The following is a 144,179-nucleotide window of genomic DNA, read 5'->3' as shown; positions in this document are numbered from 1 at the left end:
CGGAGCCCCCCAGGCGCCCCCTCTGCTGTTCTTTTAAAAGCGCTTTGTAGAGATCCAAACTGCAAATTCTGCTCAGGTCCCTACCACTCAGGGTGCAGGATCTGGGTCCCCCGGCAGGGAGACTGAGGGAAACAAAGTGGACCCAGTTACTAAGGTGGGAAGGAGCACACAGTCAAGGTGAAAATCACATACCGTGGGAGTGTGTGTGTGTGTGCGAAGAGAACGTGTGTGATAGTGTGTGTGTGCATGTGAGCGAGTATGTGAGTGTGAGAGAGAGCTGCGTGCGTCTGTGTGTGACCATGCGAGAATGGGTATGATTGTGTGAATGCGTGTGAGTGTGTGTGAAAGTGCGAGTGTACCGGCGTGTGAAAGAGGAAGGGGGAGGCAGTGAGTGTGAGCAAATGAGAGAGGGCGTGTGAGGGCTTCGTGCATCTGCGTGTGTCCGTGTGTGTGAGTACATGTGTGTGAGAGTGTGTGAAGGCATGTGTGCGTGTGGGTGTGAAGGGGTGGTGGGGAGGGAGACGGGAGCTGGTGCGGGACGTCGCTAAGACGGACCCAGAGCCGAGGAAGGCCACGGTCAGAGCCCCCCCTTATCGAACCTCTCAGCAGACATTTTCTTCCAAGAATCACTGCCGGTCCGCATCTGTACAAAAGTGCCTGGCCATACAGGCCTAGAGACTTGAGCCAATAAGCACATCAGGCCCCTAACCAACGCATCTGCTCATTTCTCTCTTCTCGGTGAGCATCTATCTGTTCCAAAGTCCGCTTACGTGCAGGAGGAAGAAAGTCAGCTATAACATCACCGTATCAAGCACGCACTAGAACTGGGGAAAGTAGTAAGGGCTTTATTTAGCAGGTGTCGAAGCCAGCTACCTAATGGCATCTTTGTGGAAATTCCAAGTGATTCCAAGAGACAGGAAGGAGTTTCAAGAAATGTGGCTTTGAATAAAGGACCTATCTCTATTTCCTGATCAATATTTTATTCTTTCAAAGGAATAAAAACTCATTAAGAAATACTGAAGATTTACATATAAAGCTCTAAAGGCAAAATTGCAAATACAAAAATAAAAATTGAACAAGATGTTAATATTTGGCTACTTGTTTTCTTTGTTTTGTGGGACAAAGACCTGACAGCCTTGCCTCTTTCAGGGAAAAAAAAAAAAATCTGCTGGACTTCAAGGGTGATTCACAATATACACATACAGACTCACAAGATTTTAGAGAGAAAATAGACATGAAAATGTATGTGGTGGATGAACATGGCCTGGGGATATACCATGCAGCACGGTGCGATGCCTGTAGTTATACATTCTGCATTTTACACTCAGGAGTAGCTAAGTGAGTCGACCTTGAGTCCTGTTCAGACACACAGAAGTGGTGGATGTCTGGGAGGCTCAGTCAGTTGAGCGTCCGACTCTAGGTTGTGGTTCAGATCGTGACCTCAGGACCATGAGATGGAGCCCCACATTGGGCTCCACTCAGTGCAGAGTCTGCCTGGGATTCTCTCTCTCTCTCCCCTTCTCTAAATAATGATAATGATAATAATAAGATAACCATGCCAGGTGACAGTTTCTTTTGTTTGTTTGTTCTTGTTGTAGTGACCGACACATTAACTAGCCTCACTGCGGTCGTCGTTGTAAGGTACATGGATCTGTACAGTCTCTCGGACTATCTCAGACCACGGGGTCCTATGCCGCCCCACATGTCACTTTCATCTCAATAAAACGGGGGAAAATTTGTCTGCTCCAGTTCTTCTTTTTGTGCTGATGAATTGAGACCCAGAGAGAGAAAATGATTATTTCAAGGTTCACCAGAAAGCAAGAGCACGATCCACACAGTCCGAGGAGAACCACTGTGTCCCGGGGGCACCCCTGCACCTTCCTAACCCTCCGTGTTTCCTCCGTCTCCGCCTCCCTTCCCCTCCCCCCTCCTCTCCTCCCCTCCCCTCCCCTCCCCCGCTAGTCTTCCCCTCCCCCCTCCTCTCCTTCCTCCGTCCGTCTTCCTTCCTTCCCTCCTTCCCATGAGCTAACTGTGGACCACGAACCTGCTGTAGACCCTCTTTAGGGGACTTTGCAGAAAGCTCTGCTCACCTCCTGCATCGATCGTCCTGAGGATCCCTCTACCTTCACTCACGTTCCTAGCAGCTCTGAGAAAGGGGAACCGACCACACTTCCCAGTCAGCTGCTTCTGCAGGAATTTGCCCAGCGAGATGCTCTCGTCAGCACACCAGCAAGCAGAACAGACAGAGTAGGACGGCAGCGTCCTCCCGGGCGGGGTCTCTGCGAGGAAACCAGATCCAGTCTCCTTCCGTGTCCTCTGTCCCTCCTCACTGGGCCACCGTGGTCCCCGCCTCCTGCAATAGCCATCACCACGCCCTCCGCCCGCACTGTCTGGACGGCCACCATCCCACGGCGTGTTGGCTCACAGGGGCTCCCCGAGTTTGCGGTGAGACTTTGGAGAAGCCTTCCATTTGCCTCTCATTTGGACTTAGGCCATGGGATTAACCTCAAAGTGCTTCCCTCGGGCAGATTCAAAATAAGCTTTGTGGACCATGTGAAGCTGGTCTTTGAACTTTTGAGAAGAGGCCTCTGAATTCCGGAGGATTGGCAGGCAGACAAGTTGGGTGGACAGTTTACAGCTCCTGGGCCTTTAGGCAGTTAGATAAAAATCAGGTTGGCCAAGGTCCTGAATATGTTTTTTCAGGAAGGGAATAAAAATATGCTTTTGCCAAAAGCCTCCTCTTGTGACCGGTGTGATTTTAATTACATTTTTTTGGCATTGTCAAAAGCCCTGAACCAGAAAATTCACTTAATTAGAAACAAAAACAAACAAACAATTCCTTAAAAAAAAAAAAAAAAAAAAAAAGAATCTAAATGCTATTAAAGAAAGTGAAACGCATGAAACAGGAAAGTTTCTAAAGAAATTACAAAGAAAATATTTTCTTTCAATTTAGGGCAACTGGGCTGGGCTGTGCAGAAGGCATCAGGGTTCAAAACAGCCATTCTCAGGTGAAGGTACCACACACAGGAAAGAGAGGGAGACCCACAAGGAACGCTGTCTGGGTTTCTCTGAGCCCTGTGGAAACCAGCGTGAGTAGAACACCTCCTGTGTTATCTCTATGTGGAGACACGCTATGTGGAACTGTGTGCATTTTTCTAGTGGTCACAACTGTGGATAAATTCTACAGGGATTTAATGATGCATTCGTAGCACACATTTTTATGTATTTGGGCATCACTTTTTATGATAGAACAGCCATCCACACTGTGTTACTGTGTTAAAGATGCATGATTCCTAACGTCAGGCAGATGAAGTCCAGCTCCCAGCCACGCACCGAGGCCACGGGTGGACGGCTGGTTCCCAGCCCACAGCCCATAGCTCTTAGGCAACACAGACTGACTTCAGCTCTCTTCCACCTGCTTCGTATCTCCGGGTTGTCCCTCCCTACGGACGGGGTCCAGGCTGTCCCTCTGTATGGACGGGGCTCCTCTGCTGGGAATGGTTTTCCCCATTTTTACCTTCCATGGGTTTCTCTTATGCTTCAGGGCTCAGGGAGACCCCAAGTACCTCCATGCATGCACCCCAGCTTCTGAGCCAGTGTCCAGGCTCCCTTCCGGTTCCTTGGATGGCCTCTCCACATTTGAATTTTGTACTTGACCGTGTTGTTTTCTGAATCAGTAATACCAAGTGGTCAGCTTTTTCAAGGCAACAGCCTGTGTTCTTCCCCTTCTGTGGCTGGACTCCCGGGGCTGCTCCTGGATGTATTCTGGGGAAGCAGGAAGAACTGGTGGATGGGTCACTGAGAAAAAGACAAAGGAAAAGAATGCAAAGAAGGAAGAAAGGAAGGAAGGAAGGAAGAGAAAGAAAGAAAAAGAGGCTCAAATTCGGGAGGGCTTTGCCATGAGGAACTTCCGTGGCATTAACTGAGGAGACAAGCATGAGGAGACAGGAGGCAGCTATCAGAGCAGCGGGTCCAGGGGCCGCAAACCAGAAGCCGCAAGATGTCTTGAGGCCTCACAGGCCCACGCGGTTGGGATGGCGAAAGCCAAATGCCAGTCCTCGACTCGGTTTTGAAAAAGAGCAGTTCTTTTGATCCGATCTTTAGGAGCCGGATTATGTAGCACTGGTCCCTTCCACCAGACTCCCGCCGACGAACCTCCCTTGTAAAAGGGCTCTTTTTAGAAAGGCGTGCTATTAAAAACAAAGGTGGGGGAAAGTTAAGTTTAAAACATTTTCAAAGGTTAAAAATTACATTAGGACACATGAGATCCCTTCATGGAGCAAGAAACCAAATCTGAGAAGCGTGTGTTATCTCCGTGGAGAAAACGTGAGCTTAAGTGAAACCAGAGGAGGTAGGTCATTCTGCGCCTGACCCCGCATGCCTCTCACTCACGCCTGAGTCCGACTCAAACCCGCCGGCAGCGCCGCAGCTCTGCACAGAAGGGCTTTGTGGCCATCTTGGGGTATTTATTTCAGGCTAATTTTTCTTCTGAGTCAGAGGAAACATTTAAAACCCAGTGAAGTCAACTGCAGAAAGGAAGCAATGCTCCCAGGAAGGAAGGAGTGCCTGGAGAGACTGCTCACCTGCGACGCTCTCCGAAGACACAGAAGAATTCTTCCGAAAACATGGCTGAGCGAGGTGCCCCTCACGGTGGGTGTCGGGGCCGGCACAGGCGGACCTGGCAGAGCCCAGCGCTTGGGACAGCCACCGCGCATGGCAAGCATTCGGAATATCAGACCCGGCATCATGGTCGGAGAAAATCTGCTGTTGACCATTAAACAAATGAGCCAGCAAGCCTGTTTCTTTTATCCCCGGCTTTTAGGACACGACAGTATTCTTTTTTAAAACTACGAGATGGCTGTATTTGCACATAGACAAATAATTGTCTTCATAATTCAGATTTTTAAAAAGAATATTCTGTAGATCACTAGGCTCTGCAGTGGTAGCAGCTGTTACATTCAGGAAATGGGAACGAAACACATTGCAATTGATCAAAGACTTCTCAAAGTCTCAAAGGTACGAGCATGTGATGTCAGCCTTCCAAGAGCAGCACCATTCCCGATATTTCATTCTACTTCTCAGCCTCCACTACAAACGCATCCCTCATGAGAGAAAGCTTTGGGAAACACATATTACCACCATAGAACACTAAAGCCCAGGGAGACCCCAGGGTGGCCTCACAGGGTGGTGCGCTGGCCTGCCACCCTTCAGACCCACACAGGACCCGAGGAGAGAGATCCCCGGCTCCATTCCCCAAGTTGTTCTTGGAAGGGAATCTGGATTTGAAAACACCTTTTGGCCGTCCAGAGGGGGGTGGCATGGTTTGGGAAGCAGCAGGGAAGCTTCTGCCTTGTGTTTTACAGACAAGGAAAAAGTGGCATAACCAGGAGCGTGGATCATTGCCCCCATATCTCACACTTCAGCTCTTTTACAGAAATGTTCACAGTGTCTCCCCACGTCCTTGCCCCGGGAGTCGCGTCACATGCAGCCTGAGTGACGCCCGTCGCGGCCACGCAGGGAAGATCCGAGCCATCGCACATCCTCAGCACAGTCACTGTGAGGAGCACACAGCCCGGACCCGTTCTCACATCTGCCATGGACGAGTCCTCTCGTTCAGGAGACTGTCTGACTCCTCTCCGGCCTTCCCCTCGTGTTCCAAATAAAAAGTGTGAAGGAAATGGCATCTCACGCCAGGAGCACCTAAGTCAGTTCTGTTCTGAGTCGGACAGAAGCTATTACGGGACCTGATTGTCTTTGCTCAGAATCCTTGCTTCAACAACATGGGTGTTGCCGGCGCATTCTGCCCACATGCCATGCCAGAGATGACTATGTCCTGGGGAAGTATTCCTAGAAGCGCGAGGGGACGGTCCCTCAGATGTCTGACCGTGCGCTCCAGTCAGGATCCCACCAGGGTGAGTCACGCGTGACATGTGCTTCCAGGCACTGGCCGGAGTGACCCCAGGAGAGCAAAAGTCAGACTCAGAACAGGAAGTGCTTCTAAAATGATAGCCCGTCCCTGAACTTGACCTTCCTGCTATCCGTTCTTTGTGACGGGGCCTAATCGAGCCAGCTCTGGTTACAGGGAGAGAGGTCTGGGAGAGCCAAGTGGTCAGACGGAAGGTGACCTTGCCGCAGCGTCGACCACAGAACAGGGATTCTTTGTGCTTGCGAGCTTGAGAGGGAGGGCCTGGGCTCCGCTCCCAGGTCTGCGGGCATCAGTGACCGGCGTGGACATGCGTGTCTCAGGATACAGTTTCTGTTAAAAAGTGAGTGCCTTTCCGTTCATCTTGTCCTTGTTGCTGAACTTTTAAACGTTCTCGTTCTCTCGACAATAACTTTGATGAATTCTGGTCGGCTCACGTTGGGTCTCGGGCAACCTCTGACTGCTCCACAGGGCGACGAGCTCCCGTGGTGAGGGGGGTGGGGGAGGGAACATTATCCAGTCCTCAGGTGCTTCCGGCAGTGCAGGACTTTGTCATGCGAAAGGCCTCAGAAATAATTTTGTGCTTAATTTTTATTTGCAGTGGGTTCCTAGAAAACCAAGTTTAAATAGATTTCAAATAATAATAATAGTAATAATGATAATAAAATAAAATTTTTAAAAATCCAAAAAATAAAATAAAAAAAATAAATAGATTTAAAAAATAATCAAATGTACAAGAGATTATAGAAGTGCTCTATCTTAAAATTTTATATATATATATATAAAGGTATACATATGTGTATATATTTAAATATGGGTTTTATATAAATATATAATATATATGAATTTATATAAAATATATATTATAATATGTATTTAAATCAAAACAAGTGATTTGAAGAGGATGCAATTGAAAGAAAGGTTTTCTTGAAGTGAGGGGTCACTCACCAGTCTAACACTGTGGCATCTCTCTCTAAAACTTCAGACCTGAGCTGCACACCTGGGTCACAGGACACTGCTTGCTTCCCTGTCTACACTCCAGACAAGTCCCTCCTTCTCCTCAGGCAGGGGGTCTTTCACTCCTTTCTCACTTCCTGGTTGAATCGGGTCTCTGATCCACCAAGGAAGAGGGGCCTGTAACAGGGGCCACACAGAGCTCTTGTCTAGACTGGCTCCCTGCACTTTCATGCAGATCCCTAGCTCCAAAGACAGACCTGTCTTCCTACTACAGACAATAAATATTTATATATGATTTTATTTTATTTTATTTTTCCAGGATTTGATTCCTTATGCCACGCTGTGTTCTCATCTATGTATTTGGTAATGTTTATTGAATGTCTTCTATGTCCTGGCCTTCCTACATGCTAGGGTTTTAGTGCTGAAAGTGATGAACCTCCTTGCCTCCATGGGACTTCCAGTTGAAGAAAGAATGACAAGACGCGCTTACCTGAATAAAGAAATAACTAAAGGTAGCGCCCAAGGCCGTGGAGAAAATACAATAGGCAATGGGTTTGAGAATCAGCAGAACAGTGGATGGTGGCTGACATCAGGGTTGGTGTCTTTGAGAAAGTAATGATTGCGTTGACACCTAAATATTGAGAAGGAATCAGTCCTATAAATATCTAAGGAAAGTATATTCAAGACAGAGTTTACAAAAAGTGAAACAAACAAATGAACAAAAAACGGAGATGAGAAGATGGTTAGATGTTTTGAAACCAAAATGAAGATGTCTCATGTGGGTAGATTGTGGTGAATAAGAGCAAGGAACATGGACAGTGGCCAATTCACAAGAGCTTGGAAACATGGAGAGAGTTTAGATTTTATTGCAATTCTAATGGTGAAATATTAGAAGGTTTTAAGCAGAAAAACCATATGACATTTTATACTTTTGAATGGATACTTGGATATTGTGTATGGATCAGGTCAGGTCCATGAGACATCTATGGAATAAGAACTTTGAACTCATGATGACGTGGCAGATATCTGAAGCTAGAGCTGGTAGGAGTGGCCATGACTGCGGAGAGATGCTTGAGAGACAATAGAATATTAAGTGGAAATAGAAAAGGTTACCTAGGAATATAGCCATGATAGAAAAAATGTTAGAGGAGGGGGAGAGAAATGTCGGCCACTTGCATACTGGGACTTCTGGCAGACATGAGAAACCATGAGAAGGAAGAACTGAAGTGGGGACTGAGACCATGGCACCTAGGAAAGTCACCTGAGGGTGCCTGGTCACTGTGTCAAGTACTATTGAATGGTTGGGTGAGACAAGGAACCGATGACTCACTGGTAAAACTTGACAAGATAAAGGTCACTGCGGACCTTGATAAAGAATATTTCATTCAGATGGTGGTAACAAAGACCCAAATGAGATCAGTTGAGAAAAACACATATGAAGAAGCACCAATAGACCTTGCACTCTGAAGGGTTGTGGTTAGAAATGGAGGCTATGTTTGAGAGAGATGCGGGGCCAAAAGAGGTCTCATATTTTAGAAAGATCTTATCAAACATGCATGAGGCTGGTAAAGCTGGTAGAAATTGCCTCTCACAGAGGAAGGCACTGATAGTAAAGTAGAAATGAATGATGTCCAGAGCAAGCAGAGTCTGAGGGGGAGGATGGCATGTAGGCCACAGAAAAACTGAGTATTGGTAGAAGCCATGATACTTCTGTCTTTGGAATGAGAAGAAAATCATAGTACATGGATAAGAATTCAGAAATTAGTGCATCTTTTTGTTGCGTATGAGAGAAGACCATCTGCTGGGGATTGAGGCATGAGAAGGCTAGAAGCTTATCAAGACAGAAGGTGTGAACTAGTCAACTCTGAGAACGGCATGTTAGACATCCTCGGGGAATATAACATGAGTGTCTGTCAATGCTTTTGAACATAAATTGGAAGTGAGCCTGGTGGTGGGTATTAAGCAGGGCATGTATTGCATGGAGCACTGGGTGTGGTGCATAAACAATGAATCTTGGAACACTGAAAAAGTAAAATAAAAAAAAATGAAACAAATGAACAAACAAACAAACAACAACAACAACAACAACAACAAAAAAAAAAACTGGAAGTGATATTAAATGATACAAGTGCATGAATGTGTCCTGCAACATGGAGCAGCAGGACACCATGGGCTTGGTTGACAGCTGACTTGACAGGCTTGGTGCTTTTCAAGTGAGAAGGACAAAGGAGGGGGGCACCGCAAGGTGGTGGTGTATGTACAAGAGGACACAGTGCAGGACAATGAAGGCTAAACCAAATGGGGCATGTGGTAAGATAATGAATGGAGCAGCGGAGAGTATACAAGTGAAGGCTATCATACCGGAAATCCCTTTCACAAAGTTCAGGTATGACAATGACAGCAGGTAGCTGAGCTGGGTATGGAAAAATTATTAATAGAGATGAGCTGGTAAAAAGCTGAGATGCTAGAGAACGGAGTGCATCCTCTATTTTTTTTTTTTAATTTCTTTTCAGCATAACAGAATTCATTGTTTTTGCACCACACCCAGTGCTCCATGTAGTCCATGCTCTCCTTAATACCCTCCACCTGGCTCCCCCAACCCCCCACCCCCCACCCCTTAAAAACCCTCAGATTGCTTTTCAGAGTCCATAGTCTCTCATGGTTCACCTCCCCTTCCAATTTCCCTCAACTCCCTTCTCCTCTCTAACTCCCCTTGTCCTCCGTGCTATTTGTTATGCTCCACAAATAAGTGAAACCATATGATACTTGACTCTCTCTGCTTGACTTATTCTGCTCAGCATCATCTCTTCCAGTCCCGTCCATGTTGCTACAAAAGTTGGGGATTCATCCTTTCTGACGGAGGCATAATACTCCATAGTGTATATGGACCACATCTTCCTTATCCATTCGTCCGTTGAAGGGCATCTTGGTTCTTTTCACAGTTTGGCGACCGTGGCCATTGTTGCTATAAACATTGGGGTACAGATGGCCCTTCTTTTCACTAGTAAGGTGGTATCTCAATGTGTTTTAATTTGAATCTCCCAGAGGGCTAGTGATGATGAACATTTTTTCATGTGTCTGATAGCCATTTGTATGTCTTCATTGGAGAAGTGTCTGTTCATATCTTCTGCCCATTTTTTGATATGATTGTCTGTTTTGTGTGTGTTGAGTTCGAGAAGTTCTTTATAGATCCTGGATATCAACCTTTGTCTGTACTGTCATTTACAAATATCTTCTCCTATTTCGTGGGTTGCCTCTTTGTTTTGTTGATTGTTTCCTTTGCTGTGCAGAAGCTTTTGATTTTGATGAAGTCCCAAAAGTTCACCTTCACTTTTGTTTCCTTTGCCTTTGGAGACATATATTGAAAGAAGTTGCTGTGGCTGATATCGAAGAGATTACTGCCTAGGTTCTCCTTTAGGATTCTGACCTGTCTCATGCTGAGGTCTTTTATCCATTTTGAGTTTATCTTTGTGTACGGTGTAAGAGAATGGTCGAGTTTCATTCTTCTACATATAGCTGTCGAATTTTCCCAGCACCATTTATTGAAGAGACTGTCTTTTTTTCCACTGTATATTTTCACCTGCTTTGTAGAAGATTATTTGACCATAGAGTTGAGGGTCCATATCTGGGCTCTCTACTCTGTTCCACTGGTCTATGTGTCTGATCTTATGCCAGTACTATGCTGTCTTGGTGATTATAGCTTTGCAGTAAAGCTTGAAATCAGGTAACGTGATGCTGCCAGTTTCATTTTTGTTTTTCAACATTTCCTTAGTGACTCGGGGTCTCTTCTGATTCCATACACATTTTAGGATTATTTACTCCAGCTCTTTGAAAAATACCAGTGGAATTTTGATAGGAATGGCATTAAAAGTATAGATTGCTCTAGGCAGTATCGACATTATAACAATGTTTATTCTTCCTATACAAGAGCGTGGAATGGTCTTTTTTTGTGTGTTTTCTTCAATTTCTTTCACGAGTGTGAGTACAGATCCTTTGCCTTTTTGGTTAGGTTTATTCCCAGGTATCTTATGGCTCTTGGTGCTATAGTAAATGGAATCGATTCTCCAATTTCCCTTTCTCTATTTTCATTGTTAGTGTATAAGAAAGCCACTGATTTCTATACATTGACTTTGTATCCTGCCAAGTTACTGAATAGCTGTATGAGTTCTAGTAGTTTGGGGGTGGAGTCTTTTGGGTTTTCCATATAAAGAATCATGTCATCTGTTTGACTTCTTCTTTGCCAGTTTGGATACCTTTTATTTCTATTTGTTGTCTGATTGCTGTTGCTAAGACTTCTAATATTATGTTGAACAAGAGTGGTGAGAGTGGGCATCCTTGTCGTGTTCCTGATCTCAACAGGAAGGCTGTGAGCTTTTTCCCATTGAGGATGATATTTGCTGTGGGTCTTTCATAGATAGATTTTATGAAGTTCAGGAATGTTCCCTCTATCCCTATACTTTGAAGTATTTTAATCAGGAATAGTTGTGTTCTCTATGTTAATATTCAAGTAATTTGGAAAGATACCAGGAGAAGTGATGGGGTAGAGAATGGGAAGCAAATGCTAATAGATGATCAAGACTGGGGGAGGGGTTGTTCGGTAGATACCGGCAAGACAAGGGAAAGATGAATGGTTTGTGTTCAAAGGAATTAGATTTTTAAGGGGAATAAAGTGGAATATTTTATTAAAACATTAGGTTTTCTTAATGCAGGGTCTATCAACATTTGCTAATGTGAAAAAAAAAAAGAAGAAAAAAAAGAAAAGCTTGCTCAGTCTTATGTTCTTTTGTGTCATGAAGAGAGGTTGACAAAGGATGCTAGGATTTTACTCGATGTTGAACAGTTCTCCAGATCGGCTTGAATGCTAGGACCATCTACAATAGCCAAGACCTCTCAAATCTTCCACTTACATAGTCTTCCTGGGAGAACAGAGGACATTGTATACACCATGTACTTATCCCTTCAACAACTATTCGATTTTGTGTCTATAGAATGAGAAAAAATAAGAGTTCAGTCCATCTTATATTTAAGAAGAATGTATACAGGTGTGATAACTCTCATTAACTGAGGTCCTTGAGCTGTACTACAAGAGTACCCAAAGGAGAGTTATTGGGACCCTTTAAAAGAACTCAAGAATTATATGTGCTTGTCTTGAGGGGGCATATACATTTTCTAGGTGAAAAAGAGAAGAAAGAATATTCTAGGCACGGAGGACAACATACAAAAATGCAGAGATATGACTGGGGAATGGCAGAATTTTGATGTGACTGGAGTTTAGTGTGCCTATGTATGCAGTCTAGGTAGGGTCAGGATGGAAGCAGAAAAGAAAGATTAGGTTAGTAGCAGAGGATGTTACAGACTGAACTCTGGCCCTGAGAAAATTGTGTGTTCTGTCAAATGGTTTCTAGTCCACTCTGCAGTCCTTGGAACTTGTATGTGTGAGAGAGAAGTGGTAATCAACCACAACTTGAAAAATAAGCTTACAGCTCCTGAGTTTGTGTGACCAGTGGGGGAAATGCTCAGGTGTCTTGTCTGTATCACAAAGGAAGGAGATGTGGCTGTTTTATGGGCAAAACCAGACAGATGTGCATTGGTGGGAATGGTAATCACCTCCCCACATCCTCTGCTGACCCCTGAGTCCTCTGTGATAGAATTGCCAAGAATGGTATTCCTAATCCCCATAACTGTTTCGGAAATAGCTCATATGTCCTCGGTTGGGCTATCGGTCAAAGGCATCAGATTTGCTCTGAGCTCACCAGTGTGGCAACACCAGGAGAAATGATGACACCAAAGCTTTGGCAGCACTTCATAACTTACATAAAGTGCTCAAGAGCACTACCATGTTCAGTATGACACTAACGTCAGTTTAGAAATGGACAGAGGGGCCATATAACCACAATGTCCAAGAACATGGCTTTTGATTATTGTCTTAGTGATCTTGAGCCCTTAATTTTTAAAATCAAGACTTAAAAGGGAACGGTGCAGTTATCGGTTCCTGACTGCATAGTCAGATTGGTAACAGCTTCACTCAGAGGAATAGTCTTTTTCTGAGATACTTAGGCTTTTTTTTTTTTTCTAAGAGTAATAATGATCAACTCATTAACCGTGGTTGCCTTAGAGCATTTTGATAAGATTCATATACAGATTACTATTATTTAATGGATATTTATTTTAAAGAGCTAGTCACTCGTGAATTCAGACTAAAATAACCCCTGTTCAATCTTTCTTAAATGAATATTGAATTATTTTCAAATGTATTCAAGCAATAAAATAACACAAAGGCAATTTCATAATGTCCATTATGACCTAAGCAAAGTTGGATGTTAGCAACTATCTTTTATGTACTGTTTTAACATACAGGAACTCCAAAGTTTAGAGTGTCAACCAAATTGGGTTTTCCAGAGCTGTGCAAAGTAAGTGATTACTATAGTGTTATGAGTCTCATTTTTGCTTAAGAGTTTGATCTTGTTTAGGGGCACCTGGGTGGCTCAGTCAGTTAAGCATTTGATTCTGGATTTTGGCTCAGCTCATGAACTCTGGGTCGTGATATCAAGTACTGAGTAGGGCTCCATGTTCTGCACAGAGTCTGCTTAAGATTCTTTCTCTCCCTCTGCCTCTCCCCATCCCTTCTCTCTCTCTCTCCAACAAATAAACAAATCTATTTTAAAAAGAGAATAATTTCTTCTTGTTTACCTTCCCAATTTTTTTTATAAATGACTCTCCCCTCAAGCAGAATCATTTTGTCCCTAAGTTGAAAATTTGACATCTCAGTTCTTGGACTAATTGGGCTCAAGGTTTTGGGAGATAATCTGGGTCTTCCTTCAGCAAGGATTTACTGAGTATCCATTATGACCTAGGCCGTGGGAAAGTTTCCAGAGACGAGATTAATATTTGCCCCATTTCAAGGAGTCGGAGCTAGTGAGGGTTCTGAAGAAGAAATCCAAGACTCCCGTGTAGGTGACACGCGCAGCCCTGGAAGGTCATGAGCTAATGTGGGGTGAAGACCAGGGTTTTTCACAGGACCCGGGGCACAAGAAAGGGGTGAGGGGTGAAATCTTGACTGCACACAGAAGTAAGAGTATGAAAATTGAAGATAAGACGTAAGCATGGTGTGTCTGCTGAATTGCAAGTAGGACAGGGTTGTAAGGATCTGGGATACCTGCAGGCTTGCATTTTTGTCCCTCCCCTTCCCCCCCCCTTCTTTTGATTTTCTGGAAGTTAGGCTGCTAAATCCATTTGTCATGACTGAGTCCCTGTCTTTGCAGCCAACTCAGTGTTCAGCCTGCCCGCTGTTACCTCAGCGTGTGTTACTTCCTTTGAGACTCCTGCCCCAGACCCCCACCTATGTGGCTAATTTGGTCGTGGGCATTAGGAAGTGATTATACTCTATGCTTCTCTGTCTGGCCTACCCTCCATATTTGCTCTTGTTGATGTCCTACACAACATACATCACTCGTTTATTTTGTATTAACAGGCTCCTGTGTAGAACCACCTTTTGGTGGGGGGAGACCCTAGGTAAATCCCCAACTTGTCTACACCAATCATGACAATTCCATTCTTCATCCCAGTGCTCAATTTATGTAACTGGTTCTATGAAGTAGTTCTGACTGGTGAGATGGAAGGAAGGGTCAACCGGGATTTTCTGAGAAATGGTTTTCCATTAATTAAGATAAAGCCAACACACAGGAAGAGGCTAACTCTTCTGTTCCTGGACCTGGGTGTGCCTGCATACAGGGTCCAGCATCACAGCAACCATTCTGCAACCACAAAGGGAGCTAACTTGGGAAGAGCAGAAAGACAGAAGCTTCAAAATACAGAGAAGTATTTTACCCCAAGTCACCGTACTTTCGGGTGACCTGTTAATTGAGAAAATAAAAGTCTTTTTCTTTAATGTCAGAAGAGTCAAGCTTTCAGCTGCTTGCAGCAAAAGCACTCAGGTTAAGTCTCCCTGCCTCCACTTACAAACTTCTGAAGAGGATTAAAAATAACTAGTTTCCTCACCTTCAGTACCACCTCCCAGAGTAGATCCCCCTCAGCACCAGCCATGGGCTCCCTTGCCCCCACCACTGTAGGGGGACTTACTACCAGGTGAGGACCATTCCTGAGACTTTCACCCCATCACCAAGAAATGGCTAGGACCGTCTGTGTGCTGGAGACATACAGATGGAAAAATATGTTTTCCTCTAGGTACTTGGGACTGCTCACAGAGACAAAAGAGATACATGTGTCTTTTTTTTTTTTAAAGCCCCATATTTCAGGATTACATCACTTAGGGGGAAAAATGCGGCTTCTGTAATAACAGCAGTTGCAAAAAAATCAATCTATGACTCAGCTCTCAACAAAATATTCTGACACATCCCAAATTTCTTGGTTCTTATTCAAAAGTATCTTGGAAGTACGCCATGTATGCTCACAAAAGGCATGCCATATTTCCCCCCTTAGATCACACTTGTTAATGGATTCTGGTCAGTTCCCCGGTTTCCCGCAATGGCCTCTCACCAGCTTCTCACATACCCTGCTGCTGCTTCACGCCCAGGGTCTTCAGCCTAACCGTCCTGGTAGAACCCCACAGACTGGGAACGTAAACAACAAACATTTATTTCTCATAGTTTTGAAGGCTGAAGTCCAAGATCAAGGTGGCAGCAGATGTAGTTCTTGGTGAGAACCCTCCTCCTGCCTTGCAGACAGGTGTGTCACCTGGTTGCACCCATGCTGGTCTCTTTGTGACCACAGAGAGACGGAGAGTGTGTGCTCTTTGCTATCTCTTCCCATTCTTATAAAGGCATCAATCTCATCATGGAGGTCCACCTTCATGACCTCATCTAAACTGCATCACGTCCCAAATGCTCTATCTCATAATGCTATCATATTGGGGGGGTACAGCTTTGGCATATTGATTTTGGGTGACACAAACACGCAGTCCATACCAGTGATTTATCAGGTTCTATTTCACTCCTTACATCTGCCCGTGTGCAAAATGGATGAATATCTTCCAATTTCTCCCCTGTTATGAACCCTAGAACGCATCCCCAGCCCAATTCTGACCTGTTCTGATCACCTTGGGTTTTGCTCTGTTATGTTTTCATTTTCAGCTTTGTTTTTTTTCTTACCTTAAGACCTAACATTGGGCACTTCTCCCCCCACCACACTAGGTGACCACAGCACATCACAACACAGCACACATCACACCCTGGTTTATTTCTCCTTACAAGGACCCCCAATGCCACTGGCCCATGTGTCCCACCATGAACTCCAGGAGCCAACCACCAGTACCTGGAGAGCTGTGGTGAAGTAGTCACCACTTTATAGAAAATAAGGTACTCTAGGAGTTCTGGGCTCCACATGTGCACTCGGTATGATTTTAGTTTTTCAGAGCGATTTGATTGACAGCAGTGTCCTGTTACGTAATCTTAGAAAAACTTCATTTGGGGGAGCCCTAGACAGAGGTGGAAAGACACATGATGGAGATAAGCAGCCATTCTCCAGTTAACATGAAATCCACTGAGATGCGTCCTGGACTACTGAGTCCGATGGTCTGGGAAGAAATACACCAGTGTGGGTTCAATATAACCTCTAAGACACCAACAGGCAGATTCTCAAGTATACGGAGGATTTTCAGCCAAGCTGCTTTTCACAGGGAGACTCTAGAAATGCTCCAGGATTTCTTGTAGCAAAATTTTGTTTACTTAAGAGTGGTTTCAGATGATACCAAGGAATGAGCAGCTAGTGTGCTGAAGGAATTTAGGGCATTATATGTATGAACTACTGAGAGTGCCTACCCCCACACACTTACCAAAGAGAAAAATCTTGATCTAAACTTTATTTTGTTTTTTCAGTGTTCTGAGATTCATTGTTTATGCACCACACCCAGTGCTCCCTGCAATACGTGCCCTCCTTAATACCCACCACCAGGCTCACCCAACCCCCCACTCGTCTCCCCTCCAAAACCCTCAGTTAAAGACAATAATCTTGAAATCAAGACCCCATTTCATATTTGTCAAAAGCATATTTGAAAATAACACTAGGGAGAATTATAAAAAAGATGTACCTCTGATCAATTAATCTACATGCTCTGTTCATTGTTCATTCATTCAACTCTTCTTTACCCAACAAGCATTTATTTCATCCGTGCCATATGCAAAACACCATTCTAAAATTTTGGAACCCAACAGTAAAAGATAGGCTACCTTTCTATCTTTAGGAAATATATATTCTCATCTGGAGAGGTAAACACTGAATAGGTAAAACAATATAGTGATTTCAAATATCAATAATGCTACTATGAAGAAAATTGAGTAGGCATGAAGACACAGTGAGGAAATTGGCAGCAAGGGAGGCATTATCTGGGAAGGATTTGGGGAAGATAGTCTTTATGCGGAGACCTGAGTATGGGGGAGGAAGTAGACAAGTGAAGATCTGAAGACATGATTGCCAGCAGAGGACACAGCAAAAGTGACAAAGGGACATCCGTGAGCCTATTGTTGGGTCAGTGTGACCAAAGCATGGTGACAGTGAGGCCAGTATCAGGAGAAGATGTCAGCAAGGTGGCAGGGATGGACAGTGACAGGCATGGCCAGCTCTCGGGGAATGTTAAGACTCACATTTTGTCTGCCGTGGGGAAAATAGCTGTGTTGGTAGAAGAGATGAGCAGTGAGACAGACAGCAGGCTGTGGCCACAGACCAGGAACGAGCTACCTTGCATTCCTGGAGGTGTATAAAGCAGCATTTTGGAAGTCCATTTTTTTTGAATTTTAACAAATAAGACTGAGGTGACACCATTGGTTTTTACTGAGAAACATAAAGAAACATTCCTATGAAAGACATTGTTGCATTTATTTTAAACGAGCCGGGACAAGTGGTGAGTATGATGAGCCTTATTCACCATATCTTACAGCATCTTCCTTAAAATAATGCCTTGGGAAAAGTTACCAAAGCAACTGACATTTTATCTCCTCCTAATGTGTGAAAATATGCACTTCATCATATGCCCTCTTTGTTTTTTGCCGACTTCTACTCAACGTGAGTCCTTTCCACAGACTTGAAAACCTACGGAGGTAGAATATGCATGGAGACAATGTCACGTGACAGGGTTCGGTAGCTTGGTGGATGTTCACAAACTGCACACCTGTGTGATGGTGCCCAGACCGAGTAACAGAACACTCCCAAACACAGAAAGCCTTCTTTGTACTCATTCCAAATGACCCTTGTCTATCTCACTGTGAAGACAGAATTATAGAATTAGATTTAATTAATCACATCTCCATTCATTTCTAGGTTGCTAGAAAACCCAGAACCATATTTTGGGTTGATTGTTGGTAAGTGCTGGAGCCTCGGAGCAGATTTGTAAGTCGTAATTTCCAACTACGGTGGTTTCCTTTGTATCTTCCTCATAGCCTTTGTTCCTCATTGATTTTTTTGACTCCAATTCCTCTTATTTGTCTTAATATCATTGGATATAACTTTGTAGGACAAAGAAAACTTTTAGGAACATATTAAGGTATAAGTATATGGAGATCAATTATATAAATACTGTGTCAGTCAGCCTGGATTCTCCTCCACAAACTAGAATTCAGTTAAGAGTGAAACAAGACAGCAAAAGTGGCTATGGAGTAATTACGCATGACAAAAACACACAGCACAGAGCACCTGCCTAAAATCTCACCTGGATCACCTGGGACAGGTGCTATGGGCCCGGGGTCATCCCACACAGGAGATGTCACACCAGACACCAGATTGCTCTCTCTGCTCTGGTGCCCAGGTGCTCTGTCATAAAGGGGGCTCCCTGGCATAGCTTCTGCATTCTCAGAGCCCAAGCAGAGCTGTGGGAGAGGAAGCCTAACAGCTGTGGCCAGCTGGTGAGTCCAGACAGGGCTCTGGTTATGGACCAGGAGCATGACCAGGATGTGAGGCCCCTGCAGACATTCAAAAGTAGCCCTTCATTAGTTTTTGATGTGGTGTTCCATCATTCATTGTTTGCATATAATATCCAGTGCTCCATGCAATTTGTGCATCACTAGGTTCACCCACCTCCCCACCCCCCTCCCTTCTAAAACTTTCTATTTGTTTCCCAGAGTCCTCAGTCTCTCCTCTTTGGTGTCCCACTCTGTTCCCCCCGCTTCATTTCTCCCTTTTAATATCCTCCCTGCTATTCCATATGTTCTACAAAAGTAAAACCACATGATAGTTGACTTTCTGTTTGGCTTATTTCACTCAGCACAATATCCTCAGTTCCATCCTAGTTGATGAAAAGTTGAGCATTCATCCTTTCTGAAGGCTGAGTAATATTTCATTGTGTATATGGACCATATCTTCTTTACTCGTTTCTCTGTTGATGGGCATCTCTGCTTTTTCTACAGTTTGGCTATTGTGGACATTGCTGCTATGAACTTTGGGGTGATATGGCCTTTCTTTTTGCTACATCTGTATCTTTGGGATAAATACCCAGTGGTGCAATTGTTGGGTCATAGGGTAGCTTTATGTTTAATTTTTTGAGGAATCTCCATAATGTTTTACTGACTGATTTTTAAAATAGTTTTTGCTTTAGAACAGTTTTAGGTTTTTGAAAAAAATATGAAGATAAGTACCGAGTTCTCATATCCCTGACATAGAGTTTCCATGTTAGAACAGCATACATTAGTACGGAACGTTGGACCTGTATCAATGTGTTACCGCAAGGAAGACTTCAGTACAAGGGATGAGGGACGCCTACTGTGAACATGATTTAGCAGTGTCCGTGTTGACCCTGATCACCTGGCTGAGGCTGGGGCTGTCGGGTTTCTCTTCAGTGAAGTGATTCTTTTTCCTCTTTCCCATACTTGACTCCTTGGGAGCAAGTGTGCTCCCCACAGGTAGGTGGTACTTGAATTATACTTCATCTTCCTGACGGAATAGTATCTACATATGTTATTTGGAGTTTTTCTGCATGGGGTATTGTCTATTCTCCTCAACCTACTTATTTATTTAAGCATTTATTTACACTGTCACAACCCCCCCCCCGCCCCGCGCAACAGTTTTACTTTCCATGGTCTCAGTTACCCACCATCAGCCTCAGTCTGGAAGCAGATGGTCTTCCTTCCGCCACATGCCTGAAGGTCAGCAGCATCTACACGCTATCACCTGCACATGTCATTGACCTCACTCCATTTCAACACGTGAGCATTTTGTCATCTCACATTGTCACAAGTAGAGTGAGTGCAGGGCCGTGAGAAATTTTGAGAGAGAACGAAACTATGTTTGCATAACTTTTATAAGAGCCTAGTGTTATTATCATTGTTCTTCATCTACGACTGTGCCTACTTTATAAATTAGGCTTTGTCATAAGTATGCAGGTACAGGAAAACATCCAGTGTATATAGGGTTTGGCACTCCTGACGGTTTTGGGCATCTGCTGGGGGTCTCGGAGTGGATCTTGGGCAAATAAAGGGAGGCGACTGTACCAGTGTAGACGAGTGTCTGTTTCCTAACTTCAGTTGTGATCCCACCCTAATTTATTTTGCTTTTTAGTTTTTCTAGTTTTAACCTTCAGACTCTCCTAGTGGACTCCTGTGTCCCATCATTGTAGTGGGTTTTTGTTTTTGTTTTTGTTTAACGCTATTTTATTTATTTATTTTGGTGTTGGGGGGGGGGTTGCTGCAAGATACTCCAGGATCATCTTAGGAAGTTTCTGCCCTAGTCTCCAAACAACCTCTCTCTCCAAGGCTCCTTGGAGAATGATACTAGATACTAGAATCAGAGGATGATACTAGAATCCAGTTGTGGGCATTAAATGCTGCTGGAGTGTCATTGTTCCTGGGCCCGTTCAGCTAACAGACAAGGAAGAATGTGCATGTGTTTATTTGTGCGTGCTAACCTGTGTGTATATGCACATGCATGAATATTTCCATGTGTAACCTTGCATGTCTATTTGAAACTAGTGGAGAATTGGCTGTCTTTACCTCTAACCCATTACCACGTCAATGATTCCAGCCATCTCTCCTTACTTATCTGGACCCTGGTAATTCACTGATCGCCATCCATTTACTTAATTGTTCAAACTCAGAGAATGTACATGGTGGCAACAGAGTTGTTACTTCCCTCGTGAGGACAATTTTATCAAACAGAGTACTTATTTTATTTTATTTATTTTGCCTTACTCTTATAGATTCCATTCACTTCTAAACTTGTGTTTATTAATTTTTGTGTGTTTATTAATTTTTTAAAAGAAAATAATATCAGTGTGCCTGGGTGACTCAGTGGGTTAAGCCTCTGCCTTTGGCTCGGGTCAGGATCCCAGGGTCCTGGGATAGGGTCGTGAGTCAGGCTCTCTGCTCAGCAGGGAACCTGCTTCTTTGCCACTCTCACCCACACATGTGTGTTCTCTCTCTCTCAAATAAATACATAAAACCTTAAAAAAAAATAATGCCATAAAATATTTTATTTACTTAAGTACCAAATGTGAACATATGTAATTTCTTTGTCCTGCTTTTTAATGTACATATTGATTTTTTAAAGGAACCCTTAGCTTGTGGGACTGAGTCCCTCACTAGCCTAAATAGTGAAGAAACGCCATCACACAGGGTTAAATATTATCGTGCGCTATTGTATAAAATGATAGGGGAGCCTGACTTCGGAGTCAGCTCTATTATTTTCTGGGAATAGGACACTGGGTGTGTAACCTGAACTATCGGAGCTCAATTTCCTCATGTATAAAAGAAGGCTTACTGAGAGGATTGCATAAATATCCATCTGCGATCCTTAGCATGGAAACTGATTTGAAGTACACTCCCGATAAATGCTAATTTCAGGGTTTTTTTTTTCCCCCCTCTGTTTTTAATTCTTTCTTTGTTGTCTCTAGTTCCTTAATTGAGGTCAACTCATTGCCACGACAAACAGCTCAACCGACAAATTTCAGTCTGCGGTGACATCTTACTCTGGAGTAATCTTGGATTGGGTTCTTTCATTAGAATCCTCCCTAAGTACTAGCAATCTATTTTCCACAAAAGGAAGGTTTGATTTTCAACTGTCACAGGAATCCAAGCTGAAATCCTCACTGCACACATGAGGGATATTGCCTATGGAGAGTCATGCTTTAAATTGGTGCACTGCAAACCAACACCCCATTTAATAAACAGAGCAGAAAAGCTGCTCTGTGCTACAGGGCCAGCGGCTGCCAGCACAGCCCGTCTGAATTCCTGGCAAGCTGGAACAGTCCTGGGACAGATAGGTTCAGTGAGAGACACATGGAGAATACCAGTGCCCTACGTGTCCACAAATAGAGTTGCTTATCGAAGTCATCCCCCGCTCAAAGACTTAATTTATTTTTCTGATTCCGTAAAAACAATGTCTCTTTTATGCAGTATCTGAATAATGTAAACCTAATACAGGCGAGGGAAATCCTATCATCAGATGTGACGGGGAACTCGGGCTTCAAGTGTTGAGTAGAAATGATCCCTTTCACAATATCACGGGACAGTGGGTAGAAAGAGGAACGTCAGTCTGCAGCTGGAGTGCAGTTGGGTAACTCTAGCCCCTCGCGTGGGGAGCCTAGCATGGGAAAAAGGACAGAGCGCTCTGTTGTCGCTGCCCTCGGACTCCCGACGATGCTGGGGGATTGTTCACTCAATAGGCACTCTGGGTGCATGAGCTCAGTTCTTGTCTGGCCACCCAATCAAGGAGAAATCCCAACCCTGATTTTCTTCAAATGTGGAAGCCAGCTTTCCAACAGTGCCTCGCATTGTCTCTTTACAGGTGAAATCAGTCTCTTTGGGATCAGCAGGCCAAATAGGATATGTGCTGTGTCGATGGGACTGGGGTTCTGATGGCACTTTAGTCCTTTGAGCATCCTATCTGTGGAACGGGATTCCGTAAGAGCTGACGGAGTGAGGCAGAGAGCGCAGCCAGCCCTGGACCATCTTTCAGAAGGCAGCCTGGAACCTGCCCCACAGCACGGGCTTCAGCCCCCACGTCTGGCCAGTTCTCAGGCTGTGGTCACCTGCTTATGCTCTGACTGGTCTCTCCAGAAGCTCTGCTCTCTGATATCTGCCGGCAATTCTCTGAGAGTCATCAATTCCTTCTCTGTCTGGGGCGTGGACCTTTTTTGGGTCTCCGTCTTTTATTCTTTCTTTTTTGCTGGGATGCCCTTCACCAGAGCTATGCTGCTTTCCTTGGTCTGTTTTACGGCCTTCCCTCCATGACCCCTAATCTCATGTGCCTCAAGCACGAAAACTATTCATTTTATAACTTTGCTCATCAGAAATGTAAATGGTACCGTAATGAATCACTAAAATCCTGCAAAGAAGGAAATGCTGCCGTTCCTATTTTACAGCTACAGAAAACAAGGTTTGGGATGGTCCGGCAGCAGATGACTTGCCCAAGGTCCCAGAACTAAGAAGCCACAGGACCTCTTGACCTCAAGCCCTTCCCCAGTTCAAAAAAACTCCACATTTTCACTGATAATCTTTTCTGAATATGAACCCCCCCCCCGTTATTAGATGTCATTAATTCTTACTGCTGTGTTTTTGTGTGTTTGTTTGTTTTTACCTGGAAAGTAACTCATAACCACCTGATTATGGGTTATAGTGTTTGCTGGATTTTTTTTAATAAATGGAGAGAATTGACTGATCACAATGGATACCTGAAGACCTTGAAAGAAATGTCTATGTACATTGTCCTGGTTTCTATTGGAGAATATTATTTTTATGCATTGCAGTCAAACAGAAGCTGCCCATCACTGACGCTTCATTGCATGCACGCCCTACGCTACCCCTTCGCATGACTTCATCTCGCTTAAACCTGGTAACACTTGGTGCCATTGAGGCTGCTACCCCGGCTTATTAAGAGAAAACCAAAGGTCAGAGAAGGTAAATAAGATATTTTGGAGTTACACAGTGTCAGAGCCAAAATCTAAAGTAAGAGCTGCCTTTCTTGCAAGTTCTTGTTTCAAATATACTATGTGCTCATTTGCATTCTTAGGATGAGTGACATAACTTTAATAATGTAAGGGTGTCTTCTGTAGGCTAACTACCAGAAAATAACCAACAGTGGTCATTTTAACTGTTTAATGAAAATGGCAAGCAATTTGATTCCCTAGGAGGTCAAAAGCATTAACTTGAGTTTTGGATGGTTTTGGAACAGTCTACAAGTGAAAAGAAAAGAACAAAACAGCAGAAGAAGTCTTCTTAATCTGTATCTTCGTCTTAAAGGATGTCTCTTCTCTGACATTTCCTCCTTAATTGGCTTAACCCGCTCCTGAAGCATTTCTTACATCTTTCGGGATGTACGTCAGGAAAGCCCTCCTCCAGAGATGGACCGTGCTCGTGTGCCATCAGAGGGTGACAATCAGTTCTGCTGTCACCACCAACAAACCCGTGATTTCATCACCGTCAGAAGTCAGATGGGCGCAAGCCGACCTCCCAGGATGCGTCCAGTATGAAAGGCGTGACTTCTGATGGACTTTCTCACATGGCAGTTGCAGCATCAGATCTCAAGGGGCCTGGTTCCACTGAGGGACTCCGAGTCTCAGCTGTCCTGCCTCTTGCCAGTTCTAGAGTTCCCTGCACACATTGTCACTGGGCCCCTCAGTCCATTTCTGTGATTGTGTGTCTCCCGGCCCACACCAGACAGAAAGACAAGGCTGCGGTATATTTGCCTTTGTGCTCTTGGAGCTTAGCACAGTGCCTGGCACAAGGTGTAAAATTAGTGAAGGGCCATCAGAAAAGTCATCATCCCCACTGAGAAATACATCAAGAGCAAGGGTAGTAGGTAACCACAGAAATACAGCCAGACCCACCAACCATCACACTAGACTCAGAAACAGCTACTGGTAAGATTCTCCTACAGTGCCTCTACGGAGGATCTAATCAGCTAATTATGCTGAGCGGTTTAGCCGAGGTTATCAAGACAGAGCAGGGCTTAGTAGGCTTAGTAGGTCATTGCTTCCACGTGCACACAAAGCTTCACACTCCTGACTCCCGCGTATTTGCTTTCTACCCCGTACGCTCAATCAACTCTCATGAATCCACGACATTGAACCCATGAGACTGACAAACAAACCTCCTGTGGCACATCCATTCCTCCTAAGACAAATGAATCATTAAAATAAAACATACCCGTGGCTGTCATGAGCTCCTCGTGTCCGCCTCCTCCCAGATACTAGTAATGAAGTGACACCCACGCCCCCCCAGGTCCTGAAACACGGACGCCGTTCTCCTGAGGAAACACACAGTCCACCCTCGAAGGGGGGCCTGGATTCCCAGGGGAGGGGGTGGGAGATCCAAAGTTACTTGAGCATCCCATGTGACGGAGAGGTCATGGGCTAATACTTTAAATACAGCTTATATTTAAATGAATTTCTGTGTATGTACTTTAAATAGAGTTTCTGACCTAACTGTAGAGTTTTACAATATAGTTAAGATGTCCATTTTACATGAAACTGTCAAAAACAATCAGCAACTTATTCATGCTACTATGTTGGCAGGACTTGAGCAAAAGCCTGAGTGACTTCAAAATCCATGTTTTTCCCATCAGAGCGACTGCCTTCCAAATCACATAACCAGGAGGGTTGTGTTCTGAAAGGGAAGTGCTCGCTTGTTCAATGCTATCTTCTTGACCACCAAATGAGTATGGCCAGACACCTACCACACGCCAGACATGACTGTAGGTGCCGAGAGCCCCGAGATACAAAGACACAGGGTTCCTGCATTCACAGCAAACCCTGGAGCGGTGGGATTAATTGTCTTCGCTCACATGTGGCGCACATGATCATTATATGCGGTATACGCATTGTGACATCCATCTCTAGAGGCTTTGAGAACACTCCATCAAAAAAACTCAACCCTGCCTCCTGCAAATACATCACATCGGCATTTCTGGAGTGGTTTATAGGTTATGTTCTTTTCACAGACAAAAATGTCCAATAATGATTACTATAATTAAACAGAAATGTATTTATTTGAGAGAGAGAGAAAGAGGGAGAGAGCGCATGTGAGTGAGGGAGAGGCAGAGGGGGAGAGAACCTGAAGCAGACTCCTCACTAAGCACGGAACTGGACTCGGGGATCGATCCCATGCCTCTGAGATCATGGCCTGAGCAGAAGTCAAGAGGCAGGCGGTTAGCTGACGGAGCCACGCAGGCGTCCCATGATTACGGAAAAGTTTCTTTATCAGCAACCATCAAGTCTCTGCAAATACCATCACCATATACGAAGAGATACCATAAGAACCACTTCTATTTTTTCAATAAAATGAATTCCTAAAGCCCAAACTTCACTTTCATCGTGGTGACAACAACCCTGCAGCTCTCTAAAAGCAGTAACTACAAGACCCAGGCAGGGAATCAAAACGAATCCACAATGATACAAAGGGACGCGTGAACTTCAGTGGGCACACTTGTCGTGGGTGCCGGTGGCTCCTGGTTTTAGGCAAAGCAGGCAGCAAATGGGATGTGGCCCTCAGGCTGGGGGCCAGAGCTTCTCCAAGACCTCGTCTGACACCGGAGAGAACCAGGGAAGGAGATCACATCTCAGCAAACCACCACGGGGCTGTGTGGTGACGGAACGTCCCATCGGCATGGGAGGCCCAGGGCGGGGCTGGAGCTGGGGAGTCCTGCCAGCATGGCATTCTGGACAGGGGTGAGGAGTACGAGCTGGTGACCCTCTTGGTACCACCAAACGCCACCACGCTTATGCCGCAGGCACACACTCACACTAGCTTTGACCTGCTGGAAGCATTTTTACCACATTTCATGTGTTGTTTACAAACACTGCACATTTGATTTTAATTTTACAATACAGATGTCATATACATTCATGTCATATATGTAACAAAATATTCTAAATCCCAAGATATGCGGATATATTGTCATTGATTTTTTTTTTCCCTTTTCCCAAAAACATGTAAATGAATATAAATCTCATTTAACATCCTTCTGTCCAGGGAAGTTCAGTAAACCAGCTCTCCAGGGGAGCAGAGGAAATCCCGATTAGTAGCATTTGCTGATTTCTACATTTTAAATACTCCTGCCATGGCCAGTTTCAAGCAACCAATGCTTTGGTACCTGGCTCGCAAAATTCCCAACGATCTGACTTCAGGTTTCAGGCGCCGCTGCGCACCGGCTCCACCACATCTCATCCCTGCCTCTATCAGCCTGATAACAACCCTGTGTGATACGTTCGGAAATTATGCGGATTACCTTTTCCTTTGATACAATCATTCTGTAAGACGGTGAGATAGGAGAGTTTCATCTTCCTTTTACAGATTAGGAGAAAAAAGCCTGGAAAATCCAAAGAAGATCAAAGAAAATAAAGGTTGATAGGAAACATTGAAAAGGACTCAATGAATGTTTGGTGATTTGGGTTCCTGGTGGTGGGATGGAGGACAAGCAGCAGGTCGGCTGTCTGGGGGTCTGATGGCTGCTGAGCCTCTGCCGAGAGCAGCTGGCTCTTCTCGCGGCGGGGCTGAGCCTTCTGCATAGGGCACAGAGCAGGAGCCCCGGCGGGCCTGCAGATCCCCAGGTTGAGCTCCCAGGGCAGACTTCGTGCTCCAGTCCAACACAGGGTGCCCAGCTCCTGCCAGCCACACCTGCCTCTCAGGAAGCTCCCAGCCCACACCCGAGAGCCCGCGGCCGCCCGCCCTGCAGAGAGCCCGCAGACCTGCCTCCGGCCCGTAGCTCAGCTCTTCTAGTTCAAGAACTTTCCCTTTAACCTGCTGTAACTCAAGGACTTCCACGAAGACACCCCTCAGCATTTCTCTCTCCAGGCTAAATAATCCATTTCCCAGAAGTCCCCCTGGGGTCCTGTTTCCCCTTCCCTTTATCATTTCTGTGACTCCTGTTTGAGTTCTCTGAAAGAGAAACGAGAACGAGCTTCTGGGGGAGCATCTCACCTCTGGCTGTGCTGACAGGCAGAGGAAGGAGTGAGCGCAGAGTAAAGGCAGGTCGCGGGGCCATTTCCTGGCGGAGAACCCTCTCTCCAGCCCCTCCGCGGCCTCCCGCAGCACCCTGATGCCTCGGCACGCCAGAGACATCCAGCTCTCAGAGGCCCCCTGCACCCCCACAACACCAGGGTATGTTTGTACAGAAGGGGCGACGGAGGGGCCTCACAGCACCCACGTTAGACTCGTGCAGATCGGGATCCAGGGGGGCGAACTAGCTTGCCGAATATCCAGCAGAGGCTTCATTGAAGGGAGAAGTTGAAACCAAGCTATTGGAGGGCCTTCATGGTCTAGTGGTCAGTGGACCCTGCAGGAGCCAGTCGAGAGGAGGGACTCCCTTACAGGACACTCAGTAGGAACAAACAAGACCCAGGCTGTTCACTCTGTTCCGCTTCTTTCCACCCAAACACGTTGGCAGGAAGCTCGTCTGGGGTATGTGCCGTTAGGTCCCAGCGCCGAGAACTGGGGCCGGCACGTAGCTTTCCTTCGCGTGTGTTTGCTCTTAGTGGAGGCATAGCAGTCCCTGCCTCGCAGCCCTGCAACAGCTTCGTGAGAGCGGGTGCTACTGACGGGAAAACCAGGATGCTTTTCAGTGTATCCCCTTTCCACATCATGTCTGTGATAAAAATCATAACCTTGCGAGAGGCAGAAACCCTTTAGAATTAACCTTAATGGCAGAAAACGTATTACGGGAGTAGACAGTGACTGGGCTTTAAAGATGTTCCACGTGGCCCAGCCTCACGTGGCTTAGCCCTGGGACAGAAGGGGCTTTGTTCTCTCTCTCTCTGGCCCCGGCGGTGGGAGGCTGTCCACACCGGCCAGGGCAGCAGCTGTGAGAATGGTGTAGCGAAGAGCCATGTTTCAGTCCCAGTTTCGCGGAGAGCTGTGTGACCCCAGAAAAGTCACCTGCCCTCTCCGGCCATCACTGCCCTGTTCATCATGTGGGACAACTGATATCTGCTCTTCCTGCCACATCAAATAAGCAAGTTTTATTAAATATTTTTAAAAAGGTTAAAATACGATACAATACAAGATTAGCTTACTACAGTCAAGGATTGCCCTCTTCTTAGGCTGGAAAAGGCACGTCACATGGATAATAATTGCCAACAACCTAATAAATGTAGCTGGGTTTTTTTTAAACTTCATGAGGGTGATCCACAGTGAGACAAAAACCTATGTAAGGCGATACGACGTACAAATAAAGAGGAAGGGGATGCCTGGGGCCTGAGTCGCTTGAACATCTGACTCTCGGTTTTGGCCAGGTCGTGATCTCAGAGTCCTGAGATCGAGCCCCACCTGGGGCCCCCACCCTCAGCAGGGAGTCTGCTCGGGATTTGTTCCCTCTTTCCTTTCCCTGCCCCCTCACGCTCTCTCTAAATAAATAAGTGAATCTGGAAAAAAAAATCCAAAAAAGTAAAGTAAATGAAATAATACATTCTTTTGAAAATTAATGACTTTCCAGAGTTCGTGTTTTACAAATTAGAGAGAAGTAAAAAGGCACATAATGTCTTTCCTGAGCTCCTGGAAGGCAGTTCAAACAAGCAGAGAACAGACCTAGAGACTCGGGCAGGCCGATGGCTCAACTGTGGCAGCTTCTCTCCCTGATGAAAACAGGGACCCTTTGAAAGAATCTGTGTCTTCAGAGGGCATTACTTTTACCAGATCCAGCCCTAAGTCTTAGAAATTAAAAAGGCCTTAAATCTTTATCCTCACCTGTCAGAAAGAGGTGGACCTATTTTAGAGGAAAACAGCGTGCTTCAGATACAGCCTGCGGGCAATGTGTGAACATAAATCCTTGCATGTTTTGTGTTTCATTCCTGAAAAAATGAATAAGCAAAAAGAAATAGTTATTCACTTTCATGGATAATTTCTTTCAACAGATCTTCATTCTATCTGAAATAATAATAAAAAAACCCACTGTTGATATATAAACACTACCAAAAATCATATCAGTTTTATTGCCTACAGTGACTCTGAAAAATAAGAAGAGTATAAATGAACACAAGTTCTGTCTTACTTTGACATTTATCTACTCAATCATTCAACGAACAAACATCTCTTTAAGAAGCATGTTGGGAAGCTTGAGAACTGGGGGAGATTATGCAGAAGACTTTTATGCTGTCTCTCTTTAGGGTTTATCATCCAATTAGATAAACAAGATGGATCAAAAGTTGAAAAACTAGACAAATAGGAAAATCGATGAAGATGAAAGTCGCTGAATTACGCACAGAATGTAAAATAAATCAGGAAAAAACGTGAACAAGAAGGGAAGCAGAGAGCTTGAAAGTTTGGCTGATTGGAATTCTTGCAATTCAAAACGTGCAATTTCCCTTCAGAGAAATTAACTTTTTTTTTTTTTAAGATTTTGTTTATTTATTTGACAGAAAGAGAGACATCACAAGTAGGCAGAGAGGCAGGCAGTGAGTGAGGGGAAACCAGGCTCCCCGCTGAGCAGAGAGCCCGATGCGGGACTCGATCCCAGGACCCTGAGATCACGGCCTGAGCTGAAGGTAGAGGCTCAACCCGCTGAGCCACCCAGGCGCTCTGAGAAATTAACTTCTTTACTAAGTAGAAACATATTTGCGAATTGTTCACTTACTTAGGTTACAAAGCAATACTGGAGGATTTCCTTTTCTACTGAAACACAGGATCATTTGAATCATAATGGAAAACAGCGAAACTATTGGAAGACCAGTTTGTAGACATGCCGTCGGTTAACAAAGCTATTTCTTCCCTTGCAATGTATTGGCAGATCTGCAAAGGATTCAGAGGCTGTGGATAATACAGTTTGAAAGAAGACTACATGAGCACCCTTCCTTCATTCATTCACCAAGTAGGAAATTTTATGAAGTACCACATCTGTGAGAGAATGCCCCTGAGACTGAGGAACCCCGGGCTGGTGGCAGACACATGCGGGCACACACGCATGCAGACCCCAAAGCATTTCAGTGGACACAATCTCATTGGTTTGACCAGAACCTTGTAGGGTTGATTGAGATTATTCGAATCTCTGTTGTGTTCTTTAGGAAAGTGAGATTCAACACGGATACCCAGTTGCTGGAGGCCACCCACCTGGAATCCAGAGGCTCCGAAGCCTGCCCTCGGCCACCGGGACCCCTCGCTTCCTCCTCTGGCCCCGGGGAGTCTCATCTCCGACGTGGGTGTTCCACACAGGTAGGGCTGAGCCTCTGTTCCCATCCTGCACCCGGCGGTCCTCCTCTCTGCCTGAGCCGGGAGTCTGAGGACACAGCTCTCCACCGAGCTCCCTCACACCTACTCCTGCGTGTTTCCAGAGCAGCTCAAGCAGTGACCACTCGGTCTTCCCGTGTGGGCTCTGTTCTGTTCTGCTGAGCCTTCCTTGGCTGGCTCAGCTGTGTAAGCCGGGAAAGCTTGGGTCCTCCTGGACGCCGCACTCTCCCTCCTGGTCATCCCAGCACTAAGCTCCTCCATGGAACTCCGAGTCTGCTCTGCTGTGAGCCGGGAGACCCTGCTTGAGCATCCCATCCGCAATGGCTTACGTAAGCTCCATGTCGAAGAAGCCCCGGAGTTTTCTCAATATAAAGAAGATATATAATTCATATGTACTTTGTTCTCTATTTAATAATAATAGCAATTATTATCATTATTATTTCAGTGCCTCGCTCCAACTTCTTGCTCTTTCTTGTAGCCTCGATGGGAGGACATCAGGCCAAAGTGCGTGCGCTCCAGGTGATTCTCCACCAGTTTGTGCCGCAGGTTGCCCGGCGGCTGGGCTGTCTCTGCCCTACCCACTCTGGTGTGAATGGCTCTGTCTGGCTTCTATGGGCATCCAGGACTGGAGCATGTTGCCTCCAGGTTCAACATCATACATAGTTCAGCCTCTTCATCTGGACCCCAAGCTCTGGTGGTTACGAGTGCCCTCCGAGGCCCCATGTTCCCTGACTGGGGCGGTTTTATAGGTCATGAATTCCCCACTGGAGAAGGTTCTGTCAACTCCCAGATAGGGATTCCTTGTGCCTTATTCTCTTCAAGCTCAAGGGCGTAAAACTCAGCTCATAATGGGACAGCACAGGGATGCCTGGGTGGCTCAGTTGGTTGAGCGGCTGCCTTCAGCTCAGGTCATGATCCCAGAGTCCTGGGATCGAGTCCCACATCGGGCTCCTTGCTCTGCAGGGAGCCTGCTTCTCCCTCTGACTCTGCCTGCCTCTCTGTCTGCCTGTGCTCGCACTCGCTCTCTCTATTTCTAACAAATAAATAAATAAAATCTTAAAAAAAAAAATAATGGGACAGCACACTAGGAGCTACAGGTGAAATGCACTAAGTAAGTTCCAGAAAAACATGGAATCTTTCCCAAAAAGCTACAGACCAGAGATGAGGGAGGACCAGCCCAGCCCAGTCCGGAAGGACTCATGATGTTGTGTGGTAACTCCAGGGAAGGAGAGAATGTCGGGGAGCTTCTGACCCCAGGGCTCATGGCTCCTCGAAGTGTCCATCATGAACCAGCAAAGTTTCAGCACAACCTCCTGAGAGTCTCTGTCCTGAGAGGGAGGAGTGTGGAGGGGAAAGTGCTGGCCACTGGGTGCAGAATCCTGGGGCTGCGGCAGGCAGTGGGGGAGACCAAGGCATCAGGGAGCCGGGCGCCTGGGCTGGTGGAGGGACCTCGGGGTAGGAGGAGGTGCGTGGGGGACGATGCAGTGACAGGGCCAGGCAGGGCTCAGCAGCGGAGAGGAAACAGGGGACGGGGGTTTCTGGTGTGAGCATCCTGGTCAGAATCTCAGCTTAAACACCGAGCAGTGTTATCTACCCCGCTTTCACGTAGGTGGGCCTTTTTGCCAAGATAAAGAATTGATATTAATAAACAGTAAGAGCAGCTACCATGTACTGAGGCTTCACTATGTACAACGTCAGACACATCTCGTGCATCATCTTTTCTCCACGGCAGAACTGCTGGACAGGAATCATGTTAACATTTTTACACATAAAGCTCAGAGACATGAGGCGAGTTTTTCAAAGTCTGGCAACTAGGGGCGCCTGGGTGGCTCAGTTGTTAAGGTTCTGCCTTCGGCTCAGGTCATGATCTCAGGGTCCTGGGATCGAGCCCCAGGTCGGGCTCCCTGCTCAGTGGGGAGCCTGCTTCTCCCTCCCCCTGCCCCTGCCGGTCTTCCTGCTCCCGGTTCCCTCTTTCACGCCGCGTCCCTTTATTTATAAATGAATACAATCTTAAATTTAAAACAAAAACAAAAACAAAAACAAAAAAACAGTGCAGCAAGTAATAAGACCTCAGTCCCTGAGAGAAATGCCCTGTGTTACAGCTGAAGTCGGGCGTCTGGAATGTGTCCCCGTCATCTCCGCGGTGACGTGCAAGGCTGGGACCACCGCGGATGGGGACGTGGTGAAGTGGGTGTTTTCGGTACCCCTGGTTCACGATGTGGAGAGGAAGGAGGAGTTCTTCTCACTTGGGAGGGATGCACAGTCTGCCTGGGAGGGTGTCCTTGGGGCCGGTCATATGGCGCCTGTCGGCTGAAATTAAGGTCACCTGTCGCAGTGGTATAAGGAGCAGAGCTCGGGGCTCCTGGAGAACAGCACGCCCGAGGGTGCCTGCAACGTGCACAGTGACAGATCTGGGGACCAGACGTCCATCGCCGATGTCCTCCAGGTCCTGCTGTTCTTTCCCCCCTTCCCTCCCCCCCTCCCTCCTTCCTGTCTCCCCATCCTCCAGGGGTGAAGGTTCTCCAAGCAGCCGGCTGAGGACAGAGCAAGATGGTTTGAAAGCCAGCACCGGTTCTAACCCCTAATCTGCTTTTCCACATCTGTGTGAAATACTGCAGAGTAACTCTTGACCACGGACACTGAAAAGATAAAATTAAAGAATTTTATAAACTGTTCCACATAATTTTGGGTACAGAAGCCTTCACCAGAGAGTCCCTCTTTCCATCACGGTTTATCTGAGGATGACAGGTCTTGTGCCAATCAAGTGTCGTGGTAAGAGACTTGTCAGTCTCCCACTGTTTTTCGAGGGGCAAAGTCCTTTCACAGAGAGGTGCCTCCTGGCCGGAGGTATTTTTACCCATCAGCAAGCTGAATCGCCAAGTCTCCAAGGAAACATGACTCACAGAGACTCACATCCCGGAGTTACCGACTGTGACGTCTGTCATTTTCCTGCACACCTCCGTGACCTTGGGAGAGACCCCAGCCCTCCGGCCAGCCCTGTCTCCGCTGTCCACACTTTACCCACCTTCTCCACCTCTTTTCCTGCTCCCAAGACGGCATGAGGCCGCGGGATGGACTTGAAGCATAAATTCTGGTCAGGGGTGAGACCCCCCAGAGCACACCCAGTGACAGAAAATCGGTCACAGAAGGTTCACGGGACAGAACTTCCCAGAAGATCTGCCAGCCGGACCCAAGCATTGCTGGTGGTGCAGCTGGAGGTGGAGGTGGGGGCAGGTCTGGGTGCCCCCTCCCCAGAGGCTGGGGGGCAGGTCTGGGTGCCCCCTCCCCAGAGGCTGCTGCGATGGCGGAAAGCATGCTGCCCTTTTCAGGTAATGACATACTGGCCGGCGCTGTGAAGCTTTCTCAGGCAGGACCGGAGCGACGATCGGTAATGCTGGCCCTTGGGAGGGCGACTGTAAATCAACGTACAATGGGCCAAGCAGGGCCGCACAGAGTCACCCAGAGACAGAGGTCAAAACGTGGTGCAACCAGACGGAAGTATTTGCGTATCTAAAGAAATAATGCTTCGCTGGACAGGGTTGGGGTCGATGGGAAGCCTGGGAAACAGGTTGGGACGATGGCCGAGCCTCATTCACCGGCGCGCAGCCCACGGAGCCCTGGCTGCTGAGACAAGAGCGACTCTGCCTTGGAGAGAGACCTACTGAGCTACAAAACGTTGAGGCCATTCCACAAATTCCCTGTGCTCCCAATTTTAATCTGGCTTTGCCGGTGGGCGAACCCATCCAGAGCAGATGGGCTGATGCAAACGCTCTGACCTCCACGACAATGGTATTTTAGTGATGATGGTGGGAGGGTTACGTCCGCCATGGAGCAGTGAGTGCGGCTGTGCCCAGAGAAGAAGGTGGGGTTCTTCCAAGTTTGGGGGTTAGCAGGTGCCTGCAACACCGAGACGGTGCAGGAAGGAACCCTGTGCTGTTTTGGAGAGAATGCACACGGCAGGCCTCGCCCCCCAGAGCCGTCCGAACCATTCTGCTCTACGTGTGTGCTTCTCCCCAGTCCGAGGGCTGGTCTGCACCCTGTCCCTGCCCTGCCCAGTGCACCTCAACTCTAGTTCCTTCTCTGAGGGGCGGGCTGGGGCCTGCGGTCCGTTGGCCATCCCACTTCCTTGGGAAGGGCTGGAGGGTGGCCACTACTACTAATGATAATAAAAAAATTAAGAGAGAACAGCAATGACTAATAAATACACATTCCAGGAGTCAGAAGAGCGTATCGGGGTCCTCCCCAGCACACCCACAATCAGATGCCAAAGTTCTTGTCAGGTTCATTGAGGCAAAATAGCAGGGTATTTTTTGAGATTTGTGGGAGAAGACATGATATCCTTCCAAGTGTTGAATGGATTCAGGGCAAAAAAATACGGCTTTTAACCGACACTTTGCTACGTTAGAATTAGATGGGGTTGCTAATGGGTATCCTGGCGCTCCGAGTTGTCATATGTTTACTGTGCAATCTTTTCATCCTGAATCTCTCTACATATGATTATTATTTTGTCAAAAGAACTATTGATTATTTAAAATCGTGCAGCACTATTTTCCTTTAAAAAAAAAAAAACAACTCAATACAAAAGGAGCTTTCTAAAAAGCCGCTGAAACACCTTATCTCTGTCATTAATCCCCAGGAAGCACGAATTTGATTTTCAGTCCTTGGAACTGCCACCAAGGGGCCCATCTCTGCCGCTCCCGCAGCACCGGGGAAAGACGCCATCTGAGTGGGTTCCCTTCAAACACAGGAAAGACTGAGCTTGTCCCTTTTCCGGGGATTAATTTGTTGGCCGAGAAAACAGAAGATACTCCGCACACCCTTCCCTTTTCTCCCTGCCCATGCCACACGGAATTCTCCAATTCTGCTTTCATATAAATAAGAAACAAGCTCATTTCCAGAATTGGTTTAGCCTAAATAGTGATGAGGCAAAATAGAAATTAAAAGCAAAAGAATGTCATGTGGTATCTTACGCCTGTTGGGGTGTTGGATCATCTTAGAACAGATGTGTCTCGGACTGAGAAGCTGTGCCGGGACGGTCACACCTGTCCCCTGGGTGGCCTGGGCGTTCGCCAGCCTGGCAACAAGAGCAGAAACCCACTCACAGGAAGATGCTCAGGGAGGCGTCCTCCTCAACGTCCCACTGGAAATGACTCCGATTCAGACACAACGGGCAACTGAATATCCACTATCCGGTGGTGTTCTGGAGAGGAGAAAAGCATCATTCCAAGTCAGATGCACCCCAATTACAGTCAGAAGAGGGACTCCCATCAGTGAGAAACCATGCATGCCCCTTGCTACGGACAATCTACCCTCCGTCGATTCGATGCATTATAGCTTTACAGATAAGGAAAAAGTATCAAACAGCCTAAGAAACTAGCAGAAGTCCCATCATTCGGTGTTGAGTGGAGGTGAGTGTCAGATCCGCGTTCACCTGGGTCCACTCAGAGCTCTGTCCCTTTTGAAGGGCTTCCGACATTATGTGGAGTGCGTGTGGCTGGTAATTTCCTCTTTAGAAAACCCCTTTGTGTTCTTTTTCTGTATTGTTATTATTTCTGTCATAGCACGGTGGTCGTTCAGGTCTCTGTGGTCTCTCGGGGAAGAGCGGTGGCTCAGTGAGCTTCTCACAGGGGACCACAGAGGGAGGCGGCGAGTGTGGCCCATAGTGACAGGACACTTCTCTCTCACACCATCCTGCCCCTCACCTCCCTTTACAGTAGTAATAATAAAAAAAAAAAGGCAGGGAGACAAATTTTGCAAAGCTGGAGGGAATTATAAAGAGATTGGCCAGTGATTTTTAGTTTGTGGGTAGGAAAAGCTGAAGGAGAGAGAACGTGACTTGCTTGGGTCCCATAGCGGATGCCAGAAATCATGGCTCTCCACAGGCCCAAGGCTGTCCTGCGGGCACGATGCCGTCCTTCCCCGGCTCCGTGCACTGTTCAGCACATCTGTGGAGACTGGACTTTCTCCTCTGTACTCCCAGCTGAGCCCCCTCCCAGGAGTGAGGGCACCGTGAGGGGGGGTGGGGGTGGTCCGTCCCCAGCCAGCTGGTCAACCCTCCCTCTGCTGTTGTTCTGCAAGCCGACAGCTGAGGGGCCCTCTCCCCGAGGGAAGGAAGGCCACAACCTCATCTCTCCTTTCTCCTGAGGCCACGGGCAGAAGGGGAGGCGGGGAGGTGGCTTATTAGCGGCAGCTGCCCCATATATAAGGCTCTCACTTCCCAGCGCACAGTGAGCGCTGCCTGGCGATATTTATATCTCCTGGACACACTCACATACTTAAGCAATAGGCTTCAGCCATACAGGTTATCTGCACATTGAGAGTGTCTTTGTTTCCAGTGGTGATGGAAGTGAACTGCTCAAATTCTTTAAAATGCCATGTGGGCTGTTTTGAGGATCGTCCCTGGACATATATTATGGAGGAGCAGTTAGAGAGCTCCGAACCGAGGGAGGCGCCGGACTCTGAGCCGCGGCCTCCCCGGACAGCCCCGCGCACCTGCACCCACTCCCCGCCACCAGAACGTGCAAGACAGGACGTAGCTCTGGGGTGGAAGGTCCGACACACTTACTCTTTGAGCATCCGTTATAAATGCAGGGGAAGCAGCAAGGTTTGACTGACTAGTGGTACCCTGGGCACTTTGTACATCTGATTCACAGGATTCTCAGAAAACAGCTTTTTCATGCAAAGGAAGGAAGGAAGGAAGCTCGTCCGGGCGAGCTTACCCCGGCCGCTTCTCCAGGCTTCCACGAGTCGACATGACTCTCTCATTGTTGCACCTGCTCTGGCTCCACCGAAACCCTCTTCCCCGGTGACTCCCATGAGTTCCCCGGTGACTCCCTCAGGCTCGTGCGTCCGTGCTCCTCGGGTGTCTGCTTCAATGCCACCCTGGTGTCCACGCCCGGAGCCCGTCCTCACTAGCCGGTGCGGCAAACACCACCCCCCCCCCGCCCCGGCCCCTGCTCCGCGCTACGGCTCGTCCCCTTGCTCCGCGTGGTCTCCTTCATGGCATCATCATGTATGCGCGTCCGTCTAACCTCCCTTACCTCCCCTCCCAACGTGAAGACAAGGTCCATTAGGACCGGCACCATTTGTGTTTATCTGTGCTTTGTTGACGGCTCAGCACCTCGAGCTCTCCCAACAGATTTGGCACAAAGTCAGAACTCATGTATTGTACCTACTTTGGGGAGGAAGAAGCTTGGGCTCCGTGGAGCTAACCAGGATGTCCGCTGTCCGGGCATCAGGAGAAATAAGCGATCTCTCCCAGGCCTCGGGGTCAGGGCTCTGAGACCCCCCACAACCTGGTGGGGGTGGACCTGCTTCTCAAACGTTCAGGGTTCTAGTCCCCATGGGGGCCACACTTCCATGTAACATGACCTCCTCTCTCTGGTCACTCGATGAATATTTGTTAGACACATACCGCATGGCAAGTGCTGCTTTACTCCGTGAGGAAACAGAGTCTCTGCTCTCCACGAGTTTTAATGGGACAGCAGGAGACACGTATACCGGAGGAAATAACGGAGCTGCCCTGGCAGAAGGAGCGATGCAGAAAGCACGTGGACATGGGGAAGGCCGAGGAACGTTCTGGAATTCTTAGCTGTGCTCTCTGCTGAAGCCCACAAGGCCCTAAGCACATCCTGGCCCACAGAGGCCCTCCCCTTCCCCAAGGATGACGCCAGCTTTCCTTTTCCCCCAGTGCCAGAAAGCAGCAGGCTAACATTCTTGCGACCCCACTGGGCTCATGAGTGGATTTTTTCTAGGCCATCCTTTCCTGTGGAGTAAAGTCCTTCAGAAGTTCCGGCTTTTTCCCGGCTCTCATTTCCACTTCGAAACGCCGCAGGGGATGGAGGTGTCCGGTCCGGCGGACCCGCAGCCCCCACCGCAGGTTCGCACTCTGCAGCCCTCCCCTGCCCGCCTTCTGTGTTCTCCGACCTCTGCGTTCTGGGCTTTGCTCATTTCTGACACACGGAAATGTGTCTTTCCTACAATCTAACGATGCATTGTAAAGAATGATCTTCTCTCTGGGATTTCAAGGAATTGATAGCAGGGGCTGTTCACTTTCTACTGACTGGACTTAGTGACCATCTTGTCTTCTCTGAATCTCCATTTCCTCCTTGGCAAAATGGTGATGATGATGCCGACTTTGAAAATTTTTAAAATGAGAATCAAACTGTGTACTTGCATTCTGGGGATAAGCATTATTGGATAAAAAATTATGTGTGTATATGTGTGTGGCTAAATACGTATTTACTCCTAATACCCATATTATACGCACACACCCACATCTGCAGGGGAGTCATTCTTCAGTGGTACAATTGAAGAGCGAGTAGCAGAACAGAGAATTCAGGAACGAGAAAGAAAGGGAGCATCTGCAGAGTACAGGGCGTTGGCAGTGTGTCGTGGCGGGCTGGAAACCAGTGTTTCCGCCCCCCCCTGTGGCCGTCCACTTTCATGTGCGTACCCAGTACCCATGTGCGTACCGAGTACCCATGTGCGTACCCAGTACCCATGTGCGTACCCAGTACCCATGTGCGTACCCAGTACCGGACGTAGAGCCAACCTGAGAAGGCAGGGCGAGGACAGCATGGCCTTCTCCCACAGACAGAGGCTTCCCCGAGCGATTTCCTCCAGGAGGATCTACAAGGAAGAGGAAAACCATTCCCCAAAGCTCTTGGTGTAGAATTCAGAAAGCCTCACCCCTGCGGGAAAACGCCGTTAGCACCGCGCTGCTGGGGGCCCGGTGGACTGGGTGCTGACGGGCGACCTGCGGCGTCCTCCGAGGTCTCAGTCCGAGGCTGCATCGTGGAGCGCGGGGGCTCGCTGACTTGCCAGTGCTCAGGTGCCCAGCAATCAGCGTTTCATGAAAGGATGTCCCTGTCAGCGGCGGCACGTCATCTGGCCCCGAGCTGTCCCGGAACAGATTGCGGAATTACCATTAGAATACGGGAGCCCCAGCAGCAGGCAGCGAAGGGCAGAGCCGGCGAGCATATGCCCCCAGCACGGGCCTGGGCCCTCGCACGCAGCCGAGCCGTGGAGACCAGCCGGAGCCACGGCAGCAACTGCTAACTGCTCTGCCCTGCTCTGCCCGTGCCTGTCTCCACGGCGTGCCATATGTCTGGGGCATTCTCAGCGAAGGGGCATTGCTTTCCTTCGGCTGACCGCTCACATCTCCCCAAGGGCTGGGGAGGGCGGAGTGAGGCCGGCAGCCGGGACTGCACCTGCTTAAATTGTCCGACCCGCCTGGCGGGGCTTTCATCCTGGAACTCGGGTGGGAAAGTGGATCAGCTCTCACGGTGGGTTAATTATGGGGAAGAAGAAAAAGCTTCATCAAGAGAGAGAAGGGGAAAAAAATGATGATGGTAAAGCTTTTGGATTCACTCCAGACCACTAATATTTGTGTCAAGGTTTGAATAGAATTTCCTAAAGCAGAAGCAGTGAGACTTTCCATTATTCCAGAATGTTATCAACTTAAACATGAAACATGTAAGTAATACTAGGCTGGATGGCTTCCCCAAAAGTGGACCCTGCCTTATGGTGGGAGAGACAAAGCCCCGTGCCGCGGGCTTATATGAGGACTGACACAGAGCAGCTGGAGACAGTGTGACCCTCACACTCCTGCAGCAGCAGGTGGCACACACAGGGAAGCTGTGAGCGTAGTCCAGGGGGCGTGTGAGAAGTCCCTATCACGACAAATGCCCCTACCGGGGGCCTGGGAAGGGTCATTGTCCGGATCAGCTTTTTATGAGGTCCTACTATTTAATCCCCATTCTATAGGTTAAAGTAGATATTACTTCAATGTATAGTGAATAAACTGAATTTCAAAGAGATCAATGAAATGTCCCAATACCCAAACCCAGTATTCTTCAACTCCGGATCCCATGCTAATTCCACAACACGTATGAAAACCAGGAGGCCGAGTTATCGGCACGGCTATTCCTATGTGAACTCACTTTTCAAGTGTTGAAAATTCCGTACTTAACACCACATATTTTAAACCTGTATTTATTTCTGACGGTGTCACAAGTGTATAAGTATAGTATATGATTTCTCTAATTTTTCCAGTGAAATATTAGCCTAGAATTATTCTGGCTAAAGATGTCTCTATAAATTAGAGAGATAAGCCTGAAATTCACAGGGCTTTTCTTAGACTCATAAAATATTAGACATTAATGGCTGGATAAAATATGCATGCTGATTTGGACCAATTCCCCTGTCCAGCAGGAGACTGCGTACTAGCTTAACGCTCTTTGGATACAGCACAGTGTCTTAGAATTGGCACAAATTTTAAAAATAAAACTGTCCTATGAAACAATCTCATATATAATCATAATGCAATTTACATCTTTGAGAATTACCTAAATGTCTTTCTTGAAAAAATGCATTATTGGCCTGTGTGAATTTCAGTTTTTAGATCTGTTAGAAGGCAAGCACAACTCCTGTGGCCAGTTCTTCCCTGTTCCCCACGCAGTCATGTGCCGCCTGCGTGCCCACACCCATGAAGGTGGCTGGTGCACGTGTCTGCAACTAGTCAATGGGCTGTGCACAGAAGGAAGGTGTAGTAGCAATTAATAACAACAATAACAACAGTAACAATGGTAACAAAGCTGTGTGCTCATTTCTAGTGAGGCCCTGATTTGTTTCCTAACATCTGACTGGCCAAGAGAGACTTCTATAACATTCTGTTTACTGTTTTCATTTTTTCCATCATTCTTTCTACTTCTAGCAAAAAATTATTTTGCCTAAAAACACATTTGATGTTGTGTTTAAGATACATCATGATGCGACATCAAGCGACCTCTCTAGAATCGTGGGTTTTCTTGGTTCTCGATCTCATCAACCAATAATCTGCATTCTCTTCCATCGTATTCATAAGCCAAACCGGACACCTCATCTTCTCTGCACAGCGGTGAATTTTCACAGTGGTTTGCCTTTGCAGATTGTGTTTCCACCACTGAAATGTCTGTGAAGTCATTCTCACAGTCTCTAGATCTGGGAAACCCCAATTCCAGAGGTTTTTTGGGGGGGCCTGGGTTACTTTGGCTGGATGATGGTAGCCACGGAGCTCCATCTGAGACAAAGGCTAAAAGTAAATTCTTGCAGAATAAGTACACTAAGTTACAATAAAGGTACACACAATTAAAGCAGTTCGAGTGGGGGATCTTATTTAGCTGCATACACTATTAAGTGCTGTGAATATCTACTTAATCATCTCATCTCTATCCAGATGAGATAAAAGAATAATGCAGGAATCATTGAGAAGAGAGAAAAATATGTTCACACCCAAACCCTGGGAGAAATATTTCAGGCAGAGAAGCACGAATGCATGAAATGACCTCCCAACAAGGCATGGGAGAGATAGAAAAGTCAAATGAGCTGGCGCTGGGCCCTGATGGGAGGGAGTGTGTCAGGGCGAGAGCGGGTCGGATGTCCAGCCTCCGACTTAACACATGAAGCCTGCGGGAGAGCTGTGTGTGCAAGCGCGCCCTTCAATCTGTGCGTTTCTTCGGAGTATAAAGAAGTTGACATTTCTTCATTACCTCCTTGTCGTTCACACCGAGCTCTTCCATTTCCATGTCTTTGGATTGATTTTGTGGGAGTTCTGCATTTTCTTGTTAGGGAAGCCTTGCCTCCAAGCCTGCTTTGCACTTTCTAGCTTGTGGTCTTGGAAGAATTCGCTTTGTCTTTCAAGTGTCTGAAGCTTGGGGATTGGAATCCACGAAATGCTGCTTCCTTATTCAATCAGTGATTCATGCAAATATGTGAGTGCCAATTCTCTGATAAGCATCTGGATGGTTGCTAGGATTTAGACAGTGGGCAGAGTAGCCCAGGCCTTTCTCATGTGGACTTTAGAGTTCCACGGCCCATTAAATAAAAACGTTGTGTATGAGGTATCCGCGACGGTGCCTGGAATACAGGGGAGCTCAGGAAAGGTCGCTGACTCCCACTGTCCTTCTGTCCTTCCGCACACCAGGGCCTCTGTCCTCCACGCGACCTCTGTGGGACTCTCACAGCAACGGTTCATAATTTCTTTCCCAGCTTAGAGCATCGAGATGAGATTTGGAAAAACAGCCAAATGGAGAATTTTCTCTCGGGAAACTCCAGTGACCTGGAGCAGCTTCTGAAGCAGTCCTCTTTCACGAGGACCCGTTTCAGGCAAACGCGCCACCACGGCCATGATCCCCGAGCCTGACCAGAAGTCGCCACCGGCGGAAGGAAAAACAAGAATTCTCCAAAATCAGATACCCACAAAATTCCAAAAGACAAAAAAGCTAAATGAAATGAAACCAAAGACCCCTTCCATTAACACCGCAGCACAGCTCCTTCCGTAGAAGGATTCTTTTGACCCCCACAACGAAGATGCCAGTCGCCCACGACGTGGCTCAGAGAAGAGGAGGATTTCTACAAGGCACCGGTCAAGGGTTTGCGCTGCTATTGCGTTTTTAGTTTTTCCGGAAGAGAAGCTGACTGTGAATGGTTGGGGCAGAAAACATGTTTATTCAAAGGATGTCAGTCAGTGGCGGGATCGCTTCGGGTGACCTGAAGCAGCAGATGGAAAGTGATGTGAGTAAGAGCCGTACCCCAAAGCAGCCCCAGAGCAGATACGTAGAGGCAGGGGTGCACAGTGCCCACCTGAAGTTCACGTGCCCAGTGCATCTGTCAGGACGGTGACCTCGAGTAACCTTCATGCACTGGCTACCCGCACAAGCGCCACACGTCTGCTCTGAGAAATCCTCCCGCAGTTACTGCCAGTGCTTGCTTGGGACCAGGGAAGCCCGGGGACACGGCACAGAGTTCTCAGGGCAGGCTGGACAGGGCAGACTCTGCGAACCCTTTCATAGTGGGAAGGGGCTGGTCAATCCTCTTGTTGAGACCCATGCCAGAGGGAATCGCCCAGACATGAGGAGGAGGTTCCAGTGCTGCGTATAATCGCTTGGCAAATGTCCATTAACCAAGGTCACACAGCCTAGTGGGAAGTTGGGCCTGAAAATGCAGTTTCAGGGTGCTTGGGTGGCTCATCGGTTTAACCCTCTGCCTTCAGCTCAGGTCATGATCTCAGGGTCCTGGGATTGAGCCCCGCATCGGGCTCTCTGCTCAGCAAGGAGCCTGCTTCCCTCTCTCTCTCTGCCTGCCTCTCTGCCTACTTCTGATCTCTCTCTGTGTGTCAAATAAATAAATAAAATCTTAAAAAAAGAAAAAAAGAAAATGCAGTTTCTGTCTCTGTCCTAGTGTCCCTCTCCTAGACCACATTTTACAACAAGCAACAGTGTCAGAATATGGTCTGCTGTATTGATTATTATTGTTGGCATCATAGAACAAAAACCTCAAACCCTTGCTTTTATCATTTCTACATTTTATTTCATTTTTAATTTTTAATTAGTTTTTATCAGTTAAAATTTAATTTTTGTCTTTTAACCTTTAAAAAAGAAAATTTTCATGACTATGAATAACTATCCAAGAGGTAAGAGAACATGTAAATGCACCTCTATTTTTTTTTTTTTTTGGAAAGAAAAAGTTTGAGAAACACCAGGTACACACGCAAATGTCCTTAAATGTGTCTGATCACTCTACTGGTGTGGGACTTTGTTCATGTTGGTATAGCCAAGTCCTGGTGTAGCCACAAACACTTATTTGGATCATGCAGAAGGTGACTGAAGGGGAAAGGGGAGACATTTTTGCTCTCCCAAGTCTGCCCCTTTTGAAGAGACAATATGGAAAGGAAAAGCTGGGGGCCTTCAAGCATTCACTGCAACTCAGAGGGGTCTGGAGTAGGAGTACAAAGGCGTGGGTTGGCTCAGAGAGGGGTGGTTTGGTACTGACTGTGCGACCTTGGGTGAGTCCCGTAACTCCCTCAGCTTTAGGTTCTTCATGTACTAAACACAGGTCGGAATCTACACTATGTCCCAAGAGGGTTGGAAATATACGGAGAACGGGCTCCAACCATCTACACCGGGTTCTTTACAAGTGGCAGCCGTCATTACTACAGTGTGCACGACAGTTCGCCGCTCAAGGAGAAACACATACTTCAGCTCCTGAGCATCCTGAGTATTCGGAGCATTATCCGTCTCTCTGCTCTGCTGGAGAATATTGTGGGTTATAAACACCTGCACTGACATTATTATTTCGCCTCAAGGGTGGTTCAAATATGCTGATTATTTCCTAGAAACATGAGGCAGCGTGCTCCCTGCAGGAAATCTTGGTAACTCCTTGAAATTAAGCCCCAGATTTTTAAGGAAATAAGAGGTTCATATGAATAACTCGTTTGATGCATAAACTATACCACATAAAAGAGAAAAGATGCTACACTTTTTTCTCTTTTTAATATTGGAGATAGGTTATAAGAAGGTAGGAAAGGTTTGCAGAACATCCTTGCCAAAAGAAAAGGAAAATAAAAAAGAAGTCTGTGTACTTTCTAAACTTTCAAAGATCAAACTTTGTGGTCACTGATGACTGGTAAACTCTCTTTTTCTGCAGCCTGATCAAAAATGTAAAAAGAACCTTAAAGAATCAATTCCTGGGGTATTTGTTATTTTTCTCTAAAAGACCGTGAATTTCTCAAGCACAGAGACGACCTCATTCATCCTTTTTACCTCTACCCAGAACGCGACCCACATGTATACCTAATAAATATATGCTGAATAAAGCTTACTTCGGTGAATTCTCTTTTTATTTTTTGCAACTGTGGAGTAAAAACTCAGATTATATGTTATTACTATAATTCCTCCTCTAAATGTTCTGCTTTATTACTGAGGTTTTAAATGTTTAGGTTACATAAATAGTGAACCAGTATATTGGCCTTTATGAATAATATTTATCCTATTCCCCACTTCCTCATTCACTCAGCGATTGAAGTAATTTTATTTCCCATGTGTATGAGCCAGGGCTCTCCAGAGAAACAGAACCATTAGGATGGATGGATATATATATATATATATATATATATATATATATATATATAAAATGGGGGTGGGGGTTGGCTCACACACAATTATGGAGACTGAGACGGCCTAGGACCAGCCATCTGCAAGCTGGAGACCCAGGGGAGGCAGTGATATAGTTGGACAGCCTAAGGGCAGGAGGCCAATGGTACAGATTTCAATCCCTGCCCACAGGCCTTAGAAACAGAAGCACCAAGGGCAGGAGAATAGGTCTCAGATCAAGCAGTCAGACTGAGAAAGAATTCAGCCTTTCTCAGCTTTTCTGCTCTGTTCAGACCCTCAAGGGATGGGATAGCACCCCCCCCCAGCCCCCCACCCCACACACACTGGGGAGGGCATCAGCTTTATTCAGTCTGCCAATTCACATGCTAATCTTTTCTGGAATCACCTTCATGGACACATGCAAAAAATGATGCTTAATCAGGTTTCTGGGCGTCCTCATGCTCCAGCCCAGCTGATACATAAAATGAACTATCATAGAGGACAAAGAAGAGATTTAGAATCAAAAAGCTCCAGGCTCATTCACACTAAGACATGACTGAGGGAAGACCCTAACCCGATATTAAGACGAAATAAGAGAGGGGTGGAAGGCCCAGAGAAGCACAAGACCGTGCATAATGTGAAGAAAAATCGGCAGAAAGTTGCTGAGAACGGCAGAGACAGACAGACATGCTTCAGTTTCCCCTGAGACAACCTTGGGCACAGCAATCCAGAGAAGACACGAATCTCAATGGCAAAATCGCAGCATCACCGCTGATACCCTTTTTCTTCCAACACATCCTTTAAGGAAGTTATTTTCTCTGCAAACACTATGATCTTTGCATTGTTATTCTCAAAACAACAAAATAAAGCAAACAACAACAACAAAAACAATAAGAAAAACGCAGTACTTTGTTTTTAATTTCAAATTTTCAAGGATCCAATTCACTCTGTGGAAACATCATAAAGGAGAAGCAGAAGTGAGAAGCAAAACTCTTAAGCGCTATCGTTGCTGTCCAAGAGAGATTGCTGGGGTGATGAGGATGTTCTACATCTCCACTGCCCCCCAGAGCATCCTGTCAACAAGAGTGTCATTCAGTAGAACGAAATTCTTAATTTCAGTTAGCTTGAGATTTAGTTTAGGAATTTATACATGGCTAGTCGCTACTATGTTGGGCACTACAGGATCTGAGAGAAAATGGAAGTTTTAGAGCCAAGATACTCACATTTGAAATCTCTGAAGCAGAGAAGAGCTAGTGAAGTAACTTCTTTGAAATTAAAAAGAAAGAAAGAAAAAGTAACAGTCAATGCTGTGCATTGCAAAGACACACTGTATCTTCCTGAACGCTGGAGTTGGGGGAGAACGACAGCAAAACCGCCTACACCAAGATGTAAACTAATAACATTGCTAGAAACCAAAATCAAGAAGGCTTTAAGCATTCTGGAAAAATAACAAATCACTTACAAAGGAAAACTGACACCAGACAGTCCTCTCTGCTGCGACCTTCAGGTTTGGAAGACAGTGTACGAGCAGAAAAATATTACACACAAAATAATAATGTGTGGTCCAAGCAATTTTACTCATTATAATCTGATTCAATTAAAAGGCAACTATCTAACCATGTAAGAGCTCAGAGATATTGTTCCCAATAATAGAAAACAAACTCTATTAATAATAAGTTAATTAGGGGGAAAAAAAACTAGCTCTGAATATTGAACATGCAAATGTGGGAGTAAGAATAAAACAAGTTGTAGAAATTATGGCTGAATAACAGAACATTTTTACATTCCTCAACAATGTTAAAAATGAGAAGATATGAATCAAATCTTTAAAGGCAGAAAATAAAATGTTATGTCAGAATTAAAACCATTCATGTCAGCTGTGGCAGCAAGTGTAATAAGTACTAACAAGCTAAGCTCACATTTTAATAACAAACAGAAAATCCAACTTCAAATTGGATCACTAAGTAAAACTCAACTTAAGTCTCTACTAAATACTACTAAAGCAAGTAATTATGAATATTTAAAGATAAAAAATAAGGTAAGTATATAAGAAAAAATTCAAATAAAAATAGATTTTCATGGGGCAGTTGGGTGGTTCAAAGTTGAGTGTCTGACTTTGGCTCAATTCATGATCCCTGGGTCCTGGGATCGAATCCCACATCAGGGTCCCTTCTCAGTGAGAATTCTGTTACTCTCTCTGCCCCCCTCCAGTTGTACTGGTTCTCTCTTTCTCTCTCTCACGCTCTCGCAAAAATAAATGAATAAACAGATCGCTGTGTAACTATCAGACATCTGAACACAGAGCAAAGTCATATATTATATAAATCCTACAGTAAGAATACGTATTTTCTAAATTAAGTGAAGGTTACAGTTCAGCATAAAGTTATATAGCACTATGGGTATTTGCACATCAAAAAATTACCATTAATATTCATTCTGTAAAAATATAGGTGATTAAAAAGAGAAATGGAAGGGCACTGCGAGACTGGGACTTCTATTTCTATTTTTTGTCAAATAAGAAGTAAATAAATAAATATGAAAGATCTAAATAAAAGGTAAATCTAACAGATATATCAAATCGTTTGTGTAAAAAGAGAAAATGTATATTTCAAGTAACATAGACCATTCACAAAAATTAACTCAAATATAGCCACACACACACATACACACATACAAACACTCACTCTCTCATATGTTCAAAGGAGTAGAAATATATTTCAGTCTCTGCTACTCTGAATACAGTGCAATAAAACCAGTAATTGGATACACAGCCAAAAGCCAACCATGTGCTTAACTCCTGGTGTGGGGAAATAATCCTATGTCAGAAAGAAAGTCCAGTTTGAGTTTGTAAAATATATGGAGTATAATGATATTAAACACCATGTATTTTAATATCTCTGAGCTACAGATAAAGCAATGTCCGGTAGAAAATATGTAGTCTCAAGGCAAACATTTATAACAATTATAGGAAATAAAAATTGATTACATCTTCAATTCAAGAGGAAGGATACTGCTCACATCCTCTCATAAAGCAATAAATGTGAGAGTCTGAGGAATAAAGGCAAGTAATGATGAGCAGGGAAAAACGGAAAATAGTAAAACTATTAAAACATATTGAAACTAGGGTGTCATGGTCCCAATGTCTGTATCTCCTCTTAAGTCCTATGCCAAAGCCCTAATGCCCCATATGATCGTATCTGAAAAAGACCTTCGTGGTGATTAAATTTAGATGAGGTGATGGAGGTGGAGCCCTTGTAATAGGGTCAGTGTCCTAGGAGGAAGAGGAAGAGACTGGAGTTCTCTACCCCTTATACCACATGAGGACACAGCCAGAAGACCGCCATCTGCAAGATGATGAGTCCTCATCAGAGAGTCTTCACCAGAAATAAAATCCACAAGCATCTTGATCTTGGATTTCCAGCCTCTAGAACTGTGAGAAATAAATATCTGTTGCTTGAGCCCCACAGTCTGTGGCATTTTGTTACAGTAGCCCCAGTCATAGGGGCTCTTGATCTCAGGGTCCTGAGTTTAAGCCCCAGGCTGGATGTGGGGTTTACTTAAAAAAAAAATAGTGCTCCCCTACAACCCAGCAATTGCACTACTGGGTATTTACCCTAAAGATACAAATGTAGTGATCTGAAGGGGCCTGTGCACCCGAATGTTTATAGCAACAATGTCCACAATAGCCAAACTATGGAAAGAACGTAGATGTCCATCCACAGATGAATGGATAAAGAAGATGTGGTATATATACACAATGGAATACTATGCAGCCATCAAAAAAAATGAAATCTTGCCTTTTGCAACGACGTGGATGGAACTAGAGGGTATTATGCTGAGCGAAATAAGTCAATCAGAGAAAGACAATTATCATATGATCTCCCTGATATGAGGAAGTTGAGAGGCAAGGTGAAGGGTTTGGGGGGTAGGAAAAGAATAAATGAAACAAGATGGGATCGGGAGGGAGACGAACCATAAGAGACTCTTAATGTCATAAAACAAACCGAGGGTGGCTGGTGGGGGAGGGGGAGGGAGAGGGTGGTGGGGTTATGGACATTGGGGAGGGTATGTGCTATGGTGAGTGCTGTGAAGTGTGTAAACCTGGTGGTTCACAGACCTGTACCCCTGGTGCTAATAATACATTATATGTTAATAAAAAATATTTTAAAAATGAAAAAAAAAGAAAAAAAGACAAAGACTATAGTCCTATCAGATATCAAAAATGTCATCAAGTTATGATAAATAACCCATTATTTTTAGCAACATTTGAGTTGGTAAAATCAATATAAAGAGTAGAAATTTCAGAAATAAGTCCAAACAAAGGAATTTAGAATATGACAAAGGTTTCATATCAAATCATTGATTAAAGATATAGTTTTAATGATAACAATCTAGGAAAAAGAATCCCTACCCCACAGCTTATAACAGAATAAATTCCAAACGGATCCAAGATTTAAAAACAAAAATTCGAATTGTAAATCTATGTAGAAGAAATCATTTCAGAATTCTTTTATTAAAGCTTAATGGAACAACTCCTTCTATATATGACACGAACCCCAGAAATCATGAAAGACAGATAATTGCATAAAAGTCAAGATTTCATTTTTTTTAAAAGATTTTATTTATTTATTTATTTGACAGACAGAGATCACAAGTAGGCAGAGAGGCAGGCAGAGAGAGAGAGAGGAGGAAGCAGGCTCCCGCTGAGCAGAGAGCCCGACGTGGGACTCGATCCCAGGACCCTGAGATCATGACCCGAGCCGAAGGCAGAGGCTTTAACCCACTGAGCCACCCAGGTGCCCCAAAAGTCAAGATTTCTAAATGAAAAAAGAAATCAAAGTCAAAAGAAAAATAACCAATGAAAGGGAAAATATAAAGAATAGCTAAACAAAGGTGAATGTCCATAATGAACACAGAACTTGCACAAATAAGAAAAATATCAACAAACCAACAGAAATTTGGCCAAGCAATACAACTGGATAATTCAAAGAAGAGAAAAACAATGGACTTTGAACCTATAAATAGTTGTTTCAATGTCCATAATCAAAGAAGTAAAGTCAACACTACTCAAAAGTAGTTTATAGCTTAGACTGAGAAACAGTTTAGGGTTTAACGCAATGCATTCCTAAAGTAGGGGAAAGACACCACAGTCTCATGCTCGCCTAATGGGGAGATAGTTGGCATAACCTTTATGGATAGTAATATCAATGCTAAATACAACCTACCCCAGCAATAACATTATTGGAAATATATTCTAAGGATACGTTCTAAGGAGGTATTTGCATGTATGTGAAATGTTACATGTGGGAGGTTATTTGTTACAATGTTTTTCTGATAGCAAGAGAGAGTAAACCAGTTAAATCTCATCACTATGTACTTGTTGGGAGATTACAGTAAATCTAGAAAATTAGAGGTTATAAAGCCATAAAAGAAGAACCAAGGAAAATATTTATGTTCTAATACTGAATGATCTCCCCAGTCTATCGCTATGTAAAATAAGAATAGTCCCCCAAACTGTGTCTATTATTTTACTATTTGCAAAATACTGGGCATCATAGATATGCACATTGTCCACATATGCACATCAGAGGGCAGGGTACACACGGGACTTGGATGAAGTAGATGCCTTGTAGGGACAGATTCTGGGTGGCTGCGGAAGGACAGGGAGAAGAAAGGGAGGATTTTTTAATGCTGACAATTTTGTACTTTTGGAATTTTAAACCATGTGAACCTGTTATTCATTCTATAAATAGATACATAGATTAATTAGTATTATAACTTTGAAAAGAATGCACTGGCCAATGATGCTTATAAAACTAATCTCGGTTATCATCCCTAAAATTAGTGAATTCTTCCATCTATATTGATAAAAATAAGGAAGAATTAACAACTTCCAAGTATAAATCCAAGTCTATGGCAGAAAATCAATACGACAGGAAACACATAGAGTTTTAAATCAGAAAAGCCCCACTACTAATCAGTATTCGATTTTTCATAAATTCTGTAGCCTTCCTTCAGTGGAGCTTGGTGGTCATTTCCATGGGTTCTGAGTTCAGGGTTCCAAGTTCAAATCCACATCTGCCACTTAGCTGTTAGCCAAGCCTGCTTCCTCCTCAGGAAGGTGGGCGAGCATAGTGGGAGCAGTGCCCGTCACCTGAGCTTGTTACCATAAACAGAGGAGCTAATGACATCACATCCTCAGCCCAGGGCCAGGAACATATTTCTTCGTATTATGCCGTCTCTCTCCTCAGCATCACACGATGAGCACAGGTAGCATCCCGCCTGTCTCTCCTGCTGCCCGCCCCCGCACCAACCCGCCTCCTCTCCAACCAGCAAAAACAACAGTACCCTGTTTTTCAGAGACATTCAGCACTTGTGGACTTGAAATCAAATTAGATAAAGTATTACTGGACAAAAAGCTGTCACAAAGGAGACTAAAACAAGGACGATCTCTAGAAAGCCCCCAGCAAATCCTAATGATCTAGAACCACTGCCCAAGAAGACTCGGGGAGACAGCTGCCCTCCCACTCCCTCAGTGGCAATACAATCTTGTGCTAAATGGTCGTCCTGAATGACAGAATTCACTCCTCTTGATTAAAATGGCATTCTCTATTAGTGACTGCACGGCACACGTAGGTGGAGGGGAAGGCAGGCTTCTGAGTGGCCTAAATGCACACTACAAGGCACTCAAATTGGAGCAATTTGCTGTAATTTAGAAGGAAGAATGAGTGAATGGACGCACGCACTGCAGAAAATTATATATTTTATTTGAAGGTAAGATTGCACATATCTAATCAAGGCTTAAAATCTGAATTAGGATAAATTGTGCCATAATTATTTTCTTAGAAGAGAACAAAGAAGTTTTTAAAGCACCTAATATTCCCCTTTGAAGCTTTCAAAATGAAGACGTTCACTTTGTGGCAAATGCGTGGCTTTATTTTTTATTTGCTTCTGTCTCACAAAGGCACATGTTCATTTAGCCAGATCCCAGGCTTTTGACATTAAAAGCACTGACGAGCATTTCCTCTGCCCGGCACATTTGCACCATTTGGTTTTGGCCCTCCTGACCTTCAAGCCTTTAATTAGTAAAAACAATTAGCCTACTGGTGGTAATTATTTGCTTGAGTCTAGGAGTTCTTTATCACGCGTGTGCATGTGAGTTTTGCTCGCATACACGCATGTACATGAGTGTGCCTGTGCGTGTGTTGGGGCAGTGGGAGTAGGCAAAGAGAAACCAGATGGAGTAATAGTAGCTTATTTTGTACTTTGATATTCAAGGTTTTCTTTTGACCATTTTGATCTTTATTATCAGAAAAAAAAAATCTCTTTCTATACCTAGGGGAAATTTTTTCAAAATATTTTCAACCACATCAACAGAAAACATTAATTCTTTTCCAGTCCTTTATTCAGGGTCTTTCTGAAAGTTAATATCTAGCCTGCTCCAACATCATGCAATTGTGTCCGAGAGCTGTCGTTCCCAACTGTAAAACATGCCAGACTGCGAGTCCTATACAGCAACGCCCCCGTGCCCGAGACTGGGTGTTCCCAGCGCTCCTGTCCTAGACGGTCCCCTCCCTCTCTGCAAAGCAGCAGAGAAAAGTCCAGTACTTCACACATCCTGTTGTGATGAAAAACCTTCATTTCTCAGAAAACTCATCTCCACACTTAACCTAATTCTCCCTTTGTCCGTTCTTCCATTCTCTTTCACCCGGTCCTTAGAAAGCAGAAAGCAGGTGGCTTCCATCGTGCACGAGAGAGCCCCGGCTTTGGATGAGGCTGGGGTTCACGTCCCGACACAGTGGAGCTGAGGGAATTTCAACTCGTACTTACCTTCCCAGCTCGTGATTCCCACACAGCAGCAGTGATCAGGACTGACACTTACACAGTGCTCTGAGCAAGACACCATGCTACCTGCACACTAACTCCTACGACCCTCGCAGCCACATACAGACAGGCAGGCTTGTGACCCTCACATCACAGATGGAGACAGTGGGAACCAAGAGACAGGGAAACTGGCCCACCATCCCTCAGCTACTGGCTGGCAGAGTCCAGGTGTTTACTTATTACACAGCCCTGAGGCCAGAGTCATAAAATGAGGCCACTAATACCTACCACCTAGCAGCATAAGAAAGATCAAAGGTAAAGCATCAAGAAAATTTATGACACAGAGGAAAGATTCAATGAATAAAGTTCCCATTGTTTTCCTGTTCTTCCAACTATATTATTTCTGCTTGTGTGTGTGTGTGTGTGTGTGTGTGTGTGTGTGTGTATAAAATTCCGAGAACTCCAAGGTCATCTAGCATGATGCCAGGAGAACAACTCCTCCTGGGTCACAAACCAAGTGGTAGCAATAAACAGTCCCCACTCCTTAAAGGAAAATGCTCAAAGCCATAAGGATGGCCTTCAAGATCCTTCAGGAATCTGTTCTCGCTCTCCACCCCCAAAGCTACATCCCTCAACATCAGTCTCCCTAGTACTGGTGAGTGAGACACAGGAGGTGCCCCGTATCTCAGATGCACTGACTCAGCGAATGCTCGCGGCACGCCTGCGAGGTGAGAACCGTGATCGTAACCACCATTCTTACCAGGGGGCCTCTCTTCTGTAGATCGTCGCGTAAACCCCGAGCTCACAGCAGAGGAACTAAAACATTACCCCGCAGCAAAATCACCACTTTTTTCTCTTCTCTTACTTTACTTAAGGTGTGTGTGTGTGTGTGTGTGAGAGAGAGAGAGAGAGAGCGAGCGTGTGCGCAAGCCTGGGGAGACGGAGGCTCTGGCTGGATCATTCAGGGGACTAACGAAGCCACCCAGAAACGTGGTAAGAGCCGGAGAGGGAAAGCACGCTGCTGGCCTGGCAGTGGGCTCTCCAGTGAGAGGGGCCAGCGCACCGCTCCCCAGCAGGAGCACCGACTTTAAAGAAGACAGGATTTCTGCAGTGGGAGAGAAGAGTGATTGCAAGACATAATGGGAAGCAAGCAAGACTCTTCCATGTCTTCCAGACACTAAGGAAAGTGGGGCGTAAGAGAAAAAGCAACCCACTCCTTAAAGAAGGGTGAGAGGAAGCCAGAGTGGACAACACGTGCCTGGAGCTCAACCCGCACCTCCTCTCCCACAGTCCTGAGAGCCCAGAGCCCCGCGTTGTTACTCGATGCCTAGTTAGTGACGATGTCTTCACATCAACATGCTTCACGCCTCAGCCCTTGCTTAGTGAATTTTCCACCGCTGCCTTTTAAAGGTGAAACACCGCCCCAACCGAGACGACGCCCTCCACATTCACATCAGCTCTCCGCGGGCGCGCGCCACGGTGGGCCCTGGACTCTCGTGTCGGGCACCGGGCATCTCCGCTTTCTACAACTGTTGGTCCTGATTCTTGCAGACGGGATGATATGAGGGACACGCATCACACGCTCAAATGTGGCTGCCGTAAAAACACACTTGGTAATTGCAGCTGCACTTACGAGGCTATGATGAAAAAGTCAGAAAATGTAGCTGTGAAAAATTGTGTTCGCAAACCTGAGGAAGTTTGGCTGTGAAGATCCACTCTGTGAATTACAGCGACAGATTATGACATAAACGACAACACTGGAATCAGAAACATCCTTGGATGTCGAAAAGAAAACACACACACACACACACACACACACACGCAGTACCCAGGGATGAAGAGTCCTAATCCATAGCGTTATCAGTTCAATTCCATTTGCTTTCTACACTCCACTCAAAACTTTTGTCTATTTGAACTCATTCCTCCACCTTGCTTTCAACAATAAATTTAATGTTTGGGCTGCGTTATGTTCACTCCAAAATTGACATCCTCCTAGAACCTCAGAGAGTGACCTTCGTCGGACAGAGGGCCTTTCCCCATGTAGTTAGTTACGGGGAGGGCACACTGGGTTGAGGCGTGCCGTACACCCCGGTGACTGGTGTCCGTCTCAGACGGCCGTGCAGACACACCAGGAGGGAAGGCGTTCACGTGACGACACAGCAGAGAGGACGGACTGATGCGTCTGCAAACCATGGGATGCCAAGTAGCTGACAACCACCGGAAGCTAGGAAAGGCCAACGGAGCACTCACTGTGAAGTCTTCTGTGCAAGCAGGTCCTCCTGCTACCTCGACTCCACACCCCCAGTCTCCAGAGCTGTAAGGGAATAAATTCCTGTCATTTAAGCTCCTGGTGTGATCATTTGTTATGGTGGCCCTGGGTGCCTCCAATACATATAACATTTTATTAATTTTATAAAAGATAATTCCCGAGGGAAGGATGCATTTGATTTTCATATATTTTGTTTTCAAGTCCAAGAAGCCAAGTTAGCCAACCTTTTCAAGTGGAAATACTTCAGTTTATAGACTAAGAATTGATAGGAATTCACCCATAATCCTGGAGAAGCCTCCAGTTTGTGCATTTAAACCGCGGCTCACAAAGAAAGTGAAGCTCATCATGGAAAACACAAGTCAGGGCCTTTCCAAAACTTCATGGATTATGGCCTTTCACTGACTCTCTGTTGAACTCAAAATGAGATCGGTGCCCCGGTGTCAAAATAAGCTTAGTCGGTGGCCAAGCAGCACATGTCCAGAGCAGGCCTGCTCGCGCGGGCTTCATGCTTTCCTATGGGACACTCAGCCGGGAGGGGGGCACGGTCCTCCACTGCTATGTGTCCAGGGACTCGGGTCCCTGTCAGCTGTGGGGGAAGGCTTTCCCCACCCGTATGTCTTCCAGGCCTGGAGGATGCACAGCCTTCCCTGTGGCGGGAGGTCTCTGCAGAGAAGAACTCCCATCAGAGACGGGCCTTGAATGCTTGCTCAGAGGAGAGGACATGGGGTCACTGGGTGATTTCAGTCACTGGGTGACGGAAAGTCATGTCGACCATTTGCCAGCCTTTAAAAAAAAAGGGGACACCTGGGTGGCCTTTAGTTCTTCAGTTCTTCAGATCTGCATCTGCCTTCAGTTCAAGTCAAGATCTCAGGGTCCTGGGATCGAGACCCACATTGGGCTCCCTGCTCAGCGGAAGCCTACTTCTCCCTCTGCCTCTGCTGTTCCCCCTTCTTGTGGTCTCTTTCTCACAAATAAAGAAATAAAGTCTTTAAAAGAACAGAACAAAAACCTCTCAAATCACTTTATCTGCAAACAGAAGTATAAAAACTCAATAATACTGGGATTATAAGCATTAATTCAGATAATTCATTAATTCAGATTCATGAAGTGAATGTTTATTATATTTATGACATTGCATTTTATCATTTACTAAATATGTTTTATTATAACATATATTCATTATTATAATCTGTTTTTATTAAGTATTATCTGTAATAGATATATTCAGTTGACAATGGCAAAAAAAATGCACAGTTTTGTTTTCCTTGGGTATAGAGAATGGCACCCCGTGCTTCTCCTGGGCCTAAGAATTCTATGAAGTCCTCCAGGGTGTAATTCAAAATGTCTATATTGTCCGTTCTTGTCCTCTGTCATGACATTGTAAATAAGATTTAATATTATTTAGGCACAGCGAACTCTGACCCTACATAACAATGCAGTCATTGTCAAGAAGGTGGTTCTTGGTGCTTACAGTGTTATCTTAGGTTAAACTTCTGGCTTCTGTCTTAGGGGAAGATCAGGTTTCTTTGGCATTCTTAATTCTAAACGGTTTGCTCATGCAGAATTCTTGGGAGATCGTCTACACTCTTATGTCACCTAACAGCCTCCCGTGGACTGAAAAGTTAACCCCCTGGGGGCCCCGCGTGGTAAGCTGGTAGATGCTGAGACCTGCACCCCTGAGAGTACTGGAGCAGCCTCCTGTGATGCTCCCACAGGACAGACAGCGGTGGGTGCGATCCTGCCCTACAGCCGTCCCTGCTGAGTTCCCCAGGGGGAAGTGCGAGTCTAGACACAACGCTGCCAGACGGTAAGCTCCTGAAAGGCAGGATGCAGCTTTCAACTCAGACTCTTGAACATCTACCATGCAGATGATGAGCACTGGGTAAACGTACAGCTAAATACAGAGAGAAGCATCATTCCTGTATTACATCTAATCACAAATCCTGTTTGAATCAGCCAGGTGCAAGTGACAATGAGAGTTTGTTTTCCAATTTCCCCTGCGGTCACCTGACAGTGTTATTCTGGAATGATCCCCAGGAGAGGCTAAGTGCTACTTTCTAGACATTGTCAACTTGAACATAATGACTCCATTATTGAGTGTTAACTGAATTTCAAGCACGATTTTGAATTTGTCTATATCCACTTATGGAATCTGCACAACACACCTAGGAAATAGGTCTTATTATCATCTCGATTTTACATCTGAGAAAAAGAAACAGAGAGGTTAAGTAATTTATTTTAGGTCATTTGTATAGTGAGTGGCAGAACAATATTCAAGGTCAGGCAGTCTGCTTCAGGACCTGCGCTCAATCATAACAATTCTCTCAATGCCTGTGAGATATCGCTATATGTGTTTTTTAGATGCATGAAGCATATACTTAAATAATTGATTTTTTTAAAAGATCTTATTTATTTGACAGAGAGAGATCAGAAGTAGGTAGAGCAGCAGGCAGAGAGAGAGGGGAAGTAGGCTCCCTGCTAAACAGAGAGCCCGATGTGGGGCTAGATCCTAGGACCCTGAGATCATGACCTGAGCTGAAGGCAGAGGCTTAACCCACTGAGCCACCCAGGTGCCCCAATAACTGTAATGTCTTGAAGAAGATGTTGGACTTTAATTCAGAAATGCAAAATTATGTGACTCTCAGTGAGTGAACGCTCAATTTCAGTTCTAGGATTCACACAAAAGAAAATCGAAGAGATAGCACCTGACATGAACTTTTAAAAATGTGGATCCTTTGACAGAATAGAAGCATGGGGAGAAGGATATAATTGCATCCCAGTTCAGATGACTGTGTCTGGCACACACATAGAGGTTAAGGCACAGGGATACATGAAGGGCATACACCCTCTCTTTCCAATCATACTTTTTTTGTGCCTATACCCTTTTCTCTGCAAGTATTTGAATAGAGGTAGAAAACTCTGCTGTCTTATTCTTCACTTAGTGATTACTTGTTATGTACATACTAAATGTTAAGGGATAAGAAGCTAAGCCAAAGCCCTAGTGTTGTCTCATCTGTTGTCTCTAAGTTGAGTCTGGTTCACACCTGTACCCAGTCCCCCTGAACTGCATTCACACCAAAACCCTCACTCCATGCACTTTGCACATAGTGGTCCAGCCTTCTGGGTGGCCTTCTCTGTACCCCCTGCTAGCCAAGGTCCCATCTCTGGGAACCCAGTTTCTGTGCAGCATCTGTTGTGAAGTCTTCTCTATTTCCTAAGATACCTCCATGTTTCAAAAGCATTTTCTTCAGCCTGAACTTGTTCTATGTATCACAAGGAGTTAAAATATTTATATTTACATGTTTGCCTACTTTCTTAGACAACGATCTCCTAAAGCAAGTGATATTTTTACATCATCACTGGTGACTTCTCCTACATTCAGAATAGTGCTACAAAACAGCATGAGAACAGCTTCAAAAATGATTTCTGGAAATATGCCCAAGAAGGGTTCTAAGACCAGTTGACCAAGTTCATAAACACAGCACACTACCATGAAGGAAGCGCTTTTGCATTTCAGCTGAGCCTACTTGAAATAGTCAACACTATTTTGTTGTCTCTTTGAAGATTAATCAGGTAACTATGGACATGAAAATATGAAAATTATTATCCCTCTGAAAGAAATTTTAATGACTAGCTCCAAACACTGGACCTATGTTCAAATCTCTGCAACAGGTATTTTGGTAGGTTGTTGAATCTCAGTTTATCAAGACTACAACACAGACTGTATATTTAAATTTGAAATTAAATCACACACTTAACTAACCACTTCTTTGTTTATTTCAATGGCATCCTACTAAGTATCAGGCACTCTTCAAGACATAGAGAACTCATGAATGAAATGGTTCAAAGACTTGACTTTCACTTTGTAGAGCCTGAACTCTGTTGCAGGGAAGATGCACAAGAAATAGGTGAATCTGTAGAATTCAGAAAGGGAATACTGGGGTGGAAGTGAGGGCTTGTTTTAAAAGAGGAGGATCAGGAAAGGCTCTCAAATAATACAATATATAAACATTATCTGAAAGGAAGCAAGCTATGTTTATGGAGGGGAATAGACTATATGTAGGCATGACAGACATAGATGAGGCCCACGGTGACTCTATCATTGGCCCAAGCAATTGCAAGAGAGTGTTGCTACTTACTAAGATGTGGAAGAATCTGGGAGAAACAAGGGGTTTTGTTTATTTTTGTTCTTTGTTTTGGGAGAGGGAGAATGTTGTTGTTTGTTAGTAGAAAGGGAACTAACTGATGTACCACAAACTAAATTCTAAAATTTCCAATAAATATTGGATGTCCAGGTAAAATCTTAAGAAAACAGTCAGATGTATGAGTCTGGAATTCAGGGAGATGTCTGGGCTGAAGATACAAATGTACATTTCATCCACTGAAGGGTGATATTCAAGGAGGTTGACTGGGATCTCCTTGAGACTTAGTGTCCATAAAAACAAAGTCAAAACATCAAGAATAGGTTATTCCAGCACTCACAGGTGGAAGATATGACACATTCCATAAAAAAAAAAAAGTAAGAATGAACAACTAGGAAGGTAAAAGAAGAATGAAGACAAGTTTTCTTTGTCCAGTAAACCTTAATAATGTTGGAAGAGTTAAGCAAAAGAAAAACAAAGAAAGAATCATCCTGGAAGCTATAGGGAGAAGGCATTTCAAGGAAGATGTACTCAACCATGTCAGAAGTCATTTGAGATGAGAACTGAGAATTATTCTTTAATTTAGCATCATGATGTCATCAGAGGGCTTGATGAATCAGTTGAGATGAAATCCTTATTGGAATCTGTTCAAGCAAAAAGGACAGAAGACTAAACATAGATGGTTCCATCATGGAATTTGCTGGAAAGCATAGAAAAGCATGCAGAAGAGACTTCTTTTGTTATTTTGTTCCTATTTTGTTTTATTTAGACCTGACCCATAAATGCATGTTTATATGCTTCAGCAGGAGAGGTTGGCGATACATAAAAGAGGGGAGAGTTGCTGCAGCGTTAATGACATGTACAGATCCCATAACAAGCACGGGATCCAAGCCTTGGCTTTAGGAGCAGATGTCCACAGTGACAGGCAGGAAGGAAAGTGTGGACATCGGCACAGTGTGTCAGTGGTGCACTGCAGGAGGGGCCCGTGGGAGTTCTTCCCTGCTGACTGGTATTGTCTCAGTGAGAGAGGAAATTGAGTCATCAGTTGAGCATGAGAACAAAGTTTTAAAGATATGAGAAAAGGAAAGGTTTGTCCCAGACATCTAGGAGAGTGGAAAAGGGAGTGAGTCAAGAGGTGTAGGAATGATCATGGTGGCCCTAGGAGCTCCTTTAAATTAGGGACAATTAAAGTGAGACCCCCTTCTCTCTCCTCTCACTCACTCAACTGCACAGAGCAGGCTGAGGGTACTCAGAAGGTGGGGTTAAACCAAGATTTAGATGTTGCTGGGAAAGCTGATTGAGAGAAAGAGAGCTTGATTGAGAGATTGAGAGAAAGAAAGCTGATTGGTACAAACAAAGAGGTTGTAATGGACCATATTGTGAGCTGGGTAGTCAGAACTTAAGACAGGAAGAAGGGAGAGATTAAGATCTCATCAGCCTAAGTGGACGTGAATGTCCCAGGATGTCAAAGGGTTGTTTGGTTGTGGGTCTTTAGGGAGAAGATTGTGGTTTGAGAGTAAAATGCTTTATCAAATACAATAGTTAAAGACTGAGCATTGTAGATGAATTGAGCTATTTGGGGTATTTTAAATTTCAGTCTATGGAATTCTACATAGTAATTCTCATTTTCTCAATGTCATTTCCACAGCAGTCACAGAATGCGAGAAGACAAGATAGCATTGCTGCTACACACTGATAACAGAAATAATCAAATACCCATCTTCAGTGAGGTATCATTCAACAGCTGCTCACTTCTGGTGGACAGTATTATTTAGTCAGTGTTCTGTGTTCAATCACAGAATCAAATAATGTATAGCATTGCATTAAAAACACTTGAAAAAGAAGCCGCCTCTTATGAAGTATTCACGTGTAGTAGACACACTGGGGGATTTTGCAGACAATTCATAAAGGTCATTTGGTTTGGGAAGGATTCTTATTGTTTGTACTAATGTGCTTAGCTAGCAGGTTCAACTCTGGAGAAGTATGTATTGTGCATTGATAGCTCATTAATGATTTGTGATATCTTACATCATGTGGTTATCAATTTTAAATAAGTTTGTGAACAGAATCCCAACTGGCAACACTATAGAGTATGTTATTTCACCTTTTGGATTCAAAATCCTAAATATTAATTATCAGGAAAAAGTTTTTAAAGGCAGATTTTGAACATATCTGATATATAATCTCTTCTTATTCTACTTTCATCCCAACTTGGAAACTTTCTTTTTTAATTGTATTTTTTTTAATATTTCATTTATTTATTTGATACAGAGAGATAGATAACAGGTAGGCAGAGAAGCAGGCAGAGAGAGAGGGACAAGCAGGCTCTTTGACCCTGAGACCATGACCTGGGCCAAAGGCAGAGGCTTAGCCAGCCGAGCCACCCAGGCATCCCAATTTGGAAGCTTTTAAAAGATGTTGAAATCATGTCAACATCTTTTAAAAGATGTTGAAAATCATGTCTAGAAAAACTATGGGGATATATGTGATGGGAACAAACAGAACATCTCACCCCTGGAAGATGACAGGAAGATGTCCTGGACGGAAGCAACAAGAACCCTCTACAGCAGAGTGAGGCAGACCCCTGAGCTGGGTCCACAGTTCTTACCTAAGACGGAACCTGAAACAGGGAGCAGATAAGAGCCCCTGCCAAGAACACCAGCCAGGATGGAGCAACGTGTCCCAGCCGGCACAGCTCCTGCTGGCAGGGGTCAGGAGCTTGAGGAGCGACATCCAAGTGTAGGTGTGAAGGGAAGATGTATGGCTGAGGATGGAGCAGACATTGAGAAAAACCTCTGCCAAAACAGCTCCTAACATGAGGTAATCTGAGAAAAGTCTGTAGAAGCCCAAGAGAACCATAGCAATAACCACAAGAGAGAGCTCCTCAAGTCTTGATGAGATTGGCTCCCTGCTCCACCTTAAAGTCTTGGAAAGAGATAGCATGCTGATCTCTAAGCACAAAGACCACTTATCTCTTCAACAAAAGCTATGAGACCAAAAACAACAACAACAACAACAACAAAACAAAAACAAAAACTCAAGTAAAGGCAATATACTGTTAAAGAAGAAACCAGTCCTGTGACATGGCAGACATCACTAGTTGATTGCCGAATCATGGATACCCTGAACAAGTGTTTCAAAATAAGTTTCATGTGTCTGCTATGAGTCAGGAATACCAAGACACAATCCGAAAAGTGTTTGTCATTTCTATTCAAAATGATGCTTGGGCTATCTTCCTAAAATTATTTATAATCTATAAACAAGTATTCAAATAAAAGTCTCATGTTACAAACAGTTTCAAATTTCATCTTAGCTAGGATACTATCTCGCCTTAATTTTGGTTACAAGATTAAAACAAATGTCTCATACCCTTCTCATCCACCAACTGGGTCATATTTGAAAGATTATTGTCATAACAAGAGCTCAATGACTAGAAAGGGTCTTTGATGATCAGGAACCCTGGGTGTTCATATAAGGAAGGTGTATGCTGTGCAAGGTATATTCATTCTCCATTCACAGACATAGAAACATATGAAAACATGTGGAGGCTCAGCCTGTTTGTCTACAGCATCCTGACCCAAAAGCCTCCTGTGACATCGAAAGAGCAAGGGCAGAATCCAACCATAATGGTTCGAGAGCACTGAAAATAAGTGTCACAAATCCATTTTCCACAGCAGAAACATTTATATATAATATTCCTTCAGATCTTACTCATGACCTGTTCACTGATATTAGATGATTTCAGTTGGTTTCCAATCTATAAAAAATGAGAAGAAGAAAAAAGGTGGAAGAAGAAAAAACTCTCCTATTCCTACCTACTGGTAGTGACAGCCTTCCACATTATCATGGACCAAGAGAGGAAGCCACTAAAACAAACAAACAAACAAACAATACCATTTGGGGTGGTGGGATTACCATGTTTCTACTCCATTCTCCTGTTTACAGACCATTGAAATTGGCCAAAAAGTTAAAAAAAACACTAAGGGGAAAAAGAAAAGAAAACAACAACAACAACAACAACAAAACACAACTATCTTCAATGAGAAGGAAATCCAGGCTTTATCCAAACATGTTAACCATAGACTGTAAAGAATGTTGGCTCGTGTATGGTGAAACCTCATCACATCAAGGGTAACCAATAAAATTATAATTTGACACACAAAATTCCCTAAAAGTAGGTAGCACTGCTCCAAGGCACTGACCCAGCATATTTTTGTGCCAAAGAGCAAATCCCAAAGCTTTCAAATTTTTCTGCTAATTCTTTTGTATTCCCTTCTGTTTCTCTAAATAATATGCTTCTATTGATATTTCTTAATTTTTTTTGTTTTGTTTTTGACACTATCGATTAGTATCATCAATTAAAATGAGGAGTTTACCAGGATGCCTGAGTGGCTCAATTGGTTAAGCATCCAATTCTTTTGTTTGTTTGTTTTTTGTTTTTGTTTTAAGATTTTTTTATTTATTTATGTGACAGACAAAGATCACAAGTAGGCAGAGAGGCAGGCAGAGAGAGGGGGAAGCAGGTTCCCTGCTGAGCAGAGAGCCCAATGCGGAGCTCCATCCCAGGACCCTGAGACCATGACCTGAGCCGAAGGCAGCAGCTTTAACCCACTGAGCCACCCAGACGTACCAAGCATCCAACTCTTAAAACCAGTGTTTTCGGTCTTAATCTCAGGGTCCTGAGATCAAGCCCCAAGCTGGGCTCCGTATTCGGTGCAGAGTCTACTTGAGCTTCTCCTTCTCCCTTTCCTCCCGCCCCTCCCTCACTACTCATGTGCTCTCTCTCTAAAAAAGATTTAAAGGGTTTTTTGAAGGTTTTGTTTGTTTGTTTGTTTTGTTTTGTTTTTCTAAGGAGGGCTTCCCCACTAAGCCACTCACTCCTCCTCCAGCGTGCAGGAGCACTCCCTTCTTTGCCATCCCAGCATTACCCACCACGAAGCTTTCCCATCAGCATTCGGTGCTCCCACTCCCAGAGCGCTGACGGTGCTCCTCACAGGGACCCATGTGGCATCCTCTGGCTGGTATCATTTGCCTTTAGTTTTCCTGGTAATGCTTATCTTGCATTATTGTTTGCATAATTTTCTATCACGGACTATAAATTCCAAGTCGAACTCTCAAGTGTACACCTAATGTCAGTAATCCTCCCCAATCCTATGTTATCTTTACTTTGCTAAAAGAAATCATCACAATTTCTTCAGAATTCTTCGAACCTGCTCTCTTGCCTTCTAGCCTTCAGCTTTCCTAATTTCTGGAAAGATGGCTAAATCCAATCTGGGTCTGTAAGTGTGACTTTCTTTCCCTTCAGCAATGTATATGATTTTCTTTTTAGGTTCAAGGCTTACAAATTTCTCAAAGATATTGTTTGTCTGCATTCATTTTATTATTCATTTTACTACTCCTCCAATGGGCCCTCCAATCTAGAAACACTGCATTCTAATGAACGGGGTTTTGTTGTTTATTATCGTCACTGAGGATTAGTGATGGTTTCCTCACCCTGTTTTCTCTGTTCTCTCTTTCTTGAACTCTGTCATTTGGGTGTTACACCTCCTGACTCTCTCCTGCCACTCTTGTATCCTTTCTTGCTTTTTATCTCTTTGTTCTTCTCATTCAGGGGCAGTCCTTTAACTCTACCTTATTACCTTTCTATTGAGTTTAAAATTTTTTTCTTATTATGACTGGAGATTCCTGGGGACCTCTTTCATACTTTGTACAAGTGGTTAAAACCATCTTCACAAGCCTCTGTACTTGTCTTCTTTCTCAAACTTTTTCTATTTATGGATTTGTGTCTTTAAAATAATGTCTTTTATTTTAGCTAAATAAATAGAATTATTTTTAAAAACCAAAATAATGTCTTTATCATCATTTTAATGGTGTTTTAAAAGTAATAGGGCTACTTAATATGTATGTGTGTGTGTGTGTGTGTGTGTGTGTGTGTGTGCTTTAATCTATTATCTTTTACCTGCAATGCTCCCAGGTAAAATTTATATTTTTTAAATTTACTATAACACCTGTGTCTTTTAACATGAATTGCCCCAAATTATTTTTTGAATGTAGGAAATCTTCAAAGATGATAGATAGATGGTAGGTAGATGGATACACAGATAACATTGTCTTTAACAATAAGAAATAGCGTATTTAACAAACAGATATGGCTAGAACCATTGCTTAGGAAAACAGTTCCAATATCAATAGAAAAAATATCTAAATGGATTATAAACTAAACAGCTTTGTTTCGAGAGGACTTGAAAATATCCTTTACTCACAAATACAACAAAAACATATATTAAGGTATTTGGTACCTAATAGAGTAAACGTGTATTTATTTTCAATATGCACCACAGATCTATGTTGAAAGTTGTTGCATGAAAATAAGTAGTTTGCATATCACTAGTGGAAGAGAATGCTAATTATCGACCTCAAGAATAAATCTCTAAACATAACCAGACACACATATTTTACCTGAAAATGTGTATTAAGGATCGCCTTTTGAAGAAATTCCTAGGGTTTTTATAGACCATTTGACCAAATAATCCTTTCTGTATGGGTGGGAATATCATTATGGTAGAATCCTATATGGTATAAATCACTGTGTTCGAAAGCACTGTTAAGTTTTGGTTGGATTCCAGTGGAAACTCACACAAGTAAGGAATTATGTGAAATCTTCCCCCTAGAGTATTCTGTAGGATCTTAGGTGGATTTCCTCTAGAGTAAGATCGATTTGTAGAATATTTTTTCTGACTTCAGAACCAGTACCTTCTGCCGGCCATCTGTATCTGTTATCTTGCCATGGTCCCATCCCAAGGAATAAAACTAAGGAAGGTAAGAGTAAACTAGTGGCAAATCTTTCTACCTCATACTCAGAAGCTTTGTTATTGATCGAAACACATATACGACTCTAAATGTCTGTTTGCTTCTGGGGGAAGTTTGTTTTCATTTTTGTAATCAAAGCGTGCTTCCTGCTTATATACATTAATCTTAAGAACAAAGTATGCTTATTAAAAATTCAGCCTTCAGGCTCCCTCCAATCACAGATTCTAGTATAAATCCTCATTTTATAGTTAAAGAAATGGGCCCAGGGAGACTAAGTGATTTCCTATTCAAAAAGCAAATCAATAACAGAGGTCAGGACAAAAGGACCCGTTCCCAGAGTGGAGGTAAGCACACCAGGACTTCAAATACACGGAGCTGTGGGCGCCACAGCTGCTGACACACTCGAGCACCTCACATCACTCCTCCGCGGGCTCTGACCGACGAAATATCCTTGATCGCATCTTAGTCTCAGTGTCCACCCCCTTCACCTAGTAGATGCTTATGGGTCAAACACTAGTGCAAACAGCCCTCTGGTCCAATAGCACCTCTTTTTTTTTTTTTTTTAATTTTCAGGCTTTAAAAATAATATTTGAAATCAATTTATAAATGATTTATAGAAACAAGTACAAAGAGATAGTAAAAATCAACATTATTAGAAACATTATTTAATAACAACTTTAAAAAGCCCAAAGTTGTATTCTAGTGCTTCTTTTCTTTTTCTGTTCTTAAAAATTTTTATTTATTTATTTGACAGAGAGACAGAGCGAGAGAGGGAAGCTGGGATCATGACCTGAGCTAAAGGCAGATGCTTAACGACTGAGCCACCCAGGTGCCTCTATTCCAGTGTTTCCTGAAGATAGATAGAAAGATAGATAGAAGACGAGTAGATGAAAGTAGATAGATATGTTGATATCTATATATGTACACATCTATACAGACACACACACACATATAAGCATATATATGGTGGGGAGTTTGACAGTAATTTGGATGAAATGAGAAAAGAATATGAGGAAGAGAATTTTCCCTAAGCTGGCAAGTGTTCCCTTTGGGCAGCAAATACATAAAAAGAGAGAGAGAGAGAAAACTTTCATATTTATCACAATCCACTCTTTGTTATTTAAAACTGATTAATATTATTTATTTACATTGTCCACTTGGCCTTTTAAGATATTTTGTTTGTTTCTGGTGATTCATAGACCTGTACCCCTGGGGATAAAAATATATGTTTATAAAAAATAAAAAATTAAAAAAAAAGATATTTTGTTTGTTTGTTTTTTCAGTCTCCTCCATTGCTAATATTTTATGATTCAGTGTACAATTTGCATCCTACCATTAAAGAATTTATAGCTTGGTTTGGAATGACAACCCATTGGCTCTTGGAAAATAAATAATTAAAATACAAATAAAGAACAGGAAGAAATAAATTATTGTTAGGAACATGGAAATCCAGAATTGTTATTCTTTTTTTCAATATTCTACTCATTATATAATTCTACTCCAACCAATTAAGAAGACAATACAGTCCCTATCCTCAAGGGGTCACCCAGAAAGAAAAAGCAAAATAAGCTACTCTTTAGAATTTACCCATGGAAAAATGAAATTTCGTACAAGGAAAGACACAGGAAGCTCACCTCCCTCACATGGAAACATAACCTTGTATTAAAATAATATCTAGATGAGGTTGCTGTGGATGCAACAAGTTAAAATGTTAAATTACAATTAAAATAATTTCCCAGTGAATCCAATGCTTTCCATGAGGGATCTCAGGTGAACTGTGGCGACAGATGGACGTGCCTTACTATGCAGAATCGAAATGTTCTTGAAAAGTTGACTGTGAATTGGCTTTTCATCAATTGTGTTTTCCTTCTCCCTCGGATTCGTGCTGGCCGACCCCTGGCTCATGCCGTCCTCAGGCCGGCACTTTGACGAGTCGGGGTCTCTGGGCTCTCCAGCCGCTGTCTCCCTCCCATTCCGTGCCGCGGGGTGGGACTCTGGGCCAGTCTCATCCTCCTGTGGGCTTCCCGTTGGCTCCCGCCTTCCTGGGGTGGTTGACATGGAGAGGACACTGCTTCCTTCGCACTGCTTGTTCGGCCTGCCCCCAGGGTCCCCACAAAACCTCATGCTTCACGGAGAGGCAGTTTGTTCCCAGAGCACCGGATTCCAGGTTCCAGAACTTTCACTCACCTGCACAAACTACAGGGAAGTGCCCCCTCCTCAGAAGTCTGAACCCCAGCTCCAAGGGCACTCTGCGAGCTCCTGTCATCCTCCACTTTCCCTGTGGTCCCCTGGTCTCAGGGCCGGAGCGGTTTCCAGCAGCCTCTCCCTGTGGCTCAATGCTCGCATCTGCACTCACCGCCTCCTGTCCTTTCCCCCTGTGAGCCCACAGGGACTGCAGAGCCCGGCCAGGGCACCGGCCTCAGGCTCCTCTGTCTGATCATCTACCGCTTTCTGAGCTGATGCTGACTCCCCCTTAGGGTTCCAGGTGTGGGGGCTGGAGCTTGGCTGCTGTGCGCTGAAATGGTGGGGGAGACATCGGAGGCCGGCCATGGGGGCACCTGCTAACGAGGCTATCAACCCGTTCCACTTAGCTCAGTTTCTAGGGTCCGGATCTTAGTCGCGCCTCCTGTCATTATTTGGTAACCTTATAAATGTATGCAGTAGGTGCACGTGACCAGTGGATCAGCTTACCGAGTAACTGCTAATTCATAAGAATCATCAGCTCATTCCCCAACACGATATAATTTCCTTGTTATAAACTTTCTTTCTTCAGCATAACTCCTTTATTGAGAAAAGAAGTCCAAAGTGATATTTTTGAATCATAATGACATTTTCAACCATCTTTTGACTCCTCGGATGAAATGCTGTTTATAAGAGCCTACATTTGGGGGAAGAGAGGAGGACATCTCACATTAAACTCAAGCTCTTCTGTTTCCTTCGATACGATCACTCGATTTTTCTCTCTGCACACAAGACACGAATCACAATCAAAGCCATGGTCACTCGGCACCACCGTCCACATTCCAGCCGAGAAACCCACAGAACCACATGAGTTCTCTTTGAAGTCAGCTTGAATACCACACGAGAGGGGGGTAGCAAAGCATGGGCAATATAGGACCGGTGGTCTTGCCTGCATTTTCAGACAAGGAAGTATTTTATTCACTAGGAGATCCCATTCAGACCATTTCTACATTAGCACGGTGGGTACTACGTCAGCCATTGAGGCAGCCTCTCTCTCAAAATACAGAGGGATAGAGGGAAGACAGGTTTCACTCTTGCTTCTTAACAAACCCACTACGGTGATCAGCCAAAGGGTGAGATGGAAGAAGTAACAAAATGCACGGGAGGGGACAGCGGAGGAGAGTGTGTGGGTGCCCGTGGGGGGGAAACAGAGAAAGGTATGGTTTTTAAAGGGCTGTTGGCCAACACTTGCCTGAGCAGGGTCCCACCCCACTCATGTGGGGTGGAGAGATTCCCCAAGAATCTTTCTCAAGAAAGATGCAGTCTACAGAAACTGGCTCCTCGGAAACCATCTTCTCCAGGTGGGTGCTACCAGGTCCCAGTAGCGAGAGCCAGAACTGATTCTGCCTTGATAGATTAAAACTTCAAAGGCAGAAAAGAAAACGTTCTATTTAAGGGTCAAATGGAAGATAAATATAGATTCAGTAGGTGGAAGAGAAGGAAAAAAAAAATCCTTAAACAATAGTGTCATCTTTTGAATTAAAATCGAAGCCTGGTCCATTATATTTATCTTTCAGTTTGACAAAAAAGAACCTGCTTTAGGAATGGTCACTTGGGTGTTGACCAAGCTGAACTTCCCACTACCATCCACCATCAAAGGAAAGAACACATCATTGCATAATAAATGATAAGCTATAATATTATAAAACAGTGTAGAATAATAATATAAAGATAGAAAATATAGTTAAGTATAGAGATTTATAAATATGTTTTACATGATGACCTATTTCTTTAGGCTTTTTTTTTTTTAACTTGAAAACATCCTGAAAATAAAATAAACTCTGACAGTACCATTCATTAACACTGCATGATAAAGAATAATAAAAACAGTTACAACAATGATATTTTTAAATGCATCATGATGGCTAGTTTTATGTATCAGGTTGACTGAGTGAAGGGATGCCCAGAGACCTGGGAAATCATTTCTGGATGTGTCTGTGGGGGTGTTTCAGGAGGAGATCAGCATGTGAAGCCGCAGACAGACTAAAGATCATCCTCCCCATCAAGTTGGACATCATCCAATCTGCAGATGCTACGGACGGAATAAGAGGCAGAAGAAGGGCAAATTTCTCTCTCTGCTTGCTTTGGAACGTCCAGTTTCCCCTACCCCTAGATATCGGCGCTCCTGGCTCTTGGACCTTTGGACTCCCCTTTGGCTTTCCTGGTCCTCCAGCTGGCAGATGGCAGACCTGGGACTTCTCAGCCTCCCTAACCAAGTGTGCCCGTTCCCATAAAAAATGTATTTTCTATCTATCTATCATCCATCCATCCATCCATTCATCTATTTACCCACCTTTCTTCTATCATCCGTCCATCCATCCGTCCATCTGTCTATCTATATACCTACTTAGCTATCTATCATCTCTCTCATTATTTGTTTCTCTGGAGAATCTCGACTACTGCCCACATGATACAATGAACTGTAATTTACTTAAGCACTTTACAGCAGACGAGTGTTGACACATTTAATACTGAAGTCGGTAATAGCATTTTCTTCATTTTACACATGAGGACATCACGGGAAACAGATGGTAACTAGCCCAGAACTATCTAACTACTAACCCATGGAGCCGGGGTTTGATCAAACCCCTTCCGGAGCTCACCCCGTGAAGCACAAAAGATGCAGGGTCATAAGTAAACCATCTAGAGTGTAAAATTGTATGTTTCTCTAACTCAGGACTGGATCTTTATTCCTGAACAAGTAGGTTCTGTCCAGTTTTTAGCATTATAAACATCTTTTGCACGCATCTCAGTTTTGTTGCCTCTTCAGTAAACTTATACCAAATGGAACTGGTTGAGTAAATGAATATTCCTTCAGATTTTTCATACATTTTCCCATACTGACCTCAGAGAAGCAGGTGAAAGTTCCCTCTCACAAGCAAATTGAGACGGTCTGTTTTCTGCTCAGCTGACCTCACATTGGTGACTATAACTCGCTTTTACTTTTGTCAAATTTTCAAGTGTCAAACGGCCCTTAACTTGTACTCAGATTTACATTTTCTTGAAAACAATGAACGTTTTCCATAATTTGCCAACCATTTTCAATCTTTTGTTATTTGGCGCTCAAAAGCACCATGCGTGCCTTCTGAGCTTGTGGGCGCCCATCACATGGCGGCCTTCGACCCCTTCCCAGCTGTGCACGGTGCTGGTGATGGAGGGGCCGGGGGTACATTCTTCACCTTTTAGCCTCGGAATGATCAACTGTGAGAAGTTTATGGTCTGTAAGGGGAATGCAAACATTCAGTGTCATCTGCTGTGGGTCAGGTCCCAGTTAGACATGACTGAGTCCTTGCCCTCGGCTTCTCGTCCAGAGACAGAAGGTGTGCATCTCCGCCTCCTGGCTGCCTGTCAGCTGTGTAGGTGCGGAGGCGGCCACGTGCAGAGCTGGGCATCCCACGGCCACTGTGCCTTCACCATGCCCGACCTCCCTGCGGTAGCGGATTCCTCTGCAGGACTACTGGTTTCTTGTTGTTATCAGTACCACTTTCTAGATTTTGCTTATTTTTTATGAAGTATAATTAACATCCAGTGTTGTCTTCATTGCCAGCATACATTATATGGATTTACAATGCCTCTACTTTACTCAGACTCACCAGAGTAAGTATACTCACGGTCCCCTTCACTCATGTTGCCCATCCCCCACCTCCCTGCTGGGGACCACCAGTTCCTTCTCTGTATTCAAGTCTGGTTTTCCTGTTTGTCTCTTTTTTCCTTTGTATGCTCATTTGTTCTGTTCTTAAATTCCACATATGAATGAAATCATGTGGTATTTGTCTTTAAACAACAGAGATGGACCTAGGGAGGCTAATGCTAAGTGAAATCAGTCTCGCAGAGAAGGACAGATACCACATGATTTCACTCAGATGTGGGCCACTGGCTTAAGGGGAGAGCCGTGTCTTGAAACTCCTGTCACCCTCCCATTCCTTGCTTTAATGCTTTAAGTATACATCTGGATAGGAACCTTAGCCTGTGTCCCTCTAAAAATGGCGGGGTAGCTTCTTCTGCAAATACATACATAAAACAGTAAAGCAATTTAACAAATTGCTGTAACAAATGGATTGATTTTCTTCTCACCATTTTCTATTGTTTTATTAAATTTTGATTTCTGCAATCTGCATCATTTTTCCCCTGGGTATTTCAATTAGATAGTAGAATTTAAAAATAGGGTCTCCAGTATATTAAGAAAGTTGCACTGGTGTTGATGGGGGGCAGCTGGGAGAGTTCTGATTTGAGAGGATTTTTTTTTCTCTTCTGTCATCTGAACTCTGCTTTGGTAATGCTGCAAATTAGCAGCTCTTCATCCTTTAATGAACAAGGGCTCATGTAAATTCCAGCTATGAATAGGCAATCAGGATGTCTTTGGCTATAATGGGTTATTTACCAGGCTTCCATTTCAATTTTGAACTCTTTGCTTCTTTAAACACCACCCTACATAATTTGCAGCCATCTAATTACGTACGTATATATTTACCATATAGAGACCGCCTTTGTGCCTGTATCTGCTCCAAATTGCCTTATTAAAATAGTGGCAAAACCTCACTCTACCTGGAGTGGATGTATCCTATTGAGTCTAGTCAAGATGACTTCTGTGCAACTTGGAGGGAGGCACGGGAGATTCGGGGAGCAGGACTCGGTGTGATTTTTGGAAGAAGCCAGGTGCCATGACTACCAGGTGAAAAATGGTGGACAATTTTAGACATTTCATGATTTTCCCCCCATTGGCTTACAAGCTTTACTTTCAGAACACTCTTCAGCTGTGGAAAACATGGGTTAGCTCTGGGTTTTTTTTTTTTTCCCCCTACTTTTTGATACGTGTTAGACCCACCACCTTGCGAGACTTAATAAAGACCCACGTCTATCAGCCGAAGCTTGGTTTCAGAGGCTGGAGGGTAGGCAGGTGACCTAAAATTATTTAGGTTTCTTCATGCAGTTTCCAGGTGACACAAAGCATCCAAAGAGCTTCTATTTTTAGCAGGATCAAAAAAGCACAGCAGTAACTTTAGCTCATTTATGCAAATCTATATATTTCTTGTAAAATATTTAAAAATGGCGGGACACCTGGGTGACTTTGTCAGTTAAGTGCCTGCCCTTGGCTTAGGTCATGATCTCAAGGTCCTGGGAGCAACCCCTGGCTTGGGCTCCCTGCTCATCAGAAGTCTGTTTCTCCCTCTCCCCCTGCCACTCCCCTTTCTTGTGATGTCTCTCTCTCTCTCTTTCTCTCAAATAAATTAAAAAAATAGATCTTTTTTAGAAAAGATGACAGGCTGGTCTCAGATTGTTAATGCCATTCCCACTCTCCTGTTCCTCCACCAAACGCTCCCTCTAGATTCACATTATGAGAGATGTCCGCAGTCACCTGAGAAGAAAGGATCTCCTGTCCTCGCTGACCGAGGCCCCACAGTGCTGCCGCCCCCGCAGGCAGGGGGCACAGGACACCACCACAGGACACCACTCCCGCCGCGCACTGTTGGCTCGTTGTGTACATTCCAGGTGGCGGGAAGGGCTTCCCGTCGTCGTGTCGCCCAGTCCCCGACCTCACGGCCCGCTGAGACTCAGGGACGCAGCTACTTCAGAGGTGGGTCGCTGGGTCTGCCCCCCAACATCCAGAGCATCTCTGCACAGCGCGGGAGGGCGGAGGCCCAGCCGCCTCCACCACCGAGCCCACCGCACCCAGCCCACGGAAGACTGCAGGGGTGTAGTGGAGTGCGGACCCCCTACTCACCCCTCTGGAGCAAGCTCTGTAAGGGCATCTGACTCATCTACCGCTTACATTCCTGAGGTGCAAACCTACATGCATCAGCTTCTTATTCAAAGGGAAGGAGACGCCCTTACAGCCTCTGAAGGACCATGAAACTCTGTGGCATGGTACTCAAAAGCCTCCGGAGAGATTCAGATCTGCTCCTGCCAGCTGTGACCTCATCGCTCTCCACTTTACACCCTGGCCCTCTCCACACAGGGGGCACGATTTGCCTCTGCTCTGGACCATCTCGGCCTTCCCTGGGCTACAGTGTCCGTTTTCTTCTTTCTGGAAGCATGTGAACCCCACTTCCTCTAGAGGTACTAGCTCAGCCCCCTGACTGCACACCTCGTCCGTGCTCTGCTGGGGTTCAGCTCCCCCGTGGGGGCGGCCGGCTTGCAGGGATGAGCTGAGCCGCGCCCAGAGCCCGCACTGGACGGAGAGCGGGCGGTGCCAGGCCCTGCAGTTCCCAGCGCATCTCTTCGCCATCCCTGGGTACACCAGCACAAGTTTCCAGGACCCACGTGGAGAGTGTGGCCGGAAGCCCTTGGAGGGCTCCTGGGCGGCTCACCCTGGCATCCCCACGCCCTCTGCCGCCCAGGGCCTGCCCCCATCCCCGATGGGGCTTGCTTGCTCAGTCATTCTGAGGTAACGTCTCAGCACTCAGGGCGCCCGCTGGCCTGGCAGCGCAGCCAGGGAGAAAGGAAAGGAGGGGACCATGACCCAAGGCCGAGCCCCACAGAGGCCAGCGAGGGCGGGGGCAGGGCTGGAGGCCTTTGAGGCTCCAGGAGGGCCTCCCGCTTGCTTGGATTAGTCAATTAGGTAAATATTACTCCTGGGCCCGTCTGGAAAGAAATAACAAACAATGTGTTCTGCAAATGGAAAAGCTGATCCAGGCCGAGTGACTGGCGATCCAGGTGGCACTCCCGTCCCTGCACTAAATCAGGGCAGGTCATTAATATGCTAAAAACGCCGCAGCCAATCGGCTCCCATGGCGACAGCTCAGAAGCCTTCATGAATAATCCATGCAGCACCTGGAGGCATGAAATTTTCATGGGCAGCCTCTGCATTGGTCTTCGAGAGGAGGGTGTGGGGAAGCCGGGTACCCCCGCCTGATCCCCAAGGGGGCCCAGGAGGGCGGCCCGAGGCCAGGATGGTCTTCTGACCCTTGGCGGGGCCCATGGAGTTACAGAGGCACACACACCTCCGTGTGCGTTAAAAATTAAAAAAGGATTTTTTTTTTTTTTTCTTAAGCACAGCTGGGAACCTGCCTTCTGTAGCAGGGCAGATGCATCCCTGATGCGCTCCTCAGCCCAGCCCAGCTCAAGGTCACTGTCCTGTTCAAGGTCACTATCCTCAGGCAGCCCCTATCCGGAACCTCTCCTCTGGGAAGTCGGAGACCTTTGCTTGCAAGCCTGGCCCCTCTGCCCTTCATCCTAGTCTGACTTCTCTGAACCTCCATTTGGTTCTTTGTGAAACAGGCAGCGACCACCTGCCCTGCAGGCAGGGATCGGATGATGCGCTCAGAACCTCCCTGCGCACCTGCCTCAAACACTAGGCCTCCTCTTGCTCCATCATCTGCTGCTTGGGAAGTCAGCCCTGCCGCCAGCTCTGCCCGTCTCTCTCTCCTCCAGGAAGAAAGTCTTTTTAATCAGAATTTGACTCCAGACACCGTCTGCTGGGCAGTCGGGTATGAAGGGGTTTTAGGTGATTGAAAAGTAAGTGGTGGTTGTTTCCAAGAGACTTACAACAGGATTGGAGTCCATGGATCACATTAATGAGCATTGTTATTTAAGTGCTTTGAGCTTTTATGTTCAGGTGTTGATTTAAATCACAGCGAGTGTCTCTAATTTGCTCCATCATGCCAATAATTCTCCTCCGATTTAATGATTCGTTTGTTTTCTTCTTTGTTCATTTTGACTTGATGCATTTTGATATTTCAGTGTCTTGCATCAAGTTTTATAAACACAAGTCATCCCGTAGATGGGGAGCACCTTCCATTTCCAAATGAGAGACAGTCTAGAACGGGAGCTCCCTCCACCAGCAGCCTTTTGTTTTCGGTGAGTAGGATGCTGTTTAGGAAATATTAAACTGGGGCACACGATCCAGAAATGTCTGTATAAATGCCAAATATGACTATTCAAAGAACACAATCTGTTTTGGGTAGAAGCCTGGGGTGGCCAGGAGAGACATACCTGGGCCTCTCGGGCTTGGAGATAGCCACGTTTCTATCTAAAGCACAGTCCATCACGTTCTTCAGCAGCTCTCTCCCAGATTTAGGAAGAAAGAGTTGTCTTGCATGCATGGGCTAGACAGCTTCTTGCACTCCTGCCCAGACTCCCGGACAGCGGCCCAGAGGTCAGCCTCGAGGGTCCACCTTCCAGGGTACAGATCCATCATCCCCCGAGTTGCCCAGATGAGATGCGTGGGCATCATCCTGGCCTTGCCTTCCTCACTGGCAAGTGCCAAGTCGTTGGGACTTGCCCTCTGGAGTCCTTGACATAACCTCGCCTGCTGCCCCTTCGCTCCCCTGCTTTCCTCTCTCCGTTCCGGCCCCTTTCCCTTCTCGGGGGTTACTTACTGGACTTGTACCCAAGACATAGATTTACCATCCTCTTCACCCAACCTCAAGAAATCTGTTCTTTCTTTTGTTGACAGTCACATTACTAAAACTCCTATCATTTGCATCTTTAAAAATTTGCAAAGATTCCCTTTTGTCTTCAAGAGAATCCAAAATTCTGAACAGCCAGACAAGCCCTTCCTGATCTGAGCCCTGTTTGCCTGGCCTTACCTCTGGCCTCTGTCACACTCTGTGCCTCAGCATAGTCCTCGTTCTGTTTTGTGCACCCCCCCACCTCCAAACACACACACACACACACACACACACACACACACACACACACACATCCTCTGGCAAACTTCTACTCAAGATCAACCTCAGGAATCAGCCCTCTCCCCAGGTCCTCCGCATCATCAATGTGAAGGACACGGCTTGGTTTGGGTTTCTTGTTTTGTTTTGTTTTAGTATACTTGATCATATCTTCACAGTGACTTTACAAGAATTCTTCCTCATCCCAGTATTAGACCTGGGACGGCTGAGGCTGAGATGTTATGCAAGTTGGCTATTGCCATCCAGGTCATAGTACAAAGACTCTACAGCCCATACTTTTTGCACTGTATCAAAATATGGTACAGAGTATCACACATTTTCACTGGTATTTGAAATACTTTAAGCTGAGATCAAGTGAAAAACAAACAATAACAACAAACACCATTCCCCAATTTGGGGAAAAGGTGAAAATTGAACTCTGTTGGAAGAAGAAAAATCATGACTTAGTTATATTTAACCATGAGTTACCCATTGCCACATAGTGATTTCAATACTCCCAGCCTTAGTGGTTAAATCTACGACAAACACTCACAAACATGCAACTTTCGGTGGATCAGGAATTTGGGAGTTGCTTTTTTGGGTAGTTGCATCTTGGTCTTTCCTGAAATTGAAGTCACAATGTTGGCCATAGCTGCAGTCACTGGACGGGGGCTGGAGGGGCTGTTGCAAGAGGGCTTGTCCCCATGACTGGCAAGATGGTACTGACTGTTGGCAGGAATCTTGGTTTTCCACCACATGGACCTCTCCATAGGGCTAGCTGACCATCCTTATGCTATGATACGATAAGGCAACTAACTTGCCCCAGAAAAAGTGATGGAGAGAACGCAACGCAGAAGCCACAATTTCCTTTGTGACCTTGCCTTGCAAACCTTATCTCATCACGTGCACAATGTTCTTGTAGTTTCAGAGGTTGGGTTATTCAACGTGAAATGGGAATATGCAAGGGCATGAACACCAAGAATCAAGAATCATGTGGTGCATCTTGGAAGCTAACTACCCCTCCTCGAGAAGACTGGGGAAACCATGAGAGATCATGAGAGCAGTCAGTACCACAGGTCCCCCAGATCCTCAAGATTTTGATTCACAGGTACACAGGTACTCGATGGTGAATACTAAACTTTTTACCTAAAGCACCATTGTTTCTCAGTTGCCCTGAGTTCCTGTACGGTGTGATTGACAGATTCAGCTAAAAATATGGTCCAAAGAACGGGAGGTTGTTGGCACAAAAGGGATTGTAGCCATTAGAACAAATGACTCAAATTAGATTTAGAGACTTATTTACAGGATTTCTTTCTGGTTCATCTTCCTCTTTGGACTGAAATCAAGGATGACCTATTGGCTATGGTAGCCAAAGATACGTGGCTGACTTTTTGGGAAATTCTTATTGTTTACTATGTCTTTTCCAACCATTATTTGTTGGTAATAAGTCTATTTAGCAAATATTTTTTTTTCTTCTCTTTCTTTTCTTTTTTTTTTTTTTTTTTGTAATGTGGTATACATAAAAGTGAGATATCTGGATTAGATATCTGATATCTGACCGGTTCTGATCTTATAGTATAAGCTATAATAAATTGAGCCCTCTAAAACCCACTACACAAATTAAATCTAAGAAAATAATAATGCATATACTCTTACTTGCACATTCCATGCTAACTTTGATTTATAAGTCAAGCAGATCAAATATAAGTAATATTATGAAAGATATGAACAATGTAGTTATCAAACTGGATTGAATGGGTATACACAAAACTCCAGATCTCAAACTAAATGCATGAGACAAATAATCTTTTAGGGTTTATATATAAATACATCCATAAAGATATTTTAAAACTCTAAGAGAAAAAGATACATATATCGTGACATAAGTCCCCTCTGGAGGAACTCACCAACATTTGAAATAGAGGATTCTATCTCCCTCTTCCTAACACCTACTATTGTTGTGTATTTTGATTATGTTTGCAACCACAAAGGTACATGGTATTATTGTCATATTATAACCATTTTTTTGTTTTGCTTTATACGACACTGCCCCCAATGCTTTGCAACCCACCTCTTCTATCTCAGACCTTCCTGTAGTGCTTCTTCTTCTCTTTGAAGGGTCTCCAACCCACTTCCAGTTTGGTTCCTGGACACGCTTCATCAACACTACCTGGGTGCTTGTGAGGGACACAAGTTTTCAGTCCCCAGAACTAGCGAAACAGAATCTCACAAGTGGACCCAGAAATCTGTATTTCTATAGTTTCTCCAAGCAGGCTACATAATTTGTGGGACCCAGTACAAATGAAAATGAGAAGCTGCCCTTTGTTCAAAATTAGGAATTTGAGACAGTGGCAGAGGAGCATTAAACAAGTGTGGGGCACTCCTAAGCATGGGGACCGGTTCTGATCTTCACATGATTTCTGCAGACTTTCAGTTAGGAAGATTTGTCTCTTCCCTCTCCATGTAAACAGTCATTTATTTTTACCACTATGTACCCATTATTTAGCTTATACTTTCATTTAAAATCCAATTCCGTTATTATTTTGTTGCCAAAGTTGTTCTAGCTTGGGTCATTGGAATCTCTCCCCTCTTGTTCTTCCTTAGCCTTTGATGCAACACGAGCAGATTATTGGAATCTTTTGGAGGGCCTTCTAAACCCTCCTGTATCCCTCTCCATGTAGTCTAGGTCTGTGGACACACATAATAGAGGAGGCTGAGAGCTGGCGTTCTCTGTGATGTTTGCGGCCAAGATGAAGTCTCCAGGGATCCACATGGAAAGTGTATTCACAAGCAGAGTAATCGCACCTGTTCCTCCCCAACATCCCTTGGCTTCAGTGCAGGTTGGCGGGAACTGATTTGGTTTTAGGTGGAATGCTCACCTATGTTGTCCAGCATCTGTTGTACTTGGCAGGGACTTAGCAACCTGAAGTGACACAGCATTGGGGGATCTGCTAGTGTCTGTGATGCTCCGTGTTGCACCTTTTCAGGAGCTTCTGGGGTAAGTTGGTATGGGGAACAGGGGCAGGGGCAGCATGGACAAGGGATCTTACATCAGGCCTGTATCCCCATAGATTGTTATGGGATATAGGGATGTTGATAGTCATACTCACGTTTTTAATTATTAAGAGACTTTATTCAAGAAGAGGCAAACTAGCTATAGAATTTCTACCTTCCTAGAGGAAAATCAACTTTTTTTTTTTTTTAGAACTTCAATGTCTATTGAAAACATATTTGGTATCCAAAGGAGTTGAAATGTATGTGCACACAAAACCTACACACAAATGTTTATAGCAGCTTTATTCATAATTTTCAAAACTTGGAAGTAACCAAGATATCTTTTGATAGATGAATGGGGGCTCCTGAGTGGTACAGTCGACTAAGCATTTGACTCTTGGTTTCAGCTCAGGTCATGATCTCAGGGCTGCGGGATCAAGCCACCCATTGGGCTCCATGCTCAGCATGGAGTCTGCTTGAGATTCCCTCCCCCTCTCCCTCTGCCCCACCACCCCCGCACTTTCTCTCTCTCCCTAAAATAAATAAATAAATCTTTTTTTATAAAAAATAGATGAATGGATAATAAAACTAGGTGGAGCCAGACAATGAAAAATTATTCAGCACTAAAAAGAAATGAGCTAGCGAGGCAGGAGAAGACCTGGAAGAAATTTAAATATATATTGTAAGCAAGAAAAGCCAATTAGAAAAAACTATACACGGTGTGATTACAATGACATGACATTCTGGAAAAGGCAAAAATGCGGAGACCATAAAAAGATCAGTGGCTGCTAGATGTTTAGGGATGGGGAAGGAAAGGAAAGAATAAACAAATGGAACCTAGGGGATTTTTAGGGCAGTCACACTCTTTGATATGATGCTATAATGGTGGGCACATGACATTATGTAGTTGACAAACCTAAAGAATTTACAACATAAAGAGTGAACTCCAATGTAACTATGAACTTAATAATAATTTATCAATATTGAGCTTCATCAATTGTCATAAATGTGCCATACCAATGTAAGATAGTAATCCAGAGACTGTGTGCGTGTGGTGGAGGGTGAGGGCTGCAGAGAGTGCATGGGGACTCTCTATACTCTCTGCTTAATCCCCCTATAACACTAAAGCTGTTCTAAGAAGTAGATCTACTAATTTTAAAGAAAAAAAAAGCATATTTGAAAACTTTGAGTGAACTCCTGAGAAACACCTAAAAAAGAAGCTAGAAATCTCCAACTCTTCACTTGGGTTTAGCATAGAAACCCTTTGGAAAGGGCTAAAAGGAGACAAATCTCAACATTTTGAACACGTTAAGTAGATGACTGACATTACAGGGAAGTTTTAGCCTTACAAGATCCATCAGAATGCATCCAATTTCAAATAGCTTCCATGAAAATATCCTCCCAAATCTGTCAGATCAATGAGGAACAGTTTCTGACAGCACTAACGGAGGCTTTGGAGGAAATGCCCAGTGTTCTGGGAGACTGCTTTCACAAGGAGCTGAAGGATGGAGAAAGGGGAGTGAATGAAGTTATATACTGAGGGGGAAAGTTATAAAACTCTGAGGAGAGTCAGATTGAGCCTGAGGATGGATACTTGAAAAAAAAAAAATTAGTTTGGACTGCCGTTCCTCGAAAAGACAACATGGATAGTGGGAACCTGAAAATAGATGTAATCAGAGCTCCAGAAAAGAGAGCCCTCTAAGAAGATGAATCAAAGGAATTTCAAAGAAACTGATTGATGCGGCTGAATCAAATATTTATTTTAAAACTTTTGAAGAAGAAAGAAACCAAATGTATACCAAGTTAACTAAAGAAGAGGAAATCACCATTGCACTTAAAGATCACATGAGAAGTCTCGAAACCTAAAAAAATCACTATAGTTAGGGGGAGAAGAAAAGAAACAGAAAGTAGAAGCAACCATCCACTGTTGAAGTGCAATCTTGTCAGAAATGCATCAAGAAGACAAAGTGAACTTTCAACAAATATCTAATTTAGGAGAATTTACCCTGTAAAGATAAAGGAAAAGATGTCCATGGGGCACCTGGGTGGATCAGTGGGTTAAAGTCTCTGCCTTCAGCTCAGGTCATGATCCCAGGGTTCTGGGATCCAGCTCCGCATCAGGCTCTCTGCTCAGCAGGGATCCTGCTTCCTCCTCTCTCTCTGGTTGCCTCTCTGCCTAATTGTGATCTCTCTCTCTCTCTCTCTCTGTGTCAAATAAATAAATAAAATTTAAAAAAAAAAAGAAAAGAAAAAAGGATGTCCAAAGTCAGTGAATTAGAAGTGTATGCAAACATTTCGATATCCATAAAATACAACCCAAAATTAATTCAGAAATTATTGAAAGCATCCCTGACTTATATCAAAGGCAGCTTATTCCCCATGGGAGAAAAATTTATGATAATGTGTTGAGTGATCTGATAATTGAGACATATCTCAGTTACCTTAAGTTAATTAAAAGGGGACTTATGAGTGGCTCTGTCTGTTATTCTCAGGTAATGATCTTGGCGTTGTGAGATCCAGTCCCGCATCAGGCTCCATGCTCAGCAGAGTCTGCTTCTCTCTCTCCCCCCGCCTCTTTCTCACCCTTTCCTTCTGTCCCTCCCCATGCTCAAACATCCTTTCTCTCTAAAATAAGTAAATCTTTAAAAAATTTAAAAAATACTAATTACAGAAAAAATGCATCAAATGAGGGAATATTGAAAGTGAAAAAGTTTCATACCATATATAAACTTGATCTTATAAATCAGGTATTTGGCAGCAAGGAAATCCTTAGTTTGAAGAGATCCCCATGAAAGAGAAGCCCCAGGCTGTGATGGTTTCTGAATCCAGTGTCTTGCTTCCCATGTGGACCAGATACCACCTGTCCAGAACATCTGTTGGGTCAACCTCATCCTGATGCATCAACTCGTCCACAAGAAGCAAAAAATAATTTGTTCTAGTTTGCGTTGCAGTGGCAGGGACTTGGGTCTTTCTTTCAGTCCAACCGTCCCACCTGAACAGGATGCTGCTGACCAGGCCCAGGTCCTCCCCTCATCTTCTTGTCAGATATGTCAGAGGGCTTCCAAGGGCAGGACCTCTCTCCATCCCCCTATTCCAGAAAGTGAGATATAATGTCTCCAGGCATGACCTCCACTAAGGGTCTTGCGTGGCTCTGCACATCTTCCACTGGTCAGATGAAATCTCTATACCAAGCACTGTTCATACACCCTGAAAAAGGAAGTGAGCCATCTTCACATTGACCCCAACTCCCAAAGAACCTACTTCTGAAGATCCAGCACCACAGCAAAGCACTCTTTTCCTCTCTCTACTAAAATCAATTAGATTCTTTTCTTTCAGTTTTGTTGCTTAAAGTAATTAGAATGACTCAAATGGAAATATAATAGTATTATGTTATTAGGTAATGTTTTATACTAGATTATTTAAATGTGACTCTTGTAACTTGTCATTTATTTATTCTTTATTTAGGTAAGTATACATGCTATTCTTATTGTGGTCAACAACTCCACTAAGATGATCTGAAAACAACAAGATTTTTACTTTGTATTTCTTATAAAATAATTTTGATATTTTTCTGTTTCAGTTTTATTGCTATTGTTTAAATGATTATACAGTATCCCAAATGGATATATTTTAGAATAGTGTTTTGTAAATATTCATTATGTAAATGTACATGTTTTTAGTTAAAAGGGTTAGTTTTATCTCTAGAGAGTGTAAATATTGCATTTTTGCTATTCATATTTAACAATATTTCTATTGACCTAAAAACACAGGAATAATTTTTGTCAACAAAAGTGGTTTCAAATTTTCTCTGATTTGGTTTCATTATAGATAAACAATTATGTGATTACTCAAATGAAAATTCCATAGAATTATAATTCTTACATAGTGTTTTATATTTTATTTTCCTTAAATGTGAATTTCATGAATAAATTATGTCACTTTTTTTTTTCAAATTTCATCAAATCCTTTTTCCAGCTATTGATATAATTATATTTTTCCTCTTTGTGGAGAATTGCATTAATTGATTTACAGATTTAAACTAACCTTGGTTTCTATAATGGATAAATTTGGCTAAGATGTATTATCTTTTTACTATATTACTAGATTTAATTTGCTAGTTTTTAAAGATTTTTTTGTTTGTATTTTCATAAAGGATATTGACCTCTAGTTTTCCTTTAATGTTTTTGACAAATGTTGGTTCTGGGTTATATTGCTTTTTAAACATATTCGAAAATGCTGTATCTGTCCCTATTATCTAAGTTTGTGTGCCTTAAATGCTTTTGATTAAGAGTTATATTTCTGTTAACAGACATAGGAGTATTCAGGCTTTTGGTTTCTTCTTGTGACAGTTTGATAAACACTTTTTTTTTAAGGAATTTATTTTCTCTCCAGTTTTTAGATTAATGTTATGTATTAATTGTAATATTTTTTATCCTTTAAATTTTGTAGAATCTCTAGTGCCATCCTGTATTTTATTCCTGATGTTAATTTTTGTTGTCTTTATTTTTTTTAATCCATCAATCTCAATTAGACTCTACTATTTTATTAATCTTTTCATGAAACAAAGACTTGGCCACCTGAAACCTCTCCATTTATCTCCTTTATCCAGAGAAATACCACAAATACTTCTGCCCCACCCCTAAGGGTACCTTCCTCTCCAAATTCTAGCGCCAGACTCTGCTTTATTAGCTCACTGAGACCTCTCCGTTCTGCTTGAGCCTCTTCCTTTGCATGATCCTGTTAAGTGCTTCCAGGCAGAAATTCTGACTATTGGGCTCACTGTCCATGCTTCCTCACACTCAGAGATCACAGTCCTGTGCTGCCTCTTAACCAAAATCTAAAACACTTGCCTCATATACAGATATATTTTTCCCAGTTGCATGGTTGCTTACAGTGGAAGTAAGAGCTAAGTTCATGGTGGCTAGAGATGGAAGATCCTTGTTAGTGCTTGTGGTTACTTGCTTTTATGACCATCGTTTATGATTTTGCATTATACACATAATCAGTGTTATTTTATATCTTATAATTTCAGCAACTGTATTATCTGTGATCTAAAAATAGTATATGCTGTCAATCATTATTTCTAGCTCCTTTTGTGCATTTGGTGATCTCTGATTATAAGTGTATATTTGATTGAATAGAATATTTAAAATTCCCAAGTTCTTAAACGGAGAGTGCCTTCTTCCAAAAGTAAATTTTGTACCAGAGGTGCTACTCACCTAGGATCACATTAGCCTACTTCTAGGGTCCCAGAATCAATGTAAGAATGCTAAATTCAACACATCTATCCATGGCCCAATACTCCAGTCACAACCAGAGCTCTAATATTGGCATTTCCTTTCAGCATAATCTGTTCCCCATTGTGCTCAATACTTCTCCCTAGAGAGTGTCTACATTTGCCCTAGGTTCATTTTACCCAAGGGGAGGGGAAATCCTTAAAATTATTTGTTATTTCCTGAAAGCCCAACAATCTATTTAGAAGCATGTTTGATCCAGTGTCTGGTTGTTTTATACTGGAGGAGCCCTCCCAGTCTCAGATCAACCACAGTAGAGCAAGAGACAGGAAAAGCTCAGTCAGTGTAGGTACAATTACCAGGAGACAGAAACATTAGGTAACTTGCTCGTATTTATGTGCCAGAAAGTTCTGTGGTTGCATTAAGATAGTCTGATTCCAGATTCCATGATGTAGTGACTACATTGGAATGCTTTGTGTGGAAGACATTCTCTGTGAATATCTGTCGAGTTAAAAAAACACAATGATGGATGAGTAGATAAATGTTTCCATATATAAATCCTGTCATTAAAATAACTATGGTTGCATGTAGAAAGAAATTGGTTCTTTTTAATAAATTCTTCCACAAGTAACAAGATTAGCAAAGTTGATAAAACACTATTATACATTTCACCTGGAGGCATGCGTGACTACGAAACATAGTTTGTGGATCAGGGAGTTACAGGCAAAATAAGTTCAGGGTTGATACCAAGCAGACACCGCAGCCAGGCTACAAGAACACGCTGTCATCACACGATTTATGCTATAAATAAACCACCAATTACACTTCCCCTATATTTTCTGCTCGGCGTATTTTCCCTATATTCTCGCTCCCCCTCTCATAAATGCCCCGCTGCATCTCTTCAGGGCCCATGCACGCACGAGGCCACTCCCTCCATTTTGGCATACACTTTCTATTGTGTCTTATCTTGATGCTCTGGTGAGGGCACTTGGCCCCTGGTGAGGGCCAAGGCAAAGTTAACAGGGTTACAAGTGTATAAAATCACAGCTATGTGTGTGACAGTTCTGGGTGTCCCATCAGCAAATGCGGTGTAAGGGAACAGTTGTGTGTGTACAGCTCCAATGACACTCAGTGGGCACAGGGGAGGAGGCACTAGGGAGCGGTGGTGGCCTGGACACAGAGGGTAGCTGGATTCGTGCCTTGCCTCAGGTTAACTAAAAGTAAGTATGGTATTGGGCAAATAGCTTCTCTGTCTTTACTATCTAAAAATTAGATGGGTAGCAGGACCCATAGTTCCATAAACATGAATCCTTTCTTTCTCCTCCATGCAGAAATCATATTGTGAAATATTTTTTTCTACCAAATACCACAGTTATTTTGTTTGTGCTATTTTCTGTGTTCCTGGGAGTTAGCATTGCTACATTAAATTAATATAACTTATGTCAAAGGCAAAATGTTATGTCTTTTATCATTTTCCCATTGGTGCTAAGAGCTTTACAACCCATTCAGGAAACCACGCATAGATGTCATGTAAATTTCAGCATTAAATACTCCACTTTTGTGACTAAGTGTAACCCAGATTCCCCAGCAACTACTGTAGCTCTATCCATTGTGCTGTTCACAAAGGCCCTTTATGAGCATTAGCTCAAGTTTTATCTATAATCACAAATTTAAGTGAGATCTATATTATTGCCATCCAACATAAGTCTTTTTCTTAGTTAAGTGAGTTACAGAAAGTACTATTCCTAGCTCAGCGGCAAACCTGAAGCTAGAGACCATGGATCTCTTTGAGAATTAGAAGTAATGTTTTTGTTTTTGTTTCTGTTTTTTTCAGTGTTCCAAGATCATTGTTTATGCACCACGCCCAGTGCTCCATGCAGTCCGTGCCCTCCATAATACCCACCACCAGGCTCACCCAACCCCCCACTCCGTCCCCACCAAAACCCTCAACTTGTTTTAAAATCACTACTTAGGGACGCTTGGGAGGATCAGTCAGTTAAGCGGCTGCCTTCGGCTCCGGTCATGATCTCAGGGTCCTGGGATCAAGCCCTGCATCGGGCTCTCTGCTCAGCGGGAAGCCTGCTTCTCCCTCTGCCTCTGCCTGCCTCTCTGCCTACTTGTGATCTCGCTCTCTCTCTCTCTCCCAATTCTCTCTCTCTCTCTCTGTGTCAAATAAATAAAATAAAATCTTAAAAAAAATTGTAATAAATAAATAAATAAAATTGCTACTTATTGAGTCTCTGTTAGGTACCAGACACTGTACTAAGGATTTTCAGGCTTTATGTAACTTATTGCTAGAAATAGCAAGGTGAATGACATCATCCCAGTATTATAGACGAAGAAATTGAAGTTTAGAAAGGTTAGCTAGTTTGCCTATTGGCAGGGCAAAGATTTGAAGCCAAATGGTTTTGTCTATAAAACCCATTCTCTTTGCATTTTGTCAGGCTATCTCTAATCCAACAGTACTTTCATTAATTAAATATCTTTTCTTGTGTCAGTTATGATTTTTCTTTTTTTCTTTCCTTTTCTTTTTTTCTTTTTTTTTTTTAATTTTGGTGCCAGATACTTCCACATGCAAATAAGAATCTCATTGAACCCCAAGGAAATACCGTGAAAATGACATTTTCCCACAATTTCCAGACAGGAAATCTGCAGCTCCATGAGGGAGGGATAGGCTCTAAGAGTCACCAGACTATTGCATGGTGAAGCCGAAATTCAGACGCCACTGTTTCATAATGCACTATATGCTGTATCACATGACATTTCTACTCTTCTCGAGTTATTAGTGTAGGCCTGCTGTGATAGTGTCAGAAATCTCTGCATTCAGAAAACGTCATCTAGTATAATGGTGAATTCATCACAGATGTTCAGTAAGCAAACTGACTGAACGACCAGAAACGGGAAAAACACAGGGCTAAGAAATCCTTCTCCAAAAACATCCAGGAAAAGGATCACATACAAGATATCTTTCCCCCTGCAGACTCTCTCTGTCCACCGCCACACGGCTCTCCACCCTGGGAGACCAGCCACGTGGACATCATAAATCAGCTCTCGGGCAAGCCCCTGGCTTTGCTTTGTTCAGCCCACACCCAACCAGCTCCTTCTGCTTGGAACTGCCACAAGCAGTAGAAAGAACATTAGTTTTGAGTTAGACACACCTAATTCTCTTGTTGAAGATCAATGTTCACGGGCCAGCCATGCACCAGACGGTGTGCTGCTTCTTTTGCTGCGAAGTCAAGAGCTCATCATCCTTGCTTGAGGTCAAGCCCAGCACTGTCCAGTGGAATAGGAAAGCAAGTCACACATGTTGTTTTAAGTGTATACTAGCCCCTACAGGAAAAAGAAAAAAAGCAAGTCCAATCATTTTATTAATGTACCTCATTTAACTCAAAAGATCCCAAATATCACTTCAATGTTTTATCAACATAAAATTATCAATGAGATATTTTACATTATTTTTTCATGCCAAGTCTTTAAGATGTGGTTTGTGTTTTAGTCTAGTCATCCACATTGAAGGGCTCTGTGTGGCCAGTGGCTACGCTACAGGACAGCACAAGTTCAGTGGGAAAGGAAATCGTGCCAACACATGAGTGTAACATATGTGTGCTGAGACAACACGCCTCCCTGTTGTACATTAGCTCATGTACAATTAGTAAGGAGATTGGTAAGGAGATTATTATCAGCATAAATCGTAACTTCCTTTAGTTCATACAAAACTAATGTTTGTGGTGATGTAGAGTAGGAGAGGGCAAACTTACAATTAGAGCGAGAGGCTGAGCAAACATGGAGACTAAGAAATATGTTCAAAATGCTCTAGAATTGTCTCCCTTTGGTGCAAGCAGCATGGTGCTGAGTGGTTTCAAGCACTGCTCAGTTTTCCACATTGTTAAGCTCTCTAGTAAAGCTGCGAAGACATTTCACACATTGTTTTAAAAAGTCATGAAAATCCCAGCAGAGACATAATTCTGTGTGCGTATGTGTGTGTGTGTGTATTTATGTATCATGTTTACTAAGATTGCTAGAGTTCCTTTTTTTTTTTTTTTTTTTTTGTTTGATTTGAAGTTGCATTGGTGCTGGGTGTTGGAACACCCACAGTGACATAAACCCTGTTGCTTTTCAGAACAGTTTGGCAAAACAAAACATTTTTCGGTAAGGGAAATGGCATTGTAATAGAAGCACCTGTGTTTCAAGCATGATGGCAAAAACACGTTCAGTTTTACCTGTAGGTCCAGGACATATTTCAGGCAGGCGGACCCTGTTCAGCTAAACTTGACCTGGGATCAAATCTTAGCTCTACTGATTTCTGCCTAAGAGCGGAGGGCTCCATTCCTCACCTTCCCCAGGCTGTTTTCCCATTTGTAAATGTTTTCCTGGAAGGGTTTGCCTCTTGTACAGTATAACTATGAATTAAATGAAAGTTTGTGGGGCTCCGGACCCGGTGTAAATGCTTTAGAAAAGTGAGTTCTCCTTCCCCAGGCACCCAGGAGACAAGGGCACCTCTGTCAATCCCTCACCTGGCCTCAGGAGAAGAGGCCAACCTTGTGCAACTTTTTCTAGAGCCATTAGATCAACAGTAGATCTGTGTATTGACAGTAGATCTGCTCTACTCCTTAGCATGGTGGAGAAAGATCTCACCTCCCTCTGACCACGGCTCGACTCACTCATCTTGGTTTGACTCAGCGTGACTGCACCAGAAAACAGAAACAAAAAGAAGACAAAACAAATAAAAAATAATAATACATTATATGTTAATAACAAAAGAAAAAAAGACACAGCCTGTCTAGATATATTGTATATTTGTGACCTTCAGGAAGTGTGACAAAGGATGGAGTGCAGATCTTGATCGAGTAGCTAGGACTGAGTGCATGGTAGGCACCAGGGGAAATACCATTTTTTAAAAATTTTCCAATGATTTGTATTTCATTGGAATTAACTTCTATTTCTAATTCATCTCCAGCAGACCAGGCAGCTCAAAATTCAAGACAGTGATGGGAGGTGACCAGTGACAAAACCTTCAGCGTTTCCTGACCTTGCTCAAGACGGCAAAGCTCCGAGGGCTTCAGTGAACACGTGCCTCTCAGCTAGAGAACAGGACACTTTCTGAAGATGGCCCTGAGGCAGAGGGTGCTGGAAAACACTGTAGGCCAAGAAGGCTGTTTTCTTCCTTGTGGATGCTAAACCCCCACGCCCCCCAGACCATCCGCTGTTGTGCTGTATTTTCATTCAGCCAAGTGTCCTAGCCTACTGGGGACTGCCCCTGGACAATGCAAAGCAAAAACAGCCTGACTGGGAAGAGCAGAGATTCTCCTCATCCACCCCCCAGAACACATTTTCATGAGGTTCTTATCTGGACAACTGGTTTGATGATTTTGCCTCCCTGAGTTCAGACTTGGTAACCAAGTTAGCATTTCAGAGGATTCATGAACTATTGTAATTACCTGTGATTTGGCTGGTGGTGGGAAGGGCTGTATTCAAGAATTTGCCTCTCTCTGTTGAAAGCTCTATCTAGGAAGCTCTTAGGAGTGGTTTGTGCCTGGCCTATGAGAAGAGACTTCTCTTATCCCCAGATGCTTGCTCTGGCCTTCCCAGGCTCTGGCAATCGGCAGGTTAGCTGCTCAGGGTACCCGGAGCCAGGATCCAAGATGGTCTGAGTCCTGTCCTTGATTGCATGTGTGACAGACCCCATCAGAGCCTCCTAGCTCTTGGCTTGCACATGACAGAAAACTATAGAATGTCATCTTGACCTTTGCTGTCACCAGGAGACACCCCCTGACTAATGTGCAAAGGCAACAGGTCTCTCCACCATCTGACAGACGCTGCACAGTGGCCCGTCTGCTCTTATCCCCTTGCATGGCCTGTTCTGGAAGCCCCACAGGCCCCACCAGGACCCAGATGAGCTGCCCAAAGAGGGGCACTGTCTCCACACACAACCTCCCTGTGCTTCAAGCGTTGTTGGAGGTTTGGGCTTGTCTTTGGTCAGCAGAGACTTTAAGCCCCTCGTTTAATTAGTTTATTTAAATCTTGAGCTACTCTCATTATCAAATGTAGTAGTAATGATGGTGGGAAATTAATCCAACCAAAGAGGAAAATGTAGAGAAAGGTTGAGCTTCACTTTCAAGGCCTTAATGTTCACAAAGCTCCACGGGCCAATTTTCCATAAAGCAATTTTAGTTTATATGTGGTTTAATATTCAAAGCAGACAATGGTTCAGCAGAAGAAGGGGAAAAAAAAGGTTGTAGGCCAACTGTAGAAATAGTATAGGCCCCTCAGCCCAGGATCTTTCTTAGAAATTAGGCCAGACTCAAACAAACTTGGGCTCTGGAAAGGTAAAAGATAAACACAAGTCTGAAAATACATCTCCAAGTTCAAGCACAGTAAAAATTTCTTCTCAGAATCTCTCCCAGCAGAAGCCACCTTGCTTTTTTTTTTTTTTTAATTGGTTGGTTTACTCTTATTTCCCAGTTGTAGTTACCAAAGTCTTAAACTTATATCACATAGCATTTGTCTTGTAGAATTGCTGTTATTTTAAATTTCAGAAAATTGGTTAAAAAGAAAGCCCTCTGGAAATTGGGGTGGGCAGACCAGGTGTTCTGCATGAATCTTCTCCAGACTGTAGTAGTCAGACCTCCTCAGGCATCTGCTGGAGGGTTTCACATAGGAGCTCAGGCACACACAGATGTCTCTCCATGTTCCTGTGCAGCCGTGGCCTGCCTTGGCCAGCCTTGGCCAATCCCCAACCAGATGCCATCTCTCTCCTCTGAACCAGCAGTAGTGACTGTCTCTCTGATTGCACTCTCAATGCTTGTGCACAGTCTTCACGTTGCCAACACCTATCTGGCTCCCATGATGCTGATGCTAATGTCTGGGAAGTGGGGCTCCCCCCATTTACAAACATCTTTCATGTCATCTCACTGGAGAGGCTCAACTCTGGGAGCTGAGTAAGGACAGAAAACTCCCACAAACGTTAGTGGCTTAGGCCATGCGTATCTGGCCCACACACCTATGCCGTGGACAGGGCTGAACAAGGCAGCTGGTCTCTGCTCCTGTAGGTCCAGCTAGGGCAACTAGAAGGCTCCATTCACTCTATGCTTTTGAGGTTATGGTTCAGGCTGGGGCACAGACCCACAGTGTAAAAGAGCAGGGGGAGGAGAGGCAGCCATCTTGCACAGAGCCAGTGGCCTCAGCAGGTATTTATATGCCCATCTCACTGACGGAGAGATCAAGACATAGTGCAGTGAGGAAGCCGCTCGAGTTCCTCAGAGACGAGCCAACATTCAAACTCAGATCCATTTGCTTCAAAATCTGCTCCATTCTTTTTGCTTCCTTTGTTGGTTTTTGTTGGTTTTGGACTATTTTGTTTGTTTGTTTTATTGGTTGGTTTGTTATTGTTTCTTTTCATCATGAAGCTGGCAAGTAGCCTAGCCAGGATGTAAACTATGGTTTTCTAACACTGAATCCAAATGGACACTTGAGCTCTAGATCTTCTTCCTCATTTTGCAATTGAAAGTAGAGACATTTATGAGAAGTCTAAGAGTCTGCCTTTCATTATGCCCATCTTGTCTTATGCCCCTTCCTGTTTAGGGGCAGAGGCTGTGTCTTTATTGGCAGAACACAGATCCGGGCTCTCGACTTGGCTGCTGAGCTTGATTCAATTCCTGGCTCTTTGGCTGTACAGTCTTAGATAAGTTACTTAGCTTCTCAGTGAGATGGAGGAGCAACCACAGCACCTACCTCATCCATCTATAGGGAGATGGAGGACTTGGCTGGGGTGCCCAGGCAGTGCTCTCTGGGTGGCTGTATTCTAGAACAGCAGCTTTGTCACACAGCACATGCCTGTACCCTGACCTGTCAGAGCACAGCCAGCTGCCTTCAAGGGGCTGTTCAAGCTGAGATGAAGAAGATCTCAGTAGTGATCTCCATGGGAGGAGACAGGACACCTGCCAACATTCTCAGGTTACCCACATGCTTAGTCGATTCTCTTGGCAGAGGAACCCCCAAAACAATGGAAGCTGACTATCCACATGGCAGATAGGATTGGGTTCCTATCCTATCTGCGATCAGAGAGTCAGTCACTACTGCTGGTTCAGAGGAGAGAGATGGCATCTGGTTGGGGATTGGTCAAGGCTGGACAAGGCAAGCCACGGCTACACAGGAACATGGAGAGACATCTGTGTGTGCCTGAGCTCCTATGTGAAACCTTCCAGCAGATGCCTGAGGAGGTCTGACTACTATAACCTGGAGATAGGATTGGGTTCCTAGGTGGGTTCATTTTGATTTAAAGAAAATATAGCAGTGCAACCTTGGTTTGGTTTGGTTTCACAGCCATGTTTTTCAATAAGAATCATAAAATGGAGTCCTCCATATTTCTTCACTAAAATAACAAAATGCCGGGGCGCCTGGGTGGCTCAGTGGGTTAAGCCACTGCATTCGGCTCGGGTCATGATCTCAGGGTCCTGGGATCCAGCCCCACATCAGGCTCTCTGCTCAGTAGGGAGCCTGCTTCCTCCTCTCTCTCTGTTGCCTCTCTGCCTGCTTGTGATCTCTGTCTGTCAAATAAATAAATAAAATCTTAAATTAAAAAAAATAAATAAATAAAATAACAAAATGCCTTGAAAAGCAACTTTTGAAGTCCGTTGACAGAATCTTAACTCCGGTCTCTGTATAAATGTTGTTCCTTGAGTTTACTGTAGATCGTTTATATCCAGATCCATTCTATCCCTCAAGACGTGCACCAGCCAATCTGTCATTATATATTGAATCTTTATGTGGCAGGCAAAGTACCAGATACTTTACTCAGATTGTCTCATTTTGTCTTTGTGACTAAGGAGATATGATATAGAAACTAGACAAGGAAATCGAGGTTAATTTTAGCTGAATGGCTTGCCCAAAAAGATTTAGACTGCTTGGGTCCAAAATTCATGGTCTTAAAAAAAAAAATCTCTATATCCTACTCCCTTTGTTTGAGAGATTTCCCCACCAAAGTGTTTCAGACAACCTAGAGTCAAAGAATATTCAGGAGGCTCAGCACTGCTAGAGACACTATGGATGAGACAGCCATCTTTGTAACTGGATCATTCAGGGTCAGGTTTCTTCTAAATGTTTTATTCTGCCCACACACTTCACAGGGAGACAGGGCTCAAGTCTGCCATAACACCAGACATCAAGTACAATGAAGAGCAGACCTGACCTTTGGGTTTGGACAAACAAAGCTAGGCTTTAGCTAGAATGGTTTCACTGGCCTTTGGAGGGTGTAGGCCAGACAGCACTGGAGGAGGATCCCAAGCTTCAGTGGGAGCTAAGGAGAGGTACAGACATGGGGGGTTTGAATACGATGAGCAAGTTTGGAGATTGAATGGAAGGGGACCCTGGGGGTTGGGGAGAAGAGCAGAGACAGAGAGAGAGAAAGACAGAGATAGGCGGTGTATTAGCTTGTGGAGGGTGCCACAGCAAGGTGCCATAGACTGAAGGATTAAACAACAGAAATGTATCCTCTCCTATTTCCGGAGGCCAGAAGTCCTAGATCCCAGTGTCAGCAGGGGAGACTTCCCTGAGGGGGCCTGTCCCCTTGGCTTGTAGATGGTCATCTTCTCCTCATGCCCTCACAAAGTTGTTCCTCTGTGAGTGTCTTTGTGTTAATCTCTTCTTATGAGGAGACAGACATATTGGGTTGGTGTATACTCTCATGGCCTCACTTTGCCTTAATTACCTCTTTAAAGACCCTGTTCCCGAATAGGTCACATCACATTTTGAGGTACAGGGGGAGAGAACTACAGCATACAAATCTGGGGGGACACAATTAAGCCTATAGCATGGACAGACTAGTTATAGCCCCAAAGAAGTGCTTCTATATGCAACCTGTGGGGTGAGGGTGAATGGTTAGGGGTTGTGGGAAGGCAGGGAGACGTGGATTCCTTACACTGGGTTGCAGTTTGGTCACACAAGCACTTGGACTCCACGAACTTTAAATTCTTTGCATGCAACTTCTAATTCTGTGGCAGGCTTCTCCACCTGGGCCTCACCTGAGCTTGAATAATGAGGCCATCAGACATCAGAAAGGCTGGAGAACATTGGGTCACCACCCTGCCCCACCCCCGACAGGCCCTCTCAAGATCTGGGCAGACATTCTTGGGGTGAAGCCCTTGAGGGAAGACCCTGATGTAACTTGCTCTAAGAGCACTATAGCTTCTGTTCCTAATCCTGTCTGGGCCCATGACTCTTGGAACCCCGTGAAGCCTTGTCCCACTGTGGTGCCTCACCCCTGACATCTCCTCATTCAGGAATCCCATAGATCATGTGACGCCAACTCTCATGAGGACTTCCCCTTCCTCCAGCTTCACTGGTGTGTTGCACCCAGCCTCCAGAAGAGGAGAGAAGCACAGTCGGCCGTAGCTCCAGCTTCACTGGTGTGTTGCGCCCAGCCTCCAGAAGAGGAGAGAAGCACAGTCGGCCAGACAGCCTGCTTTGGTACTTACTCTTCCCGAGTCTTTACAACATCCCTTCCATGGAAGCAAACGGAGTATCTCAGTTCAGAGACAGGACCCAGGCTCAACACAGTGAACTGAGTCTCTCCGCATAAGCTAGAGCAAGGGGCCGAGGTGGGGTTCAGAACTGCCTGTGTCTAGCACCAACATGCAGACCAGTTCCTCCGGGCTTGGCTGAGACCGCCAAAGGGCCGCGTCGGTGGGTCCCTGCAGTGATGATTACCGTCCACACACTGATTTTAAAGCTTGATTAAGGACCTGCTCTCTAATTACTATACATATTTAAGTCTTTTCCTCAGTGAGATAAGGAGTTATAGCAGATACTCCCACAATTGCAGATTTTTCTTGAATTCTGTTCTTGGCCTCTTTGCTAGCCATAGTGTAGTACTCAATAAATAATTATTCATTATGTGGCCACTCATGTTTTTAATGGCTTTCTTTGGACGTGAAGAGGATTTTTGCTATCCTCAAGGCCCTACATTTAAAAAGTCAAGTGTCTGTGAAAGATAAAATACAAAGGAGTGTTATTATGTCTGCTTCTCAGGGTGCGCGGCTCAGGCACGGAGAGGTCAGGTGGCATGCCAAGTTGACCCAACAGCAAACAGATGTTGCTTTCTTGTCTGCTTCAACACCAAAAGCCAAATAGCTAAGGAGAACGCAGACTTCAGAGTAGAGACCTGGGGAGCCACCTAGTTTACTGCCCTCTGCTCACTTGGAAACCTGAGTCTTTCTTGCTTTCTCTGCCGCTGATGGATGATAATATGTAGCCTACAGGTCCTTTAAGATAATCCAAAATAATGCAAGTTTCTTATATGCAGATCTTTGCACAATTAAAATTCTATTTTATCCTTAAAAGAAAAAAAAAGGGTAAAACGTCTCACTCCATTCTCACTGCAGCTGTGATTAAGTTTTGAATCATAGCAGACGAGTGAGTTATCTTATAAAAGCCAGAAACTCTATTGCAGGTGGAAAGGCTCATGACTCTTATCCCACATCACCTTCTTAAGGACTTCTAAACCGATGATAGATCCAAATGAGACCATGGGGACTCCAGCCCTTCCTCCTGTCTCGGCTTCCTGAAGGTCACAGGGTCTGTGTGTCCTGGGCGGAGACGCAGAGTAAGTTCACATCAGTGTGAGACTGAGCCCTATGCTGGGACTAGTCCTTCGGACACATCTCTCCGCTCTCCCCTCTTGCTCCCACTCATCTGCCTCATTCCTGACCCTGGCTTCGCTCACCTGAGGTTTGTTCCCTGCCCACCCGTCCTGAGACTCCAAACTGGCAGTCCCTGCAGAAAGGGAGACACACAGTGAGCCACAGGGTGCTGTGTAAGTCCTCTGCTAGTGTCTCCAGTGGGCTCTTGACCATTGGGACCAGACCACTGCAGAGCTGGTGTGTGCCGTCTACTCAGAAACATTTTAAGACCTGAGTGATTTCAGGCAGGCACACACAAAGCACATACAGCTCGCACGTGTGCACACACGTCCTCACTCACAGCTCATACCTGCATGCACATTCACATGCACAGAGCTCACGCAGCACCCACATGCACCCCGGTGAGCACACACACGTGTGCATGGACACACATGCCACACACACATGCATGCACACATGCACACACGCTGCTTCCGAGCCGTGCCGTCTACTTTGCAGCCAAGCTGGCGTGATTGACTAGATGAAATAGAAATCATGTGGGGGCTCTGTCTCGTCTGAACACTACCTAGGAGACACAATATCCGAGATTTTGAAGCTGTCTGCCGTCTACAGACTTTGCAACCACTTAGAGATATTATAAAACCAGCTCTGATTGTGTCACAATGACGGCTGACATTTAGTGTCTGTCAGCCAGGGGGAGAAAAGAATAAGAAAAGAAAGAGGAAAGAAAAGGCTCTGCCCCCCCCCCCCTTTAGGATTTCTGCAGCTGGCGGGGCCGAGGCCCGGGCTGTCAGGGAAGGGCTCTCTGTCTTGTCCGCCTGGACGCTCCAGTAAACCGTTCCTGAGGCCGAGCGTCCTCGGGCCGCTGGCTTCTGATTTCCCCTTCCCACCCCGGTTCCTGCGTCCCTCACACCTGACCCTTCTGCCTGACGAGCTGGAACAGTACCTGGGAACAAAGACGGTTACATAAAAACCAAGGCAGCATATTAATATTCATTAGCATTTCTTTTCTCTCTGAGGCTGACTGGCAGCTCAGTCAAGATAGTGGCAAAGCTGATTTTAATTATTTTTTTTTTTCAACCTGCATAGCTCCTCACTGCCTCTTCCTGCTATAAATCAGTCAGAATGTTTTCCTTCATTATTACCATAAGCGCTCAGCAGTCTCTAATTACTCTAAAGAATTTCTTATCTTTTATTGCTAAAGCTGAAATTTTAAAGAGAGAGGGAGAAAGAGGGAGAGAGCCATAATTAACCATGCAGCTGTCGGTAGTCTGCCCGAGTCTAGCACTGCGGCGCCCTCCCCCCGCTCCCCGTTTGCTGGGCGGCTTGGGGAGACGGGGTGCAATCATGACACGCCTGGCCTCCGAGCGGGAGAGCAAGCCATGCAACTCAGAATATGCGGGGATGCTCCCCAGAATCCGTTTGAATACGGACATGATTTCTGAGCAGACTGGGACGGCGTGGCACGCTGGGGTCCACGTACACGGCTGCCGCGTCCCCGGGTCCCTGGTCCCCTGGAAGGCAGCAGGCGCCAGCTGCAGGTGTGAGGCCGTGCGCACCTTCACAGGCGACCTCCACCGCCAGGGCTCATAGCCCGGCAACACGGTTGAGCACGTCCCTTGCCCTGAGACATCTGGGGACACTCATCATAGGCGTTTCTGCCGGGCAGATCCCAGGACGGGGTTTCTTCCCAGGGAAACGGTCTGCTCTCCTTGTGGGAGTACCAAGCAGAGGAGGAGTGTGAACATTGCAGATGAGTGATGAAAAATAGATAGTCTCACCGCCCTGGAGGCATATAGCCTTGTCGTTTTAGAAACAACAAATTTCTGTCGTTCAGAAACCCTGAAGTTTCTTTCAGAGGACGGCATTAGCTTCCTGGTATTACGATTTCCAAGGAGAGCAAAATGCAAATGGACGGTTTTCATGATAACTGGTCTTCTCTGTTATTTCCCCAGAATTAAATCCGCCTCTGGCTGGCTCTTTGAGTTTGATTGTGTTGAGGAGACTCGAAATGATTATTCCTTGGAAATAAGGAAATAAACAGAAGTGAAGGTAGAACACGGAGCATGCAGCTAATAGAAATATTACTTAGAGTCACAATGCAGAGAATGTCTAGTTTCGTGTTCTCTTTGGGTGACACTCCCATCTGGGCAGCTGGGGTCTGTGTCATTGGAAGAGATGAGAAAAGCTCTGAATTAAGACCAGCTGTGCTGTAAAGCGGTTCAACACCAGCGGCCCTCGCACAGGCTGAATGGGAGCCTCACTTCTGATGTGGGGGTACCACCTGCACTAATGAGCCCGTGATTATTCAGCCCCTTGAATGGCTCACAGGGGCAGCCCTTCTGGAGAGCAGCGCCGACTTTTAATGAAAGATGTGCTGAGGATTTATGATGTGGAAAGCACCCCCTCAGGGACTAGCCCAACCCCCTGCAACTCATTCCAACCTCGGTTACCAAGGGTTCAAAATGCAGAGGCCAGCCTCGCAGTTCTATTTCCTGACGAGCACATGGAGAGGGGCACCGAAGGGATGTGGGTTCCCAGTGACGCTGAGGGCAAGAGTGCCATGTCAGTTATATCACGTGACGGAAGATGTCCCCATGTTCAGGAGCCCTTCTGGGTCCTCCTCTGGTAGCTGATCAGGGTTCAAGCTACAGAGTCTGTGGGAAAATCAAAAGCATGGAGGGTGTCTCGCTCTGGCATTAACTGGGCACATGGCCTTGGAGAATTCCCTTCACCACCTCTGTTCCTCTCTTTCATTTCCCCCGACGAACTAGAAGCTGCCCCACCCACCTCACGATGCTCACGGAGAGAATCCATGTGAACGTGCCGGGACTGGAGAGAAGGCAGTGGAAATACACATCATGGATTTTTGCAGATAGAAAGTCAGATACACTTGCATCCATACACAATCCATCTGAATCTACACATTGGTCCAGACAAGCTTGTCTTGGTAAGAGGATCTTATTCTCAGAACCAGTCACCTTGCTATTTAGAGAATAGGACCCTACCTATTCCCTGGTCTGCTCAACTCTTCCTTCATGAGAATGCTGTGCCTTTATCAGGATTCCTCCAAAAACCAGTTTTGATTTGATATATGATCTGGAAATGTAATTTCTCAGTCCTTCATGAATCAAGCATCGTGTCTGCAGAACTCTCGTGGGCACACAGGGCCACAGTGGTTGTAAAAAACGGTGTGATCCATTAGGGGCTCCCCAGCTGTCCCCCTGTGATTTAAAGGCAGAGGCACTGACCCAGGCATTAATAAGCTGATGAGTCAGCACAGCCAAGTGGAAAGGGGAAGCTCTGGTCTCTCCATCTGTAAAATGAGATTGATCGTCTCTTGCAACCATTACTCCTGAAGGAATGTGTGAGCATGACAGGGGTGATCTCTGCTGAGAGCTTTGCCTCCTCAGAGAAGATCTGTAACACTGTCCACTGGGGCCAGCAAACTCCTCTAATTAATATTAAATATACATAATAATTAAAATAGGAATAGGATAGCTTTCACCTGCCCAACACTTCAGCAGTTTCCAAAGCAACTATGCATGTATTCTCTGTGTTTATAGAAATGGAAGTGGAGGTGGAGGGAGTGTAAGTCATTTCTAAGGCGATGGAGCTGGTAGAGGGCCACCCACACCTGGTTTCCAGGATTTCTGCTTCCCACACTTGGCTTTCCACTCTGTTCATACCATGTCCTTGTTCAGGCCTAAGTCTGCCAACTTGAAACATCTTCTTGCCCTGCCGGGGGCTTCAAGATTGAATCCCGAGCCAAGAGACATGGACTCCATCCCAGCACTTACTTGGGAAATCTCTTCACATCTAAGAATGAGAGGCTGCTCACCTATAAAAATTTGATTCTATCTGAAATTCAAGGAAGTTCTTCCACTTCCAAAAATACATTCCATGGCATCAGATAGGAATTTTAAAAAAAGGGGGGGGGGATGTGGGAGAGAGAAGATGATGCTATTTACTGAATCTACTGCATATTAAATATTCACTATATACTTTCATCAATTATGTAGTATGTAACATTTACTACATTTAAAAATATTGTGTATTTAGAGAAAGATTTATTTCTGAGGTGTCTCAGTTGACTAAACGTCTGCCTTTGGCTCAGGCCATGATCCTGGGGTCCTGGGAGCAAGCTCCACATTGGGCTCCTTATTTGGTGGGAAGTCTGTTTCTCCCTCTCTCATGCTCCCTCTTTGTCAAATATATATATATATATATATATATATATATATATATATATATATAAAGATACTCTAATCCCAGATAAGAACAGTGAGATTGGTATAAAATGTCTACTGAAAACATAATTATCTAAAAATGTCTTTCTTACCTGACTGGAAGGTATCCCTTTTTTTTTTTTTTCACTGTTAATTTGCTAAAGCCTTTTGTTTTCCAAGGTTTCTATCAAAATGCAAATCCATTATGTGATAAGACTATACTCTCTCACTAGATTTATCATTAATTTATCACATCCCCTGACCATTCACTGAGTTCTGGGAAAAACAATGGTCACAGGCCAAGTGATTGGTGAAGAGGAAGTTAGAGAGAGAAGGAAACATTGGGGAGAGTAGAGCACACAGGTGTACAAGTGCTCTCAGTGGACAGCAAGAAAGTCTGAGAGCACTGCTGTTGGGGGGGATTCACTTAACTCCTTTCCGTTTTAATCCGGAGCTGAGCTTGATTCCAAGGTGGCAAAACACACTTACAACACTGAGAATCATGAACAACAAGACTTACCTAAAAGAGATGATTTTCTAATGGGAACACCTAGAGGTTAATGGCTATTCTCAAATCTTTCAAAAGGAAAAGTTTGGAGTCCACTCAGCTCAAGGCAGTGTGTGTTGTGCCCTTGTTCACGACAAGGGTTGATGACGAAGGTCATGCTAGAAACAAAAATACAAAGACACAGGTGCTTCCTCACCTCTGAGTTTCAGTCCAGGAAGGAGACTGAAATGCATGCCCCTGTCCCTCGCAACACAGCGTCCTCAGCTGTTTGCCCTGTAAGTTCTGGCTTATACTCACAACCCCCTGGAAAGCAAGGATCATGTTTTAATTTTTGAAGCCCCTGTCTGCTGACTCTGCTATCCTCTATACTAAAATACAGTTAATCGATATTGGTTACATTAAGGTTGGAGGTTCTAAAGCAATGGAACACAGAATTGAGAGCAATTAATTAGGTGGAACAGATATTGTAGAACTTTCTCTGGGGTCAGGAGTCACTGAAGCGGGCTTTAAATGCTGTGTAAGATCCCTGCTGGCAAAGCTATGTCAGGTGGGGTATCCATGCCCATGTAAAGCCTCAACAGTTTCTTGACAGGGATTTTTATGAATCATTAAACTTGAGTGTTACCTCTCCTTTTTCCCAAGAAACAATTTTCAAAGCTTAAAGGTGTCTAGTCTAGAAGAGACCACTACTCATATACTCCAATTAGCCAAGCTACAAAGAATGCTTTCCTGGAGGCCAGGACAGAAAACTCTCCCCAACGTTGTGCTTCTGCATCTTCAGTGGTGGTCACCCAGGAGAGTGAGAGGCTAATGTAGACAGCAGATCTGTTCATTCTGGTGCAGCTGGGCTCCGGTCTCTGACAGAGAGGAAAGATGTCAGAGGATTCTGTGCAAAACATAGCACCTGGAAGAGGGATCCAGCTGCCCGTACTTACAGTCTCTACAGGAATTAAATGCATGAAACAAATATAATAACACAAATTTCAACTGGTATAAACCCTTTTCAACACGGAATCTCACACTGCTTGAATGCTCTCCAGCTTTGAAAGACAGAGAAATAGAAGCGTAGAGAATGATTTGAGAAATGGAATGCAAAGCAAGCCAAGTGTTCACAGAGCTGTGAAGCATCATGGCTGAAAATAATTCTACGGATCAGTGTTCCTCAAAAAATGCGTGAGAGATCCACATCATACTCACAAGTTTGAGTTCTCCTAACCAGGTTTTCTGGCTTCCTCCAAAAGGTGTAACAGATCTAGGGTTGGCTCCAGAAATCTGCATTTTTAACAAGCACGTTTGTTGCTGTTGTTGTTGTTGTTATTGTAGTTGTTTTATTTTTTGTTTTTTGTTTTTTTTTTTCTTTCCCACTGATTCGCCTCTCTCATACGGTAGAGCTCTGTGGAATGCGAGGCCCAGCGGGGAAGTCTGCTCACAGTGAGGGGGATGGGCTTGGAAAAGCTCACCATGTGAAATCGATTATGGACTGGGGCTGTTGTATTGCACTAAGAGGTTTCCCAAAGAGTCATCAACATTCACCTCGACAATGAGTGGCTTTAATGGGAACAATTTACTGGATTTTCGAGCTCCGTCAGCATTCAGAACAGGAGGTGGGTGGCCGTGTAAACTAGAATGCACTTTTCCTCATACAGGCGAAAGCTACACCGCAGAAATGGTGTGAGTGTGTTTAGCACATGTAAGGCTTTGGGGAAGCAGCTGCTTCTGGAATATAGGGTATTGACCTGGTCTTTCTATTAAGGCTTGGCTGCTAATTTGTAAACAAACACCTGACAAACAAACAAATTAAGAGATGACTTTTGTCTTTACAAAGGACCAGATAGTGACTCTTCTAGGCTTTCAGGCCATGGAGTCCAGTGTCACAACTGCTCAGTTGTTGCTTGAAAGCAGTCCTACATAACACACAAACTGGGAAAGGTGCCTGTCTCAATAAAACTCTATTTACAAAAACAGACAGTGGGCCAACTTGACCCATGGCTGGAGTTGGACATCAGTGGATCTGTAACATTAACACTGAAAGCTTTTCTAGTCTGTTGTTCATTTACCTGTTTAGTAGAAAGTATCAGGGTCATGGTCTTAAATATGCTCCCTAGAAAGAAAGGCATGGTGTGTCGATCGTATCATGAAGGGGGACAACCCATTCTTCCCTGATATTCTCCATTTTTTTCTTAGTGCCTTAGACTATGTGAACATCTTTATGAATGGATTTTGTTCAAAAATAATTAGCATAAGCCTTTTCGTTTAAATCAATATAATGCATGTATAAACTTGTTCTGCGTGTGTTATTCTAACAATTTCACTAGCTTTCCTCAATATTTCATGCAGGAGCACAGTCACTCCCTAGCCCTCCTGTTCTAGACTTTTCTGGGTGAGTTGGTACCTTCCATGTGCTTCTGGGTGCACCAATTCTACAACTAAATGGCACCTGGCAATTCCTGGCCTCGTCTGCTCTTGGTGTTCATGCCCTGGCCGCTACGTGTTGGCCAGTGCAAATGCTTCTTTATTTCTTTGCTGCTCATGAACATGATCTGCTTTCTGGGCAGTAAGTCCACTTCTGTTGGGAACCCTTAGTCTGGCTGGATAACTGCACTTCCCTGAACATCCCTTTCCTTTCACTGAGTACCTCCACTGCCATACTGAGTTGGTTGAGGTAGAGGGGCTACAGCGTGGTCTCGGATAAAGTAAGGAGGATGCCTTTCTCTGTTTTTGTGTTACAATCGGTCCTAAAGGTTTTAAAAGAGCCCTGCCTTATGCCTGGGTATCTTCCATAGTTTTCAAAGAAGAACCTTCTGAGCTTTTACCCACAGGGCTGTCCTTTCTCTCTGAAATTCAAACCTGAACAAACATAATCTGGAACCAAGACAAAAACTGTTTAGAGATATTTTGATACCCTCCCCTTTTCTGGCTGTATCTTTGCAAATGGTAGTCAAGCTTGTGTGCTCTAGAGTTGTTTTTCTGGGGAAGGATTCTCATCTACAAGTCTACTCAGCTCTTCTACATCGAGGCACACGATGCCTGCCCCACACAAGGACAGTCCCCAGGATTCAGTTTAACTGACCATTCTTCTGTTCAGAAACAGTTCCAAGTCTAGAGGCTGGTTCCTTAGTTTCAGCCTTTTTTCAAATTTAGGCTTTCTCAGGCTAAACCACCTTTCTCAAACTCATTTATCTGGAACGTGTTGCTCATTTTTTAAAAGATTTATTTCAAATATTTGCTTAGTTGAAAAAAAGATACATTTTATGTATCTTTTTTGTATGTAGTTGAAAATATGTAGTTGAATATGTATTATGTAGTTGAATATGTAGTTTTTCAACTACATATTCCATCATTGTTGCTACTGTTGTTAAAAAGAAATAAAGCACAGGGTAAAGTATGCAAATACATATGGCAAAATTGGGTAGGAGTTTTAAATGACTCTGTCTTTCTATTTTATTATACTGTTTCCTGCAATAAGTGTATATTAATTATATGATGTAATTTTAAGGTTCCACTTGGGTATTTGAATCCTTACCTTGGAATCTTGATTTCACCCACCTCCAACTTTGATTTTGTCTACTTCCTCTAAACTCCTCAAAGCCATAACATTCTGAGCTCATCCTGCTCTAACAACTCTCATTACTCTATGGTGGTTTCTCCAGAGTCTATTTTGGTAGTCAGACCATGCACCCGGTGAGAGACTGGTACTCGCTGTTCTCCTGTGCCAGAGCTCTGGCACCTAGCACAGTGCCTGGCACCCTGTTCACACACTGATGAATGGAAGAATCGATGTGTAAGACCCAAACCTACCAGAATCAGGACCAGCTCATACAACAGTGTCTTTTCCTACCATCACCCGGATGGGTGAGCAGAGAGCAGTTGCCACTCAGACAAGAAATCATTACCATTGCCATCTCTAGCACAAGCATGCTGGCACTCTCAGCATGAAAGCTGTCTAGGAAATTCTAAGTAATAGTGGAGTGTGGATAGATCTTATGAATATTCATGAATCAAGGGTCTTAGCAGCCAAGCTAAGCACAGAATTACAGCAATTATCTGAATGTTTTACACACACACAAAGCCAGCCCTAAGCAAAATTGTCAAGGAGGCTGGAAGTCGGCTGTCCCTCCTGCCTGGCATGCCCTGCTTCCATTCAGTGTGCCCTGCAGGGGCTCATGCTCTCTGCCGGCCTGGGAGTCCCTTCTGCCAGCTCTCTCCAACAAGCCTCCTCCCATACCCACCCCTACTCACAGTTCTCGTGGGACTCGAGCCTTTCCCTCCAAACTCAGCTGGCTCTACTCCCTCAGAGCTTAGGTGGTTAACTAGCCAACTGGCTAACGAGTCTGACATTCCAACTCATGTTAAGGTATAAATTGGTCTTGCTTTTCCATTTCACTATCTGTTGTTGACATTTAGCCTTATTTAAAGCCTTTTGATTGTAAGTTTCCTTGACTCAATTTCAGGTATAGGAGACCATGAAGTCATTTAGTAAACAACGAAATAGATGTTGAAGGGTGGCAAGAGCTCAGTGATGTACTTCAGTATCACAGAATCGTAGAGCGGGCAGGAGCTGTTTAAGTCATCGGGTTTGATGTCGCCATGTTAAGTTTTGAGTAACGTCAGTAGATGATTGAGTAATAATGTATCTGTGACCAAAAAAAAAAAATAAGGCATCTGATGGGTTAAAAGTAACTTACAGAAAGATTATCAGAATCTTCACTGTGAATTTCTAAAATGTAGATATACTGTTACTCATTTCCTAAGTTTGTGTATAAAAATTCTTTGTCACAATATAGCTATCACTTTACAAATGTCTATTCTGTAGAACTCTATTTGGGGAATGTTGTTCTACTCCAACTATCATCCAGGTGAGGAAACAGTACAAGGGGAAAATACCTGTTCAAGGGAACACATTTGGGAACAGAAGACAGATTTGAGTATAGATTACCTATCAAGTAGACATCCCACTGCCTCATTCATCCACCTTTCTCTTTAATTTGCTTTATTTTAATAAGGCATTTGAAGGCCTTAATTTAAAGTATATATTTGTGACAGAGGCTACTAGTTGTACTCCCAAATCCGTTCTCTCTTCCTTAAATGGTACAGTTACATTTATCTGGGTACATAGTCACTTGGACTACATTTCCCAAGCATCTTACCACCAGGCGTGGTCCCGTGATTAAGTTGCAACAATCAGATGAGAATGGAAGGAACCTTTCTGAAATTGAAGTGACTTCCTCAAAGGGAAAGAGCACAGCTTTCCCTTCTCTCATCCCCTTGAATGCTTCTTGGAATGAAGATCCAGTAGAAGGAACTGGACCAAAATTAAAAATAAAATAAAATAATGTGTACAGAATACAGAGCAACAAAAGGGAGAAATTCTGCCTAACAGTTCATCTGTCTTGGTTAATCCTGGCTGATTTTAGCAAAATTGTGTAAAAGAGAGATGTATTCATGTGAAATCTAGGAGATCTGTATGCAGAGGGAAATACAATGGGAAAAATATCTGAAGGTTTTCCTGTTTCTTCAGATAGCTCCAACCAAGGTAACCATCATTTAGTTATGAGACACTGAGTCGGCAGAATTCAGAGATCAGTAAACAAAGTGAGGTAGTCTTCAGGCTCAACAACTACAGTTCCATCTATGAATGGGTCTTGACTATGATTACTGGAAATTACCAGAAGGAAGGAGTCCAGAAGACCCCAGTTATAGGTTGAATTGTTTTCCTACAAAAATTCATAATTTATGTCTTGACCCCAGGACCTTAGATTGTGACCTTGTTTGGAAAAAAGGTTATTGAACAGATAATTAGTTAAAGATTTACTTATTTGTTTGTTTGAGAGAAAGAGAAAGAGATTGAGCATTTGAGGGTGGGGCAAAGGGAGAGGGAGAGAGAGAATCTCAAGCAGACTCCACGCTGAGCATGGGTCTTGATGTGGGGCTTGATCCCACCACCCTGAGATCATGGCCTGAGCTGAAATCAAGAGTCAGACACTTAACTGACTGAACCACTCAGGAGTCCCTGCAGGGATAATTTGTGAAGTTGAGGTCATGCTGAAATAGTCTGGGCACCTTATCCAAGATGATTGGTGTCCTTATTAAAAGGAGGAATTTGAACATATGTATCCTTTGGGTTAAAGTTAAGTTGCCACAAGTTAAGGAACTAGCAGAAGTTGGAAGAGAAGCCTATAACCAACCATTCCCTAGAATTCTCAGAGTGAGTATGGCTCTGAAGACACCTTGATCTCAGAATTCTGGTCCCCATGTAGGTGAGACAATAAATGTCTGTGGTTTAACACCACTCAGTTTGTGGTACCTCAATACGGCTTCTTCAGGAAGATAATACACCTACCACGTTTTTAAGGAAATAATATTTAAAAAGATGAAACCTTCACAAGTGTGTCTTTGGGGACAATGCACCTCTGAGCCGCCATGCCCCATCAATCAGCTGGGTAGACTAGAAGACCATGTTCCCCCATGAGAGGAAGGACATGGAAAATGAGGATGCTCCCTAGGGCAAAGCTGGGATATCAAAGGATCTTTTCAGTGAAATATCAGCATCTTCCAGATGGGTTTGCCAAAGAGCTTTCTTTGCTACATGTCAGGGAGTCATTTATAATAGTGACCCAATATAATTTGATTATTGCTATAGGTGATGACTGCTGTAGGGGTGTCTCCATGTTTTCTTTTCTGAGTGGTATTTTATATTGTGACTATTCCTTTCCTGATATGCCACAGAATATTGGGTATAAATAGTAGATCACTTAGAGTTTAGTTTACAGCTGGCTAAACTGAGAAGCAACATTCAAGTCTGATACAGAGGATTGTCTATCAACTAAGGATCCTGGATTTTCATCTAGATGAAGTAGTGTGGTACCTGGGTGTTCTTGAGGGGAGAAAATGAGTATGGCGTATGTGGAAAAGGGCAAGTGTAGATAGTTGAGTGGCTAAAGGAGTGGCTGTGGTAGACACTTCCAGTTGTCTCCTAATAATCTACACAGATAAATGATCGCTTCCATTAAGAACCAAATATGGCCTGTGACTTACTTACAGCCTGTGGGACATGTGCAGGAGATATACATGCAACTACTCATCTTTGCTTTTTATGAGCACTTTCTCTGCAATGTGGACATGCTGGGAGATGCTGGAGCAGTCACCTCAGACCAAAAGATAGAAATCAAGTGTTGAAGTTAGCAGATCAACAAAAAGCAAAAGGGAGCCCATATCAAAGGATCCCATTCCAAACCAATATTCAGAGGAGAAAAGGTGACATGTCTCAGTAAAGTGAATAAAGTGTCCACACTAACCAGAAGGGTCAGACCTGGGTTGGACACTGGTTCTTTCTCTTGTTGATTCTCTCTCCACCATATAAAGCAGAGGTTCTTCTAAAAAGAACTACATACTGAAAATGAATTTAAATGTGGATTCTTTCTTTTTTTATTTCCTTTTTAAGATTTTATTTATTTATTTGACAGACAGAGATCACAAGTGGCAGAGAGGCAGGCGCAGAGAGAAAGGGGAAAGCAGGCTCCCCATTGAGCAGAGAGCCCGATGCAGGGCTCGATTTCAGAACCCTGAGATCATGACCTGAGCCAAAGGCAGAGGCTTTAACCCACTGAGCCACCCAGGCGCCCCTAAATGAGGACTCTAACAGGGACAGCTGGGTGGCTCCATCCATTAAACGTTTGCCTTCAGCTCAGGTCATGATCTGAGTTTCCTGGGATAGAGCCCCAAATTGGGTGCTCTGCTCAGCAAGGGATCCTACTTCTCCCTCTGCCTACTGCTCCCCCTGCTTGTGCTCTCTCTCTGACAAATAAAATACTTAAAATCTTAAAAATATGAATTCTAACATTTAAGAACAATCGTTGTTGAAAGAAAATATAAGTAGTCCTATGACCAACCAATGCCTATTTGTTACATACATTGAACTGATGTGTATGGAAAGTACTAGTTTTCAGTTAAGTAAATGAAAATAAAAATATTTGAATAGGCAATTAACAAAAGGAGAAACACCAATAGCAAATAAGCCTATGAAATATATAAAAATTTGTGAACACAAAAATATCAATGTTGTTGCTCCTTATATTGACAAATAAATTGGAAATCATCTAAATGTCACAAAAATGGTATAGTGGTTAAGCAATTTGTGATTTGCAGATGAATGCAACAGTATTTGCCTATTAAAAACATGGTTATATAGGACAGACTAATAATACAAGGGATCCTTTTTCTTATAGTTTTGAATGAAGAAGCTGAAAAAATAATATGCATTACATATCATATCAAGTTATTTTTATGACATCATGGAATAAAAGATCTGAAGGGAAATTTCCCAAGTATTTTTCATCCCTTAATGATCTTATGAGGGGATTTTTATTTACCTTTGTCTTTGTTTCTCTACATTTGCTGTAATCACATGTAATCAATTCATAGTCAGAAAAACAATATTTAAACTCACCAATGCTTCCAAATTCAGAGCAAAGAGAATGTCACCCTGACATTTGGAGCTTTCACAGTCTGACTCCTACACATTTCCCTCAGACCTGCACCAGTCTCTTCCAGAACGTCTACTCCCCTGGCAATTATGTGGTATTTGATCTTCCCTCAGTCTGACTGTCCATATGCTCTTGGCCACATCAGCCATCTTCTCTCCCCTCCTTTGAGGAAACTGCGTGAAGGACTAACGGGCCAGGAAGGAAGAAGGATGAGAGTGTCAAGCATGGGAAGCAGGTGCTGTGGGCTGCACGGGCAGTGCTCACCCTGCAGGGACCTTGTCTGCAGACGCAGCCTCGATGCGCCAAGCCTAAGTATGGAAATGGGATTGACAGATCAGTTTGTCTCTGAGCTCTAGTCATGATGAGGGCGGAGATGACGATAGAGCTTGTACTTTGTCATTATATTCAAATTTGAATTTTCAGGTAGTTCATTGGGATTGCATTTTATAAACAATATAGGTTCACACAGATGGACATTTAAAAATAAATAAATAACAAAAGATTAAGGCACACACATATCTGGTTCCTCAATACCAGTGCTCCGATGCCTGGTGATGAGAGCTGAGTTTTTGTCCGCAGAGGAGTGAGTCCTTGCGATCAGAGGGCCCTGGGCCCAGAAGATGCTGCAGAGGAAAACCCAGACCTGGGAGGGCTGGAGGGAACTGGAAGAATGTGACTTTCTCAGGAGGCTCTTGCCTCGTGGGCAAGAGGGTTCTGAACCGCCCTCCCGATGAAAATCCACGAGCAACCAAAGATCTTTCTTTCCTTGGATCTTTCGACTACATCTTTCTAAAAGCACTCTTTACCCTTGTTAAGAGTGAAGTGAGTGCCCAGATGTTCGGAGAGCTCAGGTTACCCTCACAGCCCCAACCCGCACCCTCTCCCCTGGAAAAGTGATACCGGATGCAGTTCAGGGAAAAACACAGGAACGATTTCATGTCTGTGTCCCAGGGCACCAACAGAGTAGGTGCCTCCCCTGTGTTGGTTAAAAAAAAATCTCCTATTTTAACAAAACAAGAAACCCCAGCACTCTGTGCGAGCTCCCCGTGTCCTCACACGGCATAGTGGTTCGGTAACACAGAAGTAAGATCATTTTGCCAAATTAAACTAGGAAAGTTTGAAAAAATTTTATCTTTTTTTTTTTTCAATTTATTTATTTTCAGAAAAACAGTATTCATTATTTTTGCACCACACCCAGTGCTCCATGCAATCCGTGCCCTCTCTAATACCCACCACCTGGTACCCCAACCTCCCACCCCCCTGCCACTTCAAACAAATATTATGGAGGACAGGAGTGTTAAAAATTTTATCTTAATGAAGAATAGCCAGAACACTTTTATCAACAATGGAAGTTTCCTGAGCCCCCAGGACTGGAGTAATCGCTGTATATTGTTATGGGATTAGATGTGAAATCATGTTCTCTGCTTCTCTTGGAGTTTTGAAGCATCATGGTTTTAATTTTTTTTTAGTGCCTACTTTTATCAAGTATTCTAATGCTTTCTGTGCTTTTCTGCCATGCTATCACTTTACTTAAAACAGTGAATTTGGGGTACCCCCTGAAAACTGTCTGGCAGGGGGAAGGTCCTTCAGACTACCCAGACAAGTTGGGCACCAGTGCCCTGACCCCCAGAAATACAAAGAAAAGTGTGCTAACAAAGGGCGCCTTATAGCTGGTTTGTCCCTTTCACCAGAGGATCAAGTTAATGAGTCCAAGGTCAGGGGATCAATCACCATATGAGCCACTTAAGCTGGGGCTGGAGCAGAGCTCTGTCCCCCAGCAGGAGCTGCGCCCCGTCACAGCCATCTTGTAAATGTCAGCCACCAGCCACAAAGGGAACGGGGAAGGAAAACAAGGGTAGTTTCAAACAGTGTCTAGCCAACAACTACGAGATAATTATAAAATAATAACTGTTACGACCATACTTCCTGCCAGCTAGAAGACATCTCCGTTTGTAAAACACGTGTGTACACATTTCTTCATTCTCTTCAAATATCATTTATCACGTTAGCCCCCCAAAGAGGTGAGTTAGGCATTATTATTGAATTTCAGAGATGGAGAGACTGAGACAAAAAAACGTCACTCAAGTGGTAAGTGTTGGACCCAGGACTCCAGTCATACGCCAACAAATACGGCCCAGAAATAAATGTCTCAGCAAAAAGGGAAAGGAGGAATTTGCATCAAAGGTGAGTGTTTCTGGTTGGGACAGCCTACCACAAGGTGGGTGTATATCATCACAGAAGGGGAAGGGAATGTCTGGGGGACATGCGGGGGTCGTCTCAGGCACTTGGCTGGGAGGGCCACAGATGCGCTGATGGGGAACGTGAATTTGTTGCTTTGGCACAGATACACAGAGGCCTGCCACAACTTCCCTGAACCTCACCTCAGGACCTGAGACAAGGAGACCTGGAGAAGGTCTTCTTTCTAGCCACCGGTCCCTGACAAGTAGCTACAGTCTTATTTCTAATGTTAAAATAGGAACAAGCATGCCTGCCTTGGATAAAAAATCAGAGTTAGGAGAACATTATCACAGACTGTGTTCTCTGGAAGCCAACTCAGCATTTGGAGTACAAGGTTTCAACTAGGGGTCACCTTTGTACTAATTAGAGTGAAAAGAAGTGGGAGGAGTAGAACTTGGCCAAGGAAAAAGTAACACTCTGGGGCAGGCACGACACAACCTTAGCCAGCCCTTCAGGGGGCTCTGAACAATAGTGCCCATTGTGCTGAAATGCCGGGGCCTTCACAGCCTACCAGGTTCAACCACCAACTGCGGACTACCCTGGAAGACATGACCCAGATGAGAAGATTCTCCTTATCGGAGGCCAATCCTGAAGGAGCAAACAGCTGAGAACTCTGTGCTGACACATTCACCCCAGGTGGCAACAAGGTGGGTGCCAAGTCAGCATGTCTGCATGTCTCAGCAGACTCATCCCAATCGGGGGGCAGGCCTGAGGGAAATGGGCACAAGACAATATTTAAACTCGTATTAGAAGTGGCACAGAAAGTTGGAAGTTCATCCATTCAGAGCAAGATAAAATCTAAATATAGAAATCCAGGAGAGACAAAACAAGGCAAAACCAAGATTTAGTGGCCCCAGACAAAAGTTCAGGAAGTGAAGCCCAAAGCCAAGCTTGTGAGCTCTGGCAGCAAGACAAAGGATCTGCATGAATGCACAAGGCTCATCCTCGATCCACAGATGCCAAGATTTTTAAGAAAATATCCCTAATTTGTGAACCCAACCCCAGTCCTTATTGAGACTGGCTAAAAGTCTATGGCCATACCACCCTGAACGCGCCCGATCTCGTCTGATCTCGGATACTGGCTAAAAAATACAGGTGTTGGAGCCCGAAGAGGAGACCCACGACACAGAGTTCAGGAAATCGGCTAACAGTGGGATCTGCTATTTTTTTAAGACCCCTGTAGAAGACCCATTGCCAGATTCTTCTTCAGAGAAAGAGAGAAGACCTGGCCCAAGCATCACTATGATATTTCCTCCCTTTTGAGAAATTAAAAAGTTATAATTTTTTTTTAAACTTAACTGAAGAGACTTACTCTAAGATCTGGCTTACATTTACTAGAAGGGTATGCCCACAGCCTGAAAAAAGTAGAATGTGTATGCTTGTGAAATTTCTGTGAGACATTTCCACCTTGCAGTGTGTCTGCTGGTTACATAATGTTGGTTGTGATAAAACAGAGTAGAATCGTGATAGATGACAACCTGAGGTCATCAGACTGGAGTTCACCAGAGTCCAACTGGACCTCCACACACACTATCATTTTGGTCCTCAGAGAAATTGCAAATGGTTAGAAATTTCCCCTCTCTTCTTTATGAAAACCATCCAATGCTGGAGAGAATCCTGTGTCCACTATTCCTCCCCTGATGAAGGAAGTGGGACACGCAGCTTGTCCAGATTTTGAGAGAATCCCCTTCACTTGCAGAAGGAGAGCTGACATCATGCAGCTGAAAGCTGAAATCCATGTGGGAAAAGCTCACGGCAACTCCACTTGATTTCCAGCCAAGTGTTACTGGTCAATAGAGCAGCCCTTTGATAGGTCTTTAAGTGTCTTGGAGTCCAATAATTTCAACTTCTTGCTAATTTTTAAAAACTGAAATTTTGTCTCACCTCTACAAGTCAGTCACTCTTTATATTTGTAATCAAAGAAGACTTAGAGGTTATTACCAGGAGAAAACGTGCTACCACAAGATGACAGCTTAACAGATGCCCTTCACAGTGCATGAATTCATTTGATAGATGTCCTTGAAAAAGGACTCAGCCCCAGTGGCTTCAATTCTCTATTGATCAAGCAATCTTCCCATTCCTGCTTGTTTTTTAAGTAGTATATTCCTGAGAGTACGTACACTGACAGTTTCGCAGAAACACACTCCTCATTTATATTATTCATATTTAGCTTACCTAACCAGAATGCTTCCCACGTGCCAGGTGCCAGGCTAAGCGCTTTTTCAGTGACCACCCCTAGGACCCACCTTGGAGCCCCCAAAGCCCTTGGTGCTCTGCACCCAGGAAAAGACAGTGAAGAGTAACGTGCCTCACCAAATCTGAGTGGATCCAGACACCTGCTCATTCACACAAGCGATCACACAGACACATTCTGGTCCGAGCTTCCACAAGTCACACAAGTACCCCCTCCCATTGCTGAACTTCCCGGCCCTGTCTCTTTGCTGGAACAGCTCACATCACATGTGGTTGCCATGACAAGCAGAGGAGGCATTATTAACAAAGGTAAGAGCTGAGACCTTCACATCTGATTCAACCTTGGTAGTTTATTTTTTCTCTGGAGTTCTTAGTATTTTATGACCTACTTCATTTGCCCATGAACTCCAAATGGTTTCCAGATGGATCTGGACTTTATCAGCTATCTGGGCAACAAAGGTACTCCTCATATCCCTTTGTATCCCACAGCAATAGATAAAAAGCGTACCAACACCACAGAATCTGTGGACCAATTAAGAAAATGTGATGCAAAATTATTCTAAGACAAAAGAACAGATCTAAGCGTCACTGGCTTTATAAAGGGTTGTAAAGGCATTTAATAATGAAAAAACAAGTAAGAAAATCAGAATGTTAATCAGCAAAGACTTCACTCCAGATTTAAGTGGGGAATTCCAAATAGCTCTTCTCAATTCCAATTAAAAGCATTTGGCAAATGTGAATATATCAGCTACTTTAATAGAAAAAAAATGTAACAATGCAGCAAGGCTGGTACTATCTCATCCACCTCACAGGGAAAACCACTGTAGTTCAGAGTAAGCATTACTTGCTCAGGATTGTTCCAGGTGACAAACCGTAGACTCAGCTCCCCGGCCCTGAGTCTGGCATACTGCACAGCATTTCCTGCTATCTCGGCAATATTGTTCTTCATAGATTAATGATTTCCATTTGGTGCATGGTGGTCTTCTGCCGGTTTGAATGGTATGAGCAAGACTTGCTGTTGTGAAACCATCCCTGGGGATGTCTCTGTCATGCAGAGCAATGATATTACACTCCTTATCCACGTTTCTGTAAGTGCAGCCAAGAAGGACCCTTAGCTTTGCACATTTTACTCCAAGTAGGCTTGCTGCACCTTGAAAGCACCTGCTAGGACCTAAAAATAGTGACTCCTTGGCCCTGACCTCTTAGATTCAGATTTGATTGGTACAGAGCACAGGTTGGGCACCAGGCTTTCTAAAATTCCCCCAGACAATTCTAATACGAAGCAAAGCTACAGGAGCGCAGCTCCAGAAGTTTCAAGGCAGGTTAGGGTCTATAACAGCTTTCTTCAAACTCAGCAGTGCACTGGAATCTTGGGGATGTCCTGGAAAAAATAGACATTTTCAGGATTATGCTGCTGATACCAATTCAATAAGATTGGGATGGAAATCTGACAGCTCTGGTATAACTACTCAATAGTCGATATTTGGAAAACTGGTGATCTCTGGCTTCTACCATGTGGACAAATTAGAGAAATGGATTATCTCAGACTCTTAAAATCAATGGGCGCTCTTAACCACCAGGACTCCCAAGCAAGCTTATTTCTGAAACTCAATAGCAATCACACATACTTTCCTCATCATGATTTGGCAGAGAAGGAGTGTATCATGTGCCCACCAACCCACATGAAGAGAAATGCCCTGTGCAAGCAGCTGTCAGTCCATTGTATCTAGTCCATCCAACCCTGGAGAGCTGTATAAAATTTGCATCACTGCTCAGAAATTGTTTTTTTTTTTTTTCTCCAAAATGCTTGTTAATTTCCTTTTTCCTTCAACTGCTTCTTTATTCTAATTATTTTGACAGGAGCTACTAGTGACGTTAAATTGAGACAAAAAATTGTGGCCAAGCTCATTATCCCCAAACAAGGACTTCCAGAATAAGAATCAGTGTCTGGATTGCTAAAAAAAATGTCAATTGGACCCTGTCAAAACTTGGGCAATTAGAAAGGTCTATCACCACCACCACTTTCTTTGTATCTTTTGTTTTTCATTTGGGAATCACTATGTACTTACTCCCTTTTCCATCCAGTGCCCGCGGCTGGATTAGCCAACTTCCCTCCTCAATTCAAAACCTATTCTAAAGAAAATAACTAAATCTTGATCTGTGATATGAGATCTTGAGAAAAGCTAAAAACATGGCCTCTCTTTACAAGTTCATCTATACCTGACTTGCAAAAAGATGTGCAAGAAAGTTGAACATTAATTAAATATTTATTAGGTACCAATATATACTATATGGGAGACTAGAAAGAGAAGAATATGGCAAAGCTCTGTTTTGAAGACGCTTACAACTTGCAAGAGGTAAGTATTAAAGCAATCCGTCCTGTATGGTGAACTTGAACAGCAAAAGCTTTAAGAGCCATGGTGTTTGGCCAGCCATGTCACTGGCTTTCTCGCCCCTCTGGCAACCACTGAGTTCAGGCGGACTCTGATTCTGTAAGCCAGATGAGCAAGCTTCTCTCCATCTAGCATTCAGCACTTGATAAGTCAAGCTGTGGTAGGCCAAAAGCTCTTTAGGATCTTGGACCTGTTCTCATGTCAACTTTGTCCCCACTTACCCAGATCTTTTGATTCTTTACCCAAGCTCAGCGCTGGTCCTTTGGACTTGATGTCAGCATTTGGTAGCCCTGCTCCTGGCACCTGGGTTCCAATTCGTCCCTCGTGGACTTGGCTGGAATTCTTCTTGTCTCCCCTCCCCTTCCATCCTTCCTAGCTCTTCCTACAAGGTCTGGACCCACGAGTTCCCGCCAGGGTCCAGTTTGAACAGCCCCTATTGGAGGATTGCTTAAAGGGCTAGATCAGCACTCAAGAGGTTAATAATAGGGTGTCCCCGGTTGTCAACTGAACTTGTAATAGAGGATTCCACTGAGTGTCCCTAGGGAGGTCATTCCCATCTGGAGTACCTGGGTTCTAGGGCACATCTAGTGACTAAAAAAAGAACTTACATCAATCAATTCAAATGATTTCTGCCCCAAATACACCATAGATGTTCCTTAAAAACCTAGGTAAATTGTCATCTTAATGTTTTTTTTATTTTTTAAATTCAGAAATTCAGGCTGAATTATTATATCCTATAGCTTAGAAATCTAATAACAATAGTAATAAATTAAATATAAAACTAAACTATTTTCTAAGAAATGAGATATGCTATTAGATGAATCATGCCCCCCTGAAAGTGACATACTGAAGTCCTAACTCCCAATGTGATGATGTTTGGAAATGGAGACTTGGGGAAATTATTAGGTTCAGATAAGATCATGAGAATAGGGCCCTCATGAGGAGATTAGTATCCTTATAGGAAGAGACACCAGAGAGCTTGCGCTTTTTCTCCCCTCCCCACATTTGTATGTGTGTGTGTGGGGGGGGGGAGAGTGTGAGTGTGAGTGTGAGTGTGTGTGTGTGTGTGTGCTCAAGCCCAGAGGCAGGGCCACTGAGAACAATGGAAAAATGACCACATGCAAGCCAGAAATTGGATCAGGAATTGAATCAGCTGCCACATTGATCTTGGTCTTTCTAGTCTCCAGAACTATAAGAAATAAATTTCCACTGTTAAGCCACCCAGTCTGTGCTCTTGCGTTATGATAGCCTGAATTGACTAGTTCAAAAAGTAGACAGAAGTCATGTCTTCTATGAGAAGTCTGACTCAATTTTCAGTATTCCCACTTATTGGAATTTGGTGAAAATGGAACCTTCGGTTGTGCTTTTGCTTTAGAAGATTTCTTATTTGGGAACCAAGGTAGCTGTTCTCAGTCTTATTTTACCGCATTCATTCATCACCTGTCTTTAATGAAAAAGAAATTTAAGTAAGTGAATGGTAAGACGGATCGAATTATTCTCTAGAGCTGTGGAGGGTGTTTCATGCTCCCTAGATGGTATATAAATGCCTGAACATTTGTATACAAATTGAGCAAACATGCAAATCAGTAATCTGAGACGAAAAAGACACAGAAATGATCTTGGAAATTGCATTTAAGAAAAAAAAATGACAGTATCAAGTTGATAGACACAAAAGAATTTGATGAAAGCAGCTGTTAAATTGTTAATTTAACATAAAGATGGAGCTGATGATTCAAAAATGATCAACTAGGTTGCAGATATTCTGCACTCTGAATAGCATACACTATGCAGCATTCAGCCCCATCCACTGCTATAATTTGGGGTTGCATTCTATCTGCATTAGCAGAACTGTTAATAAATCACAGAAGCAAGAAATGAGGAATTGAAAATCTCCAGGTGTTTGATAATGCCTCAAATATCCTCACCATATGTTCCACAGGAGTCATGTGAGTTCATAGACATGACTTGATGATGGCTCACTATATTGCTCTGACTACAGCCTAGTTCTCTTCTTTAGGGTAAATTAAAATACAGGTTAGGATCATTACAATGATTTCTTTTGTCCAACCCTCCGGACTTTCTTAAATCCTTTGCATTTACTACATATCTGAGCTCACTGGTCCACTCATTATTCCTTCCTTGACATTTCTTGTCAACAGCAAATTCACACACACACACACACACACACACAGTCCTCACAGAGTTGGAGATTTTAGCTGAGAGTAGAATGGTGAAGGAGCTGGTTATGAGAGATGTGCTTCATGGAGAAGCTATTATGCAAAGAAACACACATTGTATGGTAACTGAGGAAGTAGGAGGGAAAGTCTGGGATTAGAATGCAAACTCAAGCCTGGGCCCATAGTAGTAACTGATTGATTGGGCATCAGAACTGAAAAGACTCCTCGGAACCAATCTTAGAAAGTAGGTGTGGTTTTCTATGAGATCTGAAAGACACGGGACAGGGGGACATTTAAGATTTACGTCTTGAAATCTTGGGGTCTTTGACACAGTGTCTCATGTGTCTCAACACCCTAGGAACAGAACATGGGAAGGCAGAGGTGACCTGAGCATCACACATGTTTTCTGACCATTAAGATGATGTCCTTATTCTTATCTAACAATCGTGTAAGTGGTAGATCCTCTTTTCTTTCTCCAATCAGTTTCTAAATAGAGAAAATCCAATCTGTTCTATGTTTCCCAGTGGGCTTTATTTAATACTTTGCAAATGACCAGGGAATGGAAGCATCCTTGATACTTCTCAGAAAATGTGAAGATACATAAATCAACACTCTTGACAAGAGCGTGTACACAGTGCTTTCCACCAATGAAGGGAACATCATAGAGCATTAACGCAGGGTTCTTCCTGCCTTTGAACAGAGAGGGCAACTGCCAAATGCCTAGTTTTGAGAAAAGACCTGGGGTCCCACTCATCTACAGCTGTGCCCACCAGGATGTGGTTTTCAGCTTAGACCTTTTCTCTTAGAAAGTCCAAGAGTTACAACAGATTCAAGAAGGGTTGAGATTGCCACCAAAGAACCCTTTAAATTAACTGGAGGTGGGAGGAGGAGTCCCTCCCTCATCCTACTGACATAGTTTTTGGTGCACAAGCTACTCCAACACTCCGTCAGCACTCCCAAATGTACCTAATGCAACTACTGTTTTCCTGATGACATGATGTTTATGGAAAAATGAGTGAAAGGCAAACATATTTTGACTCTAAGAACATCTCATCAGGTGGAGAAATGACTGTGAGGAAGTTGGCAGGGGCCCAGGATTCAGAGGAAAACTGCTGGTCTTACCTCCCCAAACTTCCCAAAGCCTTCTTTTCTCATTTTATAATGAGAGCAATAATAGATGTTGTATTATAAAGGGGTTGAGAGGGTAAGACAATGCATGTGCCTACTGAAAAAAAATAAAAATGTACACCCCAAATATTGGTGTGCTCTCTCTCACTCCCTCTCTCTCAGTTTCATGTATCTTTTTCTCTAGCTATCATTTATCTTTATTACAGATGTAAAATACCATATTTAGGTGCTCCCCTTAAAGTTACAATAATAATATCATGATGGCCATGCTAAGAAAAGCTAGGATTTCTGTTTAAAAGAAAATCATTTTGATTGAACACAGGGATGAGATTTTAAAAGTAGCCAAATATGTGTAAATAGCATTACTAGCATTAGGAGAAAAATTGCATGAGAGCAATAACAGTGGTAGTTCTCTGTATTTTAGTTTAACACGTCACCTCAGACTACTGTGTCCCATTCTGATTTCTACTTATTAAGATATATTTAACAGATATCTTCAAGCACATGTTCAAGGAGAGCGATGAGGATAATTAAATTTAAAATAAGATATAAAGAAACTGGTGGTGAGAATAAGGGTATAGAAAAATATTAGGAAGTACAATATAATTATCTCAAATATTTCTTAAATTGAATGGGAGAATGGGTAGACACACTGTGAATGGTTTTATATAGTAAATGATCCAGTGGAAAATGAAATAAGCAGATATGATCTTAAAATAGGGAGAATATTTCTAATATTTGAAAATATCCAAGGTAACACAGGACTACTTGCAAGACATGAAATCTGCCCATTATCATTCTAGGCAACAAGAATGTGTTGGATGCATATTCTTCTCAAGGCACCAATTTAGCTACTGTATGAATTCCAAGAAATCTGTAAGGTATTGTTTTTGTCCTGAGGAAGTTGACCGTCTTGCAGCAACATTAGCACCATGTGATTCTGTGATACTGTAACATCACAGAGTGTGATACTGTGATACTGTAACATCACAGAGTGTGATACTGTGATACTGTAAACAAGGTAGAGACACAACTTTGAAGGGCTGGAAGGATGATGCTCCTTCAGTAGTTACTGAAATGGCCTCTTGCTCTCCCTGGCCCCCAAAAGAAAATTCTCTGAATTTTAGGTAAGAAAAAAAAATCACTTTATTTGGGATAGAAAGAGATAAATGCTAAAGTCAGACAAGATTAAGACTCAACAATCAACAAGAGTAGAAGAAAGATAAGTATCTTCTATCCTACATCGTTCAGTATGCATTTTTAAAGAATGCCTTTCAAGGGCTGTAATTAGGGGTAATGAGGTGCAAAATTTCATGTACAAAAATGATCTTGTTAAGGGCAGTTTAGGCAGATAGTGCAACGAAAAAATGAAATTTAACTCTCTGTTAACTCAATACCAATGTTATGTGTTTTTGACTATTTACATCCAGCCCCAGTGGCGTTTTAAGAAAATCAGGAATTTAAGTAAAAGTAAATCTGCTCTGCAAATCTCCATCTATTCATAATTATTTGTTTCTTTTCCTTTTCCTATTTTTTTTTTTTAATTAAGAAGTGGCCAAATCTTACTGCAGTCTTGAATCCTACAATACCTATTGTTCTGCATGCATTGACCATCCACTTTCTTACCCACATTTATCAAGTTCAAAAGCTTGGACAAATTGAGCGTTCATCACAGAAATTCTTTCTCCCCAGCTGCCATTACGGAGGAAGTCAGCCCGAGTAAATTGCTGGAGATGAGCACCAGCAACCTAACCGTCCACATCAAAGGGCAGAATAATGAGTGGACTGACTCTCACACAGGGATGGCCCCAGCACTTTCAGTTTCCAAGACTCGTATCTCGACTCTAATCTGGTAGTTTCTGCCCATGGAAAGCTAAATATTGCAACACATGGAGTGGGATTAGGATGCACCAGTTGTAAGCATTTTGGGGAAGCAGGCCAGGTGGTACCACCAGATCACAAAGGTAGGAAAAGGAAACTTGGGAAATGTTTTCAAAGTATCTTTGAAATTCTCATATTGAGTTTGATCTCTATTGTAGCAAGTCTAATGAGACCCAAGACGGTCTTTATTTCAACATTCATTTCAATAAACATTTTATTGAGTGTTTCCAATGTGCCAGGATTTGCTGGGTGCTGGAAAAACTCTCACAAATGTTCTTAGGCTACAGGAGAAGCAGAAAAGAAAGCTGATGGCTCCTCTGAACTGGGGTATGTTGTTCATCAGAAATTGCATACAGAGATGTGGCTGCAGAAGGGCATCCAGACCTCCTGGGGCTCGCACTGCAAACTCTCCTGAAAGTGCTTTATTCACTACTAGCTTTGGGCGGGGGGGTGGGGGTGGGGGATCTGGAAAGACCAAAAAAGGGACGAGTAAGGGGAAGACAGCTCTAGTAACTGTTACTCCATCATGCACTATAGACATTTCTGACTCAAAATGTTCACTTCTGAAAGTCACTATTTCCTCAAATCAGATGGGACCATGTCCTCTGCCTGCTAGAAGACATTGCATTCTAACGGGGGGTGGGGGTGTCGGGGGGTACTCATTCCACAGGTGCAGGCTGATTTTTATTTTATGATTTTGTTAATGGGATGACACATAAAACAGCTGAGATGCAAGACAATTATTTTATGTTTAGAATTATCTTATATTTTAAATTGTTTTATATTTCGAATTATTTTGCCTTCAGGACTTCTTAGTTCAGAACTTTTACTCCACATTTACACTTATTTTACGTTCGGAATCATTTTGTTTAGAATCATTTTCTATTTAGAATTACTTCATGTATGGAACCGCTTTATGTCTAGAATGCTTCTTCATGGCCAGGGTACGCTGCGTGCAGAAGTGCGGAGAGGAGAGACTAGAAAGGTGGTGTGGGGAGAGGTTGGGAAGCATCGTGTGGGAAAGGTCTGAACTTATTCCGAAAGCTATGAGGACCTAATGGGAGAAGCCATGAAGATGAACAGCCTTGCATGGCAAGTAAAAATAGCTTCCAACCAAGACCAAATCTTGGGGACCTTGAAAAGATCCGTGGTTGCCAGGAGTTGGGGGAGCGGATGAGCAGGTGGCGCCCAGAGGAGCTTGAGGTCAGGGAAGTACTCGAGGGGACACCACAACGGTGGCTACGTGTCAGTATCCATTTGTCCAGACCCACAGAAGGTACGACACCAACAGTGAGCCGTGAAGTGAACCACGCACTTCGGGTAATTATGGCGGGTCCATGTAGGTTCCTCAGGTGTAACAAATGTGCCACTCTGGTGGCAGATGTCGAAAATAGGGAGCACGGTGCATGGGTAGGGCCAAGGGTAGATGGAAAATATATGCCTCTCAATTTTGCCATGAGCACAGAGTTGCTCTAAAAAATGACTTTAAAAAACAACCCCAGGGGCACCTGGTTGGTTCAGTCAGTGAAGCATCTGCCTCCGACTCAGGTCATGATCTCAGAGTTCTGGGATCGAGCCCCACGTCAAGCTCCCTGCTCAGCAGGCGTCTGCTTCTCCCTCGGCCCCTCCTCTGCTCATGCTCTCTCCCTTGCTCCCTCATGCTCTCCGTCTCTCTGTCTCAAATAAAAAAATGACAAACAACACTAAATAACTCGAGCTTATTAGCATATGTGCTCCTATCTTTGGTACAGACAGCATGAACCCTAAGCTGTTCTTCCTGGCTCTTAATCACCTGTGCCGGGGACGGCCTCCTGCAGATGCCCTGCTCCCTGCTCTCACCCTGCAGGCGGCTGCCCTTCCCTCCCAACCCGTCTATCGCTGGTGCATGGCCAGGTTCTGCACAGATAATGTCCCTTTTCTCCGCATGAAATTATTTCTCTTCACCAGTTTCAACGGATCATATCCTGGACGTGTTCTTCCATTATTTTTTGTCAACAACAGGGGGTGAGAATGTAGTTCTCCCCGCACAGCTAAGCCATGAGTAGAGTGTTGGAGGCTCAGGCATGGGGGAGGAGCCGGTCAAGTTAAATAGGAACTAAGGTAGAAAGGTAGAAAAAAGGCATGGGAAATATGATCTCACTAATGGGAAGGTCACCATCTGTAATTGTCTCCACTCGCTGTCCCTTCAGTGCAACTTGTGAAGAGGAGGAGGGAACATCTGAGTCGGTAAGAGAGCTCACCTGCTACGGGTGTCAGCTTTTTACGAATTGAAGCAATAATGACACATCAGGTTTACAGTAAAATATGTCCCTCTTGGAAGAGAAAGAAGTTGACAGCCAACCTTCTGGCTGTGTTCAATGCCTGCCGAGCTGTGCCTGACATGCATTTTCTGAGAATCTGTAGAGGTTGGGTAAAACATGAAATGATGATTTCAGATCCCAGAAAACAGTGGCCATGCGGTCTTTGGATCTATAGAGAAAGAAGCCACATGTCCAGTATAGAAGGGCTTGGAACCTGCCAATACTTGAGACAACCAGAGGCCCAAAGTGAAGACTGTCCTCTGTCTCTCTCTGTCCTTCTCTCTTTTCAAGCTCAGTAAAGAGGAAAACAAACGAACAAACAAAAAAGTGTGACCTTGAATTACAAATCTGGGTTGACACAGAGCATCTGGTGTACTCAGTGCTCTATAGCACTGAGCATTTATTTTTTAATGATTTGTTTATTTATCTGGAGAGAGAGAGCATGTGAAAGAGGGAACAGGGAGAGGGCGAGAGAGTCCTCACTGAGCACAGACCCCGCCAAGCGGCTCCATCCCAGGACCCTGAGATCATGGACCTGCGCTGATATCGGGAGTTGGAGACTGAACCAGCTGAGCCGGCCAGGCGCCCCAACATTGTGCAAATTATCTAACCTCTCTGAGGCTTCATCCCCTGAGCTGAGAGACAGAGATAATTAAACTTCTCTGAAGGTTTGATGTAAAATAAAATAGTGAAGTAAGAACTGACCCAGACTCTAGAACATTTCAGGTGCTCAATCAATGTTTGTTTTCTGTCCACTTTCCTGTGCTCGCTTCAGCAGCACATATATTAAAATTCTGTCCACTTTCCTGTCTCCTTCTCTATTGCTATAATGAGGACAGAGAAAGTGCAGGTTTAACCTTAGCATTTATGTTTTTTTTGTTTTTAACAGGGGAAACAAAACAAACAAAAAAGTAGTTCTCTGCTTTCCTAGGAAAAAAAAAATTAAAAAAATCAAAAGAGATGTATGGCTTTCTCTTCACAGGTAACCAAGTGGGAAGGGTCCAGCTAGTTCTGGTCTCTGGTGAATAATCGGTTAGATCCACAGAACCCCAGAGTGGCCTGGGCAACAATGGGCTTTTCTACTGATTACCCACGGATGCAACACAAGCAGCCACGGACCTTCAAAATGCTGCAACCCATGAAGTAATGACTGAGTTGTTGGAGTTTCAAAGAAAAATTAAGCCAAAATAGTTGTGGATATATTGCATCATTCTGAGGAAAGCTACTTTTTTTTTTTTTTTTTAGTTAAGACATTTTTTTAAATGGACTATTATAATTTTAATCAATTTGCATTACTTGGTATATATCTTATATTACCTACACTTCACTGCCTGGTACCATCTCTTTGCATAAATTGCATAAATTTGGGCTGTGTTTATTATTACAAGCTTTGTAAACTCTATAAAGTCCTCTTTTGTTAGAACGGTGAATGTATATTAAAACATGTATCATTTATATTTATAGCTGAATTTGGGGGGATGACATGCATTGCCTTTATTCCCTGGATATCTTAAGGAGGAAACTATAACTTATTTTTATAAATACACACAATGTTTTACTTACCACTGCAAACAATGTTAAGCATGTGTACCTATTCTAAATATTATTTGTTCAATTAAAAAAATACAATAAAGTGAGAAGCCAAATATCTGTAGAACCCAGCAGTGTTACAAAGCTCTCTAAGTAGACAAAGACCACAGAAGAAAGGGGCTCGAATCTTCTAGAAACACATGTTGTGAATGCCTCTCCAGACTCTGAGTGCCACTGCTTACTTGCCCTACAGTTCTTTTATGGATTTTACTTGCAAACATCAGACCTGTTTCAGTGCGAACTTCACATAGGGCTGAAGGTCTTTCCTATTACATTCTCTGGTTTTCTTCACACACAAATTTCTAGAAACGCAAAAATCCTAGTGCTGAACTCTGAATCCAAACTGCTTCAGTTAGTAGGAATAGTTAGTTAAAGATCTATCTAATAGCTAACCCTGGTTAAGGGTATTAACCTTTGTTCGAATCTTGTTCCAGATTCTCTATGTTATAGTCTTTTCTCAAAGGAATCTAAGTGTTCAGGGCCTACATGCACTCTTGGTTACCCATCTGAATTACCGAGGGGCTTCCAATATACAGTCGACTCTGAGGACCATCGATTTAGAAAAAGGATAGACATCAGCGGAAAACACCTTGGTAGTGATCATTCATTCAGTCCGGTGAATCCCAAACATGAAGACTGAGCTATTTCTTTCAAAGAACATGCAGCGTTTAGGTTTTTTTGTTTGTTTGGTTGGTTGGTTGGTTGGTCGGTTTTTGGTTTTCCAAAGGATCCCATTTTAAACCTAACCGTTAGAAGCATTTTGGTTATAAAGCTAAATTACCGTTTCCAAAGACACGATCATGAAAGTGCACGGACGGTAGCAGGCCTAGAACTAGAGATTGGAAAAGGGAGGGATGTGCCCTTGAACTGACCTCCCTTTGGAGACCAAAGAGACCTAGACACTGAGGCCTTCTAAAGGGTTGTTGGAGACACTGCCTCACGGATGACAAATAAGGTAAAATAAAACAAAACACAATAAATGAATTAAAATATGAAATTAACATTAAAATCAAGTCAAATCCCTGGGGCTGTCTGGTAGCCCAGGATGCCCGGAGAGAGAAGTTCCCGTGCCGGCCACAAGGTGGCAGGTGGGCTTTGCAGGCAGCCCTGGCACGGGTCCCTGGGGAGCATCCCGGGTGGAGAAACCAGAAGCACAGGGAGAACTGAAGGAGGCGGTTGGCAAGTCCCAGAGCATTTGGTAACCAAAGAGGGAAACAGAAAGCCTACCACTCTGCAAACCAGGAAAGGGAGTTAGAAGACCGGGTCTGTCCATGCTGCACTGGGGACTGCATGCTTTGGAAAAGACAATTTCAGTGGAATGGGGGGGGGGGGTGGCATAGCCAGGAGATCAGCTCGGCCCCAGATACCTGCTGCTTTTTAAAAGAGCAAAGCCCGTTATAATACCCACCACCAGAAAACAAACAAACAAACAAATAAAAAAATAAAAGAGAAAAAGCCCAAAAGAGGAGTTCTAACTTTACTTCAAAACACAATAATCATATTGAGTAGAGCTAAGTTTTTTAAGCTTTTAAAGCTTAAAGGGAAGAAGAGATCAGATCTTGATTACATACTATGTTTTTTTTTTTTTAATATCATAATCAGCACAAAACAGAAGTTCAACTCACATTTGTTCTTACATGAAACTAGTACCCCAAATACTACCATTGGATAAATGATGATGAAGGTATGGCTTGAGTTGCCTGGGGTTAGCCTGAAATGCAATCTAAAAAGACATAAATTTTAAACCAAGGTAGATTTATGTTCAAATTCCTGCTTTGCTGCTTATCTAGACCTTGGGCAAGATACCTGATGACCCTAAGATTGTTTATTTAGCTTTAGAGTGTGGGCTAGTATGTGTAGTAATGCTGTATCTCGGGCTCCTTGCAAAAAATTAAAGACAATAGGAAGCAAAACACATAGAATGTAGTAAGCACACAGAAACCCTGAGTTACCTCCTCTCCACAATTTGTACCTGAGAAATTCATCCTATCATGCTAAACATCTAGCTTTGACGTGGGAGTCCAGAGACATTCAAAACTATTCTGGGACCTGAAAATACATTTGCAGATTGTGGGAATCACGGAAACATATGCTATGGTCACCTGATACATTCTCATTATACCACATTTGCAAGTGAGCACCCCTTTTCGGTACCTCAGCGAAGACCTGAACATTGGAATACCATGTTTCAAAGTTCTATGAACACAGTGGGGCCGGGACATTGCATGGAAACTCACGGTGACCCTGACAATTTGCAAAGCGTTAACCAAAGTCTATGCAGCACAGGGCTCCTATAATCACAAAGTTGGACTGAGATGATTGGTGCTGTCAAAAGTATAAATGCTGAGCGTGTTCTATGAATAAAATATACCTTTGATAGTTTCCATCTAATATAATATCACACTCAAGAATTTAGAGGCTCCTGCATAATTTATCATTTTCCAAGCATAAGTGATCACTAATAATATTGCATTGTTATTTATTAACATTTATGCCCACCACAATTCTATTATGTAAATAATATAACAGATTGTCCAACTACATATTTAATACTTTGGGTATTTATTACTAATCACTGAGCATACATGACACGATGCTCAGTGGGGAATGAAGGTGAGTGAGGATTTCAGCCTCGTGAATGTTTTATGGATGCAACATGCATTAGGCATTTTGGGAGAGATGTCCAGGCCCTATCGATGCTGGATTTTGTTTTTCCAGGAGAGAAGTAAAAGACAGAGCGTGACGTGTTTAAGAGTCATAACCGGTTGCCCAAATACAAAGGGCACTAGGCAAACAAAATATGGGCTTTTGGTCCTCGACGCTGTGTGTAGGTCATTCGCTCGTTCATCCCAGGAGGCTCATGTTTGTTATGGGCTTGGCACTTAAAGTATAATAATAACCAGAACAGATAGCGTCTCCAGCAAATACCAAACAAATCCTGAAGAAATGACAATAAAGGAAATGAAGAAAAAAAGCAGAGAGTGGGGGCGCCTGGGTGGCTCCATGGGTTAAAGCCTCTGCCCTCAGCTCAGGTCATGATCCCAGGGTCCTGGAATCGAGCCCCATCAGGCTCTCTGCTCAGTGGGGAGCCTGCTTCCTCCTCTCTCTCTGCTTGCCTCTCTGCTACTTGTGATCTCTCTCTGTCAAATAAATAAATAAAATCCCCCCCCCAAAAAAAAAAAAAGAAAGAAAGGAAATAAGCAGAGAAAATATGGAAGTTCTATGTAAGGAAGTGGCCGGAGGTGAGGTACGTATGTCTCAGGCCTGGGATGGAGCAGAGCTTCCTCTACTATGAGGAAGACCCAGACACACTTGTCCCAATAGTATGTGCACTACTTTCTAATTTGTTACCTAACAATGTACACAGCCTCCGAGCCTCAGCTTCCAAATCTATGGAACAGGAACAATGAAAGCAATCTTAAAGGACATTGGGGAGAATTCAAGAAAATAAGACACACTGATTTGTCCAGTAAGATGTGCGGCGTATGGTAGGCATTCAGTGATGAAGACTTAACGGTTCCCCCTCCCCCTCCTGACTTCTAACCCCATCCCCCACTCCGCAGCACCCCCCTCTTCTCAAGCTACTCACGTAAATGACACATTTGGCACATTTTCCCCAAGTATGGAATGTGGATTTTTCTCCCATCTACACCTTCATTGAGTTTCCGATTAACCTTAAAAAGGGCATGGTAAGAGAAAGAAAGAAAGAAAGAGCATGGAAACACACAAAAGTCTTGGGATAAGGAGAAAAGTGGCTGGTGTGCATTGCAGAGCCTTGTGGAAGCCCACCTCCCCAGATGTGAATAAGCCATCCCTATGATCTGGGATGAAGTCTGACTACATTATTTCATTTTGGAGCAGTGGAGATTCGTGCCGGTCCGGAGGGAGGCGTCCCGTCAGCCTCTGTCTCCTGGACATTCCTCACCTACAGCTCCTCATGCAGCTTCCAAGGGGCTCGCATGGCCTGAGAGGAGGCACATCCAAGTAGGCAGACCTCCATTCAGTAGTAACTTGGGTGGTCCTGGGCCAACTGCTTCCCTCTGACTTCTTGGTCCAAGACTAAGTCCTCGGCTGGCTTGAGCAGATTCTGAGTAATAGAGTCTCAGTGATTTCAAATGCTCAGACCCACACCCACTGGAATCCTGGGGGCAGCCCCTCCCCCAGCCCTAAAGACTGAAAGCTGGTGGTCCCTCTTCTTGGGCACTCCCCCATTTCTCCCTAGCATCAGGTGGACACCATTAAGCCCAGTGACCCAGACTCCATCAGTACCCAGGCAGGGAAGGAGCCTTGGTATCTGTCTTGATAATAAGCCTGGCCCCCATGAGCTGCAAAGTCCCTCAAAGAATCAAGTCTCTCAAAAGGGAAACATTTAAAAACAAGTGAGCCTGGGTTCTCTAGCCTTTGGTTTGATGGAGAAGGACATCTGCTGGCAGGAAATCAAATTCTATATGAAAGCTTTCTCTTTTGGGGATTTAAAACACACAAATGGAGGGTGTGTGACACACTTAGATGGATTTTGTTTGCTTGGGAGAGAAAACAGAGGTGCTGTGCGTGACCCAGCATTCTGGCTGATCTCCATGCTGTCCCACAACACCATACAGGGGTCTGGTGAAGAAAGTCTCTGTGTGTCTACACATATTTGGTACTGTGTCCTCAAGTGCTTCAATATGTTACAAACTGATTTGGGACTTTTCAAGTCCTTTTAGCTATACTTTCCCAATACTTAATATATTATAAATGTCACTTTTGCCCTATGCAGGCTTTGGTGCTATATCATTGTATTTCGTGTTCCTTCTCAGTTCTGCTCTGACTCATGAGGGCATCACAGTGGCTGTGGTCATCCTGTGGCCATTCTATGATTTCATCCATCATCACTCATTTAAGGGAAGTGGTGGGAACACTTACGGCTCCATAAACCAGGTCTGAGGGCGAAACACGAGGGAGATGTTGCATTTATTTTCACAAACTCAGTTACATCCCAAGAACAATAGGGTGTCTGCGTGGCCTCTCTCTTCTCCATCAGCCCTCCCCCTCACCCTCACTTTGGGCTCTTCCGGGGGACCCTCACTCTCCTGTGCAGTTTCTGTTGAACCCAAGCGTGTGCCCGCAGTTCAGATGCAGTTTCCCTGGGCCACCCCCACATTTGTTAGCTTTTCCATCTCCCAAGTGCCTTTAGTCCATTGATGAAACTGTGTGAATAGAGCAATATTTTCTCCTCTTGCTGTTCTTAGATAATTACTGTTGTCTGCCCTTTTCTTTAGCTCTATATTGGCTCTTTCCCCTCAGTCTGAGTTTCTCACCCTTTGCCAAAACTCCTCCAAGCTCCCACCGACTCGTCAATTATGGGGGATTTCTGAAAAGCCAAGCAAGGTAATGCAGTGGTTTGGGTGGGGGGGTAGGGCAGGGCCATCCGGGGAAGGGCTGGAAATGCTGGCAAGCAAGGGGGTGGCCCTGCAAGACGTAGGCAAACTTGCCTATACAAAACTATAGGTTCTGGTCATCCTGTGGGTTTTAAATTTGAATTCATTAAAATGGAATAAAATTTAAAAATCCAGTTCCCTAGTCATACCTGAGGCAAAGGATTACAGTTTAGGATGGTGTAGATCTAAACCAGTTCCTTCATCTCAGAATGTCCTGGTGGACCACCTGGTCTAAGGGACCTGCCCAGGTAACACCATCCAGAGGCACAAGAAGGCTGCCGCTGGGGCCTGAGGAGCCAGTGCTCCAACAGTCCTAGCCACAGAGAGAGACATAGGACGCTGAAGGAATGAGGGGCAGAGGTGGTGCAGGAAGTCCTGGAGAAATGCTAGAGCAAGAATTGCTCCTTTTCTGTGAGGGCCCGGTCCCCAAGGCACCGCTCTGTGGCCTGTGTGTACATGTACACAGGAAAGCCACACATCTTGGGACTTGTTTCAGAATTATGTCCGGCACACAGTGGGTCCTCAAGAAGTATACACTGAAAAGAGAAGGGAATCAAATGAGTAGATTAAATGCCTGTAATATATCAGAAAGGCTGAGGCCCTGAGGAACTTAAGTATTAAAATCAGTTCTCTAAGGTCCAGGCTGCTTGTATGTTTGTATGCTGAGCAGTCAGAAGGACGGCGGAGCAGACTTCCTGGCCAACGGGGGCAGCCTTGGGGACTGGGTGCTCCTATGGCTCCCCATTTGCAGTTCTCGACTTTGACCTGTTTCAAGCACTCGATCGCGTCTTCCTGCTTCTTTCCCTCCTTCCTTCCTTCTTTCCATCCATTTCATAAATAGATAAGGACAACACTTGCACTTATACCAAGTAAAGTGCAAGGCACAGCATTCCCAGTTCATCTGGGCTCACTTGGTTTCTGTTTCCTGTTCACAGCTCTCTGTCTGAACATCGCTGCCCAGCCCCACCGGATCGGGACTGCTCCCCAGCGCCTCCGGCAGCGTCCCAGCTTGGAGTCCCTAGAAAGCGAAGTCTGGGGGAGAGGTAGTACAGTCTTAGAGAGCAAGAATGAAGGAAGAGAAACTTGCAGCCCAGGAAGATAAATTGGAATAAAGGTACATGATTACGTGGAGGTCACTGTAAGTTGTTGCTGGACACCCAAGGATGCTGAAGCAGTATGAGCTGCTGCTGGAGAGCACCCATCTGAGGGCAGAAGGAAGGAAGAGTTTGTGAATCTGATGTCTCCATCCCCCCCACTTTTTGCTTGTGCATTGCCAGGTGCCCTGCGGGATCCTCTGGTGGGCTTTGCTGTACCACCAGGAAGGAAGACGCAGGAAGGAAGTGGAAAGCACCGTGTGTCCAGGAGGCAGGGCACTGTTGGTACCCACAGGGATGGCATGGGGGACCTATAGCGGTGACCAGAGAGAGGACCTCGCCTACCAAGACCTCAGACACGAGCACACCCCACAAGTTCTACTCCAGTAGGTGACACACAACTGAATGTGGGTCTGGACAGCTCGTGACTGACACTGGAATACTTGCGACTCCCCTACCCTGAATTCCACATCATCTGAGCTCTCTCCTTCTGCTCTGATGAGCGCTACATGCTCGTTTCTGTCTTCAGGAAGTTCTCCATCGTGGAACTCATGGAGGCAGTGCACAAATCCACAAGGATGGCAGGATGGCCCATGCTAGTGCTGACCGACTGGTACAGAAGTCAGGTTGAAGTGGGTGTCTGGCAGGAGACCTTCAGAAGGAGGGAGAGATCATCTGGGTGACCCCTGTTTCCTCAAACTCTGACCTGCCTCTAGTCCCAGAGGGCGAAGGGCAAGTTGTGTTCTTTGTGGGCACTTCTCTATTTGCATTTTTTCTCAAAATATACATTTTTTTTTATTGTTTAATATCTAAAGATGACTTGTTTTGTAGTGTGACTAAACTCGGAAAAGTGCAACCTATACTTTTGAAAAATAACTTCATTCTCCACGGTTAGTTAAATGGGAATTTCAGGAAAACTAGTTCCAAAAAGTTCCAAAATCTTCTTGTGTATCATTGAAGAAACGGCTGCACCAGTGCCCTGGAGCGCGACTACGCCGCTCTATCGGGCACAACAGGCTCTGCCGCCGCACCCCTGGGAGGAATTCTGTCCCCCTGAGTCACCTACCGTGTTACCCGCCAGAACCCTCCAGGCCACACCAGGTGGGCTCAGACTCCCAGTCCCGATGCTGAGGTCTGGGATTCAGGGGTCCACGGAGAGCAGGGGAAATCACAGAAACCAGAGTGAGACTCAACATGGAGAAAGAAAACTCTCGGCTTCTGGGCATAGGAAACGGAGCATTTTATTTTATTTTTTTGAATGACTGGATCAGAAATCTTTCAGATCACGGATACTAATGCTGTCAAGGGTTTATTTGAATCGATAAGCCAGCCAAATTAGGAAAGTGTACTAGATGCTTACGAGATGTTAGCACTGGCTGCAGTGAGAGGGCAGGAGCCTCCAGCACCCTCATGGTCAGTGAACCCGAGCATCAGCACAACAAATTTTCTGAATTTTCATTACGGTTCTTCGAAGGAGCCTTCCAACATCAGAGTTGAAAGATTTTTAGTCTGATGAATGGCAGAAATAGACAAGAGTAAGTACCCACGGGGTTGAGTAAATGCTTCTTACTCAAGTTTTCTAAAAATAATACTCATTTCTTTTTTTCTCAAAATAATAAAGTAAAATCCATTATTAAAATCTTCAAAAATATAGAAAATGATTTTTAAAATATATAGAAGACCTAAAATTCCACCAGCACCAGATAAATATCCGTTTTGTTTTGTTTGTTAGCTTTTTTTTATTTGGCTAAATACGTGGGCATAAAACCATGTGATATATACAATTTTATATGTTGTCTTTTTCACTGAGAATTACATCATTAGCATTTTCTTAGTTGACTAAGAATTGAATACTTCATTTAAATGCCATTTATGTTTTAATTATTTTATTTAACAAGTTGTATTGATCTTCAGATGTATGTGTACGTATGTACGATTTTTCTATGAGAATAAAGGTCTTAAGCAATGAGGCTGATCAAAACATCGCTTCTGTTTTTGGAGGAAAATCTGACCCAATGAGAAAAGACAGAAGACCCCCGCTAGGCTGAAATCAGAGCACAGTGTTTCTTCGTCTCTTAATGAGCACGGACAATCCATCGAAATTTGGGAGTGGCACCGAGCAGAAGTCTGTCCATCCCCGTTGGACAGGTGCAGGCCACGGGGGCAGCAGCGGGAGGGTCTCCTAAGTAGTATCACAGGCCCCACGGTTCTCCTTAAGACTCTAAATCACTGGGTGCCGGGAACAGAGGCAGGGCGGTGGGTTACACTGAGGAGGTGTGTGCGACGGGCCTCCAGAGCCAGGGTGGGTGGACAGCTTCCTTCCAGGAACCCCGTAGAGAGGGATGGATGCTGACCTTCCGTCACCTGGCCTGAGATCAGCTCTGAAAATACTAATGAAAACAAAGAATGATCCAGCCCTGACTCTGCGCCAGGGGCCGCTCTAAGTAGTTTTCCAGATACTAACTCCGTCAACCTTCATGACAGTCCCCGGAGGGGAGTGTCGCTATGTCCAGATTACGGCCGAAGAAACGGAGACACAGAGAAGCCGAGGGTCTCCCAGCAAGCGAGCATGGCGGACAGACAGCCATGGCCCTCCTCTCTCCCCCTCAGCCCCCCTGACCTCGTCATTATGCATAGGCCTGAGGCGGGGGGGGGGGCGATCAGGTCCTGGGGAGCTTGGGTGGCTGCAGAAAACAGGCAGAAGTAGATGAGATGGGTCTGAAGCAGATGAGGGAGAAAGAACACCTTTCAAAATAAGATCTAAAAATATCAGCCCTATAATAAGGTTTAAAAATACCTTCGTTTCAATGTGGGTTCCTGTAAGTGTGCCTGTAGGGGAGGGAGGGAGGGGCCAGGTCCCCGGGGCTGTGCTCTGGGCCCAGCCCTGAGGAAGGAAGCTCTCTGGCCGTCTCTGGCTGTCCTTCTGGGTCAGCGGCTGTCTGTGGCTCACACTGGCCCTCCATCTCCGTCATATCTGCAGAGTGTTAGAGGGAGAGCCTGGGCCACCTCTCACATCACCGTGACTATGGAAGCCGGAATCACAGGGCTGTGGCCGCTGGCTTCAGGAAGGCCGAGAGGGGCCTGAACCACAGGCAGCCCGCAGGGTGACTCCACCGGACCCCAGGGAACACCCCTTCCCTCCCCCTGTGCCTACTCAAGGATGAGAAGGACACAGGAAGGGACAGAACAAAAGCAGAGCATCCCCAGCGCTCAAACCAACTCCCCCTTGCTCTGGTCCAGGGCTCTAAGAAAGAACTAATTCCCCGCAAAGCCCCCGCCCCTTAGGGCTTCCGAGACGCCCACGTCTCCTGACTGCAGAGCACAGCTGCCACAAAGGGATTGACCGGTTTTGCTCTTTTAGTGTGTCAGTGCCACGCCGTTAGTTATGTGGGCTCTTTTGAAATTCAGCAAAAAATATTGTCACATGCTACTCCCAGGCCACAGATAATTCTCTGTGGCAGCTAATGAAGAGGCACTTTTCTTACGAGATTTTCTGTGCAGAGGTATAAAATGATTATACGCCATCCGAACCCAGCTCCCCACCTGCCTCTCTGCCAGAGCATGAGAACAGCCGTCTGCTTTTGGAGTTCTTATTTTTATATATTACTAATTACATCATCAGCACATCTCCAAATTAACAGTGCCTGGAAGCATCTAGAGATTTACGATCAGCTTCCATTTAGCTTTCAAGAGCAGAGTTTCCCAACCACTGAAGGCTGAGTTTAATCTCCCGAAGCTCATCCCATGGGGGGAAAAAGATACAAGAATGCATCAGCAACTTTTTCCATTAGCAACATTTATGTTGCCAAACCTGATTTTGACAGAAAATTACAGTATTGGAAAAATCAGCAAACTAATCCAGGTAGACTTTATTGTCACTGAAATGTAGAAGGATCTGTGAAACACAAATCCAAACATCCTTTCTGATGGCGATGCGGCCCAAGGCTGGCGATGACCTGGGTGGTGGTGATTATCTCTCGTGTTCAGCTACAGAAGCTGCCTGGGCCACCAGGAAAGTGTGTCCCCAGCCTTTGGGATAAGAACGCAGGTGAGGAATCAAGATGGACCCTTGAACCTGGGCGTGTCCAGACCACAGGTGGTGTGGGCAGCAGTGGGGCTGTGGCAACCCCTGGGGAAGTTTGGGTCAAACAGAGTTATCCTCAAATTGTCTTCCCCTCTCATTCCCACTGATCTTTCGGGAGTTTTTACAATGTGTATGTGTGAGACATTCTGCAAGTCAATATGTCACTCATTTATGCAGCAAACATGGCCACCAAACCCATGGTGTTCACGCATCTGATAACCCGGTCAGTCGCCCTGACTCTCCTGGAGGTGTAAAATGTGCGGACGCACGTCATTTTGCTGAGGCCCGGGGAAGAATCGTGTCTATCAGCCCAGTGCGTGGGAACAGGTCACTCAGCACTCGCGTAAGCCGCGTTCACCCGCCCTCGGTCATCCCCTTCTGCTGCGAACGCTCGTGTAGCGTGGGAGAGCCTGCGCGTTCCTGAGCTCTCAGGAGGCTCCCCACGAATACGAGCGTCCCCCTGGTCTACTCTGTACCGACACAGAATGAGCTGGACCCGTACTCTGAGTCTCCTTCCCATTAGAAATTAAATCCTGGCATCCAATCCCAAAGTCTGTCCCATGGCTCACAGGAAGGGACCTGGGCTGCATGTCTTGTGAAGTACAAGGTAAACATTGCACTGAATTTCTCCTCCAGAAACTCACAATCAAGTAGAAATACAACAGAATTTCTCCAACACAAGGTAAAGAGTGGGAGAGGCTCTCAGGAAGACTTGGTAGTGGGTGTGATGGACACACCTTCCAGGTACCCTCGACTGGGCTGCTGTGAGTGTCGGCCACCCCCTGGCTCGATACGACCTCCTCCTCTGGAGAGCCTCCCTCAGTGGATGGGAGGCTCGGTATTTTTCCCAGGGGGTGATGCAGAGCCCACAGTCGACGTCGGAGTGACTTCAGCATCCAAAGGCTGATACCCTCGGCTCAAGGCTGGACCAACCCAGTGATGCAATTGATGTCCCAGAACATCCCGTGTGATGGGGCCAGAGTCTTGCTGAGACCACGACTCTCCTCAGTTCCTCTCCTGCTGGATCCCCCCCCCCCCGCACGTCCTCCTACTCCTGCTGGCATCCCTCAGTGAATCACGCTCACCTGATCTCCATCTCGAGCTCGTTCCTGAGCAACCCTTCCTCCTGACAAAAGGTCGGTACAGACAAGCCAGATGGAGTTCCTGCAAAATATGTCTGCCAGTGAGATGAATCAGGGGCAGTAGTTATCACGGAGGAGGTGGTGTCTTTCTAACGGAGGGAGCGTGTGGGTGCAGAGAAGGAGGGGAGAGGTCTACCCCACGTTTGTGAAGAGGCAGGAATGCACCCGCATCTCTGTAGAGAATGACGACCCTATGTATTTTAGTGCAAGCAGAGGGAGGAGCTACATAATTCAGTGTCCGAGGGGTATTGAGTTCAAAAGAACATATTCTAGGAACCAAAACCACTTTCATAATAATTTGCCTTTTACTTGATTTTCACAAACACCACGAGCAGCGTGAGTAGGCCTGCAGCCCTGCTGTGTAGCGTCCCCCCCACTCCTCTGCTCACCCCATTCCCACTTTCATACCCTCCCTTTACCCAAATGCCCCCCCTCCCAGCGCTGAGCGCCCTGCCTCTCGCCCCCTCCTCCTCCCCAGTCTCCTCTTCAGTACAGCCCGGCTGTGCTGCTCCTGACCTAATGGACCACGTCTGGCAAAACAGAGGCCACTCTCAAAAACGAGAGAGGGAAGCAGACCCAAGAGGTCAAGGTGGCATGCTCCGTACTCGGCAAAGCCAGGGGAAAGGCTGAGGACCCCGAGATAGGCGTCGTGTGGGCTCCCTTGTCATTACTGAGCTGCTGCTGGATGCTGGGGAATTTATAAGTATTATTTCTATGCCACATTTCCTCCATTTGGCAAACAAGTAAACAGAGGCTCACAAAGATTGTTGGACGTTCTGACTCACACTCGTCAGCTATATCATTCTACTCAATGTTTCTTTTTTTGTCTTAAACATCCCCAAAGAAGGTAATACCAATTTCACTTGGCTAAATACTGCTAGAGTTTTTTGGCCGAATTTTTACTTCATTTGGGGAAGGTGGATAAAACCCCTATCCTAACATATTTAAATTAATCTGAGTAATTTCCATGTTTTAATATTTCCAAGGTTTTTTTGAAGATTTTTTTTTTTTTTTAATTTGAGAGAGAGAGAGAGAGAGACAAAGCAAGCATGAGTTGGGACGTCGATGCGGTACTAGGGCAGAGGCAGGGGGAGAAGCAGACTCCCGTTGGAACAGGGAGCCCAGTGCAGGGCTCCGGCCCAGGACCCTGGGATCAAGATCTGAGCTGAAGGCAGGTGCTTAACTGAGCCACCCAGGTGCTCCTAATATTTCCAAGTTTTTCATCATCACCTTTAAGAAGCTTTTGACTAAGTAACTGGGTACACATGACAATTTATTGAACAAAAAAGTAATTTAACACTTTCCCTATAGAATTCAGAAATAACCTAACAATGTTCATTATGGTTAGCTACATAATTCAGTTTTACCCCATGACATCAAAAAACAAAATGATCATTAGCTGTGAGGTTTTAGTAGACCCAACATATAGAAAGCAACTGTCTTTGCGTAAAATCAGGAAAAGCGCAGGTATTATGTTTCATATTTTAAATGGTATATTTGTGTTTATTACTCTTCATTTGGTTGATGTTCCATAACTTTCTATTTATTGATGCCTACCTTGTCCCGTTTATGATATATTTCTACAAAATAAATATATATTTCACAATATCCACAGTTCTTATCATAGAAACAGAACAATCAAGAAAGTACAAATACAGAACTTAAGTTTTCATTCCAAGATGCTGTTTTACCAATATTTTTTCAATTTGTTTACATTTATTTTATAGTAACCATTTGGTTGGTCTCCATTATTTTTTTTAAAGATTTTATTTATTTATTTGACAGAGAGAGATCGCAAGTAGGCAGAGAGAGAGGGGGAGCAGGCTCCCTGCTGAGCAGAGAGCCCGATGTGGGGCTCGATCCCAGGACCCTGAGATCATGACCTGAGCCGAAGGCAGAGGCTTAACCCCCTGAGCCCCCCAGGCGCCCCGGTCGTCATTATTTTTACTTGGTCCAGTTCTGTTTATATGTTGTAGGAACATTAAAAATTATTCAGGAGGTTTTTATATCATCTTCTGGTATTTTCCGAATCTGCTCTGAGCAGTGGATATGGATATGTGGTCACTCGCGTATAGAAAAGGCCATGTGAAGGAGAAGAGCGATAATTTGGTTTTTTTTTTTTTTAGTTTATGAAAATCCGTGAAACAGACTGTTGGCTTCATTAGAGTTAAGAGTTGCGATCCTCGTTTACTGAGAACTACGATTTAAGCATTTTTACCTAAATATGTCGTGTTCAAATGCAGAAATGGCTTCACGAGTAAGTGACACTTTGTTCAGAGTGAGCCAGCGACAGTGGACAATGATAATCTCATCACTTAAGGAAAAAACAGAGACGTGTGTGCCTCTTAGACAGAGTGCTTGGGTTAACAGGACATTCAAAACAACCAGGTCTCCAACAGCCTTAGAATAACCCTAGGACCATCAAGGGGGGGAGGCGAGTTCCCATTCATTTCCAATCAACATACATCCCATCGAAGGAGTTATAAATGCTTGAAACACACTGAGAGCTCTGAAAAAATAATGTATTTCTAAATTCAACCTGGGAGAACCTAATGTCATCATTTTAAGTTCACCTTGTGACTCAGTCTGCTTTGCCCGCACCCTGTGAGCACCTCTTTCTCCCCAGGACCCAGCATGGCAACCACGCTGCTCTGGGGTGCGACAGTTTCCTACGGACGCGGTCAGTGAAAGGCAAGCAGCAGACTGGTTTGACTCGGACATCTGGTGAGTGGTAAATGCACTTAGGAAGCTCATAAACGAAGCATTTTGAATGAATTCTGAAATTGATTCTAATATGAGCAGTTGGGAGAGAAATAAGCTTTTAGGAAGGTCATTTAATGTCATATAGAGTCTTTCTGTATAACCCACTTAAACTGGTTAGCAACTGGCAAAACAAATCCCCGCCCGATTTGATCTGGTAATGAATCGAGGCTTCTGGTCAAGCAAAGTCTGTGCACAGGAACTGAATACGGCCACACCTCTTTGACCTTAATAATTCAGGATTTGAAAGTGGACATTGCACCACACACGCTCGGGCTCATTAGGTTTCTCAGGACTGACACAGGAGCTCAGCGCAGGTAGCTGTCCCTGCTGCAAATGTACCCAATGGAAATTCTCAGGTTAATTTTGCAAACATATTCTTACAATGTGAGGAAGACTAAGCGCAGGCAGGAGAGTGCGCGAGGTAATGAGCCCTGAGTGGTATATAAGGCTGAACCACTGCCTTCTACCTCGGAAACTAATATGTTATGTGTTAATTAACTAAATTTAAACTTAAAAAGAAAAAAATAAGAGAGGAAGAAAAAGGACATAATTAAAATGGACCTCCTTGTGTTTTCCAGGTCCCACCTTGGGAAGAGAATCCAATTTCTTACAGAAGTTTAATGAAAGGAACTCCATATCCGTACCTGGGCCGAGTGAGGTGGGCAGGTCCGGCACGCCCCGCCCCTGGCAACCAGAAGAAAAGCGAGGTCTGGCAAAGCCGGCAAATGCAAGGCCTCAGGAACGAGGAAACGTCACCATGCCACTGGGGACACCAGCAGTAGGCGGTGATATCAACAACATTTTCATGTTTGTTAAAACACTTCAATCTGAATTATTGCTTCAGGTTTTTCTTTTGGTTTGGGGGGGCTGCTTGCTTTGGTTGTACCCTCTGACACCTCTGACACCTCTCACTAATGAATTAGTAAGAAGTTTGTTTTGTTTTAAAGAATGTTTTATATATGAAAATTGTTTATCTTCTTAGGGGATAGAAGGAAAGGTAAAATTTGAGAAAAACAGTCTCTCCCATAGCAAGTCCTGGACGAGAGTATTTTATATAAAACAACAACAACCACCACCATGGATTTGCGGCGTGCCTGGGTAGTGAGGTCAGTGAAGCGTCTGCCTTTAGCTCAGGTCATGATCCCAGGGTCCTGGGATCCAGTCCTGCATGGGGCTCCCTGCTCAGTGGGAGTCTGCTTCTCCCTCTGCCTGCTGCTCCCCCTGCCCCCTGCGCGCACTCTCTCTCTCTCTGACAAAGAAATAAAATATTAAAAAAAATAGAATGAGATCTATTTACAGTGAAAATTGGCTCTTCTATTTGTAGTTGTGTGACTTTGGACAAGTTACTTTTCTTCACTAAGACTTGGGCTGCTCATTTGAAAACTGGGAATTTCATTATGGACCTAATTGAATGTTGTAAGTAGTAAAAGGGGAACATTCTTAGCACATGGTATGTGCTAGTGAGGCATTCATCATCTCTTTAACAGACAAATGTAAATATTCTAGGCTCCTGGGTCTGAAGCAATGGAGAAATGGAAAGCATTGAATTAAAATTAATATAAAGAATGTGTGAACTCGCACTTTTAGTGTCTATATTGCAATTCTATTTTACTCATGCTGAATATATTCATTATTGAAAATAAGTCAAATGACATAGAGACATATAGTGAACTCTCTGGTGCAGAATATTTCAAAGCAAGTGTAGATGAAGGATTTAAAACCTAAGTGCGAAGCACAGCAAACGAGGAAGCACCCAGGTTCCCAGGTCAGTTCTCCATTTCCAAGGCTGCCATACAGGGTTCTGTTATTTACATTTGGAATGAGACAATGAAATAAAGCAGTTGCACAATTTTAAAAGGCCCGGGTACGAAGACAGAGCCGAACGCAGGCTGGGGGACACGCTGTTTAGCATGACCAGCGCCGGGACCAGGGGAGGCCGTGGACGTGCTGCAGCCTTGTTCTAAACAAAGCACAGCCCAGCGCTTCCCTCGTCAATCTTTTATGGCTCCAGAGAGAACGACCTTGCTTAATACCTTATTTCGCCATAAAAAGGGGTCATCCTAAGGTCGGACCATGGAAATCCCACGGCCCACTGACACAGAGGCATTGGTCTCTGACGAGAAGTGGTGGGCCCCTCTCTCTGATTCATCCGCCAGCCGAAAGCCCTTGGCTTCCTGAAACTGCTGATCAAAATTCTAAATCCTTGGCGATATATCGTGTGCGTAATACTGTTTAATGTAAAGTGTGCAGTAGAACAGCCATTACCGTTCTGGCTGTAGGACGTGTGGTAGTCACTAGTGATTTAATCTAAAAATAATTTGTTATGAAAATAAAGAACAGTTTATGAATGGTAAATAGTAAATTAGAAAATATTTAAATTTGTTCCTGTAGTGGCATCTATTACTTACACTGTCATGTGCTTTCTTGAGTGGGAGAGAAATGGACGGGGCTTTCAATAGCACTGCTGGAAATGCACGTATTCCAGAATCATCCTAAACAGAGCAGGTTGTGAAAATGGACGTGTTTTCCCATATACGATTGCAGGAAAGCACTGTGGTGGTGGTAGATGAAGGACACAGTTGGGGCCTGTAGCATTTTTTATGGTTATTAGGCCTGCATAATTTTCTTAAATAATGTCTTAACACCACCAATGAAAGTGATTTACAAGGCTTGGTCAGAAATAATGATGGTTTTCAGTTCATTCCTTTGGAAATGATGCTGAAAATACTTCAGATAAAAACACTGACAAGGATTTTACATTTTTAAAGCATTCAGAGAAGTAATAAAATTTAAAAGACCAGAATTAGATGAGGCAATTGGAACATCCAGGACACAGACGACAAGGAGCAGCTCATTGCTAGATTCCCGCAGGCACCAACCTTGAGCTTACAGGACCCCTGAGAGTGAGCACCTTTT

Source organism: Mustela putorius, unplaced genomic scaffold (genome assembly GCF_011764305.1).
Source record: "Mustela putorius furo isolate JIRA1106 unplaced genomic scaffold, ASM1176430v1.1 tig00000813_pilon_pilon_pilon, whole genome shotgun sequence".
NCBI classification, from domain to species: Eukaryota; Metazoa; Chordata; class Mammalia; order Carnivora; family Mustelidae; genus Mustela; species Mustela putorius.
Note: the sequence above shows the minus strand (reverse complement) of the source record.